The following is a 144,179-nucleotide window of genomic DNA, read 5'->3' on the forward strand; positions in this document are numbered from 1 at the left end:
CCGGGGAAAGGGCAAGTCTCATCACCTCCTGAGAGGCTCTCTCATGGGTCCTGGCACTTTGTGGAGGCTTAGTATGTACTTCCTGTGAATGACTGATAGATTGAATAAATGAATAACACTAAATGCCGTTTCTTATTCCCGAATAAGGTTTAGCAGAAGAAAGGAACTGATCAACAGCAGAGGGCCCCTGCCCTCTCCTGGAAGTGGGTTCAGGAGGGTCATACCCAGAACTGGTTACAGGGCTTTACTCACTCAGGAGAGAGGCCCACGGGAAAGATTACAAAATAATCTAAAATTTTGGCATCAGCTAACAGCATGTAAGGTTTTTCCATCCTCAGCTCTGTCCTGCCAGCTGATGAGAGGGAAAAATGAGGATTGCCTAGGGGCAGAGGCATGCCAAACTCTGAGTCCACCAATGGCCATTCCCCCACCCTATTCCCCTACACCACCAACTCCTAAGATCCCAGAGGGATCAGCTATTTAACTGGAGTTCAGAAGAAACAAGGCAGTCGCTTGGAGATATCAACTTGGGATCCTCTGAGAAGTAAATACCCAGAAATTAATACCCAGTCCCTGATCACTGGCTGCCTTCAAGAGTGGCTGTGTCCTGGGTGAGGGGAAGAGGAGTTCCAGTGGGAGCATGTTGAGTTTGGAGGCTTCCAGAACACCCAGGGAGATGGGCAGCACGCAGCTGGATGAAGGAACTCGCAGCTCAAGGGAAGGGTCTGGACACACATTCAGGAGGCGGCAGCAGAGAGCTGAGAGTTGGATGTACTCATCTATTTGATGTTTAAAGGCCCAGAAAGGAGACAGAGGAGGGACAGTCAGAGAGAGAGGAGAAGAACCAAGAAGGTCAAGGAGTTGGCAACAGGAGATGATTAACGGCGACCAGTTTAACAGAGGAGTCCTCCAGGATAAGCGCTGGGTCGGCTCCTTGGATTTAGAGGCAGGAAGACCACTGAGGACCTCAGTGGGCGCTGTTTCCATGGAGCAGTGAGGGCAAAGCCAGATTAGAGCAGGTTGGAAGGTGGGTGGGAAGTGAAGCAGAGGTAGTAAGTGTAGACACCCTTCTGGAGCAAGTTTGGCTGTGAAGGGGAGGAGAGAGATGGGTGGTGGCCAGAAGGGATTGCTCAGTGCCCCCAGACAGCTGACCCATGAGTAGGATTTTGAGAAAGTGTGAGTTCCCCAACAGCCTGAGCTCTCTAAGATCAGATATAATGTCTCCCCATCATGACCTTTCCATAAGGTCATGTGTCTTTAGCAGGCTTTGGGTGGCAAGCGATAAGATGTCCAACTAACAGAGGCTCAGACATCGAGGAAGTCTGACTCTCCCATAACAGAAGTCTGGAAGAGGGCAGTGCCAGGACTGGCGCACCTTCTCAACCATGTTGCCAAGGACCCAGCCTTTTCCCAGCCTTCTACTCTGCCATGTTGGCAATGTGATGCCAAGGCACAGGCTGCAGCTCCAAGGGTTATGGCTTCACCCTACAAAAGAGGCTTTCCCTTTGCATATCTCTCTTTCTGAGGGAGGAAATTAATCATTCCCGGAAGCCCCCAGCAGACTCTCCCTTGTGGCTCAATGGCCAGAGAGCAAGGTCACATGCTACCCAGAGACTAATCACTGCAAAGGAAATGGGATGACCATGACTGGCTTACACCAACCAAGACCCATTCCCAGACACCAGGGCCCAGGGGCTTTGCACCTGAACACATCTGCTAGGGAGAAGAAAGAGAAAATGGCTAACAGGAAGGCTTTTATTTATTTATTTATTTTAATTTTTTTAAAAAATAAATTTATTTATTTATTTTTGGCTGTTTTGGGTCTTTGCTGCTGTGCACGGGCTTTCTCTAGTTGCAGCGAGCCAGGACCACTTTTCATTGCGGTGCATGGGCCTCTCATTGCGGTGGCTTCTCTTTGTTGCGGAGCACGGGCTCTAGGCACACGGGCTTCAGTAGTTGTGGCTCGCGGGCTCTAGAGTGCAGGCTCAGTAGTTGTGGCACACGGGCTTAGTTGCTCCGCGGCATGTGGGATCCTCCCGGACCAGGGCTCGAACCCGTGTCCCCTGCATTGGCAGGTGGATTCCCAACCACTGAGCCACCAGGGAAGTCCCAGGAAGGCTTTTAACAGAATCCCAGTGCACGGCTTCAGGTGTCCTCATCAGACTGGGTGTGGGCTTCCTGAGGGCAGGAATTCTGTCTCCCCATCAGTCAGAAATATCTGGGACCTAGGTGCTTGTCCCAGACCAGAAACCCTGGGAGAAGAGGGGCTGTGTCTTCTCCCCCAGAATTCCCACAAGAAACCATAGAATATTAACGAACGCCTCTCCCCTGTTTATTTTCTTGTGATTTCAGAGGATCAGGACTACTGTCAACTGTGTCAATGTTATAAAATAGATGCCAATTGTTTTGTGAGAAACCAGAAGGCCTATAATAAAAAGCTCCAATACTACAACCTGCTGTGCAAAGGGGTGGCCTCCTGGTGCTGAGAGGCCCCTGATCCCGGAGACCCTGCCACCCAATGCTGAACTTCCTTCTCTAGCACCCCACTCCCCACCCTAGCCAAGTTCCCTGGCAAATGAAGGAAACCGCCTCTCCCATCCTAAAGACAAGCCAGGAGCCATTCTCTCCCCAGATAGAAGCCTTCTATCCAGAAGGAGAAGCCCAAATTCTGGGCATGTATGCCTGGCCCCTTCCCCCTTCTTCCTTGGGCAGCAGGAGATTTTTTCCCCATTTCCACTCTTCTTCAAGTCCAATGTCATGTTTAGCAGTAGCAGCTACAATCCTGGTGGGCTCTTCTGAATAAAGCAATTCATTTGGCAAACTGTATGTGACTGTGTGTGTGTGTGTGTGTGTGGTGCACACACTGCCCCAGGCACTTCTGGTGTGAGAACAAACTAGTAAAAGGCAATAGAGTGTAGGGGGTTAAATATACAAACCTTAGAGTCAGACTGGCTGAGTCAAAACCGCACCACCTCCACTTCCCCAAGCCTTAGCGCCCTCATCTAAATGGAGATGGCTTTGGTACAAAGTGCACGGGCTTGTTGGAGAAGTAAAAAGGATAATGGTTGTAAAGCACTGGGTCTGGCATGTCTGCATCTGTCCTTATTATTACAAGTAAAACCCAGCCATCTACCTCTCCTTCCCTGGGCAAGAGCAGCTCCTGCTGGCCTGTTGGAGAAAAACAGCAGTGCTGTTCTTGACGTTTGGGGGTGCTATAGTCCACATGTTCTGTGTGGTACGTTCTTCTCCTATGTTGCCAGCCTGGTGAAGGTGGGTCAATGTAATGCTGGCCACCAGCGGGACTCTCACGGCATTTATCCCCTCACCCAGGGCTGGCTTCCTGGGCTTGCGACCCATGCAGAGTCCCAGTGGGCACTGCACCTAGTTTACTGCTCTGCCCCAGCCATCCCAAAATTCTTCTTTTTTAAAAAAATTTATTTATTCATTCATTTATTTTTGGCTGTGTTGGGTCTTCATTGCTGCGCGCGGGCTTTCTCTAGTTGCAACAAGCGGGGGCTACTCTTCATTGCGGTGCGCAGGCTTCTCATTGCGGTGGCTTCTCTTGTTGCGGAGCATGGGCTCTAGGCACGTGGGCTTCAGTAGTTGTGGCACAGGGCTCAGTAGTTGTGGCTCGCAGGCTTTAGAGCACAGGCTCAGTAGTTGTGGCGCACGGGCTTAGTTGCTCCACGGCATGTGGGATCTTCCCAGACCAGGGCTCGAACCCGTGTCCCCTGCATTGACAGGTGGATTCTTAACCACTGTGCCACCAGGGAAGCCCTCAGAATTCTTAATGACGTAGAATCCTACATTTTATTTTGCACTGGGACCCACAAATTAGATAGCTGGTCCTACCCTTACCTGGATGCTACTTCCCCTCTTGTCATCCAGGGTTCCTCTGAGATATTCCCACCTGGACCAGCCACACCTAATTCTTTAATAATCATCATCAGGGCTGCTGGCTGTGGATCCCACAAAGGCACCCTGCTTACGGGGCATGGATGGGAGCTGAACTGTAGCAAGCTCTGCATTCACCCAAAGATAGTGCCTTTCTGTAATTCATCTTCTCAGAATGGGAGTCTTTTTTTATTGGAGTAGAGTTGCTTTACAATGTTGTGTTAGTTTCTGGGAGCCTTTTTCTAATTCTGCAAAAAGAGGCTGCATTTGCTAGTGGTAGCCCTGATCACATTCACTCTCACTCATAATAAGAGAAAAGCAAATGAAATCTCCACTGAGATACCATTTTGATTTATTAGAATGGATAAAAATCCAAAAGTGTGACTACCTGCTCTATTGGCAAGGCTGTGTGGGGAACCAGCCCTCTCATAGATTGGCTGGTAGTGGGCAAGATGCCTACAGAGGGCAAGTTGGCAATATCAATCAAAATTTGAGATGCATTTATCCTTTGGCTCAGCAACTCCACTTCTGGAAATGTACCCTATGAAGGCACACACACACACACACACACACACACAAGCACATGCACAGTGATTCATGAGCAAGTTTTATTATTGCCACATTGTTCTGAATTGGGTTGGAAGTACCGCAAGTGTTCCAGATGGAGAGAACAAACGTATGGACACCAAGGGGGGAAAGTGGCGGGGTGTGTGTGTGTGTGTGTGTGTGATGAATTGGGAGATTGGGATTGACATGTATACACTAATATGTATAAAATGGATAACTAATAAGAACTTGCTATATAAAAAAATAAATAAAATTCAAAAATTCAAAAAACAATTTTTTTTAATAAAAATAAAAAATACCGCAAGTGTCCATGTAGAGAGGACGAGTTGGATTAACAATAATACAATCTCAAAATAGAATATAATACACCTGTTTAATGAGGGAAGTTTCCTCTGTCACAGTATAGAAAATCTCCAGGATATGGCAGCAAGTGAAAAGAGCAGGGTGGAAGAGTATAAATGGTGTGCTACATTTATGTAGGAAAGGGTGGAAATATGAATACGTATTTGCTAATATTGACATAAACAGTTATAAAAGAGACAGGAAGTTCATTTCACTGGTTGTCTATAGGGAGCAGGGCTGGCTATAGGGAAATGTGGGGGGCACAGATGGGATAAAGGGAGATTTCTCAATATGTAATTTTTCATATTGTTTTGCTTTTTTAGCCCTATGAATGTATTTCCTATTCAAAAAAAAATTAGGATCATCAAACACATACAAACATTCCTCTCCCTAAGACAGACACTAATTATTAGAGACAATATAGTCTAATCCAGGGACTGGAAAACTACAGCCTGCTGGACAAATCTATCTACTGCCTCTTTTTATATAGCTTACAAGCTAAGAATGGTTTTTACATTTTTAAATGGTTGAAAAAATCCAAGGAGGAATAATATTTGTCATACATTAAAATGATATGAAATTAAAATTTTAGTGGCAATAAATAAAGTTTTATTTGGTTTCATACTGTCCATGACTGCTTTGATGCTACAACAGCATAATTGAATAGTTGTGACAGAGAATGTGTGGCCTTCTGCAGGAAAATTGTGCCAATCCTTGGTCTAATCTGGCGTTTCCCAAACTATCCTTGGTGAAAGACCAGTTCTTTTGGTCTTTGATCTGCTCAGATCACTTCTTTTGCGAGATAAAATACACAAAAAATATCAACCCAAATATTCTACTATTTGATTCAGTGAACATAAAATTACTCTGTCAAATTGCCAAGACCAGATAGTTTCACAGGTGAATTCTACCAAACATTTAAAGAAGAATTAGTACTTATTCTTCTTAAACTATTCCAAAAAATTGACGAGAAGGGAATGCTTCTGAACTCATTCTATGAGACCAGCAGCATCACCGTGATACCAAAACTAGACAAAGATACCACAAGAAAGGAAAATTACAGACCAATATCACTGATGAACAGAGATGTAAAAATCCTCAACAAAATATCAGCAAGCTGAATTCAATAATACATTTAAAAAATCATATACCATGATCGAGTGGAATTTATTACAGGGATGCAATAATGGTTCAATATTTGAAATTCAGTCAAGGTGATATACCATATTAACAAACTGAAGAATAAAAATCATATGATCATCTCAATAGATGCAGTGAAAGCTGCTGACAAAATTCAACATCAATTTATGATAAAAACTCTCCAGAAAGTGGGTATAGAGGGAACATACTACAACATAATAAAGCCCATGTATGACAAACCTACAGCCAACATCATACTCAACAGTGAAAAGCTGAAAACATTTCTCTAAGATCAGGAACAAGACAAGGATGCCCACTCTCACCACTATTATTCAACATATTATTGGAAGTTTAGCCACAACAATCAGACAAGAAAAAGAAATAAAAGGAATCCAAATCAGAAAGGAAGAAGTAAAACTATTACTGTTTGCAGATGGCATGATACTATATATAGAAACCCTTAAGATTCCACCAAAAAACTATCAGAACTGATAAATGAATTCAGTGATGTTGCAAGATACAAAATTAATGTACAGAAACATGTTGCATTTTTATACACTAACAATGAACTATCAGAAAGAGAAGGGACTTCCCTGGCGGTCCAGTGGATAAGACTTTGCCTTCCAATGCAGGGGGTGTGGGTTTGATCCCTGGTCAGGGAGCTAAGATCCCACGTGCTTTGGGGACAAAAACCAAAAAGTAAAACAGAAGCAATATTGTAACAAATTCAATAAAGACTTTAAAAAAATGGTCCATATCAAAAAAACTCTTAAAAAAAAAAGAGGAATTACAAAAACAATCCCATTTACAATTGTGTCAAAGAATAAAATACCTAGGAATAAATCTAACCAATGAAGTAAAAGACCTGTACTCAGAAAACTGTAAGACATGGATGAAAGAAATTGAAGACAATACACACCCAAAGAAAGGAAAAAATATGGTGCTCATTGGATTGGAAGAATTAATATTGTTAAAATGACCATACTACCCAAGGCAACCTACAGAATCAATTCAATCCCTATCAAAATACCAATGGAATTTTTCACAGAACTAGAACAAATACTTTTAAAATTTCTATAGAAACACAAAGATTCTGAATAGCCAAAACAATCTTGAGAAAGAAGAACAAAGCTAGAGGTATCACGCTCACTGATTTCAAACTATACTACAAAGCTACAGTATGATGAACACTGTATGTTCCCAAAAGTATGATACTGGCACAAAAACAGATGCATATATCTATGGAACAAAATAGAGACCCCAGAAATAAACTTACACTTATATGGGCAATTAACCTACAACAAAGATGGCAAGAATATATAACAGGAAAAAGACAGACCCTTCAATAAATGGTGCTGGGAAAACTGGACAGCTACATGCAAATAATCAGACTGAACTACTTTCTGACACCATATACAAAAATAAACTCAAAATGAATTAAAGAATTACAGTTAAGACCTGAAACCATAAAATTCCTAGAAGGAAATATAGGCAGTATGTACTTTGACATACATACAGTCTTAGCAATGTTTTTGGCTATGTCTCCTCAGGCAAGGGAAACAAAAGCAAAAACAAATAAATGGGACTATATCAAACTAGAAAGATTTGCACAGCAAAGGAAACTATCAAAAAAATGAAAAGGCAGCCTACTGAATGGGAGAAGATATTTGCAAATGACATATCTGATAGGGAGTTAATATCCAAAATATACAATGAACTCATACAACTCAACATCAAAAAAACAAACAACCTGATTTTAAAATGGGCTGACAACCTGAATAGACATTGTTCCAAAGAAGACGTACAGATAGCCAACATCACTAATCATCACAAGAATGCAAAGCAAAACCACAATGAGAGATCACCTCACACCTGCAAAATGGCTATTATCAAACAGACAACAAATCAAGTGTTGGTGAGGATGTAGCGAAAACGGAACACTTGTGCACTGTTGATGGGCATGTAAATTGGTGCAGCCACTATGGAAAATAATATGGAGGTTCTTCAAAATATTAAAAATAGAGCTACCATACAATCCAGCAATTCCACATCTGGGTATTTTTCTGAAGAAAACAAAATGACTAATTTGAAAAGGTATTTGCATCCCTATGTTTATTGCAGCATTGTTTACAATAGCCAAGATAAGGAAACAACCAAAGTTCCCATCAGTAGATGAGTGGATAAAAAGGATATGGTATATATGTACAATGGAATATTATTTGGCCATAAAAGAGAGTGAAATCTTCCCATTTGTGACAACATGGATGGATCTAGAGGGTATTATGCTGAGTGAAATAAGTCAGACAGAGAAAAACAAATACCATATGATTTCACTTAAAAGTGGAATCTAAAAAACAAAACAAATGAATAAACATAACAAAAACAGAAACAGACTCATATACAAAGATTGCCAGAGGGTAGCGGTGGGGGGGTGGGTGGGATGAGTGAAATAGTGAAGGGGACTAAGAGGTACAAACTTCCAGCTACAAAATTAATGAGTCATGAGGAGGAAATATACAGCATAGATAATATAGTCAATAATACTGTAATAACTTTGTATGGTGACTAGATTTACCATAGTGATCATTTAGTAACATATAGTAATATCAAATCAGTAGGCTGTGCACCTAGAGCTAACATAGCATTGTAGGTCATTGTAGTTCAATTAAGAAAAAGAATTTTTGATGTTCTTAACTTTCACTATAATATGTCTAGTTGTCAGTTTTCTTTTATCTGTCCTGTGTGCATTCTTAGGTCCTTTCACCTTTTAAATACAGGAACTTTTTTTTAAACATCTTTATTGGAGTATAATTGCTTTACAATGGTGTGTTCATTTCTGCTTTATAACAAAGTGAATCAGCTATACATATACATATATCCCCATATCTCCTCCCTCTTGCATCTCCCTCCCACCCTCCCTATCCCACCCCTCTAGATGGTCACAAAGCACTGAGCTGATCTCCCTGTGCCATGCGGCTGCTTCCCACTAGCTATCTATTTTACATTTGGTAGTGTATATATGTCCATGCCACTCTCGTAATTTATCCCAGCTTACCCTTCCCCCTCCCCGTGTCCTCAAGTCCATTCTCTACATCTGCGTCTTTATTCCTGTCCTGCCCCTAGGTTCTTCAGAACCTTTTTTTTTTTTTTCAGATTCCATATATATGTGTTAGCATACAGTATTTGTGTTTCTCTTTCTGACTTTAAGTACAGGAATTCTATATTGTTTCTTTGAATATTTCCTTTCCTCCATTTTTCCCTCTCTCCTTCTGAGACTTCTATTACCCGGATGTTGGCACATCTGTCCTCCACAACTCTTAGATTTGATTTTCTATTTTCAACATTTTCTCTTTACAATTTCTCCTTGGAGGATTTCTCAATCTAAAATCCCTGTGTCATTTTTCAGCTGGCTCTCCCATTTCAACGACTATATTCTTCATAACTAACTTTTACACTTAAATTTTGTTTGAATGATTTCTTGTTCTTGACTTAACAGTGCTAATATCTTCCCTTATCTGTATACATATATATAACAGGCTTATTTTAATTTCCTGCCCATCTATTCTGACAATTCTGTTCAGATGTTCTGTGTTGTCAAGTATGTCTCCTTTTCTTTATTGGGTGTGGTCTGTGTGCCTCAAGGTGAATTTAGGGTGAAGGGAGGGGATGCCTCCTAGATTTGTTACATGTCATTTGCTGCCACCCCAGGCAGGTGCTCTGGTCAGGATTTCCTCATTAAACACCTGGGAAGTAGCAGCACTGGCAGAAAGCCACATCCTGAGGCTGAAATCAACCATCCCTGGGATTGGAGAGTGTGGTGGAGGAGGAAGTAGGGAAGGATGAGATAAAAGAATGAACACCTGATGGTAGCTGAGCAGCCTGCATTGTTTTCAACAATTCCTCACCCCAGCAGGGTTTTGGAACAGCCCTGCTATTCCCTCCAGAACTTGAGCATCTCAGCTCTGGCTTCTGGGATGAAGAGGCAAAGGGAGAGGAAGAAGACAGCTTAAGAACCTAACCAGTCCTTGCCAAAACTGGCCATCCTCTGCTCCAGGGCAGAGCCGGCCCCTTCTCCCAGACACCCACGCCCAGCAGTCACGACCAGCTTCATACCTTCTTGCAGGACCCTGCATAGGTTCTTTTGTTAGTTCTTCAAATCCACATTTCTCCCTCAGATCTGTAGTTTTGCCAGACAGGTTTTGGCGAAGAGAGCCAGCAGCCTATGCCACTTTGCAATCTTGGCAGAAGAAAAAGGGAAATATACAGTGCAATATCTTGTGTATAATTTAAAAGCATACACGCAGAGACACTAAATATTTTTCAAGGAACCATAGATTAAAAAAAAAAAACATATGAAGGACAACTGGTCGTGGAGATGGAGGAAGAAGGGGAAAAAAGGAATAAAATAAAACAAAAGCGGTATCTTGCACAAATCAATGATAAGTGTGCTATGAGGAGAAACCATGGTGCAATTGGTCAATTACAAAAGCATTTATCCTTTGACTCAGCAAAACCACTTCTGGAAATTTTCCCTATAAACACACACACACACAGAGTGATGCCTGAGCAGTGTGTAATTGACAGAGTGAGAATTCAAACCCAGAGCTATCTTGATCCAAAGTCTGTTCTTTCTACTGTCCATGGTATTAGAAAGCTTGCCTGGGATGTCGCTGTGAGTGCCAGCTGACACACAAGCCAGCTGGGTCCCCAGGTCCTAGTTTATACCATCTGGCCAGAATGAAATACCCATTTCTCAACTACTGCTGTCTCTTGGCTATATTAACAGAGATTGTCCCTAATCCAAAACCCAATCTTATTTTGCTTTTGTCTTCAGTTTTAAGATGGAGTTAAACGGGCACATACTGCCAGGTAGGAAGTAGAATAAAGTCAGGTTGATGCTGCGTGGCAGAAAGGTGACCATCTGAGACTTAAAATATTCTACACATGATGAAACAGGACATTAATTAAGTAAATAAATGAGTGAATGGTAATAGAAACCACACCTGGTTCACCGTTAGTTTGGGGCCTGGCCTGGACGCAACAACTGCTGAGGGTCCTGGACACAGGTGGGCTGCAAGAATCTGGGGAGACACATAAGTGGTGCCTAACACAGTTCACCCCTTGGGCCACTCAGATCCACTTACGCCCTTCCATTCTACCCCGCTTCCTCGTTACAACACGGGGCCTCTGTTATCTTGTGATCACAAGATGCCCTCACTTCTACACTGAAAGGGAGATACAAGGCCAATGGTCACAGAGTTCTTCAAATCCAGATCTCCTAAAACGCCTTCATTAAGAAGGTTAGTGAAGTAGCCACTGTTTCCGCTGCTTCAGCTGCTTCTAAGGCCTTAACTGATATTCATCATGCCCTTCTTCCCACACCTGTTTCAGATTACTCTCATTCTCAGCCAACACTTTGGCTTATTTCTTGCTCATGTAGCAAGTGTCACCTTCACTCAAAAGGATGGGCAAGCAACACACACAGGTCCTGGAGGTGACTTAGGGCCATTTGGGCAAGGAAATTCCAGAGTCACAGGCACCCAGATCAGAGCCTAGAAGGGGGACCACAGGCTCTGGGCAGGCACTTCACTTGGTCTGCAGAGTCCTCACCCTAAAGTGAGGGCCCTGGCTACCGAGGTCTAATAATGGTACTGCTACCCGTCTTGGCTCAAGAAACTCTGAGAGTGGACTCAGAGAAAAGGATTTGTCTCAAAGAAAAGGCTCTTTTAGGAAAGGCTAAACCTTTAAGGGAAAAAAACAGCCCTTTTTATAGTCACCTTCCCAAAAGCACATCTTTACTTTATCTCCATGGCTTTTATTTGGCCAATGAAGTGGTGAGACTTCTACTGGTCTCTGAAGACCTGGAAAATCAAATCTAGACCATCTGAGCTTCCCACATTTAGTTCAAACCTAGCCCAGGAGGCTTTTCAAGGGCAAAGCTGCTGATGAATTCCATTCCTTAAGGGAAATAAATCACATCAACCACATTATGCAGCATAGAGGAGATGAAAGAGCCAGCTGGCTGACTGAGTGGACTTTCCCAATTTTCAACTGGGTCACGGCCTGGGAGTAATTTCCATCCAAATGAGAGTGTGATGGAGGAAGGTGCTCAGAAGCCAGGATACTGACAACAGCAGCAAAAACAACATGTCTCAACAACTCTCACTTGATGGCTTTTATTTTGTGGCAGATCCCGGGCCAAGCATTTTAAGTGCATTTTCTCATTCAATCCTCTTAGCAACCTTATAAGGTAGATAATCTTGTTATTTCCACTTTCCATTCATTCATTCAACAGGACATTTATTGAGCTTTCAATGTTCCAGGCACAGAACCAGGCACTAAGGATTTAGCAAAAGCCAATCAGGCAAGGTCCCTGCCTTTGGCACTTACAAGCCACTGGGAAGAGACAGATGCAGCCAATAAACAGACTGCAAGGAAAAAAGATATTAATACATAATATAAAGAAACTAAAACAGGAGACTAATAGAGGGGAGGGAGAAAGCAGGCTATGTATTTGAGACAGAGTGGCCATGAAAGGTGCTGCATAGGAGAAGGCATTTGAAGTGAGATCATGCATGATACAAAGAAGTCAGCCCTAAGATGATCAAAGAGAAAATGTCCAGGCAGAGGGAACAGCTAAGTCAAGGGCACAGAGGTAGGACCAAGCTTGACATATTTGCAGACAGAGAGAAAGAAATTGTGGTTCAGAACAGAAACAGAAGGAACTAAAAGAAGGTGTGGTTAGCAAGCAGGAGAGTATAGGAAATGAAATTGAGGATGCCTAATCTTACCTATGTGTGAAATCTCTTCTCAGGCAGATAAGCAAGACAAAAGAAGGAGGGGAGGAAGAGGACGAGGGGGGAGGGAAAGGAGGAGGGGCAAGTCCTAGGTATCTGGAATAAAATATGGAGAAAAATGTATAGCTGGAGGCTTTGGGAAGTAATAGTAACAATAAGCATGTGCGTCTGGATCAAACCTTACCTGAAAGCCTCTTGTGTTTTCCTTACACAAATTCAATAGACATCTTTAATTGTTTAAACCAGTTTGAGTCAGGGTTTCTGTTACTTGCATTAAAAGTATCCTAAAGGAAGAATCAAGATGGCAGAGTAGGAAGACCCTGGGTTCACCTCCCCCCATGAACTCATCAAAACTACATCTACATAAAAAGCAACTCTCTCAGAGAACAATCTGAAGACTAGCAGAATGGCTCTTCCACAACCAAGGTTATAAATAAAGAACCACACAGAGTCTCATAGGAGGGGAGAAACCATCTAGTCAGGATCTACACTTCTAGTGAGTGACCCAGAAGAGAAGGGAGATGTCAGAGGCTCGGGGATCCTCCCTAAGGACTGAGGGGCTCGAGCCCCATATTAGGCACCCCAGCCCTGGGATCTGGCACTGGGAAGACGAGACCTCTTGGCTGGTCTGAAAACCAGTGGGGCTTACCAGAGGGTTGTAAGGAGCTGAGACTCTGCTCTTGAAGATTGTGCACACAGATTTGCTTACTCCCAGTCCCGACACAGAGGCAGCAGATTGAAAACTGCCTGGTGCTCTGGCCGACCTTCCAGAACCACAGCAGTACACCCCCAGCCCACACCAGGCTCCTACTCCAGCCCTACCTGCTCTGGCACTGCTCCCCATCCAGGCAGAGACCATCATCACACACACCAGGGAGAAGCATAGCCAGCTCAGAAGTGTAGCTCTAACCCCTCAGGAGGATCCCATCCCCCCCAGCCAGGGCAGAGACTGCCATCACTTGCACAGGGAGAAGTGGAGCCAGCTCAAAACAGCTGTTCCAGCCCCTTGGGCCCTGCCTCTACCCAATCCCCAATCAAAGCAGATACCTCCATCTTTCTGGGGAGAAGCCCCACTCCCTCAGGGCTCCTACTCTAGCCCCTCAGGGCTCAGTCACACACACCCCCAACAAGGCAGTGACTGCCTTTGAGCCTGAGAGAAGCCCCATCTTGCACCAGGCTCCAGCTCCAGCCCCTCCAACTCCAGCCTCACCTCCCACCAAGGCACTGGTCACCAGTGCACCCCAGGAGAAGACACCACCCATGCTCACTTCAGATCCAGCTCTCCCACCGAAGCCACTGGGCACACACAGACTGCATAGGGACTCTCCTACACAAGAACTCACCTTCAAGACTGGGGTAGGTAACTGGTTTTCCTAATTTCATAGAGACAAACAGAGAAAGTCAAACAAAATGAGAAGACAGAGGAATATGTTCAAAATGAAAGAACAAGATTAAAAAACCTAGAAAAAAGCCCTAATGAAATGGAGAGAAATAATTTACCTGATAAAGAGTTCAAAGCAATAGTAATAAAAATGCTCACTGAACCCAGGAAAAAAATAGAGGAACACAGTGAGAACTTCAACAAAGAACTAAAAAACATAAAACAGAACAAATCATAGCTGGAGAATACAAAAACTGAAGTGAAAAATATACTAGAAGGAATTACAGCAGATTAAGTGATGCAAAGGAATGCATAAGAGATCTGTAAAACAGAAAACCAGGAAATCACCCAATCAGAACAGCAAAAAGAAAAAAAAGTTTTAATGAGGATAGTTTATGAGAACTCCGGAACAATATCAAGCATACCAACATTCACATTATAGGGGTCCCAGAAGGAGAAGAGAGAGACAAAGGGGCAGAAAATGTTTTTGATGAAATTACAGCTGAAAACTTCCCTAACCTGAACACATAAACAGATATCCAGGTACAGAAAGCATAGAGTTCCAAACAAGATGAGCCCAAAGAGACCCACACCAAGACATATCATAATTAAAATGGCAAAATTTAAAAATAAAGAAAGAGTTTTAAAGGCAGCAAGAGAAAAACAGTCACATACAAGGGAACCCCCATAAGGCTATCAGGTGATTTTCCAGCAGAAACTTTGCAGGCCAGAAGGGAGTGGCATGATTTATTAAAGTGCTGAGAGGAAAATATCTACAAGCAAGGATACTTTACCCAGCAAGGTTATCATTCAAAACTGAAAGAGAGATAAAGAGTTTCCCAGACAAGAAAAATTAAGAGTTTATCAACACTAAACCAGCCTTACAAGAAGTGTTAAAGGAACTTCAAGTGAAAAAGAAAAGGCTATAACAAGAAATAAGAAAATATATGAAAGGAAAAATCTCATTGGTTGAGGTAAGTATATACTAATGGCAGTGAATCAACCACTTAAATAAGCTGGTACAAAGGTTAAAAGACAAAAATTGTAAAATCAACTATAACTATGATAAACAATTAAAGGATATATATAAGGATGTAAAATATGACATCAAATACATAAAACATGGGGGAGGGAGTAAAAAATGTAGTGCTTTTAGAATGTGTTCGAACTTACATGACTATAAGTCTAAAACAAGTAAATATAGGTATAAACCTTATGGTAACCGCCAGTCAAAAACCTACAATAGATACACAAAAAACAAAGAGAATGAAACCCAAACATAACATTAAAGAAAATCAAACCACAAGGGAAGAGACTAGAAGAAGAAGAAAGGGACAGAGAAGAACTATCAAAATGACCAGAAAACAGGTAACAAAATGGCAATAAGTACATACCTATCAATAATTACTTTAAATGTCAATGGACTAACTGAAGAAAACAGATAGGTCTCAGATGACAATAACAGATTCCACAAATTCAAACAAGAAGTTGCTCCAATGGAATAAACTGGGCCAGAGGTGTCTCCTCGGTAGAGCATATTAACATGGTATTGGGTGCAAGTATACAGTCCTCAATCTGGTGAATGTGCTCCTTTTCATCCCTATCAAGAAAGTAGATCAGAATGAATATACATTCACTTGGAGCTGACAATAATATACATTATTTGAGGGCTATTTTAGTTCTTTCACCTTCCATCATAATATAGACTGAAGAGAACTGAACTATCTGTACATCCTGCAGGACATCACACTGGTCAACTATATCAAGGACATCATACTATTCAGACCATAAAAGCAGGAAGTGGGTAATACATGGAAGGTCTTGATAATACACATGTGCTCTACATGGTGAACAAGAAACTCTATAAATATTCAGAGACCTGACCCATCAATAAAAGTTTTAAATGTTAAAATAAAATGTCAATGGACTAAATGCTCCAATCAAAAGACATGGGGTGGCTGACTGGATAATATAACAAGACCTACCTAAATGCTGCCTACAAGAGACTCACTTTAGAGCTGAAGACACAAACAGACTGAAAGTGAACGGATAGAAAAAGATAGTCCATGTATATAGAAACAAAAAGAAAGCTGGGGTAGCAATACTCATATCACACAAAGTAGACTTTAAAACAAGTCTATAACAAAAGACAAAGAAGGGTATTGTATAATGATAAAGGGGTCAATCCAAGAAGAAGATATAACATTTATAAACATATATGCACCTAATACAGGAGCACCTAAATATATAAAACAAATATTAACAGACATAAAGGAAGAAGTCGACAACAATACAATAATAGTAGGGAACTTTAGCACCCCAATTACATCAGTGGAAAGATAATCCATACGGAAACTCAATAAGGAAACGGTGGCTTTAAGTGACACATTAGATTAGATGGACTTAACAGACATCTATAAAACATTCCACCCAGAAACAGCAGAATACACATTCTTTACAAGTGCACGTAGAACTTTCTCCAGGATAGATCACATACTAGGCCACAAAACAAGTCTCAATAAATTTAAGAAGATTGAAATTATATCAAGCATCTTTTCTGACCACAATGGTATAAAACTAGAAATCAATTACAAGGAAGAAAAATGGAAAGAACACAAACATGTGGAGACTAAACAACATGCTATTAAAAAACCAATGGTTCAACAAAAAATCAAAGAGGAAATCAGAAAATCCCTTGAGACAAATGAAAATATAAACATAACTTTCCAAAATCTATGGGACGTAGCAAAAGCTAAGAGGAAAGTTTATAGCAATACAGGCCTACCTCAAGAAACAAGAAAAATCTCAAATAAACAACCTAAATCTCATCTAAGGGAATTAGAAAAACAAATAAACCCACCCTCCCACCTACTACTTCATGGGCTCCACCCCCATGAAGTCAAAAGCCTGAGCCCATCAGCCAATCCCTTCTCCTGGCTCCTGTGATTGGTTCCGGGGGTTGGGCAGTGAGTCAATCTGGGCCAGTGATGGTCAGACCTGGACTTTTGTTCCAAGGGTTTGGAAGGAGCTCCCTCTGTGGATTTGAACCTGGAGGGTGTAGACCAACAGCTGCTGGCAGCCATCTTGCCACCTCTCAGAGATGGAGAATAAAGCAACACAGAAAAAAAGGAGTGCTAAAGATGGGGAGAGACTGGAGTTTTTCTGGATACTCAAGTCTATATAGGCTCTTTTATGGCCTAAGGCAGTCTGAGTTGGGTTTGCTGTCATTTGCAATTGAAAGAGACCTACCTCAAACAAAATGATTGCGACCCTCAGGGAACCCTTTGATACGGGCTGGGAGGTAAGGGTCTCAGGATGAGCCCCTGCCAGTTCCCTGAACCCCTGAGGGTCTCTCTCTTCCCTCCCTTCCAGAAAGAGAGAGTTTTGTCCTCTAGGACTGTGGCCATTTTGCTGTAGTATCTTTATGTCTTTCAACCCCACATATTCTCACTTCACAAAAGCTGCACATTGTGGTAAAAAGAACAAGTATACTTCTCAAATTCTGGCTGCCACTTACCAGCTGTGCCATCCAGAGCAAGTTACTTAATTTCTCTGAGATTCAGTTTTCTTATCTGAAAAGGACAATACTACCTCCTGGACTTTTTGTGAGAATTAGATGCAATACCACTTCTCCCCTGTGGGTGGAGCAGCACTAACGCAGTTGGAGCCCGCGGGGGGTGGTTGACAGATGCTGGGCTTCTATGACCCCCTTCTCTTTCCTCCTCACCCTCAGCCTTTATGGGGAGGGGATATTTGACACAACAGATATGTCATATTATGAAGACATGAGCGGTAGGATGAGAGAGATTTATTGATCTCATAGATGTTTCACTGTGAGATATATAAACATCACTGCTGCTCTCTCAGGATGGTACCGGGAGCGAGTCTCCCCAGCCTCAGACATGAGAGGTGCATGCGCATTGTGCTGACCTCCACCGCGAGGCATGCAAACTGAGCAGGTGAGGACCCTGCATGACTTTCAGCGAGTCGGAATGCCTTCTCAGGGGCCAGGGGCAGCAGAGGGCCAGGGGTGGTGATAGCAGTAGAGCCACTGGGGCAGGGGAAGTCTTCGGAACGGACACTTCAACCAGGAGCAGGGACTCCGCCTTTAGGTCGGAATTGCTGGGGCAGGATAATGCCCAGCCCTACTCAAGGGAAGGTCCCTGAAGGATTTCAAGGGAGGCAGGGGGCCTGTGAAGAACAGTGCTTACCTCTGCAGCAGGCAGCCTGGAGGAAGAAGAGGTTCATGAATGGGATATGGCAGAGCTGGTGCCAGGACCTTAGCCAATGTGGGATCAGACTCCGCCCACACAGGGGCACTGGGTGAACAGCCCAGGACAAGAAAAGGACCAGCAGAACAGCTTGCACTGAGCACCCCACATTTGGACAGCTTGGGGCTCGTGGGAGATTAGGGCAGGTGTCAGGGCAAGAAAAACTTGCCTCAACAGCTGAACACCCTTGTGAGAAGTCACAGTGATGGAAACTGTGGTAGGTTGAATATCCCAAAGATATCCAGGTCCTAATCCCTGGAACCTGTGACTGTTAACTTAGGTGGCCAAAGGGACTTTGCAGAAGTAATTAAAATAAGGAATTTGAGATGGGGATATTACCCTGGATTAGGCAGGGGAGGCTCTAAATGTAATCATGAAGTATCCTTTATTATAAGACGAAGGCAGAGGGAGATTTTACCAAAGAAGAAAAAAGTAAAGTGACTACTGAAGCAAGATATCACGCTGTTGGCTTTGCAGATGGAGGAAGGGGCCACGAGCCAAGGAATGCAGCTTTAGAAGCTGGAAAGGCAAGGAAACAGACTCTCCCCTACAGCCTCCAGAGAGAACACAGCCCTGCCTACACCTTGATTTCTATGCAGTGAAATTGATTTTGGACTTCTGACCTCCTGAGCTATAGGAGAATAAAGTGTGCTATTTTAAGCCACCAATTTTCGAGCAGTCATAGGAAACAGGGACTGATAAACAAAGGTAGGTAATGGTGCGCCTCAAGGACCAGGAAGGAGGTGGGAGGTCCCTGCACTTGACTGGCAGCTGGAGCTAGAGCAGGCCTTAGGCAGTTGAACAGAAGGCCAATTCCCAATGGCTCAATGCCTGCTGACTGCCGCCCCAAATAACATGTGTGAGGGGAGGTGGTGTTGGCACCTGGGCAGGTTCCTGGATGGGCAGCTCGGAGACGGGGCCTTGCAGAGAACTGTGGAAGCAGCATCGCCGTGGCTGGTGGTAGACTGACCCATGACCCTGCCACTGTACAAAGTTCACCTGGACGCTGACCCCACCCCTGCTTTGCTCCCTCTTCTGCTGTCACTGCTGGCCTCATTCTAGTCTTGAACGTGGGCTCAAATTCTGAGTCCTCTGTCTTAAGGGCTGAGGAAGGACTTCCTGATTCCCAGGACTACTAAGCAGATTCCCCAACACCCCCAGGGTTGGGGGTGGTGAATTTCACTCTGTTCCCCACCCCAGGTGTTGCCTCTCCTCCACAGCACACAGACGAGTTCATTCATGCTCCATCACCTGGTCAAAGAACTGGGGGGAATCTACCCAGTCCCAAGACAGAAACAACCAGGGCTGGACAGCAGGCAAACTCTAAGCCTGGCTAGAGAGGACCCCCTAACTGCCCACTGACTCAGGGACAAGGAGGCAGTGGTGGACGGATGGACCTTGTCTGGTGGCAAAGGGGAGAGGCAACACCCAAGGCAGAAATCCAGTGACATCTCTGGGGGACTTAAGGAACCTGCTCAGTTGTCCTGGGAGACAGGAAGCCTCCCTGAGACCTTAAGGAGAAGACTTCACATTTGAACCCTTATTTGAGACCAGAATGAGACCGATGGTGACCATGGAAGAAACAGCAAGGCAGCGGGCAGGTTTGGTGTTCAATGTGGAGAAGCCAGGCACAGCTACCTGCAAGGGGCATCGGGAAATCCACCCAGTGTTGCAACTGACCCCTGAGAAGCTGGAGAACCTCATCTCAGTGGTTCAGCTGTGGTTCAGTGGTGACTGGCCTTTGGGGAAAAGGTGCCCACCCCCCAACCCTAGGAGAGGGGCAGAAAAAATGTACCTATCGCTGCTATATCCGTAGTTATTTCTTTTTCACACTTCTGATTTTGTACACTTGCTCTGTCCCCATTTATTTTTTTGATCGTACTCATAGATTATATTATTAGGTATTTTCCCCTCTTGAATCAGCTCTTTGACTTGTCAGTTCTGCTACTTTTCTCTTTTTTTACTTATTACAATCTGTTCTTATCTCTCTTGTTTCCTTCCTACACTCCTTTCTGTGTATTTTGTCATTCTTTTTCTAACTTCTTGCATTGAATGCTTAATTTATTCATTTCATTCTTCCTCACTTATGAATGCATTTAAGACTACCAATTTTCTGTGTATGGTTTAATCTATAACCTGTAACCGTGAAATGCTGTTTTCATTATTCTACAATATTAAAAATGTCTTCATATATATGAGAGTCATTTAGAAGAATTCCCTTTCCCAGTGATAGAGGCTTTTCTTCCTTCTTTTGTTAGTTATTACTGCTTCTTATTGTGTTGTAGACCAAGTCTGTACTATTTCTACCTTTTTTGTTTAAATTAATTGATGTTTTCTTTGAGACCTAACATGTGGTCAGTTTTTGTTTGCATCCCACACAGACTTGACTAGGAAGAATAACCTCTGTTTATCGGGCATAGAATTAGACCTATTAGATTCTTTATACAGTCATTTAATAAACATTTCTTAAGCATTTGTTATGTTCCAGCACTGTTCAAGTGCACAGATCACACCAGATAAAACAGATGTCTGGCCAAGGTTCCTGCTCTGGGATGGTGGGGGGCAGGGAGGAGGAGGGGGGAGACAGTCAATGAATGTAAACATAATTAAAAGTAAATTATATAGAAGGAAGAGAAGATGGAAAAGATGCTGATGATAAATAAAAGCTATGTAGCTTGAAAAAAATTTTAAGCACTAATAAAAAATATCTAGAATTTTTTTTAAAAAGTAAATTATATAGTATGCTAGAAGGTGACAAATGCTATGAATATAGAAAAAGTACAGCTGGTTAAAAGGAATGGGATGGGGGAGGGATTTTAACTGTAAATAGGGTCGGAGGGGGAGTCACTGAGAAAGTGACATTTGAAAAAAAAATTGAACGACATGAGGGTGTCAAGCAAACAGACATCTGGGGGAAGAGCCTGCCAGGCAGAAAGACAAACCAGGGCCAAGGCCCCAGAGCAAGGGTGTGTCTGGCATGTTGGAGGACCAGCCAGAACACAAGGGTGTCTGAAGCATGCTGAGCAAGACAGCATAACAGGGATTGGAAACAGGGCGTTGGACCATGTGGGACCCTGTCTCCCACAGTGAGATTTTGTCTTATTCTGAGACAAAGTGAAGTGATGTGACTTGCACATAAAGTGATCACTCTGGCCAATGTGTTGAGAAGAGACTGTAGGAAGCAAAGGCGGAGGCAGTCATACAGGTGAGGGAGTCATACAGGTGAGGGTGTCATACAGGTGAGGGTGTCATACAGGTGGCAAGATGGCGGCGGCTCAGACAAGGCAGGAACCATGGAGGAGGTGAGAAGGGGTCAGTTTCTGGATATAATTTGAAAGGAGAAACAATTGGATAAGGGGTGTGAGGAGTCAAGGATGACTCCAGGGTTTTCAGCCTAAGCCCCCTAGAAGTAGAAATCGCCATCGACTGAGATGGGAAAGACAGAGTGAAGCAGTGCTCCGGGGGCAGGTCAGGAGTTCACTCTTGGTCATGCTGACTTTGAGATGCCTGTTAGACATCCACGTGAGCGTGTTGAGTAGGCAGTTGAATAAAGGCATCTCCATTTACAGAAGTGCATACCTGAGCTGCAGGTATAAACTTGACAGTCATTAGCCAACAGATGGTACTGAAAAGCCGTGGGAGTTGATGGCATCACCAAGGGAGTGAGTGTGGAGAAGGGAAGCTGGGAAGGAAGATGAGAAGGAGTGGCTGGAGAGGAAACCAGGAGAAGGTGGTAGAAGCCAAGTAAAGAAAACGGGCCGAGGAGGTGGAAGGGTCAGCGTGTTAAATGCTGCGATAGGTCCCCTAAGATGAGTATTGAGAATTAGCCATCGGACCAGCAATGTGGTTATCACTGGTGACCTTAGGAAGAGCCATGGGGCGAAGTTCTGGGAGTGAGGCTGATTGATCAGAGTGTGTATCAGTCAAAGTTCCGACGGAAAATAGGTAGCCCCTTCAAACTGTAACTCAAGGAGACTTTCATAAAAGGACTTTCAGCAAAGATGTGGGCAGGTGTAGGGAAGTCTCAAGGAATTTGTAATGGTGGGGTAGTTGTTACCATCTCCATGCCTGGAAAGTTGGGGGGTGGGGGGGCGGGAGGGTGGGGAGTGAGGAGAGGAGCCGGGGGGTGTGGCCTTCAGTCAAGGGACACACCCATACCCCTCCCCAGAGAGGGGCCCAGAGGAATAAACATCCTGACCTCACTCTCCTCCCTCCTCTGATTCTTCGGCTGGTCCTCCCTGGGGCTAAACCCAACAGGAAGCCACAGCTCAAGTGGACCTGTTGATGCAGCCACAGGGGTCAGCCTCCCAGGATGCAGGCAGGGCAGGGAACAGAACTGGAAGGACAAAGTAGTTTGGAGAGAACAACATTTGCTGTGTTTGCATTTTCCCAGCATTTTTAATTCCCTTGTGCCCAATACTTGCAATAGGTGTAAGAGAAAGTATACACTATGACTTAAATGAAAGGAAGGAGACTTTCTTAAATTAAAAATGATGAGGTCATGAGAAATGTTACATGTTTCTATGGGATGAATCTTTCAACCAAATGTTTTTCAAGAACAGAGAGCAAATCAGGCAACAAGAGAAGAGTGCAGTGGCCCTAAACAGAAACAGAGGCCTTAATCCTCTTTCCCCAAACTCTCTCCTCCCTTTTGGACCACATTCTCCTGGTCTTTCCTCATCTCACTGGCCACTCCTCCATCTCTACTGCAGACCTCTTCCTTGACTTGATCAGAGTTCCCCCAGGCTTGGCCCTGGACCCTGTACATGGAACTTGGGCACAATGGCTGGCACTCAAGCAACCATATTTAACCATGAGGTACTACACGTAGAATACCAGAGCAGCAAGACAGAGGATGCTGAACAGTCCTTGATGATTGTGGACTCACTTTTACACTCAAGACTGCCTACTTCCGAACTTCTTTTCTGTGAGAGAGAAGTAAACTTCCATCTTGTTTAAGCCACCATTATTTTGAGTTTTTATCATTCACAGTGAAACCTAATCCTGATACACCACCCCAAAACCAAAGCTGAAAATCCATTTCACATTCTGTTTTCCATTTCGTGTTCAGCCTCATTGTCCAGCACAGCCTATTAGAGGTTCTGCAGTGAGTACAAATGACATCAGAAAGATACTGCAATACAAATTCCAACCATAAAGTGCCCCTCATTTGAATGTGAATCCTCTACCATTATCAAATTCCCAGGAAGTAAAATCTGAAAACTACCCTAATTCATTTATTCTAAAATGTACACTTGCCCCTCGCTTTAATGCATCCAGATTTAATGCAATTCAGATACATCTTAAAATCAATATCATTTTACAATTGTCTGACAGGTAGAATTCTTGACCTAGTTGTGTAAAAATCTTCCATTGGCCACTTCAGATAAGAAGAACCAACATTAAAGCATACTAGATTAAAAAGGTTATTTTACCTTGCAAGCTAAAATCCGAGGCGATTATGGTGCAAAATTTATCCTCCCCAATTTTTCATTGGCTCAGTCTCAGCTAGAGGACACAAGATCTCATTTTTTCCTTTCATGTTTCTAGGCAGTCTCCCAATATCTCAGCCTTTCTCTGAAGGCAGTGGTTCTCCAACTGCAGTGAGCGTCAGGATTACCTGGAGGGCTTGTAAAAAAGAGTTCCAGGGCCCTATCCCTAGAGTTTCTGGTTTAGAAGGTCTGCGGTGGGGCCTGAGAATGTGCATTTCTAGCAAGTTCCCAGCTGATGCTGGTGCTGCTGGAAGCGACCGCATTTTGAGAACCGCTATTCTAAGGAAATCTCGCCCCTAAATTAACCTGCAGTCTTCCTTGATTTTGTTTTCCTTCTTCTACTTCTCCTGTTCAGACCAAAAACAAAAACCAAACAAGCAAAACCCCTGAGGCATACTTCTCAATAGTTCTGGCTCCTTTTTTAATCTCCTGAGCAATTGGACTCCTAGAGACAGAGTATTACAAATGCAGGCCACTTTAATTGCCTTAACCCTCAAGTTGACAATAATTTAGTTGTATCACTTCTATACCTTACTACAAGTAGATGGCATGTTATGTTTATAGTAAAAGTATCCATTCCTTTTTAATTTTTTTTCTCTGTTATAAAATCTACCACCTTTCCATGGGTGGATCTAAAATTTGACCATGGCCTGACTTCTGTCATTGATAAATTCAGAGCTAACTTGAGACTTTGTGTGGGATGGACCACATTGGACAAGCCATCTAAATCCGAGGCTGATCCCTCTACAGCAGGGTTTTCAACCTCAGCACTATTGACATTTGGGGCTGGGTAGTTCTCTGTTGTGGGGTCTGTCCTGGGCATTGTAGGCTGTTTAACAGCATCCCTGGCCTGTACCAACTGGATCCCAGTAGCATCCTCCCAGTTGCAACAACCAAATACCTCTCCAGACATTGCCACATGTCCCCTGGAGGCCAAATCACCCTTGGTTGAGAACGGTCCTCTACAGTTTAGTGCCTTGGCTCTGAGGCCATGCAAAACAACGTAAAGGGAAAGGAATTTGGGCGATCCATCTATACCGACCACATAAGCCTTTAATGCTAAAAGCGAAAGTCTTCATGCTCTAGAGCAGCACTGCTCAAAATGTAACGTGTCTGAAAATCTCCCAGGGAATCTTGTTAAAATGCAGATTCTGGTTTCCAGCCTTACATTTAGGGCCACTGTGGAAAACAGTATGGAGGTTCCTCAAAAAACTAAAAATAGAACTACCATATGATCCAGCAATCCCACTCCTGGGTATAAATCTGAAGAAAACAAAAACACTAATTCAAAAAGATACATACACCCCAATGTTCATAGCAACGTTATTTACAATAGCCAAGACATGGAAGCCACCTAAGTGTCTATCAATAGAGGAATGGATAAAGAAGATGGGAGATATATATACAGACAATGGAGATACACACACACACACACACACACACAAGAGTATACTACTCAGCCATAAAAAAAGAATGAAAATTTTGCCATTTGCAGCAACATGGATGGACTTAGAGGGCATTATGCTAACTGAAAAAGTCAGACAAAGACAAATACTGTATGATATCACTCATATGTGGAATCTAAAAAATAAAACAAACTAGTGAATATAACAAAAAAGAAACAGACTCACAGATAAAGAAAACAAACTTGTGGTTACTAGTCGTGAGAGGTACAAACTACTATGCATAAAATAAATAAGCTACAAGGATATATTGTACAGCACAGGAAATATAGCCAATATTTTATAATAACTTAAATGGAGTATAATCTATAAAAATATTGAATCACTATGTTGTACACCTGAAACTCATAAAGTATTGTAAATCAACTATACTTCAATTTCAAAAATAATTAATTTTTTAAAATGCAGATCCTGATTCAGCAGGTCTGGAATGGGACCTACCTGGGTACTCAAAGTCAAGTCCAACTCAGACTAAGTGAATCAGAATCTGACTTTTCAGAAAACCCCCAGGGGATTCATATGCACACTAAGGTTGAGAAGCACTATCCTGAAAAAACACACATGAATTTAGCTGAAGCTAAAGTCCTGGTCTGCAAACCTGGCTGAAGAAACACAGGAAATGCAGCAGATCATCGTTCTGCACCCCGCCCCCCGACCCCGTGTCTGCAGGACGTGCCTACAGGAAGCCTCGTTCCCCCATCATGAATCCTTGCCTCAGCTGTGCACACTGCCTAAAGCTCCCACAGCCCTCCGGCACCTGCTAAAGACCTCTGCTATCTCATGTACCTGTGCTAAGGCAGGCTCCTAGTTCAAGGTCAAGGTGAAGTTGCTTGGCCCACACTTTTGCTAAGTCCTTCCCCATGAACCTGCCCATATTTGCTTAAGAATGTCACCTGAAGCTCCACCTGTATGGAAACAGCAGCTTGCATCAAATGCCACCTGTATTGTGCTTCCCTAGTTCTATTCCCTATTTATTTCTTACGTTCCTAACAGACATCAGATGTGGGTTTTGGAGGAAGGTCATTAAATAATATTTTTCCCTTCCCATGTAGGTAGCTTTTGTAGTGAACTTTAAATTCTGTCTCTTATTAACCCAGATGCAGAAGAACATCTTATCTCACCTGACTCAATTTTTTTTAACATTTTGAAACATTTTAACACAAATACTGTAGAATTTTATCTCTAAGTTTATGGCTCCTACGCCACGTATTTCTTTCTACTGGATCAAAGTTATTTCTTCACCTGCTTATCTCCCCTGTGGGACAACAGACCTGCAGGATGGGCTACATATCTGGTTTGTTCTTGACCAAGACATAACCTTACTCATAAGAGATGTTCAATCAACATTTATGTAATGAATGGTCACGACTATTTTGCTCCTTAGGCCATTGTATTATAAATTAAGTAATTAATTCAACTCCTTCTAGACGTGGCATAGAGCCTAGTTCTGTGGGGTAGCCCTCCCTGATCGGACCCGCTCCCTCATATCGGAACTCTGAAACTGTCTTGCAGATCTTATGCCATGTTGACGAACTCGCTGATAGATTTCTTTTTCCTTGTCTAGTTCTGGCCTTTTGTTAATGTTTGAAGACACTTAGTTGCTTTCATCTGTTCTCGGATCACCTTTGTTCTGTTATCTCAGCAGCTAAGGACTTGATGGACAAATTATTTCAGATCTTGATCTGAAGATGTTCTGTGTCTAACATCAAAGTATAACAAGGTGACCCTGGGTGGGAAAAGACTTGAACCTGTTTTAACCCTTGGTGAGGAACAATGCGAAAGGGATGGGCCTGAGCTTGGCTGTTAGTATTTCACACATGGTATCACTTAACACGGAGCAGCGTAGACTTGGGAGATGAGATGATGGGGATGGTGATAGGTGGCTGATGATGATAAGGAGGAAGAGGGGGAGTCATCAGTACGATCTCTTCCATGACACTCAAGTACGTGAAATGTCACAATGCTTTAACTTTTCAAATCAAGTCAATTTAGTTCACCTGACCCAGGTTGGTGGGCAATTTAAGTCATGTTTTGGAGGAATCTCTTCCCCCTCCCTTGAAGTTGTACCATAGTCTTCAGGATTTACCCAGCCCAGGACACTTGGGAAAGGGTCTTGGTACACCATGGCTGCACTTCCTGGTGGTCACCTGGCCCATTTGAAAAGCTGAGGCTATTCTCTTTCCAAGCCATGGTTGAGCCCATGGATCTTTGTTGAGGTTTCCAACCTCTGCACCTGGTGTTCAGCCTCACCTCCATGTACCACCCAGATACCCATCCTGGGGTCTCCTGAGTACAAGTAGGACCAGATTTCTGCTACCCATAGAAACCTTCTGGGTTAGTCTTGATCCTTCTCAGTTTCAAATGACAGAACCCAAGTCAAACTAGCCTAAGTCACAAAGAGAATCTGTTGGTCTACCTAACTTGAAGGTTCAGAGTAGAAATCAAACGATGTTAGATCCAAGAATCTCAACATCTCTCTCTGTCTCTCTGTCTATCTCTTTGCCTGCCTCCACCAGCACAGTGGCTTCATTCTATAGGAAGCTTCTCCCATGTAGTCAAGAAACATGGTCACCGACAGCTCCAGGCTTGCATGGTCTTTATAGCTCAAGGCCCCAGAGAAAGGGGAGACCCATAAATCAAATCTAAGGAAAGATTCTGATTGGTCCATTTTAAGTGCCTATTCCTGGAAATACCCCTGTAGCCAGGAGAAACAACCTGTGCTTGGATATCTTGGGTCACAAGTCTACCCTAGTGGTGGAAAATGCAGGGCACCATGATGAATAATTGTACATGATCACATAGAATGGAGGGGAGAGATGGTTTTCTAAGTAAAAAGTGGTTATTACCAACAAAATGGAGAGGAGAGGTTAAAACAAACCTTCCCCACTACACACACACACACACACACACACACACACACACACACACGCACTCACATAAACACACATACACACATAGAATGTCTAGTGGTTGGGCATCCCATCTCCCCACCCCAGGTCCCCACTACACTCCTAGCCAAAAAAAAAAATCAGAGGACTTCTATTTCAAAAAGTTGTCTAAGAATAATTAGGGTAACTAATGTGGCCTTTCATGCCCAAAATAAAAGAGCTCCCCGTGATGCCATAAAGGCGGCTCCCTGCCCATCCATCTGAAAGCACTGGATGACAGGCCCCACCCACATGTATGGAGATGTTTATTGTCTTGTTTATAAATATCAGCAGACCATCAAGGACCACCAGAAATGTAAAGAAACATTACAAAATGAAGGAGGCCAACATAAACAAGGTGAGGGAGATGACCCAGTAGAAATAGAGATAATTCAGAGAACAGAAGATATATTTTTTAAATCTCTAATTGTTACCCTCAGAAAGATGCAAGAAAATAATGCATTCATAAAGCACCAGAAAGTTATGTTAAAACAGTATGTGGAAAACAAGAAAGAAGTTTTAAAAAAAGATATGATTGCTGGATTTTTTAAAATCAAAGAAGGGTTGGAAGAAAAAGTCAAAGTAAGTCTTAGAAAGTAGAACCAAAAGACTATAAAAGAAAAAAATATAACAGAAAAGAGACTCAGAGAATCAATCCAAGAAGTCTAACAATCATCTTACAGGAAATCCAAAAAGACAAAACAGAGCAAAAGAAATTCTCAAAGAAACATGAGAATCCCCCAGAGCTGGAGAATAACAGTCCTCAGATTGAATGACCTCACTTGAGTGCTTAGAAAATCAGACGGGGAAAACACTCATGCCTAGCCACATCGCTGTAAAATTTTAGAACACTAAAGATGAACAAGGGATCTTATAGCCTCTGAGAAAGAGGGGGAAATAAACAGGTTATCTACAAAGGAATAAGAATTCGGCAAAGGGCTGGATTTGGTCCATGGGCCATAATTGCCAACTGCTGGGATAGAGTTCTACATCCAGAGAAACTGTGAGGTAACCATGATATTTTGGGACATGGAAGGATTTAGAAGTTGCTTTTTTTTCCTAGAAAATTATCTGAGGATGCATGCCAACAAAATAAGAATGTAAGTTAGGGTGAAGACGTAAAGCCCAAAAAACAGTGCATCAAACTCACAAAGATAATAATAGGAAGTCCCAGGATGAATGACAGCTGTACCTGATGGAAATCTATGCCAGTCTGAGTCTCCTTCTAATTTAGAAGGGATATCCTGACAGGCTCCTGGACCCTAAGGAACTTCACTGAAGTTGAGATGCTGTATATTCAGTATCCTGTCATTCGGGTGTGTCAATTACTCAAATCAAACGCGATCTCAGTGGGATACCAGCCCATTTCATTTCTGGTGACTCCAAAGTAGATCAGCCCATGCTCTGAGATCTCACCACCTCACCCACCAACTATTGCCAAGGTGACCCCCACTCATTTTGCTCCTGATGATTGCCTGCTGCCTCCTGGCTGTGCCACCCTGGGCATCCCTCAACCCCACTGAAATAATTTCACCTGTTTCATTCCTCTGTCTTGTGAAAGGAAAATCAAAATGGAGTTGGTACTGGTAAGAGAGCTCTCTAAAATGGAACAGGGAGGGAGGCCATTGAGGAAGGATGACCTAGGTACATCTCAGCCTGGATGGAATCTGACCTTTTTACTGCTTATTAACCTAACAGAGGCATCCAGAACATCTGGCAAAAACTCAAGATACTGATTGGAGCTTACCCTAAAACAACCCACGATAGCCATCCCTTAAGGACAAATATTTCCTTTCTTGTATCAGAGTACAGCTTCATGGCTTTTGCCTTTATAAGCCCCTGACTCTTTCTCTTCCCCAGAACACTCTTTCCATTTTACCGGAATCTGTGTCTCCTGACTTGCAATTCTATTCTTTTTTTTTTTTTAGTTTACTTTTGGCTGCGTTGGGTCTTTGTTGCTGTGTGCGAGCTTTCTCTAGTTGCAGCGAGGTGGGGCTACTCTTTGCTGCGGTGTGCGGGCTTCTCATTGCAGTGGCTTCTCTCGTTGCGGAGCACAGGCTCTAGGCGCACGGCCTTTAGTAGTTGTGGCACGAAGGTTCAGTAGTTGTGGCTTGCGGGCTCTAGAGCGCAGGCTCAGTAGTTGTGGCCCACGGTCTTAGTTGCTCCACGGCATGTGGGATCTTCCCAGACCAGGGCTCGAACCCGTGTCCCCTGCATTGGCCGGAGGATTCTTAACCACTGCGCCACCAGGGAAGCCCTAACTTGCAGTTCTTAAGACCCCAAATAAACTCTTTTCTTATTTGCAGCCTTCTGTGGTTTTCTGGTTGATACTCCATGTTAAGACAATGAGCTCTGACTTTCCACATGCCATGAACCAGCATATGAATTCGCCAACCCAGGCGACATTAGACTCACAGAGCTGCCCAGATTAGCACAGTGAATTACAGAACCTTGGGCTAGGGCATCCGTAGTAATAAGTTCAACCTGACACAACATTCTACTCTTGGTGGAGGAGCCTCAACATCTTTTCTCACAATTTCTCTCCAGATTTTTTTATAATACGAATTAGCAAATACTTTGGAGTCTTTCTGGGATTAACGCTTCTATTTCTTACTCTAGAAATTCTAAACTAGAGCTTGCTGTTTAGTCACGCATGCATTTGCTCACTTAAGTGCCTACCTTGTGCCAGGCATTGTTCTAGGCACTGGGGGAAGAACAGTGCTCAAGACAAAGTGTCTGCCCTCAAGGAACTCACATTCTATTAGGGGAGAACGGAAGAAATAAACAAATCTGACATATAATATGTTGTGTGGTTCTGTGTATGATAAATATCTCTCTCTTTAAAGAATTTTTTTTTTTAAGGCATTGTTTACTTTGTTTATTTATTTTTGGCTGTCTTGGGTCTTCGTTTCTGTGCGAGGGCTTTCTCCAGTTGTGGCAAGCGGGGGCCACTCTTCAGCGCGGTGCGCGGGCCTCTCACCATCGCGGCCTCTCTTGTTGCGGAGCACAGGCTCCAGACGCGCAGGCTCAGTAGTTGTGGCTCACGGGCCCAGTTGCTCCGCGGCATGTGGGATCTTCCCAGACCAGGGCTCGAACCCGTGTGCCCTGCATTGGCTGGCAGATTCTCAACCACTGCGCCACCAGGGAAGCCCTATCTCTCTCTTTAATTAACCAAATGCTGTCAAAACAATCATCCCATCATGAGGTCTTTCTATTCCTCATCCCTCCTAAACTGCTGTATGTCAGCAAGCACCCAGCACGCCAAGCTTTGCCCTTGTGAGCAGGTGGCTGTTTAATGACTATGGGTACCATGGGCAGCCGGCGTGCGAAAATCATGGCCCCGTCTGTGCCCATTAACCTATCCCAGGGCCTATTGCTTACAACCTTCTTTCTGGTGCCAATTTCTAGATGAAATAAAGGTTTTTGTTTGCAAGCACATTGAACTGTTACAGAAACCTACTCTGGTTAACCAAAGCCAAAAAGGAATTTGGTGAAAGGAAACTGGATGACTCGTGCACTAGAAGAGCTCAGGGCGGAGTCAAGATGGCAGACTAGGAGGACGTGGAGTTCGCGTCTCTGCACAGCTAGGGCACCTACCAGGCACCGGTGGGGGACCACGGACACCGAAGGGGTCAGGAGGAACCCCCAGCGACCTGGTAGGATGTGAGCGTGGTGGGGAGGGAGGGGGGAGGAGAAGTGGAGGCAGGAGAGGACTGGCGCCCCTCAGGGGCGGTGGGGGGAGGGGAAGGCATCTCGGGCCCGAAGCGGGAAACTGGGAGGGCAGAGGATCAAAAGGGAGCGTGGCCAGGTTTCCCCTGCCCACTTGGGCCCCAGGGAGCCTGATGAGATCCTGGGCTTGATCCTCTGCCCACCAAGGCCCCCTCCAGCCGCGCGGGTCCTGAGGGAGTGGGAGGGAGGGAAGGGGGAGCAAAAGTATAGGCTGGACCTCCAGGATCGGCACCCCTGAGGGGCGGCTGGGGGAGGGGAGGAGTTCCTACACCCAGCAGGACCCACCCACGATTAGGGGTCCAGCGGGGACGGGGAGACCCTGGGGGGGACCGTGCAGGGGTGGGGGTGGCGGAGGAACGGAAGGGAAGGTGGCCAGCGCTTTCCCTGTGCACTTGGGCACGGGGGAGCCTGTTGGGACCTAATCCTCTGCCCTGAGAGCCTCCCTCCTGCCGTGCAGAGCCCAAGCCCCGCCCCTACACCCCCACCCACCCACCCAGGGCCCACCTCTACACTGGGAGACCGCCTCCAACTCGCTGAGCCTAAACTCCACCCACACCCCCTCTCCCAGGGCCTTAGCTCCCAACTCCGGAACTTCACACTCCGGAGGCCCTGCTTTGGAGGTGCGGCCCCTCCCCTTCCACACAGGTCCTAAGCAGGGCCCCGCCCCACGCCTGAATGTCACCCCCCCACCAGCCTAGGTCCCGCCCCACCCTAAACCCCACCCCTGCCTAAGTTCCACCCCCGCCTAAACTCCACCCCCCATGGCCAAGGCTTTTTTTTTTTTTTTTTCTGTTGTGGTTTTATTTTACCTTATTGCAGTTGTTTCAATTACATTTTTATATTTTTTATCTTTCTAATTTTATTTTGTTTTTTATTCTTTGTTATTGTATTGCTCTTTTTTTTTTTTTTTTTTGCCATGCCACACGGCTCGTGGGATCTTGGTCCCCAGGCCAGAGGTCAGGCCCAAGCTCCCGTGGTGGGAGCTCCAAGTCCAAACCACTGGACTAACAGAGAACCTCAGACCCCAGGGAATAGTAATCAGAATGAGGCCTCCCAGACGTCCTCATCTCAGCACCAAGACCCAGCTCTATCCAACGGCCTGCGAACTCCAGTGCTGGACGCCTCAGGCCAAACAACCAGTAAGACAGGAATACAGCTCCACCCATCATCAAAAAAAAAAAAAAGAAACAACAAAAAAATATGTTACAGATAAAGGAGAAAGGTAAAAACCTACAAGACCAAATAAATGAACATGAAATAGGCAACCTACCTGAAAAAGAATTCTGAGTAATTATAGTAAAGATGATCCAAAATCTCGGAAACAGAATGGAGAAAATAAAAGAAACATTCAACAAGGATCTAGAAGAACTAAAGAGCAAATAAACAGTGATGAACAACACAATAACTGAAATTAAAAATACTCTAGAAGGAATCAATAGCAAAATAACTGAGGCAGAAAAACGGATAAGTGAGCTGGAAGAGAAAGTGGTAGAAATAACTGCCAGGGAGCAGAATTAAGAAAAAAGAATGAAAAGAATTGGGCTTCAATGGTGGCGCAGTGGTTGAGAATCTGCCTGCCAATGCAGGGGACACGGGTTCGAGCCCTGGTCTGGGAGGATCCCGCGTGCCGCGGAGCAACTAGGCCCGTGAGCCACAGCTACTGAGCCTGTGCGTCTGGAGCCTCTGCTCCGCAACAAGAGAGGCCACGATAGTGAGAGGCCTGCACCACCGCGATGAAGAGTGGCCCCCACTTGCCGCAACTGGAGAAAGCCCTCGCACAGAAACGAAGACCCAACACAGCCATAAATAAATAAATAAATAAATAAATAAATAAATAAATAAATAAAAGAATTGAGGACAGTCTCAGAGACCTCTGGGACAACATTAAACGCACCAACATTCAAATTATAGGGGTCCCAGAAGAAGAAGAGAAAAGAAAGTGTCTGAGAAAATATTTGAAGAGATTATAGTCGAAAACTTCCCTAACATGGGAAAGGAAATAGTCAATCAAGTCCAGGAAGTGCAGAGAGTCCCATATAGGATAAACCCTAAGAGAAACACGCCAAGACACGTATTAATCAAACTATCAAAAATTAAATACACAGAAAAAATATTAAAAGCAGCAAGGGAAAAACAACAAATAAAATACAAGGGAATCCCCAGAAGGTTAACAGCTGATCTTTCAGCAGAAACTCTGCAAGCCAAAAGGGAGTGGCAGGACATATTTAAAGTGATGAAAAGGAAAAACCTACAACCAAGATTACTCTACCCAGCAAGGATCTCATTCAGATTTGATGGAGAAATCAAAAGCTTTACAAAGCTACGAGAATTCAGCACCACCAAACCAGCTTTACAACAAATGCTAAAGGAACTTCTCTAAGTGGGAAACACAAGAGAAGAAAAAGACCCACAAAAACAAACCCAAATCGATCAAGAAAATGGTAATAGGAATATACATATCAATAACCACCTTGAATGTAAATGGATTAAATGCTCCAACCAAAAGACACAGACTGGCTGAATGGATACAAAAACAAGACCCTTATATATGCTGTCTACAAGAGACCCACTTCAGACCTAGGGACACATACAGACTGAAAGTGAGGGGATGGAAAAAGATATTCCATGCAAATGGAAATCACAAGAAGGCTGGAGTAGCAATACTCATATCAGATAAAATAGACTTTAAAATAAAGACTGTTACAAGAGATAAGGAAGGACACTACATAATGATCAAGGGATCGATCCCAGAAGAAAACATAACAATTATAAATATTTATGCACCCACCATAGGAGCACCTCAATACATAAGGTAAATGCTAACAGCCATAAAAGGAGAAATCGACAGTAACACAATAATAGAGAGAGACTTTAACACCCCACTTACACCAATAGACAGATTATCCTGCTTTGGGTAGTATAGTCATTTCCACAATGTTGATTCTTCCAATTCAAGAACATGGTATACCTCTCCATCTGTTTGTATCATCTTTGATTTCTTTCATCAGTGTCTTATAGTTTTTTGCATACAGGTCTTTTGTCTCCTTAGGTAGGTTTATTCCTAGATATTTTATTCTTTCTGTTGCAATGGTAAATGGGAGTGTTTCCTTAATTTCCCTTTCAGATTTTTCATCATTAGTGTATAGGAATGCAAGCAATTTCTGTGCATTAATTTTGTATCCTGCTACTTTACCAAATTCATTGATTAGCTCTAGTAGTTTTCTGGTAGCATCTTTAGGATTCTCTATGTATAGTATCATGTCATCTGCAAACAGTGACAGCTTTACTTCTTCTTTTCCAATTTGGATTCTTTTTATTTCTTTTTCTTCTCTGATTGCTGTGGCTAACACTTCCAAAACTACGTTGAATAATAGTGGTGAGAGTGGACAACCTTGTCTTGTTCCTGATCTTAGTGGAAATGGTTTCAGTTTTTCACCATTGAGAACGATGTTGGCTGTGGGTTTGTCATATCTGGCCTTTATTATGTTGAGGTAAGTTCCCTCTATGCGTGCTTTCTGGAGGGTTTTTATCATAAATGGGTCTTGCATTTTGTGGGACCTCAACATTTCTGATCACGACAGAGCCGGGTCCTCTCCTCCATCCCACGAACCTCCAGCCAAGCTTTGAAGCCCGGCCTCAATGTTCTGACCCGACGATGGGGACAGCAGCTCTCTCTGGGGGCCAAGTTGGACCAGGAGGCTACTGTCTCCCCGACCCAGGCCCCAAGATGACATCAAAAGGATGGAAGTTTCCAGCTCATGCTGGAATGTGGGTTTTCCAGCTGAGTCAGATGGAGCCTGTTTCTATGGCAGCCACGCTCCACCACTGCTCAAGGGTTTGGGGAGACAGAATTCTTAGCTGGGAGTATTTTCGCTACCTGTCAAACAAGCAGGAGCCTGCCCAGGAAAGAACAGTAAAGAAAAACCCCTAAGCCCAGCTGGCTGAGCGCCCAGCCTTTGGATTCTACGTTCTTGGACAAATGGCCCCCTGCTATGTAGTCAAGTTGCCATCACCACTCTCCGTCTGGGTAACACAGGGGCTGGTTGAGGGGCAGGGAGGGGAGTCGGGGCCATGCTGAAGTAGCTAGCATCACGGAAACAGGACAGACTTGCCCTTGGTGCTCCCTGGCGAAGGGAGCTGAGCACTGAAGTTTCTCAGCCTCTCTAGTCTGCATCAGTAAAATGGGAATGAGAAAAAGACACCAAGAATGAAGAGCACCTAGCACAGCCCAGACATATAGCTCCTCGGTGGGACCAAGCACGGTGATTTGGGGAAAGGGGGAGGGGAGGGGAAGGGCGGTGAGAAGAAAGCCCACAGATCGACCCCACCTTCCCCAAACTGCCTGGAAGCAGAGCCCACAGGCCCCAGGCTGGACCCTCCCCTGGAGACTTGGCCACAGTGTCAGACCAGGAAGTATCATTACGTCACTGGGCATTCAGGGGTTAATGATGGGGAGTGGACAGGACCCGGGTATTTAACTAATGCGGAGACGGAGACGCCTTGAGATCAGAGGCACCCCTGCTGACTTCCTTCTCCTGCAGCCCAGCTTCTCTACTCCCTGCACCCCTCCCCTCCCCCCAGAATGAAGCTTCCCCCTCTTCAGACCTTACTTTGCCTCATGGGTAAGTAACCTTCCTGCCTTTACCCCTCCCCTGCCCCAGCTAGGAATCCCCAACTCCCTGGAGGCCCCTGAGCTGGGCCCTGAGGAGGGTGTGATTGGACATCCTGAGGAGGCCAGTTCTTCCTGAGCCATCGCTCGTCAGTGGGGAGGGGGGAGAGGGGAAGACTGCAGCCTGGATGGCCCGGTGGGGCGGGGGAGAGGGGCTGGCAGGGATCCCAGACAGCACACGAGCTCCTGCCACCCACGCTCCATCCCCCACCTAAGTTTCCATTTTTGGCTCTAACCTGCCCCGGTCAGCAGCCCCCCATTGCTGCATCATCAGGACCTAGAGGAATTTGGCGAAGTCCAGGTGGTTAGGAAGCTTATCCAGTGACATCCGATGGGACTTGACAGGGACAGAGTTCCTGCGGGGATGGGGCTGACACCTGGGTAGGTGATCAGGAAGGGTTGGGACCCGGGAGGATGAGTGGGGGGGTATTCTGGGAGATGGTGGAAGGAGAGCAGGAGGGGGGTCACGTGTGCTGACACGACGCGGGTGAGGACTAGGGGATCAAGGTGCGATGATGTCATGGGGATATTATTACTGCTTAGCATTGTTATTATTGGGAATGAGGTGCTTAGGGAGGTGAGGTTACCTAGACAATCAGATGTCTGGACTCAGATTTGGGGGCACATCAGGGGCAGCTGGCTGCAGACGGTGGGGCCCTGAGGGATCTGGCCTCCTCCACCCTCCCTCCCAGCAGTGGCCCTCACTGTCGGGAACCTGGTCCAGTTCGGGGTGATGATTGAGAGAATGAAGGGGAAGCCTGCACTGCAGTACAATGACTATGGCTGCTACTGTGGTGTCGGCGGCTCCCACCGGCCAGTGGACCAGACAGACTGGTGAGCAGGCGGCCCAGCAGGTGGACCACCCCGCTGGAGGATGGGGAGGCTGCGGGGGCATCCTGGGGGTGGAGGAGCTGGGGGAAGCATCCTGGGAGGAGGGAGGGGCTGGGGGCACCTAGAAAGTTGGGGCCGACCTCCACTTTGAGCCCCTTTGGGCACTGAGCCCCCCAGGCAGCCCCTGGTCCTGCCCAGCCTGGCTCACAGGCCCCTCCAAGCCAACCGTGACCCTTACAGGTGCTGCCACGCCCATGACTGCTGCTACGGGAGTCTGGAAAAGCTGGGCTGTGAACCCAAATTGGAAAGGTATCTTTTCTCTGCCAGCAGACACAGCATCTTCTGTGGTAAGTGAGCAGCCCTAGACTCGCCCAGATACCAGGATGGGGGAGAGCTTCAGCTAGGAACCCTCTCCTGTTGGAGACCCTTGAGCCTGGTCACCTGGGCTGGGGCGGGGGGTGGGATCTTCCATCATCACGGAAGTGGGGAGAGACCTGTCCATCTACCCAGATGCTCCTGCGGCACCCGGTCTAGAGAGCACGTGACCCATCAGCTCCTGCCCTGACCCCAGGCACTTTCCCCAGCCAGAGCCCTCCCAGCTCCAGCCTCTGGGGAGAGGAGCAAAGTGGGTAGAGCTGAGCCGGGCCCCAGAGCAGCTGTACCCACACAGCCCTCCCCAGGGCCTGGGTGGCAGCTAGAGGCAAGGTTCCCAGGACAGAGCCTTGAGGGCAGAGCCCCAGACAGGGAGAGAGCTGGAGCTTGGATTTGGGACAGCAGACCCTGCTCCCAAAGGCTGACTGCACCGGTGCTCATCTTTGCCAGGCCCAGTGCCCACTTGGACCAAGTAGCTTTCCCTTGGTCCCCGGCCCGGGCAAGCAGCCTGCCCCGTGGAGGGAGCTCAGATCAGAGAAGCAAACCTTCTTCCTGCCGCAAAGCCAGGAGCAGTCTGGAAGGAGGGCAGGCCCAGCGTGGGGCACAGCAGGAGGGTCTAGGAGGGTCAAAGAAGACTCAGCTCAGATCTCTAAGGTCTGCCCTGGGGGAGGGGCAGAACAAGGACCAGAACCACGGGAGGCAGATTCGGCTCAGAGGTTCCTGTTCCCAGTAAGGCAGCTTTGACAGGTAGTAAGCTCCCCATCCCCGGGGGTTCAGGCAAGGCTAGGAAGCCACCTGTTAGGGACGGCACTAAGAGGATGAGTGAGGGGAGGGGTTAGGTGAAGAGGGACACAGGGTCAGGGAGTCATCTACCTACTGTATGGCTTTGGGCAAGTGACATAACCCCTCAAAAGCCTCTACTTACTCATCTATAAAATGGAGACAATCACTCACTTCCCTGGCTTAGTCAAGCTTCTGGTAAGAACCCCACAAAGGAGCTGACGTGGCTGTTAAGTCCCTTCCAACTCTGATTTCTGCTGAAAGAGCAGGTGACAGCAGAACCCGGATGGGAAATGAGGCTGACCTTTGCGAAGGACAGTGAGGAACCTGGACATTTCTGAGCTGGGGTATGTCTCTGTGGGGACAAAAAGGAGCCAGAGCCACTCAGGGCAGACAGAGGCAGTGGAGGGAAGAGGAGGCTTTGGGGCCCCTGGTGCCTGCAGAGCTGACGCCAGCTCTGCTCCCCAGGCAGGGTGTGGCCACGTGTGGAGGGGGAGCCCTAAAGCTAATGCTAGGAAAATAGGCTCCGTCCGCTCTGAGGGAGATAGGCACGGCCGAGCAGGCCTCAGTTTCAGTCCCTCTGGGGCACACCATCTGGGGTTGAGCTGCTGTAAACTTCCCAGCTTTCCTCTCTGGTTGATGGCTGCCTCACTGTCAGTAACCCATTACATGGGAGAAGGAGTTGCCTGGAAATGCACTCTCCCTGGGCTGAGGCGGACGACAGTTAGTGAACCAGATGGTCTCCCCATGGGGGAGAGGGCTAAGGGCAGTGGAGTGGGCTTGGGAAAGAACAGGAGAACAAACTCCCATGCTTCCCAGCATCCTGGGCCCCAGCAGGCCCTCCAGTACTCTGCCCTTTCTCTCACCCATCCCTGGAACATCCCCCATAAGAATGGGCTTCCAGCAGAATGGGGCTGAGAACAGGGACCCCAGAGCAGTCCCCTGCATGTCTGAGAGTGGCAGGACCGAGGAGCCCAGGGCCTGACTCACCTCATTCCATCCAGCCGGCAGAACCACCTGCCAACAACAGACCTGCGAGTGTGACAAGAGGGCTGCTCTCTGCTTTCGCGACAACCTGGGCACCTACAACCGCACATATGCCCATTACCCCAACAAGCTGTGCACCGGACCTACCCCGCCCTGCTAAGGCTGTGCTCCGCTTCTTCCCTGCGGTCCCCTGCCCTCCAGCTGCTGGAGCCCCAGACCTCCGGAACGTTGGCACCAAAGCCCCTCCCTCTGGAAAATTCCTTTCCTGCAAACCCATCCCTCCCCGAGAGCTCCCAGATGAGGAAGAGCCATGCCTGGGGGCCCTTTAGCACCCAGAAGATTCTATAACCCACCCCCTGGGATCTCAGTTCCCTCTTCTGAATATGTGAATGATATTTTCCCATAATTCTAATACTGATCCTCAGATTCTATCATTGTAGGGCTTAATTAGTCTACACTTTTCATTCATTCATTCATTTTTTTGAGCACCCACCCCGTGCCAACAATGTGCTAAGCACTGGGACACAGCGTGGGTCTGACATGGGTGGCCCCTGTGCACAGTTCTGACATTCTGTCCTTTTAATTTCCCATTACAGTGAGTTTTTGTGATTCTCTTTTTCTAACATTTCACCATCTTATCCAAGATAATAATGGCAATCTCTAGAAGGAAGGTTTCTGGCCATATGGCATAATGTGAGAAGCACACAAAATACCAACCTAAAAATATTGTCCCCACCATGTCATCAGGCTTCTAATCCCTCCCATCAGAAGACTGGCTCAAAGTGAAAAGAAGCTCTCAAATCACCTTTTTCGAAGCCCTCCCTTGACAGATGGGCATCCGGGGCTCAGAGAGGGAAAGTTCTACCTGAAGGGGTGTCCTCACTCCCATGCCAGTGTGCCTTCGTTTCTTCATGAGTGAGTATCAGTCACTGACACTCTACCCCTCTGGTTGTCATCTTGGACAGCCTAGGGTGCCCAGGGAAGGTCAGCTGTGAGGATGCCCAGGCCAGGTCAGGCTCCTGATACAGGGAGGGGAAGAGGAAAGGTTTCAACATCCAACACCCTAGGGCCAACTCTGGAGCCAATTTAAAGCACCAAAGGATTCCCATCAAATGGAATGCAGCCTATCTGGGAAGCGATGAACTTCAGCAGATTCTACTCCTAAATAGAGATATGATATCTCCTCTATCTATAACATGCTGATAAAATCTTCCGGTATTGGGATGAGCCTATTTAATGAGATAAAGCATGTAAAAAAGCATTGCACAGGCAACACTCACAGCGGCCAGGTAATAAACATCCACTCCCTTTGTCCATTTCATGGCACGTGTGCAACTTTCAGGACTTTGAGGGCAGGAAAGAACCTGAAGCCATCAAAAGGATGATCATCACAAATTTTAAAAGGTGAAGAAGTTCTGTGCTAGCAAAACAAACACAAACAAACAAACACACAAAACGAGAGGGGCAGATGTGAGTGCTTTGTTGCTGTGACTTGACTCAAATCCTCGCTGAAGAATCACCAGGAGACCAGGTCTTAAAGCATAGCGTGGGTGGGTGGGGAAGAGAGCAACATGTTTGTTGAGAAGAGTGGTCCTGAGGCGCCCTCTGGTGTCCATTTTGTTCAGGCTAATAGGTGGAAACAAATTTGACTTAAACCTGAATTTCCTTTCATCATGGGGGCAAAGTATGTTTCTGGGCTAGTGAAATCGGTCCCTTCGCATTTTCAGTAATCGTATGCTGAGAAATAATAAGTCCTTACAGACATCTTAGAATGATGGTACGACTGCATACACGAGAAACACAGGAAGAAGGAACTGACCTGGGGGAGATGGAGAGAGGTGGTGCTCTGGGCGTTATGGATTCAAGGCAGCGATGGAAGGAGTACCTTGTGATGTTACAGTTGCTTAACCATCTGACAGGGTGAAAGTTGGAACTTAAGAACAAGCCCCGGTGCAGCCTGTTTTTCGAAGAATCAATAAATATTTGGTGAATGCATCAATGATTCTGTCTAAATCCTGTTTGTGTGTGTCTATAGTACACACGCTTGATTTCCAGCGCAGACTTGGTGGAAAAGGCTGAAAAAAGGAAAGGAGAACCCTGAACTTGACGTCGGAGCTTCCAGGTAGAGCCCTCTGCTCTGCCAGTCAGCAGCGGTGCGTCTGTTCTAGACCTCGCCGCTCAGGGAGCTTATTAGAAATGCAGAATCTTGGACCGGACCCCAGACCCCCCGGTTAACAAGACCCCCAGGTGATTCGTGTGCACACTGAAATCCAAAAAGCGCTGATATATGGCCACAGACAGCCTCAGTGTCTGCACTTGTAAAATAGAACAATGACATTTCCCTGGTAGGTTGATTGTAGCAAGGTTTTAATAAATTAGCATGTGTGAATGTACACAAAATAATGCCTAGCACATTATAAGCATCCCATAAATGAATGAATGATAGTCATAATAACAAAAATATCTAACATTTATTAAGCATTTGGCATTCACCAGGCACTGTTCTAAATGCTTTATGTTTATTAATTTATCGAATGAATGAATGAGTGAATGAATGAATGGATGAATGAGGCATGGGGACTAAATCAAGGCTGGGGAGGGGACTTTGTTACCTGAATGTTTCATAGCTTGCGTCTCCAATTTTGATGATAGGATTTGGATGGTTTTTGCTTTTGTTCCCACTTAGCCCCTAACAAAAGCTATGAACCAAGTGTTCAATTAAATAACTTGCTGAGTAAGCGATTAGAAATCAAATCACATTGGAATGCCAGAGTTAAGTCCAATTATTATTTCGTGGACATTCGTCCACTTCTTTAGGGTTCTTTGCAGTGTCACTGCTGGAGAACTGAATACTGTATTAAATTTCTTTCTTTCCCTCAATACACTTTCATACAAACCATGCTCCTGGCCCCTTGCTGAAACCTGGAGACAGAGCCAAATCTGATGTGGCCAAGCTATAGACAGACAACACCAATTACTCTACACTAGTAAGTGTCATAATAGAGCTAAGATCAGGCTCTCAGGACCTAAGGTTCTTCAGCCCTCCGTTCTCCATCCAGTCTCCATCCTGTCCACGATACCAGCTTCATTTTCCCAGAGATTGATTTCCATCATATCACTCTTCTGCCCCTGAACCATCAGTGGCTCCCCATTATCCACCAAGCCCTGGCATTCAAGCTTGGTATCATCTGTTTTTCCAGCCATATATCTCTCTCTATGCTCCTCACCACTGCCAGAACACGCCCACCTGTTTTCACACCTCTGTGCAATAGCTTCCTTCAACCCGGAAGCCTCCCTCTCACAGGCTCCTTATCACCACATTCACATCCATGTGCTTTGAGGCACATCTCACATGCCACCTTTCCCATGATGGTTTTCCACTTGGAGAAGATTTCACCCTCCTCTGAACAGCCAAGCAATGTGTTTATACTTTTCTTAGGGACACTTACCCCAGCTATTTGGGCTCTTGTTTTGGGCTCCTATATGGTGAAGGCAGACTGCCCTGAGTTCAAATCTGTGATCTTGGACCCATTATTTATTTCCTCATGTGTAAAATTGGGATGGGACCATCGCCTCACTGGGTGGTTTTAAGGTTTAAATGAGATAACTTATTCAAAGTGTCTGGAGCGTCATAGATGCTCCATCTGTGCTATGTCACTTTGCATTTTTGCCTCCCCTGTTGAATCCATCACACGGTGGATGCTAAATAAATATCTGCTTAATTGAATCCACAGATACATGACAATTGCGATTATTTTACAGAAGTGGCATCATACACAGGATAAATACTATACGAATTTATTTGAATAGCCCCTTGGCCCACTACTCTGAGTGCCATTTATCTTAAACATTTATCTTAAATGGACAAGCGTTTGGAAATCACTAACCTTCAGTGCCCTGATCTGATGTCCCACAGAGGCAATGAGGTAAAATTGGCTGGAGAGACGGTACACAGCACTCTTCCTGGAGGGCTGTTACCTGTGATGTGTTCCAAGGTCAAAATGCACATACAGGCTGACTCGTGACACTTACATCGGGACAGCACTCTGGTCCTAGCAGATCCTTCAGAAAGATTCTCAGTTGGGTTAACAGAGTCCAGAGTCTGGGCCTCGTGGGCTCAGGAACTGGATAGCATTTGTGCACCCAGAAGTCTCTCGGTCACGGAATGAGGCAAAAATCACACAGGGAGGACAGTGACCAAGGGGGAACGGCCTTGCCAGTAGCTGGAGAATTCTTCTTCCACCCAGGGTGGTACCGGACACCGTTCAGTGCCAAGGTTCTGCAGAAACAATTCGAAGGCTGCTTGATGAGCACAAACATAGAACAAGAGCAAGCAGGAGCCTCGAGGCCAAAATCATGAGGCCGCGGCGAGGCTGGTGAGATGGCAGCAATCTTGACCTGTGACTAGCGCTGGTGCCCTGGAGCCCTGGAGCCCGGCGCGAGCGGCGCCCTGCTGCACGCGCCAAGGGGTCCCCTCCCTCTGGCTTTCTGTGGCCGCCCTTCCCCCTCCGGAGGACCTCTTCCAGGTGAGTCCGTGCAGTCACCGCTGCCCACGTGAGCCTGGGGGAAGGTGCTCCGTCCTGGAATGGGATCAAACCAAGCCCCCAAGTTCTAGGGAAACCCCAAGGTGGCAGCCAATACGGGCAGACAGCTGCTCTGTATTCAGACAACTACAGACTATCGGAGACGTTCTGAGATACCAGGCAGAAATCTAAGGGATGGCCCTGCCAGTGTGTGCGGCGGCCACACTCCCCTGCACGGAAGCTACCATCAGCTGCTTAAGCTCAGTGAGACCCCAGACGACCACACACTGGAAGGCGGCGCACATCTTCCGTGCCGAGGTCTCTCAGGAGGACATTTCCCGGCATGCTCTCTGTCTCACGCAAACGGCGGTCAGACAGTGACAAAAACAACTCGAAACTTTGTCTTTAAACTAGAATTTATTGGTATACAAAACTCCATTTCATAGATAAAGTGGCACATCTTTGCAGCTTCTATTGCACCAAGTATTGAAGATTAAAAACACAAAAAAAGAAACATTTGGTTTTGAAAACACTGCAAATAGCCAAGTACAGTACTTTGGTAAATAAAAAATAAAATGGTTCAGAGTAACACAATCTGAGGAAAGAAACATCCTGGAGGAAATGAACTATGGACATCAGACAACGGTCACATTCCCCCCGTCCAGCTCCACAGATAAGGCAAGACTTGCTAAGTCTATGGATCATGACCCCACAGAGGTCTTAAGTATCTCCGGACTGCAGTGAGGACAAGTGTAGTGCAACTAGAAAAAAGGGAAGGCGGCTGAGCCTGGGAAGGCCCCTGTGTTCTCCACAGACCCATCTGCCCTCCTTCATAAAGGGGGTTGACACCCACCAGCGCTTCCGCATCAGCAGGAGGAACACGGAGGTCTGATGTCCGACTCCTGGCTCTTTTCTTCTGCTCACGGAGCCCAGTGCCGGTGGCGGACGCTGGAAGGGCAGCCAGGGAGGCCGGGGGCCCTTCTCCCCGAGGAAAGTGAACCATGAGAGGAGCCCGCACCCGCATTCCTCAAGTTTTGGTTGAGGGACCTGCCAGGGGAGCAAACCGCAGGCTGAGGTCTGTGACTGTGCTCAAGCGACCGTCACAGACGGCTGGCAACAGTGACCTGCTGGGTGTCGAGACGCAGAGGATGACGGGCAGACCACCGAGGCTTCGCCCAGCGGTCACTACCTTCCAGGGCTACAGCACAGCGAGGAGTAGTTCCGGGACCAGGGGCGTGCCCTGCCTAAACCACAGTCACCACGCACAAGTCCGTGCTCTTAACGAAATTATTCTCTACTGGTACCAGCCCCTTCTCAAGTAACTTTGCGAGGATGCTAAACATTTTCATCAAGCTACAAAGTAGTCTGAACTAGGAGAGCGAGGCTCTAGAAGGTAATTCCTCAGAGGAAATGGTTAAGAGCCTGAGGTTTGTACAGGGAATGTCACCTTGGACAGACGCAGCCAAGCAGTCAACGAGGCCCAGCTCCTCCCCGGAGCCGGGCCCTGTGGGCACCTTCTGAGTTCCGTACTGTGCAATGCACTTCGTGACTGGTGCTCAGTGTCTCCACTTCAATCCAATTATCCATTCCCCGCCTTGCATGTGACGGCAGAAGATCTGCTATCATTTACACATGCCATCGAGATCTTCAACTTAACAACGTCAATGGAAAAATACAATTTGCTTTAGAGTCAGAAAAACACACCTTGTAGAAAATGCCATTATTAAATCACCTCAGAACAACCGTCGGAAGGCCCCAGAGTTTGAGCAACGCCTGTTCTGAAAGCTGAGATGAACAAAACAGTGAACAATGAAAATGTCAAAACACAAAAACTGCATCAGACTCTGAGTCTAAAGGCTTGCTATAGATAGAGCCTTGAGGTAAAAAAAGGTGAAGAGCTACGCATCTACCCAAAATGGGAGTCAGAGAGGGCCACGGATGTGACATTGAAACCACAAAGCTCCACTGTCACCCCACCCACACAGACCCTTCTGGTCAGGCTGAGAGTTAGCTCTGACTAGGAACCCAAGTTTCCTTCAACTGACGGCACATTCGAGTTGAACATCTCACAGAGGTAAACTGACAGCATTCTATGTGGACACAATAAAACCCAGGCAGTCCAGAGTTTCTCAGAATGAGAGAAACTGCACACTGACGACAGGGACTCACTACGAGCACAGTTCAATGCCAAGTCCATCTGGTATCTACCTACTTAACGTGGGAGCAGCTCTCCCCCCTCAGCATGGCCCTCCCCCGCCCCAGGACCGTATCACTTCCCACCGTCAAAGCTCCCCAGGGAAGCAGGCAGCACCATGAGAAACGACCTACACAAAGGTCCACTCTAGCTGCCCCACAATGGAGCTCCCACTTGACAAGCCCTCAGAATCACAATAGGTAGGGAAGTGTTTTCAGAGCTTATAAAAGAAACTATAGACAAGCTCAACTAACACTTAAGATTCTTCTTTCTGCCACAATTCTTCAACCAGACTTCACTCCTGAAAGCATATGTTCCTATTATTGAAAAATTAAATATACATATACATTCTCTCTCTAATATCTCCTGGTGGCAACTATATTAATTCAGAAGTTGTGATTCTATGTTGTTTCAATACATCTACCTCTCTAGTACAAAGCTGATGCTACTAAAATTTTATTTCGTATTTTGACCTTTAAAAAAATCTTTTTTTAAAATCCATAAAACCTTTATATACAGTTTATAAGACTAGTAAGCAGCTATGGACCACCGCCTCATCCCCCTTCTCCTGACCAAAGCTACCGAGACAATCCCACATAACAAACCTCTAACAGCCACAGAGGTTAAGAAAGAGTCGCCTCCTACTATGCAGTGCACCTGAGTAACTGTACCAGGTAACCGTCACTGACCACAGTCATCCCAGGACTAAACATGCTGGGCCTCCACTTTGGCTGCCAATAAAGTAGTTCTCAAGTGCCTACCAAGGCAACCAAGTACTACATGGATTCCATCTACCTCATACTTTGGTGGGACTGAGGCAGTGAAGGCTAAATTTAAACCCTTAGCTAGAAGTTATCACTAAAGTTGGATACATGTTCCCCATTCCTAATAATTAACATACTAAACGCAGACCAGTTATAACTGGAAAACTATGAAATGGTAATAAAAGAAAACTACTGAAGCCATTTGATTAGTTTTTAAAACCACTGTTATTTTACCCAAGAAATGCCGAAGCCTATTATCAGAATTAGGTAATTTATAAATAAATGTGCCCAATATTCTTTAGCAACTTTTTAGCAACTTCTAAAACCCAATAGGAAAAAACAAAAACAAAAACCCAATAGGGCCCAAGGCCACCTTCATTAACCAAGTAAATAAAGCGATCCTACTACTTCTGACAATGGGTCTCCCTTAAGCTATTTCTGACTCCTAATTCTGCTGAATTTCTGGTACACAATCAGTCTTTCTGAGAGGATCCGGTCTCCTGTACTCTCACAGTACAAAACAGACGAGAAAGAGCGCTCGCTCAGAAATGCTCAGCCAGAGTCAGGAATGTGCCCAGAGTTAAAAGCCAAGAGAACAGATCCTAAAGCACTGGACCTCACTCCCTTGGAGACAGTGAGACAACGGAGACCCCTCACTTGTTTGGACTGAGTACTAGAGGCTCTAACTCAGGACTCTGCAATGTGCAAAGAAAAAATGCTGTGCAGTTTCTAAATCTGCTACATATTACGATGTACTGTACCAGGATGTCCTAGGAGCACTTCCAAGAGACTACTGATGCTCCAACCACAAAAAGTCACCAAAGTCAAACAAACAAAAAATTAAAATACATCATCAAAACCACAGAAAGCAAATCACCTGCTGATAAAGACAATCCAATGAATCCAAGGCCAGCCCACACAATGATATGTCTATACGTGTCAAAACCTTTTTATAGTTTTTCCCTTTGCCTCGGAACTCTGATAATTTTGAAATCTGAGATGGGGGAGGTAACTAATAATTTACCTTTTGATTCAGCACATATTATTTCTCCAAATATTAGGTCCCCAAAAGGCAAAGACAGTCCAAGATTGGCCACATCATACATTCCAGTTTTAAAGTTCACAACCACCTAATTCGGTTTGAGGAATGACATCTCTCCACCGCCCAAATCTATTTCAGCACTGTGGAGTCATTTGAAGGCCTCAGCCAAAGTAAGTTCTCTGCCCTGCTGGTCTAACCTAAGTCACTGACAACTTCTGGAGGGTGCTGGAGAGTGTTTCGAACAACAAAATCCCCAAACAGGGCTTAACTAAAAAAGAAGTTAAGTGCAGCGTTTTATGGGATTTCACTTTCACAATACTAAGAAAATTCAGCAATGGGTCAAAAGTTACCTTTTATTTCTCTGAAGGCATCTTTCTAAATCCAGAATAGTAAGGAAGAAAAGACAGTTACCTACTTAAAATGTGAACATGAAAAGCCTTAGAAATTCTTCCAGACACCCCCAAACCCCTGCCCCAAATCAATTACCTCTTCAGACTTCTTCCTGAGCAAAAACTCAGGACTCTCTTGACTTCTGCCTTTACAACTATGGCTTCTGCGCTCCACGCTATCAGAATCCCAGAACTGTATCATAAGCACTGATACACTGTCTTCTCGTTGTCAAGAAACAAGTACCAACTACTCAGCAACACTACAGATTTTCCAGCAAAGCCCAGGCCTAATTAACAGTCTGGCCTATTTATCATATGGCTTGAGTGCAAACGAACCAACAGCACCTGCATCCCATCTGAGCATCAGAATCAGGAAGAAGAGAAACGTGGCTGTTTAATTTCCACCCTGACTACAGGCCACAACCTTCACATCCTATTACTTTGGGAAAACACTTCCTGAATTATTTTCTGATTAACTTGCATTAGAAGAAAGTTAATTCTAAACATGTACCTGAGTTGGACATCATTTATAAACTATCCTGCATATTAATGTCTGTTTGAAAATGAAAGAGAAACAAAGGAAACTTGTCCTTCTGAATTTCTAGCAATTAATCTAAACTACTTCATGAACAATTACAGTGAAACCCCGAGTGTTAAGGAAAGATCCCAGGGTCACCGAAGTCTGATTTTCAGGGCAAATAAAACCACACTTAAAAAGGTTTTTTTGACCTAACTATCCACTCCTAAAAGTCGATATTTTAATTATGGAACATGAATGGCTTCACTGCACTTTCATTAAATAAGACACATCACTGACAAAACTCTGAACAAAAAAGGAGGCAGCTTGAAGGAAACTAACTCAGTGTGTGATTCTGTGGGTTGAGTCTCGTTTTGTAAAAGGATGGCCTCGCTGGAAAGCCTGGCACACGGCCCTCCGCTTTCCATTCCCTTCTCACAGCTCCCAGGAGGCCAGAGTCAGATGTTGAGAGCCGCGAAGGTCTTCACCAAGGTGACCTGGGTGCTCGCGTCTGCTTCGCTTCTGTTGTTGTCCCTGTGGCTACTCCTGCTCTCCAGGGCTTTGTGACGGTGCCTCTCCTCCTGTCGTTTCTTCTTCTCTAGTCGCTGCTGTTCTCGCCTCTGTTTGTTTGTGACCTGAAAGAGAAGACTGCCGCCTGAGTCGCCTGCACAGGGACACAGGCTGCACCAGTGGACGGGAAATGCGGGGCTGACAGATGCAAAGGGCACAGACTGCCTTTCAACAAGAACAGAGAAAACCCACCTAACAGACCAAAAATGAGTTATTTCCCATTACTGCTCAAATTTACATTTAAATTTATACCCTCTTGCTGAGCTAGCAAACAAAATCAATTCCATTCTCCTCATAAACCAATTCAAAGTGACCTAAAGAAACATTAACCCTAGTCCAGCAGGAGGTAACACTCAAACATGCCACAGGATGCCTTCCTGTACATAATTTAATGCCCCAGGGGATCCTAACAAAATCCCCAGAAGCTTATCACATCTTAGCCTCTGCCTGTGACCTTTTACATTACGTTGCATTTTGAGCTCAGAATTTCCTGGTGAAAAGTCTTTACAATAAGTTCTAAATTCAGTAAAATTAATGGTGTCATATACTACTTGTGGGAGTGGGGTTGGGAAGGGAGCAGTACAACCCTTCGGGGAAACATCTGACAATTTACCAAAAGACCTTAAAAAGATTCAAATATCCATGCCCTTTAACCTGTTAATTCCTCTTCTGGGACTCTAGCCAAGCAAATAATGCAAAATACTAAGACTTATACACAAAGATGTTCACTGAAGGTGACGGCATTTACAAAAAATGGGATTCAATCACATGGGTTAGCATGGAAAGCACCCACACACGCAGTAATGTTAGGCGGGAAACGGAGCCGATCCGCGTGTAAGAGTATGAGTTCAGGGTATACTTCCTTCTAGCCGTCACTGCAAAGTCCAGGCAGGACAAGTGAGCTCTTCCTTCCGCTTCATGATATACCCTCATGCACTCCCCATATTTCCTACAATAACCACTTTCATAGATCAAGAGAAAATCACACACTAAATTGAGCTCCAAGTTCCCCCCACGCCACTGAATTACAGCAGCCCACCATTTGCCCTTGCAGCCCCATCTTTCCTACCTTTGGGAGGTGATTTTTATTTGCTTTGTTTTCTTCACTAGGGCTGGCCCGAGACTTATCGTTTTCAGTTCTGCCTTCATTTAAGCCCTGATTTCCAAAGATTCTGGTGCCACTGTCACCCTCCTCCCATAAAGGGTCACACTGCTTCAGCACTCGGCCACTGGACTCAAGGTTCTCCTCTGCATCTTCCAAAGAAAGATATTTTGTTAAATTGAAAACCTAAGATAGTTACACAATGCGATTATTGTTAAATGACTCCAAAATTACCCGGGTCCCCAGATCACTGGCATTTGGAGAGCAAGTTTCCTTGAGGCAAAATTCTAATATCAAGTCAATACAGTGGGGAACATAAGGAAAAAATAATTGGTAAAAATCGGAAGATAAATTTTAAAATAACCTGTCGACCAGTCTTATCATCAGCTTCCTACCAGTCGAGTGCTTTGTTTTGTTAGATTAAACCACTTTTTAACATAAATTTTTAGGGGGAAATCTTTCATTTGTACCCAAAAAACAGAAAGGAAACAAGTTCTAAAGCTGTGCTCTCCAATACAGTAGCTACGAGCCACACGTAGCTATTTAAATTAAAATTAATTAAAGTTAAATAAAATTTTAAACTTAGTTCCTCAGTCAGTCTCGCTTAGCCACATGTCAAGTACATACCATATGGGATAGCACAGACACTGCATAGCGTTATTTTAAAATCACAAAGACCAAGTTACTTACAGCTTTCTAAGAAGGCATAGCAAATATGTAAGGAGGATAATAAAATACCCAATCAGAAAACTATAATGCCAGGAACAGTATCTGGCACATAATGTCTGGCAATAAGTATTGAAATCATTTAAAATAAATAACTTGAGAAAACAGTTCGATGTTAACATCTTTTTTCCTTCCTCTGAATCACAGAATTAAACTCAGTTCAAGCAAAAAGAAATTCTGAATTATCACCAGTTGACAGATGCCAGTAATCTAAATATTTCCATTAGAAAAATAATTTTTCTCTCCATTCCATTTCAATGATCATTTTGGTATTATAACGGGATCTTATTTCTAAAAGGCTAAAGTCTTCCCTGACATTTTCTATTCCTCCAAAACTGAGCTAGGTGGCCTTTTCACGCATTCCCCTAGCAGCCTGTACCCACACTTCATTATGTCTTATTATACCAATTTACTTATCTGTCTCCACCAAGCCCCTCCCCACCCCAGACTATACTCTCCCTGACACAGGGCTGGCACCTAGTAAAAAACACCTGCATATACAAAGCTGCTGAATGTGAAGAAATAACAATATAATTATTACCTGTCACTTGATTAAAAATAAGTATTTGGAAAATCACCAACATAATCATTGTGAAACCTTATAAATATCAATCATGGACTTACTATTTCTTTTTCCCTGGTTCATCTGCAGCATGGCAATTATCGCAGATTCAATATTATAATTTTCAGCTTCCAGGTTCTGGACTATCAAATTAAAATCCTATGAAAGAAACAAAGGAACACATCAAGACTCTGGGTATACTTTTCTACCTATCTCTACATCAATAATCTGACAAACAATTTTATAAACTTTTTGCATGTAAAAGTGTAAGTGGACTCAAGCAATGTGCAGTCTATTCCTTAGAATGTTAATAAAAAGCAACCTATTCTAAAAATAAACAAAAGGATGTCATTGAGGCAAGGTTTCAAGACCTTCCATTTAGAAAATGTCTTAATTTTCAGTAAGGTTAATCACCTGAAATAACCATTTAATAAAATGAATTCTTATAAAACTGCACTAGTCAGAAAATAATAAACCCACATACTTCCTTAGGATTTTGAACAGTATTGGATAAAGTCTAGCAAACAAGAGAGAAATGAATGAACATCTCTCATTAAACTGTATCACAGGGGCTTCCCTGGTGGCGCAGTGGTTGAGAATCTGCCTGCCAATGCAGGGGACACGGGTTCGAGCCCTGGTCTGGGAAGATCCCACATGCCGCGGAGCAACTAGGCCCGTGAGCCACAATTACTGAGTCTGCGCGTCTGGAGCTTGTGCTCTGCAACAAGAGAGGCCGCGATAGCGAGAGGCCCGCGCACCGCGATGAAGAGTGGCCCCCGCTTGCCGCAACTAGAGAAAGCCCTCGCACAGAAACGAAGACCCAACACAGCCATAAATAAATAAATAAATAAAATAGCTTTAAAAAAAACAAAACAAAACTGTATCACATAACCTAATTAAACTACAAATATCATGGGCCTATTTTGGCCCATCAGGTGTTAGCATGCTAGAGTGATGCCACAAAACTAGCAGATAAACTAGGCACAGCAATGCCTGTCTATAAACCACTGTTACTGCATGACAAATACTAACTGAACATCCAGTTGCATTGCAAACTTTCTGGACAGCATCTTCTACTTCATCTCTCAGGTCATCTTCAAAGTCGACTCCCTTTGTTTTGATCTTCTCTCTTTTATTTGATTCATCTTGATGAAGCATCTGAAACTAAAGGACACAGAAAGAGTAATAATCATGAACCCTAGCAAACAATGTTCAGAATCTGCAATACAGGAAGACCCTCTAATCTCAAAAACATTCAAATATATGGGAAAAGATTCCAGCGACAATCTTAAAGGAATAGCAATCACTAGGCTAAATTTTATCCAGACACTGAGATTCCAGGCCACAACTCAAGTATTAAAAACAAAGGTCCAAGATATGGGATAAACTGTTCAGTAAAAATGGCATTAGAGCACCTACAGCTTCTAGAGACCAACATTTTGGCAATGACTGCCGACTCAGACAGCACACATCTGTCTCAGCTGGTTTCCAGAGCTGTGAGCTTAGTAACAGAATCGATCCTCTACACTAGCACCCAATGAGCTTTTTCAGCAGGACAACTCGTCTTGAAGAAACACACATACAACTCTCATCTGGTTCCCTAGGCCCTATTTGATCATCAGCAAGCTGCAATGTGCTGGAGCTCCTGTCCCAACCAGATTATCACAGGTGAGCGTGACTCATTTAACCTCACGTGCTATCACCACACTCAAGGGAACCTGTCAAATTCTAAGAACTTGAAGAGCCGCTCACTTGGTATCCACAGGCCTTTACAACCTAAACCCATTTCAGAAAAGCTAAAATCATCCCTCTGTGGCTCCCAATCACTTTCTCCCCCTGCTTGCTATTAATGCAGGGAGATGGGAAATGAGCAAGGACATTTCCACTTTTTGCATGTAAAAGTGTAAGTGGACTCTAGCAATGCCAGTCTATTCCTTGGAATGTTAATAAAAAGCAACCTATTCTAAAAATTTACCCTAACAATGTGGCTATGTGTAGCAAGTCTCTGAAATTCATCCAAAGGAAATAATGTCAAGTATAGAAAGGACTTTTGCTAAAGTGCTCCTCTCAGTGCCACTAAGAGTGGTGAATAACTGGAAACACCTAAAGGTTTCATAGTGTGAGTACGGTTAAATAACCACGGTAAATCCACACAATGATGCTTCATTCCCATTCAAGTAAGGAACACAACAAGGATTTTCACTACCACCATGATTATTTAACCATGTCTTGGAGGTAACAGCAATGCAATTAGCGCCCCCCCCCAAAAAAAAGAAAAATTAGAAGTATAGAATTGAAAAGGAAGAAGAAAAGTTATCACTATCTGCAGATAATGTAATTTTATACCTTAAAAAAAAGAGACAAAGAGAGAGAATCAACAAAAAAACTACTCCAAACAAAAAGAATTCTGGAAAATCATATGTTTATAAGGAATGTAAATTGATAAAGCCACTATGGTAAACAATATGGAGGTTCCTTAAAAAACTAAAAATAGAATTACCATATGACCCAGCAATCCCACTACCGGGCATATACCCAGAGAAAACCATAATTCAAAAAGACACATGCACCCCACTGTTCATTGCAGCACTATTTACAATAGCCAGGTCATGGAAGCAACTAAATTGCCCATCGACAGACGAACGGATAAAGAAGATGTGGCACATATATACAATGGAATATTACTCAGCCATAAAAAGGAACGAAATTGGGTCATTTGTAGAGACGTGGATGGACCTAGAGACTGTCATACAGAGTGAAGTAAGTCAGAAAAACAAATACCGTATATTCACACATATATGTGGAGTCTAGAAAAATGGTACAGATGAACCAGTTTGCAAGGCAGAAATAGACACAGATGTAGAGAACAAACGTATGGACACCAAGGGGGGAAAGTGGTGGTGGGGGTGGGGGCGGGTGGTGGGATGAATTGGGAGATTGGGATTGACATGTATACACTAATCTTTTAAAATACATGTATCTTTTAAAAAGAAAGAAAAATAACAAGTGCTGGTGAGGATGTGGAGAAAGCAGATCCCTCAACATGTTGCTGGTGGGAATGTAAAATGGTGCAGCTACGCACTGTGGAAAACAGTGTGGCAGTTTCTCAAAAAGTTAAAGATAGAATTACCATATGATCCAGCAATTTCACTCCTAGATATACAGTTGGTGGGTTTGGGCTACACAGTCCACTTATATTTTTCTCAGTAGTAAAAACTACAGTACTACACAATTCACGATTGGTCAAATCCAAAGATGCATAACTGCAGATATGGAAGCTCAGATACAGAGAGTCAACTATAAGTTATACTCAGATTTTCAACTACACATAATTGGCACCCCTGACCCCTGTGTTGTTCACAGGTCAACTGTATATCCAATAGGTTGGGAACAGGTACTCAAACAAATACTATACACACATATTCATAGTGGCACTATTCACAACAGTCAAAGAGTAGAAACAACCCAAATGCCCATCAACAGATGAAAGGATAAACAAAATGTGGTATATCATACAATGGAATATTATTCAACCTTGAAAAGAAACGAAGTACTGATAAGTGCTATGACATGAATGAACCTTGAAACCATTATGCTAAGGAAAGCCAGACACAAAAAGCCACATAGTGTGTGATTCCATTTATAAGAAATGTCCAGGATAAGTAAATCCATAGAGACAGAAAGTAGACTGGTGGTGGCTGGGATAGAAAAGGAATGGGGAATGACTGCTTAATGGGCACCAGGTTTTCTATGTGGTGATGAAAATGTTTTGGAACTGGATGGAGGAAGTGGTTACACAGCTTTATAGGTGTTTTCAGTGCCACTGAATCATATACTTTAAGATGGTGAATTTTCTGTTATGTGAATTTTACCTCAATTAAAAAGTAAGAAAATTCTGTAGGATAGCTGGGTATGTACATAATTAACATTTTGTTAACAAATCTCATATATACAAATATAAAGGGAAAAAAGATCCTTTCCTTACAACAGGAACAGAAAACATAAAACTTCTAAGAATAAACTCAGTAAAAAATAGGAAAGAGCTATATGAAAAAAGTGCTCCTGTACTAACAGCCATAAAAGGGGAAATCGACAGTAACACAATCATAGTAGGGGACTTTAACCCCCACTTTCACCAATGGACAGATCATCCAAAATGAAAATAAATAAGGAAACACAAGCTTTAAATGATACATTAAACAAGATGGACTTAATTGATATTTATAGGACATTCCATCCAAAAACAAAAGAATATACTTTCTTCTCAAGTGCTCATGGAACATTCTCCAGGACAGATCATATCTTGGGTCACAAATCAAGCCTTGGTAAATTTAAGAAAATTGAAATCGTTTCAAGTATCTTTTCCGACCACAACGCTATGAGACTAGATATCAATTACTGGAAAAAATCTGTAAAAAATACAAACACATGGAGGCTAAACAATACACTACTTAATAACCAAGAGATCACTGAAGAAATCAAAGAGGAAATCAAAAAATACCTAGAAACAAATGACAATGAAAACACTACGACACAAAACCTATGGGATGCAGCAAAAGCAGTTCTAAGAGGTAAGTTTATAGCAATACAATCCTACCTTAAGAAACAAGAAACGTCTCAAATGAACAATCTAACCTTACACCTAAAGCAATTAGAGAAAGAAGAACAAAAAAACCCCGAAGTTAGCAGAAGGAAAGAAATCATAAAGATCAGATCAGAAATAAATGAAAAAGAACGAAGGAAACGATAGCAAAGATCAATAAAACTAAAAGCTGGTTCTTTGAGAAGATAAACAAAATTGATAAACCACTAGCCAGGGTCATCAAGAAAAAAAGGGAGAAGACTCAAATCAATAGAATTAGAAATGAAAAAGGAGAAGTAACAGACACTGCAGACACTGTGACACTGCAGAAATACAAAGGATCATGAGAGATTACTACAAGCAACTCTATGCCAATAAAATGGACAACCTGGAAGAAATGGACAAATTCTTAGAAATGCACAACCTTCCGAGACTGAACCAGGAAGAAATAGAAAATATGAACAGACCAATCACAAGCACTGAAATTGAAACTGTGTTTAAAAATCTTCCAACAAACAAAAGCCCAGGACCAGATGGCTTCACAGGCGAATTCTATCAAACATTTAGAGAAGAGCTAACACCTATCCTTCTCAAACTCTTCCAAAATATTGCAGAGGGAGGAACACTCCCAAACTCATTCTACGAGGCAACCATCACCCTGATACCAAAACCAGACAAAGATGTCACAAAGAAAGAAAACTACAGGCCAATATCTCTGATGAACATAGATGCAAAAATCTTCAACAAAATACTAGCAAACAGAATCCAACAGCACATTAAAAGGATCATACACCATGATCAAGTGGGGTTTATCCCAGGAATGCAAGGATTCTTCAATATACGCAAATCAATCAATGTGATACACCATATTAACAAATTGAAGGAGAAAAACCATATGATCATCTCAATCGATGCAGAGAAAGCTTTTGACAAAATTCAACACCCATTTATGATAAAAACCCTGCAGAAAGTAGGCATAGAGGGAACTTACCTCAACGTAATAAAGGCCATATATGACAAACCCACAGCCAACATCGTCCTCAATGGTGAAAAACTGAAACCATTTCCACTAAGATCAGGAACAAGACAAGGTTGCCCACTCTCACCACTATTATTCAACATAGTCTTGGAAGTTTTAGCCACAGCAATCAGAGAAGAAAAAGAAATAAAAAGAATCCAAATTGGAAAAGAAGAAGTAAAGCTGTCACTGTTTGCAGATGACATGATACTATACATAGAGAATCCTAAAGATGCTACCAGAAAACTACTAGAGCTAATCAATGAATTTGGTAAAGTAGCAGGATACAAAATTAATGCACAGAAATCTCTGGCATTCCTAAATACTAATGATGAAAAATCTGCAAGTGAAATTAAGAAAACACTCCCATTTACCACTGCAACAAAAAGAATAAAATATCTAGGAATAAACCTACCTAAGGAGACAAAACACCTGTATGCAGAAAATTATAAGACACTGATGAAAGAAATTAAAGATGATAAAAACAGATGGAGAGGTATACCATGTTCTTGGATAGGAAGAATCAACATTGTGAAAATGACTATACTACCCAAAGCAATCTACAGATTCAATGCAATCCCTATCAAACTACCAATGGCATTTTTCACAGAACTAGAACAAAGAATTTCACAATTTGTATGGAAACACAAAAGACCCCGAATAGCCAAAGCAATCTTGACAACGAAAAACGGAGCTGGAGGAATCAGGCTCCCTGACTTCAGTCTATACTACAAAGCTACAGTAATCAAGACAGTATGGTACTGGCACAAAAACAGAAATACAGATCAATGGAACAGGATAGAAAGCCCAGAGATAAACCCACACACATATGGTCACCTTATCTTTGATAAAGGAGGCAAGAATATACAGTGGACAAAAGACAGCCTCTTCAATAAGTGGTGCTGGGAAAACTGGACAGGTACATGTAAAAGTATGAAATTAGAACACTCCCTAACACCATACACAAAAATAAACTCAAAATGGATTAAAGACCTAAATGTAAGGTCAGACACTATCAAACTCTTAGAGGAAAACATAGGCAGAACACTCTATGACATAAATCACAGCAAGATCCTTTTTGACCCACCTCCTAGAGAAATGGAAATAAAAACAAAAATAAACAAATGGGACCTAATGAAACTTAAAAGCTTTTGCACAGCAAAGGAAACCATAAACAAGACGAAAAGATAACCCTCAGAATGGGAGAAAATATTTGCAAATGAAGCAACTGACAAAGGATTAATCTCCAAAATTTACAAGCAGCTCATGCAGCTCAATATCAAAAAAACAAACAACCCAATCCAAAAATGGGCAGAAGACCTAACTAGACATTTCTCCAAAGAAGATATACAGATTGCCAACAGACACATGAAAGAATGCTCAACATCGTTAATCATTAGAGAAATGCAAATCAAAACTACAATGAGATATCATCTCACACCAGTCAGAATGGCCATCATCAAAAAATCTACAAACAACAAATGCTGGAGAGGGTGTGGAGAAAAGGGAACCCTCTTGCACTGTTGGTGGGAATGTAAATTGATACAGCCACTATGGAGAACAGTATGGAGGTTCCTTAAAAAACTAAAAATAGATTTACCATATGATCCAGCTATCCCACTACTGGGCATATACCCAGAGAAAACCATAATTCAAAAGACACATGCACCCCTATGTTCACTGCAGCACTATTTACACTAGCCAGGTCATGGAAGCAACCTAAATGCCCATCGACAGATGAATGGATAAAGAAGTTGTGGTACATACATACAATGGAATATTACTCAGCCATAAAAAGGAACGAAATTGAGTCATTTGTTGAGACGTGGATGGATCCAGAGACTGTCATATAGAGTGAAGTAAGTCAGAAAGAGAAAAACAAATACCATGTGCTAACGCATATACATGGAATCTAAGAAAAAAAAAAAAGGTCATGAAGAACCTAGGGGCAAGACAGGAATAAAGACACAGACCTACTAGAGAATGGACTTGAGGATATGGGGAGGGGGAAGGTTAAGCTGTGACAAAGTAAGAGAGTGGCATGGACATATATACACTACCAAACGTAAAATAGATAGCTAGTGGGAAGCAGCCGCATAGCACAGGGAGATCAGTTCGGTGCTCTGTGACCACCTAGAGGGGTGGAATAGGGAGGGTGGGAGGGAGGGAGACGCAAGAGGGAAGAGATATGGGAACATATGTATATGTATAACTGATTCACTTTGTTATAAAGCAGAAACTAACACACCATTGTAAAGCAATTATACTCTAATAAAGATGTTAAAAAAAAAAAGTGCCCCTGCAGATCACCAAAAAAGTCAACTAAACAAATAAAAAGCTTATCAGGTTCCTGGCTAGGAAGATTCAACATCATAAAGATGTCAATTTTTGCTTGTTAATCTATTAATTTAATGAGATCCCAATAAAAGCAAATTATCAACAGGACTTCTTTTTAACTAGACAAACATATTCTAACACTCATATATAAAACAAAAAAAGCAAGAATATACAGGAAATCAAAAAAAAAAGAAAGTAACAATGAGTGAAGAGTTCTACTAGATTTTAAAATACACTATTTCTTAACTAAAACAATGAACACATTAACATATGAAGAGAAAAACCAGTGGAATAGAACCAATGTCTAGAAATAGACCCAACTACATATGGGAATTTATTATATGAAAAAAGCGGCATTGTAAATCAGTGGACAAAAGACATGTAATTAATAAACAGTTTGGGTTCAACTAGGTAACCACAAGGAAAAATATAAAGTTGGATCCATACCTCACACCTGTATATCTATATAAATCCCAAATAGAGACAAGATCTAATTTCTTTTAAAAAATGAAAGTACAGAAGGACTAAAATAAACTATGGGAGAATTCTTTTTAACCTCAGAGTGGGAAAGAGCTTCCTAATCATGACCCAAAACCCAGAAGACATTTATATGATGTCTTGAAAACTTGATAAATTTAGCCACATAAAATTTTAAAATTCCTTCAGAGCAAAGACAATATGGGAAAGAATAAAAAGACAAAAGACAGACTGTGAAAAATTTGCAACTCATACCACAGATAGAGGCTAATTTCCCTAATATATAACGATCTCCTAAAAATCATTAAGAAAACTGAACAGGAAAAAAATGGACAAAAAACATGAATACAGTCCAGTCAAAAAGTACAAAAGTAGGATTTAAACACAGGAAAAGATGCATAAGCTCACTAATAAGAAAAATACAAATTAAAACTATGTTAAGAAAACTATTTTTTCCCTAACAGTGACACAGATTTAAAAACTTGATAACACACTGTGCTGGCAAAGGTGCAGAAGAGACACATATTGCAAGTGGGAGTGTAAACTGGTAAGACTTCTACAGAGAGCAACTTGGCAATACCTACCAAAATTATACATGCACACATCCTCTGACGTAGTAAGAACCTTCTAGGAATTTATTCCACAAATACACTCGCACATGTGTGAAAAGATATACATATAAGTAAGGCACTGCGTGTTGTTTGTAAAAGCAGCTTGAAAGCCATCTAAAAGTCCATCAAAGGGACTATTCCAGCACATTATAATGCATCCATACACTAGAATACTATGGAGCCATTTAAAAAGATTTAGGAAGTCCCTCATGTGCTGCTATGAATTAAACTCCGAGATATGTTCCATTCGAAAAGCACGGTGCAGAACAGTATATAGAGGATGCTACAATTGTGGATAGGAAGAATGTACTCCAGCAAAAGTGGAATACATGCACATACTCACATATTTGCTTGCTATGTAAAATATCTCTAGGCAATTTTATGATATACTGATAACACTGGTTGCATCCAGGGAGGTAAACAAGGGTGAGAGAGTGACTTTCACTTTATTTTTTTAATTACAAAGAAAGTGTCTAATAATGTGAGGAAAGACTTGTGAAATAATGTTAATAGCAAAAAAGCAGGAAACAAAGCTATACAAATACGAAAACAATAACAAAAATTGTTGATTCTGTGCATTTTTTATTTTCTTCTTTACTTTTTCTATAGTTTCCGAATTTTAGATACAAAGCATGGATTAATTTTAAAACATAAAAGTAATTTTAAATGTTTATATAAATTATATTCATGCAATCATAGCCATCAGCTGTTAGGGAAAGCAAAAGAACAATAATTTTATCTGCTGCTCTCACCTGAACTAACAAAATTAAAAAAAAAAAATCAAGCCCAGAGATTCTTAAAGGCAACTTTCTATTAACACATCACTGGTTTTTAGCTCCAGGGCACACAGCTCTCGACCTGGTTCCTGCAGGGCTGAGAACACAGAAGAAAACGGAGGCTTCACTCACATCAGTCTGGAGATGTGCAGGTGCTTCTGAGTTGTCATTGATCCTCCGAACGCTGTCATAGTGCTCTCCATACCGATATGCAATGTGTAACTCCTGCACGTTGCTCTTCTCTGTACCACGAATCTGCAGGCAAAGGAAGGGGAGATGCCAGCGAGGATCTGCACAGTGTCCACTTCAGAAGAGAAACGCCATCTGACTGCCCAGGAAGCCCAGTCAACAGGCTCCGTATAGAAGGAATTGGGAATACGGCTGCGATACGTCCTAAGCAATTTTTGAATTATCTTTCTTCCACTCATGTATATATGACTCATTGTGCTTTAATATGCAACTACATGGACGTAAATCCATACAAAAACGCATATTCAAAAACCAGGGGCAGATTTACCATGAATAAGCTTCAGTTTCAGGAGTGTTAGTACCACTCAGCCCCTCAAATGCACAGGTCCCTTCCAAGAGGGAAGGCCCAGGGGCAGATGCAGATTTGTTGGGCTTGAAACTCAAACAACTTGGGACCCTCTTTGAGAAAAAGAATATAAAATTACGTATATAAAATTGCTAGAACTCCTCCCAAGACCTTGAAGGGGGGCCCATAAAAATGAAGGACCTGACACGTAAGCTTCACTAGCTTCACAGTCAATCCACACTGTTCTTAAAACAAAAATAGCATTTTTCGTCAAACACATACTGAGAAACATTAACAACGAACTCAAAACATCCCACTTATATCAATTTCAAAATAAAGTTACACACAGTCAGGCAGTACTACTGCACTGCACAACCTGGAAGCACTACTCGCAAGGTGTCGTGTGTGAACGGCACCCCTGCAGCACGGCCCAACCAGGACGGTGCCCCTGGAGTCACGCAAGACAGACGCCCCGAAGTGGAGCCTGCGCATCGCCCCCCAAACCACCAACTCCGCAGAAACTCTACAGTAATTCTGACTCTGTCCTTTAGAAAGCCCAGTAACTGTCTGTTTGTTAAAACCCCAAAATATCAGCACCTCCTTCTTGTTTTTGCTGAAAGTCACAGGCAGTAAGATACCATTATTAATTTAAATATCTGTGGTCTAAAAACACAGCAAAACCATGGAACAAACAGGAACTACACAGATCTAGAAGTCAGAACCACGGAAGTTTTCTCCAGGCAGAATATCTAGGTCTCAAAGGGCAGAGAGTCTGGTTTTGACACATGCAAAATAGAGAGAGCACCATTCATCTCCCAGGAAGACTACTGGAAAGGAAATTAGTTGATCAGAATCTCTGAATGACATAATCCCTAAAGCACTTATATATTTAAATAATAATAACACTATATATGCATTATGAATAAGAAAAAATAACTTGAGGAACAGTCACCAAATTGTGATGCTCATGGAGAGGGAGATCACAGAGGACTTTCATTTTCTAAGTCACACATGTCTATATTGTTTACAGAAGCATACATTCCATTTGTAGCCAGAAAAAAAAATGTAGGTTGTGAGTATAAACCTCCTCATTATTAACGTAAGAGCTCTTACCCATGACAGTAGCAACCAATTCAGTTTCAATTCTCAAATTTTATAAGGTGCTCCACTGGGGTAGGGAGAGATGGGGAAAACCTAGTAGACAATTCCAGTATACAGGAAACGTATTTATTTTAAAAACATATACTCTGAATGTTTAGCAAGAGGACACTATAGAAATAAATGTACTTGAAAAAAAAATCGAGTTATGCAGAATTATCTTCCACAACTACTTAGATAATTAAGAAACTTTAAAAACGGTTATCAAAGGAGGAGAAGGCAACCTACAGTTACTGAGTTGGCCCTGAGTATATTCCTTCAAGAAGAGGATCATTATGCTGTATATTCAAATGATTTTGATGACTTCTGCTAAGCAGTAAAGATTTAAAGACAAAAAATTGGGACAACGAAAGAGGTAACCAGTCTTCTTGGCTCAAAGACATCCTTAGAGAGAGCCTCACTAAAAATATGATAGCTCTCCCCAGTGTCAGTACATGTGACGACACTACCCCAAAGAACAGCACATACAGATATTGTTTCCCATCCTGCTCACTGTATCCCTGTAACGTAAAGTCCTTACCAACCCATGGAGTATCTAATTTATTTTGTTGTAGTGAAATTTTTGTTAAAAGGGCATTATGCCAGACACAAAAAGCTATATACTTCCATTTACATGACATTCTGCAAAGGCAAAAACTGTAAGAGACAAATCAGATTAGTGGTTACAAGAATCTGGGAGTGGGGGGAGGGGACTAGTGACTGCAAAGGGGCATGAGGTAACTTTTTGGGGTGGTGGAAATATACTGTATATTGATAGTGGTGGTATTTACATGACTATGTTTGTCAAAACACATAGAACTATACACCAGAGAATGGTGAATTTTGCTATATGTAAATTATATCTCTATAAATGACTTTATTTTTAATGAGCAAAGGCTAAGCAAAGGAATAAGCAATTTACAAAGAAATATATATGCAGGTGGTATAGGAAACCAATGAGGAAAAAAGGCCATTGTTGCCTTGATAATAATATAATATATAGGGATACACAGTGTGTGTATGTATACACGTATGGATGTGTCTGTGTGTGTGTAGACTTGCTTAAAACGTGTGACATTATGATACGTCTCTTCCCAGTCATACATGAATGATTTTATAGTTAAGAGTGTGTGTGAATAACAGGGATACACACTAAATATTAATAGTAATTATCTCTGCGGAGTATGACTGAGTGATTTTTATTCGCCTTTTTTTATTTGCCTTTAATGGGCTTTTCTGAATTTTGAAGTTGTTCTATAATCATTATGTTTTACTTTCTAATTAAAAAAACAAAGTTAGAAATGGGGGAGTAGTGGAGCAGGGGAGAGAGGAAGACTGATAGGAATCACCTGACCAGCCTCCAGGAGCTGAGCCACAAAGCGAAAAGCGCTCTGAGTGCAAGGAGGACGAGTAAGGGGTGGTAGTCTGTGTACAGTTTCACCCCGACCTCTGACCTTCCGTACTCCAGAATGTTTGGTTTGATGGACTGTTTGGGAGACTAGGCTACTTTAGAATAGAATACCAAAGGTAAAGGAGGGGAAGGAAGGCCTAAGCGACTCAGCAGCAGCGTGCTCTGCCATCCCACAGCACAAACGCAACATTTGTTGTAAAATCTTACTTGCTGTAGAAAAACCATTGGAACCGCTATGTATAGCCGGGCAGGGCACAGAAATAGAGCTTGACACCCTAGGCCATGAAATAAATTTTGTTGTTCAGAAATTCTTTTTAGCAACAGCTATTATAGTGAATTTGGTCTTTGTTTTCCTCCATCTAAAAAACAAAAACATATACATGGAACAGGTATATTTCAAACTAGAATATGTATGCAAATCCTTTAATTTCTCATTGGATATTTTTACAGAATTATCTAAGTTATTTCCACAGTAGGCTCTCCACCCCAAACTACCCAATTAACTGACTGCTGAGGAACATTTCTGGCATTTTAAAGGTTTTTGAATTATACTTCAGACTCCATTTGTAATGCAGGGTTTAATTCCAAGCCACCACAAGCTTCCCGTCTTGGGTCAGGCTCACAGCCCAAGTTACCCTGCATAGTTCAATATCATAAGTCAAGCCCCATCATCTGAGGACATCCCCAAAGCTAATTTATAAACAATAGCTTAACATAAGTTCCTGAATAGGTGACCTACCTGCCACAAAGGGGCATTAAGTTGATGAATCACCACATTCAACTGATGATTTCTTGCGAAGGCTACAATTGCATCATTGCCAGCAAATGTTCCAGGCTTTGCCAAACTGGCCACTGCATGGAAAGAGAGAAAGAAAAATGAAGTCTTTATCACAGAAAAATCCAAATGCAAACATGCTTTGGTATAATTTAGTTCTAAATAATGAGAAACGGTGAACATACCTGAAAAAGTCCATTAGCTTTGTCAGTCTACGAATTGAAGCTGGTTAAACAGTACATAGACTGCTACTCAGAAGGGCACCAATCACTCATAAAGAAAGGATTCATTTATTCATTCCTTCAATAGATATTTTCTGAATGCTTCCTAAATGCCTAACTCTATGAGAGACATTGGAAATGTGACAGAAACCATAACAGTTTGCATTAATGATGCTTATTATGTGTCAAGCACCGCTCTACTCACTTCTCATATTCTTTCAGATTTTATAATTTCTTCTCACAAATCACTTTAACGTTTTTATTGGAGTATAATTGCTTTACAATGGTGTGTTAGTTTCTGCTTTATAATGAAGTGAATCAGTTATACATATATATATATATCCCCACATCTCTGCCCTCTTGCATCTCCCTCCCTCCCACCCTCCCTATCCCACCCTTCTAGCTGGTCACAAAGCACCGAGCTGATCTCCCTGTGCTATACGACTGCTTCCCACTAGCTATCTATTTTACATTTGGTAGTGCATATATGTCCATATATATATACACTACCACTCTCTCACTTTGTCCCAGCTTACCCTTCCCACTCCCTGTGTCCTCAAGTCCATTCTCTAGTAGGTCTGTGTCTTTATTCCCATCTTGGCCCTAGGTTCTTCATGACTTTTTTTTTTAGATTCCATATATATGTGTCAGCATACGGCATTTGTTTTTCTCTTTCCGACTTACTTCACTCTGTATGACAGACTCTAGGTCCATCCACCTCACAACAAATAACTCAATTTCGTTCCTTTTTATGGCTGAGTAATATTCCATTGTATGTATGTGCCACATCTTCTTTTTCCATTCATCTGTCGATGGACACTTAGGTTGCTTCCACGTCCTGGCTATTGTAAATAGAGCTGCAATGAACATTGTGGTACATGACTCTTTTTGAATTATGGTTTTCTCAGGGTATATGCCCAGTAGTGGGATTGCTGGGTCGTACGGTAGTTCTATTTTTAGTTTTTTAAGGAACCTCCATACTGTTCTCCATAGTGGCTGCATCAATTTACATTCCCACCAACTCACAAATCACTTTTAATCCTCAAAACAATCCCCTGAAAAAAGGTATTATCATGTACACCATCTTATAGATGAGGAAACCAAGGCACAGAGTAGTGTGCAACTATGCCCAAGGTCACGAGTCGGTACACAGCAGAGCTGAGTTTCACCCTAGGCATCCTGACTTCAAGACCTTGGCTCCTGGCCACTCCATTATACAGCCTGTCACAGTTTGCCCTCAAGGAGTTTATAACCAGTGGGGGACAAACAACAAGAAAATGGACACTGCTGATGTGTAGGTGCTTTAGGAAAGAAACATGTAGTAAAGAATGTGGCCTTACCCAAAGAGAGGTCTGGCCTTTACCCCCCGCTCCTGGGAGAGAACCTCTAAACCCTTGGGACTTCCCAAGTGATAGGGGTGTCTTTGTCATTCACAGTAGGCCCCTCAGCCTCAGCTGACAGCTGATGCTAAGTTTATGCATGAGGTGACTCATGGTGGACCTCTCTGGCCGTGTGATATTAGAAAGACCTGGGGGACTGGGGAGCTGGAGACTGAGTTGAACCACTTAGGCAATCAATCAATAACATCTACATAATGAAGCCCTAATAAACATTCTGGACAGTGAAGTTTGGGTGAGGGTCCCTGGTTGCCAATACTCTTTGTATAGTGTGTAACCTTCCCAGATTCTACCATTTGGCTAATTTTGATCTGTATTCTTTCCTTGTAACACACTACAACTGTGAGTATAACAGCCTTCAGTGAGTTCTCTGAGTCCTTCTAGCAAATTATCAAACCTGAGAGTGGTTCTGGGAAACCACAAACTTGCAGCTGGTGTCAGAAGTCAGGGAAGTCTTGTGTAAGACTGTGTCCTTAAACCTTGCAGCTTGGCTAACTCCAGGTGGGGAACATAAGCCAGTCTGACCAGTGGGGAGGGGAGGTAAGGTGTACCAGATAAGCTTCTCAGCTGAGACAACTACGCTGCTTCCCAAAGGGCAGGTAAAAGACAGACAGACAGAAGAGGAATGGATGATGTCCCAAGCAGAAGTGAGAAAGAGAGCATGATGAGCTTGTGGACTACACAGCACTGGCAGCGACTCGGAACGCTGAGACGGCAGGGAGGGGAAGCAAGAAAATATACTGGGAAATGACAAGAGAAGAGGGTAGGGAAAGAAGAAAAGCACAGATCATAAAGGGCTAAAGAGTTGGTACTTTCCTGAGGTCAACAGGGAGCTGCCAACAGGTGTTAGACAGGGGAAGACCTATTCGATGTACGTTCAGATCACCACTCTGGCTGCAATGTGGAAAACAAACTGAAGGGGTCAGGAGGCAATGAGACCAGTCCAAAGAGTATTGAAGAAATCTGGGCAAATGGCCAAAGAGGCCTGATTCTATGAGACAGTAGAATGAGAAAAAAAACATTGAGGTAGAAGTGACAAGACTTAGTGAATGACTGGGTATGAGGAGGGAGGGAGAGAAGGCATTAAGAACATTCAGGTTTCTGATCTGGGTATCTGTTTAGTTAGGGAAAAGATGATGCCGATTCTCCAAAGCCACAGTCTAAAGGAAAGAAAGAATCCTAAAGACACAGCCAGATGCAAGGGTAACCAGGTCCTGAAGAGTTAAGTGAGCCATTCAATGATTCAGTCAACAAATATGAGTGCCTACCATGTGCCAGCCATTGCCACAGTGGGGAAAAGACACAGTCCCTGCCCTCAAGAATCTCATAGTATAACAAGGTAGACATTAAAAACATAACTATAAGAGTGATAAATGTAACAAGTCTAGTCTTCAACTGACACACAAGTAGAATGTGCAGACTTCTAGGTTTCTTTTCCCTTCTGCTATGGCAGTCAGAGTCACTTCCCACTTCTATGATACTCAAACTCTTATAGAGCACCAATCAACCATCAGGCATGCACAGCGACATTTCATAGAAACACCTTCCCACCGTACACCTAAGGTCCTGCCATACCCCCAAATCTACCACATGACCATCACTGAAGATGTTCAAAGTGGAATTTCAAGTCACAAACTAAAAACTCTCTTCACCTAAAATATTTTAATTGGATCAATGACACAACTCATTTTACATGGCATTAAATTCCCAAACTTGCTCCATACACCCACATTTAATTTGTAAACTGCTGACCATCTGATTAACTGGTGCCTGCTAGACAAAAAGTGATCCAGGAAGAGGACCATCAGAACTCCACGACTAGAATAAACTACTCGCTAGGAGTTTTGCTACTGTCTCCCTTTTGCTGCTTGTGCCTAATGAATGAGTTCTTTCCCAGTGAGGAAAGAGAAAGGCTTTGGGATCACAGATAGCTTCCCTCCCAAATGTCTTCCTCCTGCTGCCCTCTAGTTTATGAACAGTACAGCAACATGGTCTTTCCCCACACAGAAACTTCAGAATCTCCTGTCTCGCCCACCCCTCCCGTCCCCCCATCACCTCCCGAGTCCTGTCAATTATATTGCCAAACTGTGTCTTGGTCTGGACGCCACTCATCATCCCCAGTAGCTGCCTTGGTGGAGACACTCTTATGCTTTCATCTGGCCAATGTGCAGAGCTCTCTAACTCATCTCTCTTCTCAGTCTCTCTCCCCATCCTTTCCTGACATGGTTCCCAGAGTTAGCGCTCTAAAACACAGAATGATTCTCTTTCCTGATAAGAGACAGACAAGACTGTGAGACCTGTAATGAAAATGTTATTTGTAAAACATAAATATATCAGCACCCAGCACAGTAGATTCTCAGTAAATATCTGTCAAAATCAGAGCTTAAAAGCTAGTATTTTCTTACTAGCTTTGAGCCTATTAAGGAACTAATTTAAGTCACTAACTGACTTGCCTCAAAGAAACCAGGTTGTGTTTGGGTTTGGGGGGAAAAATTAAAATGACTTTATTGATGTTTCTGATTATAAAAGTAATGCATGATCATTTAAAAATCAGAAAAATCTACAGAAGATCATTTAAATACTCATAGTCCCATCATCCCCAGATGGCTGACACTTACTAAGAAGTTATTTTAATTGTATTAACTAATTTAATCTTTACCAAAAACCCCTATAAATTAGGTCCTATTATTATCTCCCCTTAATAAAAGTTGTTGAAAGAGTGAGTGGTTTCTGAAAAATAAATGGAGCCAGGAATTAACCATAAAATGTTAGTATCTTTCCAGACTTCCTAATTTGGTTCTGTGTACGTACACCTTTTAAAAATAGGATCAATCTATACACATTATTTTATAACCTGCTTCCCCCCTCCCTCCCCACCACTAAATAAGAAGTCACGAATAGGTGGAGGAACCAAGATGGCGGAGTAGAAGGACGTGCTCTCACTCCCTTTTGCGAGAACACCAGAATCACAACTAGCTGCTGGACAATCATCGACAGGAAGACACTGGAACTCACCAAAAAAGATACCCCACATCCAAAGACAAAGGAGAAGCCACAATGAGATGGTAGGAGGGGAGCAATCAGAGTAAAATCAAATCCCATAACTGGTGGGTGGGTGACTCACAGACTGGCGAACACTTACACCACAGAAGTCCACCCACTGGAGTGAAGGTTCTGAGCCCCATGTCAGGCTTCCCAACCTGGGGGTCTGGCAATGGGAGGAGGAATTCATAGAGAATCCGACTTTGAAGGCTAGTGGGAACTGATTGCAGGACTTCAACAGGACTGGGGGAAACAGAGACCCCACTCTTGGAGGGCACACACAAAATACTGTGCGCATCGGGACCCAGGGGAAGGAGCAGTGACCCCGGGGGAGACCGAACCAGACCTACCTGCTAGTGTTGGAAGGTCTCCTGCAGAGGCGGGGGGTGGCTCTGTTTCACCGTGGGGACAAGGACACTGGCAGCAGAAGTTCTGGGAAGTACTCCTTGGCGTGAGCCCTCCCAGAGTCTGTCATTAGCCCCATCAAAGAGCCCAGGTAGGCTCCAGTGTCGGGTTGCCTCAGGCAAAACAACCAACAGGGAGGGAACCCAGCCCCACCCATCAACAGTCAAGTGGATTAAAGTTTTACTGAGCTCTGACCACCACAGCAACAGTCAGCTCTACCCACCACCAGAGCCTCCCATCAAGCCTCTTAGATAGCCTCAACCACCAGAGGGCAGACAGCAGAAGCAAGAAAAACTTTAATCCTGCAGCCTGTGGAACAAACACCACATTCACAGAAAGACAGACAAGATGAAAAGGCAGAGCGCTATATACCAGATGAAGGAACAAGATAAAACCCCAGAAAAACAACTAAATGAAGTGGAGATAGGCAACCTTCCAGAAAAAGATTTCAGAATAATGATAGTGAAGATGATCCAGGACCTCGGAATAAGAATGGAGGCAAAGATCGAGAAGATGCAAGAAATGTTTAACAAAGACCTAGAAGAATTAAAGAACAAACAAACAGAAATGAACAATACAAGAACTGAAATGAAAAATATACTAGAAGGAATCAATAGCAGAATAACTGAGGCAGAAGAACGGATAAGTGACCTGGAAGACAGAATGGTGGAATTCACTGCTGCGGAACAGAATAAAGAAAAAAGAACGAAAAGAAATGAAGACAGCCTAAGAGACCTCTGGGAAAACATTAAACGCAACAACATTCGTGTTATAGGGGTCCCAGAAGGAGAAGAGAGAGAGAAAGGACCAGAGAAAATATCTGAAGAGATTACAGTCGAAAACTTCCCTGACATGGGAAAGGAAATAGCCACCCAAGTCCAGGAAGCGCAGCGAGTCCCATACAGGATAAACCCAAGGAGAAACACGCCGAGACACATAGTATTCAAACTGACAAAATGAAAGACAAAGAAAAATTATTGAAAGCAACAGGGAAAAATGACAACATACAAGGAACCTCCCAAAAGGTTAACAGCTGATTTCTCAGCAGAAACTCTACAAGCCAGAAGGGAGTGGCACAATATATTTAAAGTGATGAAAGGGCAGAACCTACAACCAAGATTACTCTACCTGGCACGGATCTCATTCAGATTCGATGGAGAAATCAAAAGATTTACAGACAAGCAAAAGCTAAGAGAATTCAGCACCACCAAACCAGCTCTACAACAAATGCTAAAGGAACTTCTCTAAGTGGGAAACACAAGAGAAGAAAAGGACCTACAAAAACAAACCCAAAACAATTAAGAAAATGGTCATAGGAACATACATATCGATAATCACCTTAAACGTGAATGGATTAAATGCTCCAACCAAAAGACACAAGCTTGCTGAATGGATACAAAAACAAGACCCATATATATGCTGTCTACAAGAGACCCACTTCAGACCTAGGGACACATACAGACTGAAAGTGAGGGGATGGAAAAAGATATTCCATGCAAATGGAAATCAAAAGAAAGCTGGAGTAGCTATACTCATATCAGATAAAATAGACTTTAAAATAAAGAATGTTACAAGAGACAAGGAAGGACACTACATAATGATCAAGGGATCAATCCAAGAAGAAGATATAACAATTATAAATATATATGCACCCAACATAGGAGCAGCTCAATACATAAGGCAACTGCTAACAGCTATAAAAGAGGAAATAGACAGTAACACAATAATAGTGGGGGACTTTAACACCTCACTTACACCAATGGACAGATCATCCAAAATGAAAATAAATAAGGAAACAGAAGCTTTAAATGACACAATAGACCAGATAGATTTAATTGATATTTATAGGACATTCCATCCAAAAACAGCAGATTACACTTTCTTCTCAAGTGCGCACGGAACATTCTCCAGGATAGATCACATCTTGGGTCACAAATCAAGCCTCAGTAAATTTAAGAAAACTGAAATCATATCAAGCATCTTTTCTGACCACAACGCTATGAGATTAGAAATGAATTACAGGGAAAAAAATGTAAAAAGCACAAACACATGGAAGCTAAACAATATGTTACTAAATAACCAAGAGATCACTGAAGAAATCAAAGAGGAAATCAGAAAATACCTAGAGACAAATGACAATGAAAACACGACGATCCAAAACCCATGGGATGCAGCAAAAGCAGTTCTAAGAGGGAAGTTTATAGCTATACAAGCCTACCTAAAGAAACAAGAAAAATCTCAAGTAAACAATCTAACCTTACACCTAAAGGAACTAGAGAAAGAAGAACAAACAAAACCCAAAGTTAGCAGAAGGAAAGAAATCATAAAGATCAGAGCGGAAATAAATGAAAAAGAAATGAAGGAAACAATAGCAAAGATCAATAAAAGTAAAAGCTGCTTCTTTGAGAAGATAAACAAAATTGATAAACCATTAGCCAGACTCATCAAGAAAAAGAGGCAGAGGACTCAAATCAATAAAATTAGAAATGAAAAAGGAGACGTTACAACAGACACCGCAGAAATACAAAGCATCCTAAGAGACTACTACAAGCAACCCTATGCCAATAAAATGGACAACCTGGAAGAAATGGACAAATTCTTAGAAAGGTATAACCTTCCAAGACTGAACCAGGAAGAAACAGAAAATATGAACAGACCAATCACAAGTAATGAAATTGAAACTGTGATTAAAAATCTTCCAACAAACAAAAGTCCAGGACCAGATGGCTTCACAGGTGAATTCTATCAAACATTTAGAGAAGAGCTAACATCCATCCTTCTCAAACTCTTCCAAAAAATTGCAGAGGAAGGAATACTCCCAAACTCATTCTATGAGGCCACCATCACCCTGATACCAAAACCAGACAAAGATACTACAAAAAAAGAAAATTACAGACCAATATCACTGATGAATATAGATGCAAAAATCCTCAACAAAATACTAGCAAACAGAATCCAACAGCACATTAAAAGGATCATACACCACGATCAAGTGGGATTTATCCCAGGAAAGCAAGGATTCTTCAATATACGCAAATCAATCAATGTGATACACCATATTAACAAATTGAAGAATAAAAACCATATCATCATCTCAATAGATGCAGAAAAAGCTTTGGACAAAATTCAACACCCATTTATGATAAAAACTCTCCAGAAAGTGGGCATAGAGGGAACCTACCTCAACATAATAAAGGCCATATACGACAAACCCACAGCAAACATCATTCTCAACGGTGAAAAACTGGAAGCATTTCCTCTAAGATCAGGAACGAGACAAGGATGTCCACTCTCACCACTATTATTCAACATAGTTTTGGAAGTCCTAGCCATGGCAATCAGAGAAGAAAAAGAAAGAAAAGGAATACCAATTGGAAAAGAAGAAGTAAAACTGTCACTGTTTGCAGATGACATGATACTATACATAGAGAATCCTAAAAATGCCACCAGAAAACTACTAGAGCTAATCAATGAATTTGGTAAAGTTGCAGGATACAAAATTAATGCACAGAAATCTCTTGCATTCCTACACACTAATGATGAAAAATCTGAAAGAGAAATTATGGAAACACTCCCATTTACCATTGCAACAAAAAGAATAAAATACCTAGGAATAAACCTACCTAGGGAGACAAAAGACCTGTATGCAGAAAACTATAAGACACTGATGAAAGAAATTAAAGATGATACCAACAGATGGAGAGATATACCATGTTCTTGGACTGGAAGAATCAATATTGTGAAAATGACTCTACTACCCAAAGCAATCTACAGATTCAATGCAATCCCCATCAAATTACCAATGGCATTTTTTACGGAACTAGAACAAATCATCTTAAAATTTGTATGGAGACACAAAAGACCCCGAATAGCCAAAGCAGTCTTGAGGGAAAAAAACGGAGCTGGAGGAATCAGAGTCCCTGACTTCAGACTATACTACAAAGCTACAGTAATCAAGACAATATGGTACTGGCACAAAAACAGAAACATAGATCAATGGAACAAGATAGAAAGCCCAGAGATAAACCCACACACCTATGGTCAACTAATCTATGACAAAGGAGGCAAAGATATACAATGCAGAAAAGACAGTCTCTTCAATAAGTGGTGCTGGGAAAACTGGACAGCTACATGTAAAAGAATGAAATTAGAACACTCCCTAACACCACACACAAAAATAAACTCAAAATGGATTCGAGACCTAAATGTAAGACCGGACACTATAAAACTCTTAGAGGAAAACACAGGAAGAATACTCTTTGACATAAATCACAGCAAGATCTTTTTTGATCCACCTCCTAGAGTAATGGAAATAAAAACAAAAATAAACAAATGGGACCTAATGAAACTTCAAAGCTTTTGCACAGCAAAGGAAACCATAAACAAGACCAAAAGACAACGCTCAGAATGGGAGAAAATATTTGCAAACGAATCAACGGACAAAGGATGAATCTCCAAAATATATACACAGCTCATTCAGCTCAATATTAAAGAAACAAACAACCCAATCCAAAAATGGGCAGAAGACCTAAATAGACATTTCTCCAAAGAAGACATACAGATGGCCAAGAAGCACATGAAAAGATGCTCAACATCACTAATTATTAGAGAAATGCAAATAAAAACTACAATGAGGTATCACTTCACACCAGTTAGAATGGGCATCATCAGAAAATCTACAAAAAACAAATGCTGGAGAGGGTGTGGAGAAAAGGGAACCCTCTTGCCCTGTTGATGGGAATGTAAACTGATACAGCCACTATGGAGACCAGTATGAAGGTTCCTTAAAAAACTAAAAATAGATTTACCATATGATCCAGCAATCCCACTACTGGGCGCATACCCAGAGAAAACCATAATTCAAAAAGACACATGCACCCCAATGTTCATTGCAGCACTATTTACAATAGCCAGGTCATGGAAGCAACCTAAATGCCCATCAACAGATGAATGGATAAAGAAGTTGTGGTACATATATACAATGGAATATTACTTAGCCATAAAAAGGAACGAAATTGAGTCATTTGTTGAGACGTGGATGGATCTAGAGACTGTCATACAGAGTGAAGTAAGTCGGAAAGAGAAAAACAAATATCGTATATTAACGCATGTATGTGGAACCTAGAAAAATGGTACAGATGAGCTGGTTTGCAGGGCAGAAGTTGAGACACATGTAGAGAACAGACATATGGACACCAAGGGGGGAAAACTGCGGTGGGGTGGGGATGGTGGTGTGCTGAATTGGGCGATTGGGATTGACATGTATACACTGATGTGTATAAAATTGATGACTAATAAGAACCTGCAGTATAAAAAAAGAAACAAACAAAACAACTAATACTAAACTTTCATTGGGTTATTTGTATGGAAATATGTTAATATAAATGTTTCAGACATTACATGAAATTTCTAAAAATCTTATATGTTCTGGTATAATGTTATGTCATAATTCTAGTTATTACTTTAAATGTATATCTCAGAAATAACTAAATTTCCTTGTCAATTGCATTATTATGAACTTTCATCAAATCTTTAACCGTGGTCACTTGTAAGTCTTTTGTCATTTACAGACAGTTCTGGGTGTACTCTGATGCTTTTGCAAATATGTTCCTATAAAAGGGTTTCATCTGCAAGGAATTCATGGAAAAGACTGACAAGTACAGGTTTCTGGTAACTGACTGTACTGCTGAACTGAATAAGCATTTTCAGAACTCTAATGAAAAACTGATGAACTCATAAAAGTGCTAACAAAAGATCAAGATGAAAAAAAAAATTAATTACATGGGACTGAGTGAACTGATGAGGATGATTATAATTTTTGTGACTTTCTGTATGAATTAAAAAAAGAAAAATCCCACAAGGACTCAGAGGCAAAGAATATACAAATCAATTTTCACGGCAAAGTAAAGGAGCTGTTACAGTGGAGGATTACTGGACTGAATGTCAATATTATGACATAGTATGAGTGTGTTTCATGTTTGGTAATTGCAATCATTGTTGCTTTTGTTGTGGTCATCCATTTACAATGCTTGGTGTCAGTCTATTTATCTCTTGTAAAAATAAAATACAGTGTGTGTGTGTGAAAAAAAAAAAAAGTCACGAATAGCTTTTCAGGTTAATTAACATCAACATTTTTTTTTTCAGATTTTACTTATTTATTTATTTATTACTGGAGCCACACCACACAGCTTGGGGGATCTTAGTTCCCCAACCAGGGATCGAACCCGCACCCTCAGGAGTGAAAGCATGGAGCCCTAACCATTGGACCACCAGGGAATTCCCAACATCATCATTTTTATTAATGGCATCTACATCTAAACCTAATGATTCCCAACTGCCTAGCACGCTGCCTATTATGGAGCAGACAAATAAATACTTGTTGAATAAATGAATGCCATAATTTATGTAATCAAACCCCTAGCTGGGAGGGTAGGGGATGCAGATGGATTTAATTACCCAATGCATTACTCCTGGAGGATCCAGTGTCCCACGGTGAACCTACCATGTTTCTCAAAAGGAATGTCATCTTCTACAAAGGGTTCGAAATCTTCTCGCTGCTTTATCATGTAGTCCACTGTCTCTTGCCGGTGTCTGAGATGATTTCGTGAGTGTCCCTCCAACTGATCACCAAGAGCTCTGAATAGGCAATTGCTATCAAAACAAAACGCTGGTCAAGATCTTTTAAAAATGAACTTAGTTCATCTAAAACAATGATGCTTCATGCTAGGCCATCCATGGAAATCTTTCACACAGAAAAGAGATAAAGCCTCAACTCTGACTGTCCAGGTTCCTCCCAGATACCAGAGGGGAGAGCACTAGGGAAGATATTCAATCGCATTACCTTTTTGAGAGGCATCAAACAAGAATCCTATTCCCCACTTACCAGCTGGCTGACTCAGGAGAGATACTGAACTTCTCTGTACCTTCACTGCTTCAACAAGTGAAGTTTGGTGATATACTAACCACCTGAAGACAGGGGCCAGACACTACAGGTCATTCCACACCTAAGGGCTATGACTCCCAGATCCCCTTCCAAAATAAGAAATCATATCTACTGCCTCTTTTCTGAAACCCTTTTCACTATGGCTGCTCAGCTATTCACCTAACAAGTACCAAAAAGACAGCAATTTGTCAAGCTCCCAATAGAAACAACTGAAGTGAACATCCTTCTTGAGTCCTAAGGACACAGCGGGGAAAGCTGCAGGAAGAAGAGCACCGGGACAACACACAGGCATAGTTCACAAGGACACGCTCCCTCCTTGGCTCTTTACCTCTCAGCCGAGGAGCCACAATGCTGGTCTTATTCCTGCCAAATGAAAACTCTCCAAGTTTTCTTTCTGTTTTGTTTCTAAAATTAAAATGCTGGTAATAAATTGTAAGAGTTATCTTTACTTTCAAACCCTTTAAAGGCTTCTAAAGTTCCAAACTACACCACAAACACAGAGCCCAGATACACAGAGACGGAAACAAGACAAACACAATCTGGTATCCTCAAAACTAAGGAAATGGCCATTCTGAAGCCAAACAGTTGTCCACATTCACACCAAACTGTTTACTCTTCCAAATGAAAACCTATGATATTCTAATTCCAAAATATAAACTCATCACACTTCTGGAAGGACTTCAAACCTAAATGTATAGGTGACGGAGGTTTTTTGCTTTTCAACTCAGAAAAGTGAGTTTTCAACAGAAAGGTATAGAGAGGCAGGAATCTCTTCAAACATATAAGGAGATATATATTTTTTTGTTTGTTTGTTTGTTTGTTTTGGCAGGGCGAAGGGGAGAATTTAGACAACAGATTCTACATACTAGAATCCAAGAAACTCTGCATCAATCTGGGGCAACATTCTAGAAGGGACTGGAACATAACATTTCTATACACTAGAATGAGGGGTCTGTTGATAAAATCTAACAATGGCAGTTTTTTTTCAACCACAGGAATAAAGTAAGCTAATGGATAAGATGTTCTCAATTTTCAGCTTCTCTCTCAAACTTTTCTTAAAACTTTAACATCTGCCACCACTAGTTTATTCTTGAATCCAGTTTAAAAGAAGGCATGATTTGGTGCAAAATTACGTATTTAGTTGCTTTACATTTGATATCTCAAAATTCATGGTGTTCTACAGAAAGTAACACGCTTTCCATGAACTTTCAGCAACAGAGGCAAATGTTCTCCACATAAGCCAAAAAAGTAGGTATCAAGCTGTGTATACCGCATGAGTGCAAGCACGTTCATCTGTATACTATACACACAGATGCAGAAACACATACAAACGTATGCAAAGAAAAAGCACTGAAACCATCACTTAAACAGCTCTTACAATAATGTGCCAGGGACTGTTCCAAACACTTTATATGTATTAAATGTGTTTAGTCCTTAGAACTCTATGAGATGGGCACTATTACTGTCCCCCTAAGGTAACTTGCCCAAGGTCACAAAATCAGTAGGTGGTGGACCCAGGATTCAATCGCAGGCACCAAAATGTTAGTAACAGTTATCCCTGGGGAGTGGAATTAGGATTATTTGTTAAACTTAGTTTGATATACTTTTCTATATTTACCAAACTTTCCTTGAGCTCACTAAAAATAAGTAGTCAAAATGAAAAATCAAGATAGACAAATCACTTCCTTTTCTGACAGAGTTACAAGATAGTAGCACATGAAATGTGAACAAACTCTACAAACAACCTAGGTTCCCTTAGGGAGTCCAGCAAGAGCACTCACGATCCTCACGAGAACAGCGCGGCCAGCGCCCAAAGGGCCTCTAGGAGGCCCCAGCTGTTTCCTGAGTCCACACCCTCACCCAATACACTACAGCAGGGCTTCTCACCACCCCCCCAACCCACACTGTTGACATTCTGGAATAATCCTTTGTCCTGTGCACTCGAAGATGTTTAGGAGCATCCTTGGCCTCTACCCACTAGATGCCAGTAACACCACTACCACCATGTTCCCGCCAGTTGTAACAGCCAAAAATATCTCCAGCCATTGCCAAATGTTCCCTTGGGGGAAAAATCATGCCCGCTTCAGAACCACTGCACATACATATAGGGATATATGTAAAGTCTTGCATTTGAGTTCATAAAAATAACCAATTACATTAATTAAGGGTTTTGGGTGCTCAATAACTTAGCATGAGACAATACTGCAACGTCAGACATTAAAAAAATTAATGGGCTCTTAAGCTGCAGTAATGGCAGTTAAGTATGCAGAAAAGTCGGGGGAGAGGGGGTCAGGTTTTTTTCTGTTCTTTGAGGTCAGACCCCAGCTAAAGTACTGTATGTGATTCTAGTTACTACATTTTAAGATAGGTTCAGATGAGTTGATGTGGCTTTAAACTAAATAATATGAAGAACATAAACAACGAGTGACTTCTAGCCTAAAGAAAGCTCAGGGGGACATGATAGCTGCCTCCAACTATTCGTCATGGTGAAAGGAATGTTATCCTTGTACAATAAAACTAAACTAAAACAAGGAAGCTACAGAGACATAGATTTTGGCAAATAAAAGGTAATTTTATTTTAGGTCTATAGAGACGGACTGCACAGACTAAGGATTTTGTACATTTCTATTGACAAGCCTCAGGAGTTGCCTACATATGTGTTATACAATATGGTTGCCACTAACCACAGGTGATTACTAAGCACTTGAAATGTGGTTAATACAAATTGAGGTGTGTTGTAAGTGTAAAAGACTTACACTTTTGAACATTATTTTAAAAACTTGTTTCATTTTACCTTTTTAAGGTGGCTAACAGAAAATTTTTAATTATTGTGCATATGTGGTTCCCATTTTATTTCTATCAGACAGTGCTGGTCTCAATCACTGATTCTCAAAGTGTGACCCCTGACTAGCACCATCAGCATCACCTGAGAACTTGTTCAAAATGAACATTCTGCGCCCCCTAGCCCAACCCCAGCCCTACCGAGTCAGACACTCTGGGGTTGGGAACCCAGCAATCTCTTCCCTCTGAGGGTTTAATTAGCCCTCCAGATGATTCTGTTGTATGTTAAAGTTTGAGAAACACTAGTCTAGAATCTAGACTCTAAATCAACAGTTCTCAATTATACTGCACATTAGGATCACATGTGGACATTTTTAAAATTATCCCTAACCAGGCCCCACTGCCTGAGATTCTGGTGTGGCTGATCTAAGGGAGCGCCCAGGCGCTGTATTCTTTCCAAAGTTCCCCAAGTGATTCTGTTGTGCCACCAAGGTTGAAAAGCACTGAGCCAGACACAAAAGATGAGGCTGCTGTACAGGTGATGCAGGTACTAATGGACAATCAGACAAGATGACAAAGTGTGAATGCCCTTCTAGCACTAAGATCCTACGATTATAAAAAATAAGGTAAAACTTTCAAAATAAAACAACCTGAGACAGAGATAAATGGCTAAAATTAGTGATTCTTTAATGCTTTAATATTGGAACACTACTAATTAGCAATGTAATTTGAGGCTACATTTAGGAAGATACAACTGGATATAGTTCAGAGAGATGTTAACATTGTACCGCCTAATCCAATTAGCGATTCTTTTCACGCTACATCCAATCATGTTTTTAAGGACAACATCAAGGTTATAATATTTCTTGTTTTGAAACTGAATCCAATTAATGTGGGCCCACCCTCCAGATCACACAACAAATATGAAGGCAGGCCATGATGCATTACAAAAATCCATAAGTAGTTCCCTGATTAATCTACGCTACATTGATTCGTTTCACGTAAAGGCTACATTAGAGAACACAAGCTAATTTCTTCCCAAGCACCCGAAGGCTCCAGAATGCTACAAGTACCATACTGCCAACAATGAATACGCCTATATAGTGTGAGATGCTATCTCAGGCTACTCAATATTGTAATCAGACCAGAATGGAAAGACAGAAGAGTGGAGATTGTCAACTATTGTTTTATTACCATAACTTTATATTTCACCAAGAGTACTCAATAAATGTTAACAAATAAAAGAATCTGTTGATACCTACTAACCTGTAACGTACACAGGAAGCACCATCCACTGCACAGTGATAAAGCCTGTCATCATCATATCCAAAAGTACCACAATACTAAAGAGGGCTGAACAGTCCATGGCACCCATGGGAAGAATTTGTGAACAGAAAGGGGTTAGCTTCATGGAGCCCCCAGAGGAGAAATTATCATTATCATTATATCTATCTAAATTGTCCAAAGAACAGGGACGTCAGAAGTGAGAGACATGAGCACTGCAGTCAAGCTGGCCTCTGCCTCTGCGGCCTCATTGCCACTGACTTCCACCCTTGTACCCTATACTCCTGTCATCCTAAACAACTTGCAGATGTCTCAAAAATAATGTGCTCCTGTGCCTTTACGTGTATTACTCCTCAGCCTGGAATGTTCTCTTGGCATATTTTTATTGGTCCTTCATGACCCAGTCTGAGTACAACCTCCTCTGAGAGGCACCTAGCACACGGTAGGTTTCGATGAACGTTTGCTGAATGAACAAGGTTTCCCTGACCACTTCTGGGAGTGTTGGCAACTTCCTTCTCAATAGTACCACTATAATCAGTCACTGTTAAGAATATATCAACTTGCATTTTAATTATTTATATCATCCATTCTTAAAGTGTGGCCCAGTTTGGGAAGGGAGGGTATCTCTGAGAACCTTTCAGGGTATCCATGAGTCCAAAACTAAAATGTTATTTATCTTTTTCACTCTCATTCTCTCACAAGTGTACCGTGGAGTTTTCCAGAGGCTACCTGATATATGATATTCGATGTTATCACTCTGAAAGTTAATATAATGTGTGTTTGTGTATTATGTTTTTAATTTTTATTTTACTTTCTAATACAGTAAATATTGATACCTATAACCCACATAAACCAAAGCTCTTTGGAGTCCTCAGTAATTTTTAAGAGTGTAAAGGGATCCTAAGACCAAAATGTTTGAGACCTGCTGTTATGTCTCTCTCTTACTAAGCTTGAACGTTATCTTAGTCATCAATGTGTTCCCAGCATCTCTGTGCTGCAATTCCTGTTCATAAGCAATCTTCTGTTGAGTACTTCAGTTTCCTGGATACCCTGCCAGTGGGAAGCCCATGCCCAGTACAGCAGACACAGCAAACCAATCATTCGCAAGGAAGAGGCAGACCCCAGCCCAAATCCCACCGTAAAGTATTCAGCTGGTATTTCGGTCTATAGAGCAATGTCTTGTGCTTGTGAGTTTGCTTAGTATAAGTTAAGGCCCTGAATATTTATTAACTATATTTGACAAAAATCAAGGTACTAAGCTAAAGGCAAGACCCAGCAAAGCAAGCTTTTAACTGTAGCGACTCCACTAAGAAAATGCCTCTTTGAGGGGCCCTGCTGAGGGTCTAGCTGGCCTCCCTCGACAATATTTTTATCATTCATTCATTCATTCATTCAACAAAAATGCCCAAATGAAGGGAGGAACAAAAACAACCAGGCTGTTATTAATACTATCTCTTCAAGAGTGCCACACTCTGGCATCCAGACTCTCTTTTACCTACCCCTGCAATGGGGATGCTGATCTCCTGCCCTCTCCCCTACCCTTTTTCTTCTTCCCTCCACGCTCCTGGATCCATATGCCCCTTCCTGAGGCCATTTTTCCTTCCCTTCGCCCATTCCCTCCCTCCCACCCCGTTTATTTATCCCGTGTTCCCTAAAAAAGCTGGACACAGATTCCAGTCTAAACCCCAAGCAAACTTGGGTAAGCGCCATTGCTTACAGAGAAACTGAAGCCCATAGAAGTAAGAATTAGAGAAGCTGCCTTCAGCTCAGTAAACAACAGGCCCTCACAGACCTAATTTCCCAAGCGTAAAAGGAGGGCAATATCCAACAGTAAGGACTCAAAGGAGACCAAGCGTTATACCAAGTGGGGCTTACGCCTCTTTCTATTCGTCTGATGGTCATTATGACCGCTCTCCGCGCGGTCCTGCTCTTCGACTGACTGGCTCCATCTCATTCGTTCAGGTCTCAGCTTAAATGTCACCTTCCAGGGGGGCCTTCCTGAGCACCGATCTAAAGGAGACCTGCTCCAGTATTCTCTCTCAGGACCCCTTTACAGTTTGCTTGGAGCCTCTGCCACGATTAGGGCAACTGGGGATTACTCGAGCGTCTCTAGGGGAGGGGCCTGGCCGCCTCGCTCGCCGCCGGACCCCCTGCATTAGGAAACGGCTGGCTCGCAGCTGGCGCTCGGGGCCGCCCGATGAATGGGTGGGCGAGAACCGGCGACGGTCGCCATGCCCGGCGGGTCCCCCGGCGCCGCCCCCCGCGCTCCCGGGCCCGCCTCACCCGTCCCCCGGCACCTCCCGCAGCTTCAGCCCCAGGGCCTGCAGCTGGTTGGCGAAGCTGACGAACTCCTCCTCGCAGCCGCCGCCGCCGCCGGGCTCCGGCCGGTTCCGCCGCTCCTTGGCCAGGGCCCGACGCGCCGCCCGCTCGTCCCGCTTGCGCTCGGCCTCGGCTTTCCGGCTGCCGCTGCCCGGCCGGCTCTTCGCCGCCTGCTTCCGGGACATGGCCTTGGTCCCGCGGCCCGCAGCGGCAAGAGGGAGAGCCGCAGGACCGCCGGGCGGCCGCCTCAGGTGCCGAGGAGGCGAAGCGGCGCAGGCAACGGAACCCGGCGACGGCAACACGGCCACCACTCCTGTGCCGGCGCCGGGGACCCCGGTCATGTGATGAAACCCCGCCCATGTGATGAAACCCCGCCCCTCCGCCCGGCTAGGCTGACAGGCGCCATAGAGAGCTCGCCTGGGAGAGCTAGAGGGGAATCTATCTTTGTTTGTTTCGCTCCTCCCTCTATCGGTGGGTGGTACTCCAGGTGAGCAGCCGGTGGGATCAGAGAAAACAAAGCAGAAAAAGGCCAAGGAGAGCCGTGGTACTAAAGCCCATACACTTTATTTAATCCTGGCTTTCTCTGCTTCTCTACCTTCCCTCATAACTCAGGGAGAGGTAGCCCTTGTCCAAAGCTGGCTCCTCTTGTAATCTTGATTCCACCGTAAGGTGACCAGCCCAGGTTTACCTGGACTAAGGGTTTTCCAAGGGTGCCGGACTTTCAGTTTTAAAACGGGGACAGCCCCAGGTAAACCAGGTAGTTGGTAACCCTAATCCACATCCACGTACCCTGGAAGCTAACTCCATCAGTAATCCCCTCTCTTCTGCTGTAATCCCCTCTTCTCCCTCATCCTGGACCCACTTTCTTAACTCTCTCTTCCCACAGTGATGCCACTGTCTCCTCCACGTCTTGACCCTCTAACCAGTCTCTTTCACCATTTCTGGGAATGTCCCTAATGTTTCTGCCCTTAATGATGTTATTTTCTCTACCTACAAGTTCCCCTTTGGGAATAGCCTCCATTTCCTCAGTTTCAACTAATGTCTGTACTTATCTTCAGTGTGTAAATAACTCTCACTTCAGCCCCTGTGGTAGATGCCAGATGTAACACTGAATCAAAGAGACATGGCGATTGCCCTCAGGGAGCCCAGATTCCAATGAGACATATAGGCAAGGACACAGCAGTTTCGATACTGCATGACAAATTCTATCAAGTGTGCAGTGGGGCAAAAAGTAGAGTGAAAAATGCAAAAAGGCTTCCGAGAAGAGCTGGGTTCTAGGCTGAAGCTTAAAGGATGAGTAGGACTTGGCCAGACTAAGACAGTTAAGAGAGAGGGGATTGTGTGTGCAACACCAGGGCTCTATTTTGAGGAACTGAAGAAAGTTCAGTCTGACAGGAGCCCAGGACTTGAGCTATGAGACAGGAAATGCAAGGAAGGCCCAAATCTGGACCAGTCTTGTAAGCCCTATGAAAAGGTTTAGTCCCAGTCCTTAGAGCCATGGGGAGCCATTGAAACATTTTAATCAGGAACTAACCTGAGCAGGCTTATGTTTAAAAAATGTCTTTGGCTCTAGTTAGGAGAATGGGTTGAAGGAGGGATGCCAGGTAGGAAGTTCCTGTAGCTATCCAAGGACAGGTGATGGTGATGCGGATGGGGATGTGGATTGGGATGGGATGCTGAGTCTGGGATGGAAGGGAAGAGAAGTAGCTCGGAAAGATAAATTCACATGCTAGTAGAAGTTCATGAAATGGAACTGGACTGAATTGTTGTAGAATGTTTCACATGCTTCTCTGAAGTTGCTGAAATTCCTCCTCTACAGATCCCTCTTTTAGTCTCAGAAAGAAAGAATGTGAGTTATGCCGGGCCCGGCCTCTTCTTGCACAGACATCCCAAGGCCTGCAACAACCCCTCTGCTTGTATTTAGTTAAGTTGGGAGGCAGTGCTAGGAGTGGAAAAACCACTGGACAGGATGGCAGAGCCCTGGGTTCCGGTTCAGGTCTATCGCTGACTCATTCCATGATCGTGGGTGAGTTGCTTAACATCCTTTTCCTCATCTGTAAAACAGGAATAACAGTGAAGACCACATACAATCATAATGATAGTAATGACAAACTTTTATGGTATTGACCGTGTTCAAGGCACTATTCTAATTGCTTTACAAATACTACCTTATTTAATCATTACAACAACCCAATGAAATAGGTGGGGTTTTTTTAAAGTGGACTTTTTAAAAATTTTTTTATAATTTTTATTGGAGTATAGCTGATTCACAATGTTTTAGTTTCAGGTGTACAGCAAAGTGAATCTGTTATACGTATATCACATATCCACTCTTTTTTAGATTCTTTTCCCATATAGGTCATTACAGAGTACTGAGTAGAGTTCCCTGTGCTATACAGTAGGTCCTTATTAGTTCTATTTTATATATAGTAGTGTGTATATGTCAATCCCAGTCTTCCAATTTATTCCTCCCCCCACCTTACCCTCTGGTAACCATAAGTTTTTTTTCTACATCTGTAACTCTATTTCTGTTTTGTAGATAAGTTCATTTGTACCCTTTTTTTAGATTCCACATATAAGCAATACCATATTATATTTGTCTTTCTCTGTCTGACTTACTGAAATCTGTGTTATTTTTAATTCCCACCATCTAGGTGAGAAAACTGAGGCACAGAGAGGTTAAGTAACTTGCCCAAAGTCACATAGCTAGTAAATGGCAGAGCCAGGATTTGAAGCCAGGCCACCTGGCTCCAGAGCATATGCTCTTAACCACCGTGTTACAGGACACATATAACTTTTTCATAAACTACCCTATGAAGAGTCCTCTACAAAATACCTGAATTTATTTCATTATTAACTCCCTTACACTGCCCATAATTGTTGCCAATATAGTCTTTCTACTATATCTGTTGTCAGATATCACTATTGTCTGATTTTCTAGTTAACTTTCTCTGCATTAAAGCGGATCACAAAGGTTTAGAGCCTGATAGGCCTGGGTTTCTATCCTGGTTTCATTTTAGATGAGTTATGTGACTTCTGAACATCAGTTTTCTGTTCTATACAATGACTAAGATAACATAAGAATGGGAGGGAGAGTTGTAAAGATTAAATGAAAATGTAAAACTTTAGGCCAACAGTAAGTATCAGCTTAGTGAAGTTGTTTGAATCATTCTTCTGACTGGAAAACCCCTGGGCTCAGGGCAAAGAGTGACATTGCAAACTTCAGACACCAGGGAAGAAGGTTTTGTCACCACAAAACATGTGGAAAGGTAGGTGGAACATGTGGAAATATTGACGGAAATGCAAAGACTTGGCCCTGTTACCGAACGCAAGTTCATGTGCCCGACGCACAGTGAGGCCAAACAAACCGAAATGTTGGAGTTCAGAGCAGAAAGTTTTATTGCAGGGCCATGTGAGGAGACGGGTGACTCATGCCCAGAAAACTGAACTGCCCAAGGTTTCAGCAAAGCGTTTTTAAAGGCAAGGTGAGGGAGGGGCATGGTTGGTTTTTGCAAACTTCTTGGTGTAGGAATCCTTTGTTCTTGCAGCTGTCCGTGTAGGTCAGGTCATGATGTAAACCTCCAACAAGATACATGTTATTCTCTGTTCTACAACTTTTTATCACTGTATGAATGGAAAAGTGTTATACCCTTAAAGGTCAGAGCCTTGAGAATGGGCTATCCTGTATATTTCAGGCTACAGGCAACATTCTTAACTGGAAGCAAAAGCAATAGAACACAAAGGTTAAAGTAAAAGAAACAGATCTAATATGGAGTCAGGTTTGTTCTTCCCTATTACAGTCCTTCTTGTAAAATCTTTTCTTGCATAAGCCCTTGACCTGTCAGGCCATGCCTAGAATTTTGAATGAGCTCATTTCTCTTCTGTCATCAGAGGCCTGTATTAAACAATGTCTCCCTTTGAGGGCAAATCAATACTGCTTGTAAATTATATCTAAAGGCCAAAGGGAGGGAGGACTTGTGAATTAAATGAATTAATTAAAAGAATCATCAAACCTCATTGAGTGGCATTTAGTTCAAATTAGTTTTTTAAAAAAAGTGTGACGAGTAGAATTTTAGTGAAGAAATGCAGCTTTAAGACTTGCAAGAACATAGTATCAAGGGTATGGGGAAATGAGAAATCTCACACACTGCTGTTGGGAGCTAAACTAGTCTGGCCACTGGAAAGGCTGTTTGGGCAGTCTCTGGTAACATTTTAAATGCCCAGTGACCCAGAAATACCACATCTCATTAACTATCCTAAAACAAATCTTGCACACATGCATTAGGAGGTCTGTCCAAGGATATTTAAGGCATAGTGGTGAGTAAAAGAAAATCATTATAAATAGTGTAAATATCCATCAATAGGAAAATGGCTTCTTCAATTATGAAACAGCCATTTATGAAATACTCTGCAACCATTTTAAAAAATGGTGAAGGGGAAAAGAGGTAGGTCTAGATGAGTTCAAATGGATAGCTCTCCTGGATGTGTGTTGGAATGAAAAAGCATGTGGTAAAGTGATCCACTCCATGTAGCCTTTATGTAAGACAGAACAACAAAACAGAAGAACTATATGTTTTCTACAGGTACACGTGTGTACGGTCACCCCTCAGTATCTGTGGAAGATGGCTCCAGGACTCCTGCAGTACCAAACCCACGGGTGCTTAAGTCCTTATATAAAATGGCTGTAGTACAGTTGGTCCCCCGTAACCACGGGTTCCCCATCTGTGGATTCAACCAACCTTGGATCCACCATTAGTTGAATCCATGGGTGTGGAACCCTCAGATACAGAGGGCTGACTCTTCTAAATATGTAGAAAATGGTCTAGAAAGATAAATAGCAAATTGATAAAAATGAGGAGGGAGGAAAGAGTGAAAGTGAACTTATATGTGTTTTTTTTAATGAGTGCAATATGATCGTGTATTACATATATAACAAAATTAATAAAATTTTTACTAGACTAATAAAATCTATTCTTTCCCTCAAACTGAAGCCCAATAGACTTCTTTGGGGGACCTCTTTATCAGCTAAGCCAAATTTGTAATAAGTATATTGCTTTTCCCAAGAAGTGGGTATTTCTTAAGTCTTTAAGTGTTCTCAAGGGCTTCCCTGGTGGTGCAGTGGTTAAGAATCTGCCTGCCAATGCAGGGGACACAGGTTCGAGCCCCGGTCCGGGAAGATCCCACATGCTGTGGAGCAACAAAGCCTGTGCACCACAACTACTGAGCCTGAGCTCTAGAGCCCCAGAGCCACAACTACTGAGCCCACGCGCCTAGAGCCCGTGCTCCGCAACAAGAGAAGCCACTGCAATGAGAAACCCGCGCACCGCAACGAAGAGTAGCCCCCGCTAGCCGCAACTAGAGAAACCCCATGCAGCAACGAAGACCCAACACAGCCAAAAATAATAAATAAATAAAAATAAATAATAATAATAATAAAAGAGTTCTCGGCATCTTGCTTTCTTGTCTTTCTCACCATGTCACCTTTGGATCAATCTCGTTTTGCTGTTAATTGCTTTTCCTGTAAGGACAGGGCTTCCTTACTTCCTAAGCAAAATTAAATATCAACTCAGCCACGTCCAAACTGTCACAGACTGTGTAGTACTAAATTTGAGTTAATGACACGTCGTTCTATTTGATGGACATAAAGCACATACGTATATATCAAATACTCAGGACAAAGATCATCCCCCCACGCCACCACCCAGAAGCCCTCTGCACGTTCACTTGGGCATATGTGCACGCACACACATGAAGCTTTGTCGCCCCTTCACCTCTTTTTCCATTTGTGGCTCCTGTTCTTGGTGGTGGTTGGTCCCAATGGGTGCCTCTGTCCCTCTTACTTCCCCACTTGTCCTCTTTCTCTGGATTTCCAGCGCCCCCTTTGTCTCACCCACTCAGCATATGGCAGACCGAAAAGAGAAGACTTTTGGAGTGGTCAGACTGAATTAAGTCGAAATCCCATTTCTGCGGCCTGTGTGACCAGCACTATTTTCCATAATCTTTCCAAGCTGCAGTTTCCTCATCTGGGAAATGAGAGCAGTGGTGGCTCCTTCCCCGAGTTGTTCTGAGGTATTAATATCACGACCCTAACAAAGTACCCGATCCATTAAATATTAGTTTCCTTCCTCCTCTCTCCCTTACTTCTCTTTTTTTTCTACCTCAGCACTGCCCATTCTCTCCACTTTCCCTTAAGTGGCTATAAAACCGAAATATATTACATATACCAAATTATTTATATATGTAAAGTGAATAGCTTAATATCCTCCATTGCTAATTTTTCTGGCAACTAAATAGAATATTTTACCCTGCTCTTGAGGGGATTAAAAGACATCAGTTTTTGTTTTTATATGATCCTCGCTTGATTTCTCTGTTTCATCAATGACCCTGAAGAGAGAAGAAGGTGATGGGTGTGGGAAAGGGAGTTCCCATCCTTGAACTAGATGCCCATACTCATTCAAAATGACTTTGCTAGTCCTTGAGCTGCAAGATTTATCTTTACGGCTCCGTAAAAATTGCTTTGTCTGGTATCTCTGTGCCAAAGATCCCAATTGCCCGCAGAGTCTGCAACTGTTCCATCAGCACCTGTGCCGGGACCCCACCCTGTGGCGCAGATTAACTAACCTGGCAGGTGAAAGGAAAGAGAGCCCTGTGCTATAGGGCACACAAGGGGGCAGCAGAAAGACAGCTTTCTCTCTCTCTTCTCAAACGATCCACATAGAAATTTTTCTGATATGAAAAATATAACCTGTTCATGGGAGAAAATCTGAAAAGACGTTAAAGAATTTTTTTAAAAAAATCATCCATAAATCTACTCTCAGAGATAGTGATTGTTGCCATTTTAGTGTATCAGGTTTACCCATATGAGATTGCTGATAATCAACCATTTTTTAACCTACAAAAATGACAATTTCATGGGGTTTAACCTAATATTTCCTGCTATCTTTTCTCTATGAGAACAAAAATGAACTTTTAAATATAAAATTGAGATGGGACTATATGTGTATATGTGTGTATATTTTTAAAACCTGCCTTTTTAAATGAAATATTAACAGCTACAAATATGGATAGGGAATTCCCTGGCCATCTAGTGGTTAGGACTCGGTGTTCTCACTGCTGTGGGACTGGGTTCCATCCCTGGTCAGGGAACTAAGATCCTGCAAGCCACGCTGTGTGGGGAAAAAAATGGATAAAGAATAATGCAATGTACACTAACACACCTAAAAAAATGTCACGTACAACTGAAGCCCCACATACTCTGCTTCCCAACAGCTGCCCCCTCCCTAGCTCCTTGGGACAACCATGCTCATAAATCTGGTGTTTATCACACATAGGTTTGTATCATTACACAATACACAGTATGGTTTAGTATTTTTAACTTTACGTAAATGATACCAAAGTGAATGTATCATTCTATGACTTGTTTACTGAACATTGTATTTTTAATGTATTATTTTTTATTGAAGTATAGTTGATTTATAACATTGTGTTAGTTTCTGGTGTACATCAAAGTGATTCAGTTATACATATATATTCGTTTTCATATTCTTTTCCATTATGGTTTATAACAGTATATTGAGTATAGTTCCCTGTGCTATACAAGTAGGACCTTGTTGTTTATCTATTTTATATATAGCAGTTTTTATTTGCTAATCCCAAACTCCCAATTTATCCATCCCCACCCCCTTTCCCCTTTGGTGACCATAAATTTGTTTTCTATGTCTGTGAATCTGTTTCTCTTTCATAAATAAGTTCACTTGTGTCATATTTTAGATTCCATATATAAGTGATATCATATGGTATTTGTCTTTCTCTTTCTGACTTACTCCACTTAGTATGATCATCTCTAGGTCGATCCATGTTGCTGCAAATAGCATTATTTCATTCTTTTTTATGGCTGAATGGTATTCCATTGTATATGTGTACCACATCTTCTTTATACATTCATCTGTCAATGGACATTAGGTTGTTTCCATGTCTTGACTATTGTAAATAGTACTGCTATGAACATTGAGGTGCATGTATCTTTTCAAACTATAGTTTTCTCCAGATATATCCCCAGGAGTGGGATTGTTGGATCATATGGCAATTCTATTTTTAGTTTTTTAAGGAACCTCCATACTGTTTTCCATATTGGCTATACCAGTTTACATTCCCACCAACAGTGTAGGAGAGTTCCCTTTTCTCCATACTCTCCCCAGATTTGTAATTTGTAGACTTTTTAATGATGGCCATTCTGACCGGTGTGAGGTGGTACCTCATTGTAGTATTGACTTCTCTAATAATTAGCAATGTTGAGCATCTTTTCATGTGCCTATTGGCCATCTGTAAGAACATTAAATTTTTTAAAGTTATCCATGTTTATACATGTAGCTTTAGTTGTTTCATTCTCAAGTTTTTGCTATTAAATATTCAGAGTTGCTATCTGCCTCTCTCCACTAGACTAGGCTCCTCCATGCTAGGACTCTGTCCTAGTTACCTATGGCCTAAGAGGCCCCATTAATGGGTATTGAGTGGACTGGACAAATGCAGAAAGTGAAAGAGTGAGGACCACTGTGCTAGAGAAAATCAAGCCTAGACTCCTTTGTTGGGTACCCAAGGCAGAGAGCACTGGTGACAAGAAGGCTCTCATGTCTGGGAGAGGCAGACGTCAAAGGTGAACATTTCATTGTGATGTCACCTCTCTAGTGCCAGACTTAGGGTGCTAGGGCATCCCAGCCAGAACTGAAGGGGCAGAGCAAGAGCATCTGGGAAAGCTTCCAGAGAGGGTCCTGCGCCCATTCCTGAAAGATGGTGGGTCCCTTTCACCATGGCAACCAAAAGCCCACATTTTTAGATAAAGGCATTGACATGTTCTCAGGATTCTCTGAGTATTTATCTCCAATTTTTTCAGACAATTAAAATGTATGATTGGTAGAAAATGGCATGCTGGAGTCTTAAAACATAGACAACCAAAAAACCCAATTCCTTTAGTAGCCAAAATCTTCCTAACCCTGATGAGTTTAAAGTTTACCTGTAAAACACAAGGATAACAATAAACCAGAGTAGAAATGAGGTATAGCAGCAAGAATTTAGGGGCTCTGGAATCACTGGGAGTAAAGTTAGAATCCTGACTCTTTTACCTCCTGAACGTGTGATGCTGGGTAAGTTAGCTAACCATTCAATTTTTGTCTCTTCATGGGCAAAATAGAGATACTAACGCCCACCTTGAAAGTTGAGGATGTAAACTGCCTGGTCTATACCGAGCATCCCATAAATGGGAGCAGCTTTTATTGGCAGGCTGGGCTGGCAGGGAACTGTCTTTGACACTTGAAGCTGGACCTGGTCATTGAGAGAGAAAGAAAACTCCTCACAGATACTAAAACCCAGAATCTCACGGTGACAGCTGCTGCCAGCTGCTGGTCCTGGAAATCACTGTCCTCAACCCTCCTCAAGAACATGTCTGTCCCTTGAAGAAGATACATCTCTGACATCCCAGGAAGCTGCCTTTGGTTCTGTGTCCATTTCTCTTCTTGGAGAAGATGGAGGGAATAAAAAGGTGTGTATCAGCAAATCTCAAAAAATAAGTGAATGTCCCAAGCTCACCTAAGAATCCTCTGTGAAACCTCCAGGTGCAAAAGCACAAACTCAAAAACATTCAGAAAGTGAGACAGGCTTGGACCTGGAACCCTTTGCTGCAATGCTTGCACCTGGACAAACGTCTCCTCCTCGAGTTCCAAAATACAAAGAAACTTAGGGGGCAAATTCGGGACAACAAGATACAAAGAGACCAAAAAGCCCAACCGCCACTCCTGAAGAGCCGGGAGCAAAGCAGGGTACTGCGCATGCCCCCTGCACACAACACCACCAAAGGGGTGGGCAAACCACTTAAGCCCCGCCTCCGGCCCGACACCTGGACACACCCCTACCCTCACCCCATATAAGGAGCCAGCTTGACCTCGCTCTGAGAGCAAGCCAGCAAGGGAACCTGTTACTTGTTCTCGCTCCCCCCTGCTGTAGCAGGGGCCCCAATAAAGCCTTGCCTGAATTTCTTGTCTGGTCTCTGATCAATTTCTATTGATTAAGGAGGCCAAGAACACTGGTTGGTAACAAAAAGAAGTAAAATCTGGTGGTTCCACAATACCTACTATTCCCCTGGCAAACATCTTTTTTTTTTTTTTGGTTAGATGAAAAAGGAATTGGGGCCAAAATGACCCCGGTGGAGTAGATCTATTTAAAGAAGTGAACATTTAATTTTTGTATTTACAGTTAATCTCTCTCTCTGTCATACACACACACTTTATTTAAATTAGCCTTTATTTTTATTTGTTCAGCTAGAGCCGCTAGAACTTCTCCACTTTGCTGGTAAAGAGCAAGTCATGCTTTTAAAATGTGCACACCATTTGACTCGATGCCTAACCTTACAGATAATCATTACAACATTTGTTATCATGGGAAAAAATGGTAAACAACCTAAATATCCACCAAGAGTGGATTTTTCAAGTAAACTAGGATGTCGCCATACCATAGAATATCTCTCGCCATTCCAAATAGTCTCGTAGAAGATGATCGATCAAATGAAATGGAATGGAATAATGTATACAATGTGTTACTAGGTGAAAAAAGCAGTTTGCAAAGAGATAAGGATCTTATTTCTGTTAAAAAAAAATAAAGAAAGACACACATATGCACAGAAAGAATGGAAGAGTAGATATCAAAATGCTACGCTGATTACCTCCGGGCTGTTGAAAATGGAGGTGATTTTTATTTTCTTTTGTTTGCATTGTTGCATGTTTGTATTTTTCTGGATTTCAGACATTGAAACCTTATTACAGTGGTAATAAAGAGAAACATCCCCCAAAAGATGTGCACAGTCCTTGGTACACCTGGTTCTTTGCTCTTATCATGTTCCCTAAAGCTTCCCACTGGCATCAGAACTCACAGTGCCAAGGCTGGAGCAGCCTCTTACGGGGAAATGTCAAAAACTTCATTCTCCAGCAGCTGACCCTAACTTTGATCCGTGCCAGACATGTCACTTGTGACATTATCTAAGCATATTCATTGTATCAGGAATGGAATAGCTGCCATACCCATTGGCTTGACTTACCCAAAAAGAAAATTGGAGAGTAGGCACTCAGATTTCTAAGAAAAACATTGAGTACCTCTCCTTAGGGACACTCATGTTTACAGCTGTGACATTTGCATTGCTGTGACATCAGGAATTTGAGATGGGCAGACCATCATATGGATGGCTGGGTCATTTTTATTTATAGGCTAAAGAAAGGTGCCAGCCCTTTGCTATGAACCTAGAATCTGCCCTTGGCCCCCTCTGAGAAAGACAGAAAGGACAAGCCCACCTTGTCCCATTGTGAGTCCATTCTTTACTCTTTATATTGTGTATAGTAGCGGTCCCCAACATTTTTGGCACCAGGGACCAGTTTCATGAAAGACAATTTTTCCACAGACAGGGCGGGGGGGTGGCAGAATGGTTCAGGTGGTAATGCAAGCGATGGGGAGCAGCAGGTGAAGGTTTGCTTACTCGCCAGTTGCTCACCTCCTGCTGTGCGGCCCCCTTCCTAACAGGTACCGGTCCGCAGCCCGGGGGTTGGGGACCCCTGGTGTACAGGGTTCAGGAGCTTTGCCGTCATAAAGCGGTAGCTGAGCTGGTCTCCTTGCTGAAGAATGATAGTTTACAAAGCCCAGGGGAGCAATGTATTTGGTTACAGACCAGGTGAAGGTGTAAAAGCATCAAGAGAAGTAATATGACACCCCCTTCTCTGAGGCACAATTAAATACTCCCTCCAGCTCTAATATTACCACCTACAGGAAGCCTTCCAGGGTTTCACAAGTTACCCTTAGACCAAAGACTATCATCTCTCTATCCTTAGATTAGGCCCTGGCATTTTAGAAAGAGTCTATGAATGAAGGAAGGAAGGAAGGAATGACATGAGTGAATGAATGTGAGAATGAATAAATGAATGCATCTGCACTTTGTGGATACGCCTACTCATTCTTTTCACAACAATTTATTGAGGATTTACTGTGTGCCAGACTCTGTGATGGTCACTGGGATTACAAAGTGAGCAAGACAGACAAGCTCCTTGCTTCCAGGGAGCTTATATTATAGTCAAGGACGTAGTCAATCCACAGGAAACAAATATGTGCCTGATTTCAGATAGTGATAGTGCTACAGAGAGAATACACAAGGTTACATGAAATAGAGTATCTGGAGGAGCAGGGTGGTTGGAAGAAAAGGGGAGCAGGGAAGGCCTCTCTGAGAAGGTGGCATTTGAGCTCTGAACGACTGTGAGAGTACTTGTTTTCAAGTGCTCATTTAGCTTATTTCAAGAGATTTTTTTTTTTTTTTGGCCACATCGCACAGCATGTGGGATCTTAGTTCCCCAACCAGGGACCAAACCTGCACTCCCTGCAGTGGAAGTGCAGAGTCTTAACCACTGGACCGCCAGGGAAGTCCCAAGAGCTTTATTCTTGAAAATAAAATTTCAAGGGTGTGTCTGACTTTGTCTTTTTCTTGACAGTGGAGACTACATCTTATTCATCACTGTGAACTAGCAGGATACAATGGCAAGCACATGGGATTTGAAAATGGACTACCTGGGTTCAAATCCAGCCTCTACCACTTATCAGCTTTGGACCCCGGGTAAGTTATTTAAGTACTGGAGCCTCAGTTTCCCCATCCAAAAATGGGGATGATGATGATGATACTTTTACAAAAGAGATAACTGCCAAAAACCTGTGCTTCCTCTTCCATAGTGTGAAGTTGAAGTTGTTTTATCAACAACTTCACTGCCCAACCATGGTTTCCATTTTCCAGCCCCTTTTGCACCCAGATGCAACCAAAGACAAATTTTTGCCACTGAGATGTGAATACAAGTGATGTGTGTCATTTCCAGGCCTGGGTCCCTGAGTCACCATAAAGAGGAAAACCACCCATTGACCAGGAACACCCTCTTTGGACTGTTAAGTGAGGGGAAAAGCAAACTTTGATTGTGTTAAACCTCTGAAATTTTAGGTTATATTTGTTAGAGCATCCAGTATTATAACACTAACTAATACAACCTTAAAGTATTACAAATATTGAATGAGTGTGTCATTCAGTGCCTACTCAAAGTGCTTGCTGGATGAACATAACTAAATACAGGGCTTTGAATCCTTTGAAATCAGCCTCATGAGATTTTTGACCCCCTGCCCCCCTCACCTTTCCAGAAGGAGATGGTTTTTACTATAATATTTATTTCTGAAAAGTTTAGTGACTATAGGATGAGGAATATTGGGACCCTGGGACCTTGCTGACTTGTGCTGTCAAAAATTTTTTAGTTGCCTGGGGATACAGGAGGAGAGAATCTTGCTCAATAAAGTAATCTCTCTCTTCCTTGAGATCAGACTTTGCAGTGGAACTTGAAGATCAAGAGCTTCTTGGGACTTCCCTGGCGGTCCAGTGGTTAAAACTCCCATGCTTCCAATGCAGGGGACTTGGGTTTGATTCCTGGTCAGGGAACTAAGATCCCACATGCCGCAAGGTACGGCCAAAAAAATTTTTAAAAACAATTTTTTTTAATTAAAAAAAAAAAGAGCTTCTCCCCAAATCTAAAACATATTTTCTCTCTTCCTCTTCCTCCTCCTCCAGGACACTTCTGTGATGAGATCCCTGCAAGGTTTTTAGTTCTCAGGCATCTAAGAGAGAAGAAGAGAACTATATGTCTCATGTTTTCATCCACCTTAAAATAAGATAATGAATATAATGCTCCTAGCACAGCAAATGGCACGTGGTAGGAATTCAGCAAATGGGCCTGGCCTCCTGTTAGCTCATTTAACTTCCGTTAGCTCACTGTCAACTGTGACATGATGGATAGCCTGTCTCAGCCTATACTAAAAACAACCCAACTGGAATTATTTTCCTCACTGGACAAATATGAAAACAGAGTCTTAAGGTGTTCAAATATATAGCATTATTGTATCAATAGAGGTCTGGTACACATTTTATCTAAACTTAATTCTTACAACCATATACAGAATGCATGATATTGGTATTATTGTACCCATTTTCCAGATAAGATAACCGAGGCTCAAAGAGTTTAGATGACTATCATTCTTGGACACACATTTTTTTAGTGCTTTTCTGTGTACCAGGCTCTGTGCTGGGGTGCTGGGGTCAACAATGAGTACTACACACACATTCTCGCTCTCATAGACCTCACAATCTGGTGTAAGAGGCAGCCAGATAAAGAGGCAATTTCAGGTATGATAAGTAAAAAAGTCTGAGTAAGCCCAGGATGCTGTGGGAGCAAAGAAGACGGACCACCTAACAAGAAGTGGAGCGAGAAGGAGGGACATAGAGTATTTTAATTTACATTAGATGTAAAATAAGATGTGACTTGTGGATAGGATTTAGCTAGAATGGGCATTGTGGAAGAATGTTCCAGGAATAGGGAATCACTGGGGCAGTTTTACCGTTAGGTGTTCCCATGTGAATTTCTTTCTGCTTACCCTGCTTGGGAATGTTTGGGCTTCTTGTGTCTTTGTAAAGATGTATCCTCATCTCTGGAAATTTTTCTGTCATTTTCTTCAAATATAACCTGTGCTCTGTTCTGTTTTTTCTTCTGGGAAAAATATTTTTCTGGAAAAGCCAAATTCAATTAATCCTAAATTAGACATTCTGTGTCACTTACTTCTCTTCTGTAGTTCATGCCTTTTTGACTCCCCATGCTTTTTTCTGGAGATACTCTTTTTACCTGTCTTACAGTTCATGCTGTTAATTCTTTCTTTAGCTGTGTCTAATCTGATGTTAAAACCATCCATTGCATTCTTAGTTTTGGTTCTTATATTTTTCAGTTCTAGAATTTCTATTTGGTTCTTTTTGAAATCTGCTATGTCACTTTTTATCACTTCGTGTTTCCTGACAGAATTTTCCAGCTTTATGTGTATCTCTTTGAACATAGTGAGTGTATTCGTTTTATTGTTGTTTTCTGATCATTCTAACAACACTAGTCCCTATCGATCTGTTTCATTGTCTCTTGTTTCTCTCAACTCTTGTTCGTGGTGCCTTGTCTTTTAGTGTGCCTAGTTATCTTTAATTAACTGTAGAATATTGTAGTTTAAAACATATTTGTAAAACAATTTGTGGCCAGGATGATGTTATATTCTCTCAAAAGAGGATTTTCTTTAGCTTCTATCAAACACCTGAGGGCACTAACTGCCCAAGATGATTTAACCAACCAAATTCAAAAGACTGACGTTTTTCTGGACCACCCTAATGACTCAAAGACTGGCTACAGTCTGAGATACAGCTTGTTTATTTCCATCTCACCCCTTCTCCTAGGGTACAGCCCTTTTGAGTCTCAGCTAAAAGTGGAAATGGTTTACCAGGATTCTTACCCTTGATGGGATTCAATATTCTACTTTAGTTCCACTGTGTCTGAGAGAGCTGCCTGCTTGATATCAGCAAATGTATGGAACAATACCAGTGGCCCTGAGTGTAATGCTCACCTCTCTGGGATTCTGTCTTTTCCCAGATCTCAAGCAGTACCCCTCACTAGCTTGTTAGCTATTTGATACTTTTAAGATGTTTTCGTATTTTATACAGCTCACTTAAGTATCTCCAGCTTCCAGCCATTACTGAATACAAAAACTTAAGAACAGCTGTATCCAGAGATCACAGAACTTCTGAGTAGTACAAGCAGGACTGGAATAAAAAATATATCTGTTTCAAATCCTAGATTCTTTCTTCTACATTGCACTGTACAGTCCAGATGATAATGATATTGATAAACAGATAGATAGATAGATAGATAGATAGATAGATAGATAGATAGATAGGTAGAAACTAACACTTATCAAGCCCCCTACTCTGTCAGGAACTCTGTTCTAAAAGCTTTAAATTTTTTAACTCATTCAATTTTCACAACAATCCTATGAGTTAGGTACTATCATTATTCTTGTTTTACAGATGAAGAAACTGAGGCATGGAGAGATTAAGTAAATCAGCCCAAAGCCACACAGCTAGAAAGAGTTGAGCTGTAATTCAAACCTGAGAGTCCAACTCCAGAGTCTGTGCTCCTAACCACGAAGTTTTAAACAAAACTTCCCTGTTGCCAAGGGTCTGAGAATCACTTATCCTACCACATGGATTCAGACACAAACATCAATCCTAAGACTATTGGTTCTTCAAGATTGAGCTCCATGCTATTGCCACCTACACCTACCTGAGTCTGTATAGAGCAAAGTCTTCAGTTCCAGGTATCAGGAAGTGTTGCTCTGAAAACAAATCTTCATTTCTGTAAACTGCAACCATCCTCATCGCTTCTGTTAGATATTTTTCTCCAAGGGAAACCACAACAGTTTACAGGCTAATCAGTGCTCCCGCCAGCCTCATAAATTGGGAGAGAAGGGTGGGGCAGTGAAGGGGAAAATGTTTTATTGTCCCCATTTTGCAAAGGCAGGTTTCAAGCAAAAGCAGGTGAGTCATCCACAGAGATCAGAATCCAACGCCCGCTCCATTCCACCCCCCTGAATTCCCTCCAGCAGTGGGGGACTTTACCCCATAGAGAAAGCCACTTGTCTTCTTAAGAAATATGCAAAGTAGACTCTGGACCGCCAGGGAGAGGGTGATAGGAGACAGATGCATGCCGGGTCCATGAGTCTCCCTAAGGATTGGATGATCCCATATCTTGAATTTTTAGGACATTAATAACTATCCAAGTTACTATTTTTTTATATATAAATTTATTTATTTATTTTTGGCTGCACTGGGTCTTTGTTGCTGCGTGCGGGCTTTCTCTAGTTGCGGCCAGAGGAGGCTACTCTTCGTTGCGGCGCGCGGGCTTCTCACTGCGGTGGCTTCTCTTGCTGTGGAGCACAGGCTCTAGGCGCGTGGGCTTCAGTAGTTGTGGCACGTGGGCTCAGTAGTTGTGGCTCACCGTCTCTAGAGTGCAGGCTCAGTAGTTGTGGCACACGGGCTTAGTTGCTCCGCAGCATGTGCGATCTTCCTGGACCAGGGCTCAAACCTGTGTCCCCTGCATTGGCAGGTGGATTCTTAACCACTGCGCCACCAGGGAAGTCCCCAAGTTACAAGTTACTATTAACTGAGCATTCACCACTGTGTTAAAGCACCTTCGTGCATTATTTATTTAGTTCTCACATAACCCTGTAATGAAGATTCTATCATGATCCTCACTTTCAGATTAGAAAACTGAGGCCCGGGGAGGTTAAGGCACTTGCCATAGCCATCTAGTTAGGAAGCAGCAGACCTTTGGTTCAGCACTCCGAAGTCAGTGATCTTCCATTGTCTTTCCTTCCCCACCTACAGATGTGTTTCTAGATATTGAGAGACAGAGTAGGGACAGACGGCTTCCCTGAGGCCCAGGCTCGCTCAGAGACATGGCTGAGGAAACTAAAACCCAGAGCAAATGACACCAGGAAGAGGAGAGGGTTTCTCTGAAAACAGCAGGGTGGGTGCAAACTGACGTGCTTGTCCACATGGCAACCTGGACACACCTAGAAACACCTGCTCCACCTCCCAGATGGGGCCAGAGCCGCTTGGGTCATGTTCTTTCAGTTGTTATTCTCTTCTTATTTCTTCAGAGTTGTACAAAGGTCAAGTCCCACCAAGGGGGCTCCCAAGGACCCCTAGTCCCAACTTATCTTAGGAAGAACCTTGGAGAATGTTTTGGCACTGAGGCCCATGCACTGGAAAGGCCTCTCCAGGACAAGGTAAGTGCTGCCTCAGTTGCATGGCTTTGGAAGGGTATCCTTGCCTCCAAAGAGATCTCCTATCTTGAAATGTCGCACGGCTTAAATTCCACAATTAGAGCTATCCTTTTTGGGTAAAAAGAAGTGAAACCTCTTTCAAAATGTAAGCATTCCCAGAAGGGTTCTAAATTTTTGTCACTCATAATTTTTTCTCACATAAAGATTTTTTTTTCCCCAGACTTTTGGAACTTACTACCATTTGTCTACTGAGAATCTGACCCATAAAAGGCCCCCAATAAGTATAGTATTTGTTTACTATCTGATGAATGCTCAAAAATGACTAAACAAATAAATAACAGCTTAAAATTAGAGAGAAAGCTCAAAGAAAACCATGTTTCAACCACTCTTTTTTTTTCTAATGGAGTTGAGCATATAGCATAGTTGCATTAATTTGTTCTTTGGGGGCAGTATGTATAAAATTTTTATAATGTTCCACAAAGAGCACTATGACTAAAGGTGCTTTAGCATCTGAACAATTTTTTTTTAACTTTTTTTTTTTTTTGGCCATGCCACGCAGTTTGCAGGATCTCAGTTCCCCCACCAGGGATTGAACCCGGGCCATGACAGTGAAAGCTTGGAATCCTAACCACTAGGTGACCAGGAACTCCCAGCACCTGAACAATTTTTTTAAATTAATTAATTAATTTATTATTTATTTTTGGCTGTGTTGGGTTGCTGCACGCGGGCTTCCTTTAGTTACGGTGAGCAGGGGCTACTCTTTCTTGCAGTGCACGGGCTTCTCATTACCGTGGCTTCTCTTGTTGCAGAGCACAGGCTCTAGGCACACAGGCTTCAGTAGTTGTGGTATGCGGGCTCAGTAGTTGTGGCGCACGGGCTTAGCTGCTCCGCGGCATGTGGGATCTTCCCCGACCAGGGCTCGAACCCATGTCCCCTGCATTGGTAGGCGGATTCTTAACCACTGTGCCACCAGGGAAGTCCCCTGAACAATTTTTAAAACCACTGGATTCAGGTGATTGGTCTGGCTAGCATTCATTCATCCATTCTTTAGAATAAACTACTTTGTGAAGCTGCCTTTCTTCAAACACCTTTCTGGGTGTCTCAGCATCAACAAGAAAACATATCAAAAGGGCTCAGTACAGAGCCCAGCACAGAGTAAGCACAGACTGTATTGCAGCTGGTATTATTGATATTTGGGGACTTGAACTTGGAGACTCTTAAAATTTGGTCTAGAGTATTTTAATGCCACCCCATTCTGCCTCTAAAAGAGCAAGAGCATTGATGGAGAGGTAGTAAACACCTCCATGCAAGGTGCCCTGCAGCCTGTGGGCACAGAGCACACAGCAAGCCAGCAAGAGGAAAAGCACAACCAGAAACTTCTCTTACCACCACAGGCTCATCAATATTGTGTACAACGAGAAGAAAAGTAGGAGTGGAGTGTCAGGGGAAGAAAGGAAAAGAGAACAGAAGAAATGGAAAAGACGGTGGGAGAGGAGAGAAGCTGCAGGTTGAAGCTCCATCTGGAAAGTCGATAGGCAATGCTAGATGATTTTTAATGTCCCTTCCTAGTACTTTATGATGGGAAAGTAGTGAAAAAAGTTGGAGGGGCGGGGAAGCAGAAAGAGGGTTTGTGATAGTGAGGAGTCATCCAAAAGCCTAAAAGAACATGCTGAGCCCATGAGGGCTATGTTGCTTATCCCGGGCATTGCATCCAGTCTACAAATAGTGCAACGCAAAGTGCAGGAGGGAGAACAGCAACAGTAAAGATACCTTTCTGTCATCTCAGCCTGGATTTTCCACAAAAACCTCATCTGTTCTGAATTTATGCCAAGCAACCAACACAGTGCCCAGGACCTGGTAGGTGCCCTGCAAATATTTGTTGTTTCAAACATTATTATGCTTTCACTTTAGAAAATATGAGAAAAAAGACCAAAGAGTATAAAGAAAAAAATAACCATCATTCATGAGCTCATCACCAAGAAATAGTAATAGAAAATGATAGTTAACATTTCTTTGAGTGACTATTACGTGATAAGCACTTTACAGGATCTGCCTCATTTAGTCGTTTACTTAACTACTGTGACTATTTCTGTTTTGCTTTCCAAGTTTTTTTCTATACACGATACATAAATCTTTCCAACAGTTGTGCTAAGCCTTTTACATATGTTTTCTTATTATCATTCTTCCCACTATTATTGCTTATAATCCTCACAACAAACTTGTGAGATATCTGTTTTCTCTCCCATTTTACAGATGGAATCACTGAGGCTCAGGAGTTAAGTTGCCTAAGATCACAGGGCTAATAAATGGCAAGGTTGGGATTTGAAACAAGTTTGGACTGGCAGTAATGCCTATATTTCATTTATTACATGACTTGTTTCTCTCTCTCTCTCTCTCTCTCTCTTTCTCTCTCTCACTCTCTCTCTCTCTCTCTCTCTCTCTCAGCTTCCCAGATTTTCTTCACCATAGGATGTGAGTGAAGAGTGATGGGCTGAATGTTCCCAAGGGGTCCTAAAGACACACCTTCAAAACAGTACAAGGGTTAAACACGTGTAAGGTGTGTTTATTGCTGTAAATAGCCAAAGAGACCCTTGATTCATACTGCCTTTCTGCCAAAGAGATAGTCTTGTGATATCCAGTGACCCAACCAGAAAGGTGCGGGCAGTGCCAGGGTCCATCCAGGGCTTCTGCTGTGGGAAGCAGAGACGAAGTTACCAAGATCTATAATCTGATCGACATACGTTTACGACTGCCTGGACAGTTCAGCCAGGTAGAGGAGAGAACTCACCAATGTCCTGAGTCTAGAAGTGCCAGATAAAATCCAGGATGTCCAGGTGAACTTGATTTTAGCCATTTATTTAACCACTGTCAACATGATAGATATACTCATAAGTCTAATTATGGAGATATGCTTACATTAAAATATTACCTGTTCTTTATCTGAAATTGAAATTTAACTGGGCATATTTGGAACATACGTATAGTAAAAAATTATTGTTTAACTGAAATTCAAATTAAACTGGATGTTCTGTATTTTTGTTTGTGAAATATGGCAACCCTAGTAAAAGCTCCCTTTTTAATTTTACTTTATTTTTTCCTTTCCCCTTCATCCTCCATTTCCTCTTCTGTTCTTCCCCATTGTAAGCACTCAAATTGATTTTATTTAAGTCCATCTAATTTACCTTCCATTTGTTTATTTTTTAAAGTTTAATTTTTATTTATTTATTTATTTATGGCTGTGTAGGGTCCTCGTTTCTGTGCGAGGGCTTTCTCTAGTTGCGGCGAGCGGGGGCCACTCTTCATCGCGGTGCGCGGGCCTCTCACTGTTGCGGCCTCTCTTGTTGCGGAGCACAGGCTCCAGACGCGCAGGCTCAGTAGTTGTGGCTCATGGGCCCAGTTGCTCCGCGGCATGTGGGATCTTCCCAGACCAGGGCTCGAACCCGTGTTCCCTGCATTGGCAGGCAGATTCTCAACCACCGCGCCACCAGGGAAAGCCGCATTTGTTTATTTTGATATATACATACATTTGAACCTGTATCCTACTGATTTTTTTAATTCACACAAATGGAATTGCACTATAAATCTAATTCTGTTCCTTCTTGTTTCCTCAACACTTTCTTCTTGAGATCTCTCCATGTTACTACATATACATCTGGATCATTAGTTCATTAGTTCTGCATTCTATGTAATATTCCGTTGCATGCATAGACCAGGTTTTACCCAACAGTCCCCCTCTGGGGGACACCTAGGTAGCTTCCACCTCCTGGTTCCATAAACATTTCTGGGTCAAAATGTGTGCATATTTGTTGGGTGTCAAGTCAGTCATGTTGTATTTATTTGTATTTCTCTGGTTATCTTACAGATGTGCATGAGAGAGTTTCTCTGGGGAGCATTCTTAGGAGTGGAACAGCAGGTTCACAGGGTATACACGTATGATATTCAAAATATTTAACAACCATCAAGATGCAGGCACTGTTCACTCAAAACACTCACTGCCCATGAGCCATATGGGTGCCCACAAACTGAATCTCTGCCTTGAATATCCACAAACATAGTTTCATCAGGCAACTAGAGTTACTTGGGGACAGCTCTGCCAGTCTACACTCCCAGCAGCAGTGCATGAAGATCCTCTTTTATTTATTTATTCATTCATTCATTCATTCATTCATTTGGTTGTGCCAGGTCTTAGTTGCAGCAGGCAGGCTCCTTAGTTGCAGTTCACCAGCTCCTTAGTTGCAGCACATGGACTCCCCAGTTGCGGCAGGCAGGCTCCCTAGTTGTGGCATGCAAAATCCCAGTTGCAGCATGCATGAGGGACCTAGCTCCCAAACCCCAGCCCCCAGCATTGGGAGCACAGAGTCCTATCCACTGTGCCACCAGGGAAGTCTCGAAGATCCTCTTTTTTTTCACGTTGTCCCCATTTGAAACTAACTTTTGACTTTTGCTGATTTGAAGGGTGTTGAGTTACTCTCATTTTTGTACTTTACTTGTATTTCTCCAGTTATTAGTGAGGCTGAACATTTCTTCATACACTTTTTAGCCATTTTGGTTTCCTTTTGTAAATTGAGTGTTCATACCTTCTACCCATTTTTCTCTTGGGTTTCCACTCTTTTTTCCTCCAACTATATAGGAGTTTCTCATATAGTCTAGAACAGCCCTGTCCAATAGAAATATAATGTGAGCCACATATGTAATTAATATTTTTTCTAATAGCCACATTTAAAAAGTAAAAAGAAGCAGATGAAATGAACTTTGGCAATATATTTATTACAATATATTTAAAATATTATCATTTCAACATGTAATCAATATAAAGATTATTGAGATGCATGACATTCCTTTGTGTATGCTAAGTCTTTGAAATTTGGTATGTATTTTACATTTACAGCACATCTTGATTTGTACTAGTCACATATAAAGTGCTTAATAGCCACTTATGGCTAGTGGTATATTGAACAGTGCAGGTCTAGAACCTAGACTCCACATAATAGTTCCTGCTGGTTTAAAATTGAAAATACCTTCTTCTGATTCATCTATCTGTTAACTTTGTTTATGGTATCCCTTTGTCTAGAAAACATGTTAATTTATATGTAGCTAGGTCCATTTTTTCCCCTAAAATTTGTGTTTCATGTTCTTATTTTTGAAATCCATACCCTTGCCAATGTGTCCAAAATATACAATGGCACTTTTCGTCTATTAGTTTTATAATTTTTCTTTCACTGGTAGGTAGTAAATCCATTGGAGGATTTTTTTTTCATATTGTAGGAAATAGAGATTCAACTTTTTTTTAATAGAGTAGGCTGATTTCCCCAACACCATCTACTAAATAATCTGTTCTTTCTCCACTCATTTGTGAAGACACTTCTATCATATATCAATATCCCATATATACAATCTGTTTTATAGTTCTCTATTCTGATATTTAATTATCACCATAACCCTTGTTTTTTAAAATATGACAATAACTTGCAGATAATTTGGGTAAATGGCCCGAAGTCACCCAGATAGTGTTAGAGTTATGATTTGAACCCACCCAGGTAAGTATGATGCTGTACTAGTTAGGACTGTATTTGGCTCTATATAACAAAAGCCAGACTAAGTGGCTGGAACAAAGGGGTTTCTTTTTCTCAGATACCAAGAATTCTAGAGATCATCCAGTACAAGTGTAGTGACCCCATGATGCTGCGAAGGATCCAGGAGTCTTCTGTTTTTCCAATCAGCCATATTTATGTGTGGTTTTTTCCTCATGGTTGCAAGATGGCTGCTGCACCTCCTAGAATCTGTCCTCATTTCCAGAAGGTAGAAAGGGGAAAAGAAAGAGCAAAGGCAAAGGAGTGTGTCAGCTGAATCTATGCCTTTTAATCAGGAAAACAATTTTCTACAGGTTACACCTACTTGGCAAGAAGTAGGTCACACAGGCATGCCTTGCTGCAAGAGAATCTGGAAAATAGAAGCTGTTATTTTTTCAGCTGGGACCGTGTCTACCTGTTCTAGTCTGTTTGGGCTGCTGTGACAAAAATACTATAGACTGATGACTTAAAAACAACAGAAATTTATTTCCCACAGTTCTGGAAGCTGGAAAGTCCAAGATCAAGGCATTGTCCTATCCAGTATTTGGTGAGAGCCTGTTTCTTAGTTCATAGACAGCTGTCTTCTCACTATGTCTTTATAAGGCAGAAAGGACTAGGGAGCTCTCTGGGGCCTATAAGGGCACTAATCTCATTCAGGAGGACTCAACCCTCATAACCAAATCACCTCCCAAAGGCCCCATCTCCAAATACCATCACATGGGGGGTTAGGTTTCAACATATGAATTTTGAAGGGACATAAACATTTAGTCCATAGCACCACCCAAGCAAAATTTGGGTTCTGTTAAAAATTAAGAAGTGAAGAATGGATATGGGGTAGGCATCAGAATAGGTTACTGAAGAGCTAATGAAGCATAAGGTTCAGAGTATCTCATTCATCAGGCCCTTTCCAGTGCCCTATACCTAATTTTATATACTTAGTTTTATATTATTTTTCTTAACACCACACCCCCCAAATTGCATAAACTTCAAGTTCCATACATCTTGCATCTACCCCTGGTGGGCATCTAGCAGTACCTGCCACACCTGTCAAAGCCAACATTCTGCTTTTTGCTTTGAATTTTTCTGGTTTTAGTGGGTGATAAGGTGAAATGTGTGCTTAGGTTGTCGAAGTGAAGTACACATTTCCAACTAATTCCCCCAGGATCAACATTTATGCTTTTTTGGCCAAGTCAAGTCCTGAGAAAGAGCATTATTTTAAGCAAATGATAACAATAGTAATAACTGCCATTTCTGAGTGCCAAATGCTTGCCAGACACTGTGCTAAGAACTTTCCCATGTGTTTTTTTCAATTAATTCTTACTAAAACTCTTTGCATTTCAGAGGGGTTAAGTAACTTGCCCCAGGTCGCAGAGTCTGTAAGTGGCCAAATTAGTATGTGAACCTAATTTCAAAACCTTTCCGTGTTTTCCACTGCATTATAGCTAAAATTTTCCTAAGGGCTTTGGACTCATGCAAGATTGTAAAAAGATTTAGTATATAAAAATGCAGTTACATAATGAATAGTTTTTTAGTATAATTATTAGTTGTTGTTTATCTGAAGTTCAAATTTAACTGGCTGTCATAATTTAATCAGGCAATCCCATGTTTTGCAAACAGCTAATTGTGCCATGAAATGAAGAATATATGAATTCTGTGCACATATCTTTCTTACAAGTGAAACAAGATAAAGTGTGTAAAGTGTCTGGAACTCAACCCAGTTTAACCCCTTGGTATTGGACATCAGGATTTCAGGGATTGTGGTCTTGGCTGGGTGATCTAGGACAAGTTGGTTTCCCTTTCTGGGCTCAGTTTCCCCTTCTGTAAGAGGAGAGGTTGCTCTGATCATCACTTAGGACCCCGAAGCTGCAGTGTCCAATGGTGACTGGTCATCGTCTTTGCATATGAAATTCCACCATCTTTGCATGTGAAGAAAGGGACTTTTCCTTCTAGGGAAGGCACGTCAGCTTAGTTTTCCTGTGGCTGTTCCCAGAGACCAGGATCACTTTGGTGGTTGTTGGGGACCCACATGGGGAAAAACTAAAATATCTTCAGCTAAATGAAACCACAGCCAAGTTTCTGAAATCGTGTTCTGCTGAATCCTAGTCCTGGAAGATGTCCTTAAAAGAGGGAGAGGAGGTTTGATGATCAAATAAGTTTGGGAAACAATATCATATATATCCACCCCATACATCCCTCAGCAATTCAAAAGCATGTGTTTGTATAAGAAGAAATGGAGAATCGAGTTCTATTTAACTTTACTTAACACCTGATTTCCCAAGATGTTTGACAGTAGCATTACCTGTTTGCAAAACATCCTATGCAATAGTTGTTCCATGGGACTCACTTTGGGACACTGAGATGCAAGAGCTAAACTTGCTATTACAATGATGTGTCTAAGATAATAGTCAAAACTGAGTTTCTACTCCTGGGTGACTTTAAACCAGGGCAGGTCCTAACACTCAAGTTGGGATTCAGAAGAATACAGCATCGATTTCCTTTTAACATTTGTCTTATTTCCTCTTTGGAAATGGATGGAGAGCCTGGCAACGATGTAAGGCAACCAGGTGGGGTTAGTAGGCTCAGATCCGGAGAAAGAAGGTGTGAATCCCTGTTCTACAACTTTCTAGCTGGGTGACCTTGGGCACAGTTCTTGACCTTTCTGGATCTTAGATTCCACATCTAAAAATCAGGCACAGGTATACTTCCCAAATGAAGTACCATAGGAGAATATCTCCCAGCATGCCTGACCCAGAGGAGGTGCTCATTATGTCTGTTAGATCTGAACCAATTGTTGAAGCAAAGAAACAGAAGTGCCCCCATGTTGAGAGGATTAGAATTGATGGGGATAGCAGCCAGGCATGGACTACCAATGGAGGACAGAAACAGAGCATGGGGTAGTCTCATACGTACACGGCAAGCAGATCAAAGGAGTGAAAGTTAGAGAAGCAATACGTTGGCAAAATTTAAGGCCAGTAGGAGCCCCGAAGCCAGAAGTGCTGGTAGCCAATCTCGAGGTTGAGTGACCCAGCATGGGGCCCAACCTAGGCCTCCCCGGGCATAGGAAAGAGCCACGAAAGACCCATTTATGAATCAGCTTTCTTTCTGGGCTTCAGCAAATTAAACAACACCTGCCTCATTCACCATGAAAGTGTAATGTGAGGTAAAATGACATTTTGTATGTGACAGGGCTTATTGGAATCTCATAAAGTACTCAATCAATAGAATACACCAAAATTTGAAAATAAAGGAAATATAAAGATTGTTATGTGGATCAAAGTCAGTATATATGTAACTGAACTCCCTAACAATCTGGCATAAGAAAAATGCTCATTCTCTAATGAGAGCTAATGAGCCCCACCTGCCCGGCTACCAGGAAATTCCATCTCGATCATGTTTTGGGAGTCCCTCTTCTCTCCAGGTTTGTGCAAATGTCCTTGGGAGCTTATGCAATCTAGAGCATTTGGGGAGAGACACTCTGATTATCAGCTCACGCTGAACTCTGCTAGGTCCACCATCCCAGCCTACCTTGAAGGTGGCATTCATACTGCCTTGGAGCCAAGGTTGAGCACAGGAGGTCATTGCCCAGGTGGAGAGTCTCTGTGCCTGGGGTCAGAATCCTCTCTGCTCAGCCCAGCAGAAGTCCTGCCGGTCCATTTTTCTGGAACCCATAAAATCTCTCTGTCCTGCCTTTCCTATTCTCTGAGGAAACTCTCCCAAATTCCTCCTCTTTCCTCTTTTCACTAAGAGCTGCCTTTCCCAACCCTTGGAGACCTGTCCCAGACAATCCCACTCTGGTCACCCAGGGGAACTCAAGCCCTCTGTGGGGGGTGGCTCTGATTGAAGGGGGCCTGGAAACTTCTGCTCTGGCTATCTTCTTGGGATGAAGGAGGGGAAAGTCTTCACCATGATGAGAACAAAAACACAAATTAATATCTCAATAAATGATCACAAATACACAAGTATTACATCCTTCACACTCTTAAATAAGGATGTAAGGTGAATTGTTTGGATTGAGTTTCATTTTATTTTTAGTAAGAGATCCATTTGTTTTGTAAGCAAACCATGCCACCGGCAGAAAACTTACACTGCCGACCACATGCTCTGACCTCGTTCCCATCACCAAATGCATGAAGGTCTCCCTAGCTGCTGGCTTGGTTGTTTTAAGAGTCAGATAAATTCCTTGAAGATGAATAGGTGACAATGACCCCGTAGTGTGAAGACAGTCCCCGAAGAAGGTGAACAAAGAAAGGAAAATACTCCAAACCCCACCATTTGCCCCCTCACACCTTCACACTCTTTCTTACATTTGGAAAATATTCTGTCTCTCCTTCCTCCTCTTTTTGGGTTACAGCTGTTTATTTTAGAGCACAAGGTCACTGTCAAGAAACAGCTGAACAAGCCTGGTGATTTTTCCTGTGATATGGGGACAAGGCTGGGGCCAAGTCTACAAACCAGGACTTTACCCTGAGAGGGAAATAAATTTTCTTGAGGCCTCTGTACAGAGGAGGGTGGTTTGATTGCTGGGGAGATGACTGCATGCTTCTTTTATTTATTTGTTTGTTTGTTTGTTTATTTATGGCTGTGTTGGGTCTTCGTTTCTGTGCGAGGGCGCGGCCTCTCTTTTTGTGGAGCACAGGCTCCAGACGCGCAGGTTCAGTAATTGTGGCTCATGGGCCTAGTCGCTCTGCGGCATGTGGGATCTTCCCAGACCAGGGCTTGAACCCGTGTCCCCTGCATTAGCAGGCAGATTCTCAACCACCGCGCCACCAGGGAAGCCCTGCATGCATTTTTATGAGAGAGAGGAGGAAAATCAAGGTCGACAAAAAGAAGAAACAGAGGAGGTGGGTGGAGCTCACTCCCAGGGAAAACACGAATGCGCCAGGATTGTCAAAGCTGGCCATAAACTTGCCACCCAGTGTGGTTCAGAGGGAAACACAAATACATTGAAATAGGTCTGGAGGAGGAGAACAAATTGATATGAGAGGCTACCCCTGTAGAGGGGATGGGATGGGGGCCAGGGAGGGGGCTGTAAATGTGGTCAAGGAGAATTTAAGCTTACCTGTAGTGCATTAAATTTTAGGATGGATTTATATTCATGTGATACATGTGTAATCAAAATTACTCTTTAAAAGTTTAGTTTAGCAGAAAAAAATATGTGAGATTTGGAGTTGTAAGTTTTGGATTTGAGACCTATCTTTTCTACTTGGAGATATTCTGCCATCATTTTTTGATGCCATTTTTTATATGCCAAGGAATATGCCAGGCACTGAGTGTACAAAGATGAAGAAAAAGAGTCATTGTCCTAAAGTCTAAGAACATGACTTATCTAGATCTCAATTCACTTGTCTCTATAATGGGTATGATAATTTCTACTTCACAGGATTGTCAAGAATATTCAATTAAAGTATAAAAATATACTTCTGTTAACTGTAAAACACTATACAGGGACTTCCCTGGTGGCACAGTGGATAAGAATCCGCCTGCCAGTGCAGGGGACACGGGTTCAATCCCTGGTCCAGGAAGATCCCACATGCCGCGGAGCAACTAAGCCCTTGCGCCACAACTACTGAGCCTGCGCTCTAGAGCCCGCAAGCCACAACTACTGAGCCCGCGTGCTGCAACTACTGAAGCCTGCGTGCCTAGAGCCCGTGCTCTGCAACAAGAGACACCACTGCAAGGAGAAGCCTGCGCACCGCAACGAAGAGTAGCCCCTGCTCGCCGCAACTAGAGAAAGCCCGCGCGCAGCAACGAAGACCCAACGCAGCCAAAAATAAATAAAAATTTAAAAAAAAACCACTATACAAATGCTCTTTACATATTTATTGCAAGTCTTGTTCAAAGGAGGGTTTGAAAGAGTAACATTAAATCTTTTCTCTTTTTTTAGTTTAATATTTTTTTGAAACAATAAAACCTTTACAAAAAAGTTTGAAAGATGCTACAAAGAATGGCATTGCTGATACATGTTCAACAATCAGCTCTCCAGGGTAAAAATAAAAAGCCTGAGTTGTAACATTTACTAATTTCCATGGTGTAAATACTCCCACCACAGCCAATTTCAAGCTACCAACATGATGTTACTGAGCGCAGAGTTGGAAAGATATAAGCATAACGGACTCTAGCATACCACTGACCAAAAAAAATAAACTTTTTTTTTCCTGAACCATTTGAGAATAAATTGCCAATCTGATGCATCACCCCCAAATGCTATAGTATGTATTTCCCACAAACACAGACATATCCTTATACAACCACATTAAAACGCTAAAAATCAGGAAATGAACACCATCTAATCCAGAGACCCCATGCAAATTTCACCAATGTCCCAACAAGCTCTTTATACCAAAAAAGATCCAATTCAGAATCACACGTTGTATTTAGATATCAAGTCTCTTTAGACTCCTTAAATCTAGAACAGTTCCTCAGCTTTTCCTTGACTTTAACGATCTTGACATTTTTAAAGATTACAGGCCATTTAATTTATAGAATGTCCCTCGATATGGATTTGAACTTTATTTCCTCATGATTCTGTCTAGGTTTTGCCTCATTGGCAGGAATACTAAGGACGCAGGGCTGAGCTCTCATTGCATCCTATCAGGTGGAGCATCATTTAGTTCTATCCCTTTATTGACGATGTTCACTTTAATCTCTTGATTATGGTGGTATTTGCTAGGCTTCTCCACCATGAGATTATTCTTTTCACTTTTGCAATTGCGAAGTATTGTGTGGAGAGGTACTTTGCAACTATGTCAATATCCTGTTTTTCATGACATCTTCAAGTTATTCCTTTATTGATTTAGATCTATATGGACTCATGGTTTCCTATTTTATGTCATGTGTTTGAATCCATTATTATCATTACTTATTTCTATACCAAACTGTCCCTGACTTGGACAGTGGGACATTGTTCTTTGAGCACTTCCTTACTTCCTGGCATATGATGTTCCAGGCTCACCTTGTACTGTTTCCACCCCAGCCTTGGGTTCAGCCATTTCTCCAAGGTGTCCTGTTTCCTTGGACTCCTTAGAGAGTCCTTAGTGGAAAACGGTATTTAGAAACCAAGATCTGAGTTGGCTAGTTGTGCTCATTGCTATGAGGGTGTCACGGCTCCCAGGCCCTTTCAGCAGACAGAGATAAGGAATGCACACACACGCGTGTGCACACACACACACACACACTTAAACCTATATTTATTTCTGTATCTAATCATCTATATATACTGAAAGCCATGAGTTCACGTGTGACCTCAAATTCCAATTCAAAACCTCAGCGTTTATTCTAATTTTCTCCCTTTCCATACTTGTATCTCCTCCGACAGTGAGAAATTAGGTCCCTTTTTTTTTTTTTAAGATATAACTCACATACTATAAAATTCACCAGTTTAAAGTTTACAATTCATTGGTTTTCAGGATATTCACAAGGTTGTGCAACCATTATCATAATCTATACCTAGAGTATTTTTATCACCTCAAAAGGAGCTCCAAATCCATTAGCAGTCTCTCCCCAAATCTCTCCTCTCTCTAACCTTTGTCAAACACTAATCTACTGACTCTACATATTGGCTTATTTTGGATGTTATAAATGGGATCAAACAATATGTGACCTTTTCTGTCTGCCTTCTTTAGTTTAGCACAGTGTTTGCAAGGTTTATCCATGTTGCAGCATGTGTCATTACTTCATTTATTGTTATAGCTGAATAATATGTCATTGTATGGATATTCCACATTTTGTCTATCTATTCATCAGTTAATGGACAATTGGGTTGTTTTCACTTTTTTGGCTATTATGAATAAAATGCTTCATTTACAAGTTTTTAGGTGAACACGTTTTTGTGCAGTTGCTGAGTCATGTGGTAATTCTATGTTTTATTTTTTGAGGAACTGCCAAAATGTTTTCCAAAGTGTCTGCATAATTTTACTTTCTCACCAGCAATGTAGGAGGGTTCCAATTTCTCCACATCTTCCCCCAAACAGTTATTGTCTGCCTTTTTAAAAATTATAGTCATTCTAGTGGGTGTTAAGTAATATTGTGGGTTTGGTTTGCATTTTGCTAATAACTAATGATATTGAACATCTTTTCATGTGCTTATGTATATGTCTTCTTTGGAGAAATATCTATTCAAATTCTTTGCCCATTTTTTACTGCCCATTTATTTGTCTTTTTATTGTTGAATTATGAGTCTTATATGTTATATGTTCTAAACACTAGACCCTTATCAGATATAGAATTTGCAGATTATTTTCCCAATCTGTGGGTTGTTTTTTCACTTTTGTGATCATGTCTTTGATGCACAGAAGTTTTTCATTTTGATGATTTAATCATCTGTAGATGATTTAATCTATTTTTTTTCTTTGCTTGCTTTGCTTTGTGTGTCACATCTAGGAAATTATTGTCCAATCCAAGGTCATGAAGATTTGCATCTATGAGTTCTTCTAAGAGTGTTATAATTTTAGCTTTTACATTTAGGTCTTTGATCCATTTTGAGTTAAGTTTTGTATATGATGTTCAACTTCATTTTTTGCATGTGAATATCCAGTTGCTCCAGCACCATTTGTTGAAAAGACTATTCTTTCCCCATTTAACTGTTTAACATCCTAGTAGAAAATTAAATTATCATAAATGTATGACTCTCAATTCTATTCAGTAGATCTATATGTCTTTCCTCATGTTAGTATCACATAGTCTTGCTCACTGTAGAATTGTATTTAGTTTTTTTTTTTTTTAAAAAACATCTTTATTGAAGTATAATTGCCTTACAATGGTGTGTTAGCTTCTGCTTTATAACAAAGTTAATCAATTATACATATACAATATGTTCCCATATCTCTTCCCTCTTGCATCTCCCTCCCTCCCACCCTCCCCATCCCACCCCTCTAGGTGGTCACAAAGCACCGAGCTGATCTCCCTGTGCTATGCGGCTGCTTCCCACTAGCTATCTATTTTACATTTGGTACTGTATATATGTCCATGACACTCTCTCACCCTGTCACATCTCACCCCACCCCCTCCCCATATCCTCAAGTCCATTCTCTAGTAGGTCTGTGTCTTTATTCCCGTCTTGCCACTAGGTTCTTCATGGCTTTTTTTCCCCTTAGATTCCGTATATATGTGTTAGCATACTGTATTTGTTTTTCTCTTTCTGACTTACTTCACTCTGTATGACAGACTCTAACTCCATCCACCTCATTACAAATACCTCCATTTCATTTCTTTTTATGGCTGAGTAATATTCTATTGTATATATGTGCCACATCTTCTTTATCCATTCATCTGTCGATGGACATTTAGGTTGCTTCCATGTCCTGGCTATTGTAAATAGAGCTGCAATGAACATTTTGGTACATGACTCTTTTTGAACTATGGTTTTCTCAGGGTATATGCCCAGTAGTGGGATTGCTGGATCGTATGGTAGTTCTATTTGTAGTTTTTTAAGGAACCTCCATACTGTTCTCCATAGTGGCTGTATCAATTTACATTCCCACCAACAGTGCAAGAGAGTTCCCTTTCCTCCACAGCCTCTCCAGCATTTATTGTTTCTAGATTTTTTGATGATGGCCATTCTGACCGGTGTGAGATGATATCTCATTGTAGTTTTGATTTGCATTTCTCTAATGATTAATGATGTTGAGCATTCTTTCATGTGTCTGTAGGCCATCCGTATATCTTCTTTGGAGAAATGTCTATTTAGGTCTTCTGCCCATTTTTGGATTGGGTTGTTCTTTTTTTTGTTATTGAGCTGCATGAGCTGCTTGTAAATCTTGGAGATTAATCCTTTGTCAGTTGCTTCATTTGCAAATATTTTCTCCCATTCTGATGGTTGTCTTTTGGTCTTGTTTATGGTTTCCTTTGCTGTGCAAAAGCTTTTAAGTTTCATTAGGTCCCATTTGTTTATTTGTGTTCTTATTTCCATTTCTCTGGGAGCTGGGTCAAAAAGAATCTTGCTGTGATGTATGTCATAGAGTGTTCTGCCTATGTTTTCCTCTAAGAGTTTGATAGTGTCTGGTCTTACACTTAGGTCTTTAATCTATTTTGAGTTTATTTTTGTGCATGGTGTCAGGGAGTGTTCTAATTTCATACTTTTACATGTATCTGTCCAATTTTCCCAGCACCACTTATTGAAGAGGCTGTCTTTTCTCCACTGTATATGCTTGCCTCCTTTATCAAAGATAAGGTGACCATATGTGCGTGGGTTTATCTCTGGGCTTTCTATCCTGTTCCATTGATCAATATTTCTGTTTTTGTGCCAGTACCAAACTGTCTTGATTACTGTAGCTTTGTAATATAGTCTGAAGTCAGGGAGCCTGATTCCCCCAGCTCCATTTTTTGTTCTCAAGATTGCTTTGGCTATTCGGGGTCTTTTGTGTTTCCATACAAATTGTGAAATTTTTTGTTCTAGTTCTGTGAAAAATGCCAGTGGTAGTTTGATAGGGATTGCATTGAATCTGTAGATTGCTTTGGGTAGTAGAGTCATTTTCACAATGTTGATTCTTCCAATCCAGGAACATGGTATATCTTTCCATCTATTTGTATCATCTTTAATTTCTTTCATCAGTGTCTTATAATTTTCTGCATACAGGTCTTTTGTCTCCTTAGGTAGGTTTATTCCTAGATATTTTATTCTTTTTGTTGCAATGGTAAACAGGAGTGTTTTCTTAATTTCACTTTCAGATTTTTCATCATTAGTGTATAGAAATGCAAGAGATTTCTGTGCATTAATTTTGTATCCTGCTACTTTATCAAATTCATTGATTAGCTCTAGGAGTTTTCTGGTAGCATCTTTAGGATTCTCTATGTATAGTATCATGTCATCTGCAAACAGTGACAGCTTTACTTCTTCTTTTCCGATTTGGATTCCTTTTATTTCTTTGTCTTCTCTGATTGCTGTGGCTAACACTTCCAAAACTATTGTATTTAGTTTTGAGATCAGGATGTGTGAGTCCTCCAACTTCATTCTTATTTTCTTAGTGGTTGCCCTGGGAATTACAATTAACATTTTAACTTATCATTATCTAGTTCAGGTAAATGCTAACTTAATTTAAATAGTATATAAAAATTTTGCTCTTGTATACTTCTATTTCCTTCCCTTCCTTTTGTACTGTTGCTGCCATACAAATTATGATTTTTTATGTCCAGCATGTATTTATAATTATTTTCATGTAATTGTCTTTTAAATCAGATGAAAAAAGAGTTGCAAACAAATAATACACTTTATATTGTCTTTTATATTTCCCTATGAAATTACCTTTATTGGTGCTCTTTATTTCTTCATGTGGATTCAAGTTACTGTCTAGTAACCTATGTCACTAGACACTAGACAGTGTTTAGTGTCTAGTGTACTTTCATTTCAGCCTGAAGTACTCTCTTTAGTGTTTCTTGTAGGTCTATCAGTGAGGAGTTCTCAGGGTTTATTTTTTAATCTGAGAATGTCTTAATTTATCCTTCAGTTTTGAAGGATACTTTCGCTGAGTATAGAATTCTTGGTTGACAAATCTTTTTCTTCCATTACTTTGAATGAATATGCCATTCCATTGCCCTCTGGCCACTATGGTTTCTGATGAGAAATCAGCTGTTAATCTTATTGAGGATCCCTTGTATGTGATAAGTACCTTCTCTCTTGCTGCTTTCAAGATATTCTCTTTGCCTTTGGCTTGTGACAGTTTGATTATAATGTGTATAGGTGTGGAACCCTTTGAGTTTCTCCTTCTTGGAGTTCATTGAGTTTCTTGGATGTGTAAAATGTAGTTTTCATCAAATTTGAAAAGTTTTCAGCCATTGTTTCTTCAAATACTCTTTCTGCCCCTTTCTCTCTCTCCTCTCCTTCTGGGACTCCCAGTATTCATATATTGGTATATTTCATTGTGTTTCACAGCTCTCTGAGACTCTGTTCATTTCCCTTCCTTTTCTTTCTTTCTGTTCCTCCAACTGACAACCTCAATTGACCTATCATCAGGTTCTCTGATTCTGTCTTCCACATGCTCAAATCTTCCAGTCAGGCCCTCTAATGAATTTTTAATTTCGATTATACTTTTTGACTCCAGGATTTCCATTTGGTTCTTTTTTTATAATTTCTTTTTAAAAAATTTTTATTAACATTCTCTATTTGGTGACACATTGTTCTCATTCTTTTCTCTATTTCTTTAGCCATGGTTTCCTTTAGTTCTTTGAATATATTTAAAATAGTTAACTCAAAGTCTTTGTCTAGTAAGTCCAATATGTGGGGTTTCCTCAGGGAAATATTCTATTATTGCTTTTTTCCTTGTGTATGTGCTATACTTTCTTGCTTTTGGTTTGTTTGTTTGCATGCCTCTTAATTTTTGGTTGAAAACTGGATGTTTTAAATAATATAATGTGGCAATTCTAGATATCAAATTCCTCTTCACTTCTCCAAGGTTTGTTGTTGTTGATATTTGTTATTTTTGCTATTGTTGTCTGTTTCATGACTTTTATTAACTAATTCTGTAAAATCTGTATTCTTTGCTGTGTGTGGCAACTGAAGACTTTGCATAGTAACCTTAATGGTCAGTCAATGATTACACATAGATTTCCTTAAACACTAGGAACCTATAAGTCTCCCAGTCTTTGCCAATGGGCTCTGTGCATGTGCTGAGGCATGCCTTCAACATTCAGCCAGAGAGATAACAGCTCTGCCTTAGTCTTCACTTCCTGCTTGTGCAGAGCCTCAAGGACAGACAGAAGTAAGAGCTTAGGGTCTTCCCAGATTTTTCCTGGGCACATGCATAACCCTCCACATGCTCACAGCCCTCACATGCATGTGGTTTTCTAGATTCCCAGGAATATGTCAGAGCTTTTTATAGACCCAATGAATATCTCATTCCCTAACTTTTCCTTTCAAGCTTTTTGGTTAGCCTATTGTTTACCCCAACTGTTATTCACTACCTCAGGCAGTCACAATTCACCCTAAATGTTTCTGACAAATACCTTTGGAAAAAAGGCTTTTCAAACTGGGTGAGCTGCAAGTTAGGTCAAATAAAGACAGCCTTGCAAGTGGGGTCTTCCAGTTAACCACCAGACAAGTCAAATAATGACAAGTCTCTGAGAGTAATACTTTGAAGGCTCTCCAACCCTATTGTAACCTCTCCATTGGCTGCCTGACTGCTGGTTTTCACTGAGATTGTAGGCTGTTAATTTTCATGGCTACCACAGAGCTAGAGAGACTAGTGGGGATAGCATACATCAAAATACCATAGGGAATTCTCTGGTGGTCCAGAGGTTAGGATGTGGGCTTTCACTGCCATGGGCCTGGGTTCAATCCCTGGTCAGGGAACTAAGATCCCACAAGCCACACAGCAAGGCCAAAAAAAAAAAAAAAATACCATAGAGCTTATTATTCTTACCAAGAGTTAGCCATTTTTCTTGAATAGATGCTCCCTGCCCTGCTGCAAGCCTTTGGTTAATTTCTAGAGTTCTGCAAAAATTATTTCTGACAATTTTTGCATATTTCCTTTTTTCCTTTATAAAGGAAAGAAATTTCAGAGGTCTTTACTCTGACATTTTCACTGACGTCACCTTGATCTCATAATTTTTAATATATTTATTTATTTGAGCAATCTTCATTTGTCACAAATCTCCCAAGCATACCAACGCCGCAACCTGTGCAGATGTCTCCCTCATCCCACTAGGCTCTGATATCCTGTGCTAGAATAGCCTGCTCACCCTGCTTGGGCTCTGACAACACTCACCAGGTCATACCTCACACAAATAGTCTCCTCTCCTTACTGACCTCTGACTCTTTGTACCAGGCTGCACCTGTGTGCGATCACCCTCCCTACCCTACTCCAGGTCATTGCAGCTTCCCGTCTCACCTCCTACCAGTGCAGACACCTACCTTGCTCTGCCCTACATAATGATTTTAGAACTAAATTGTTCAGGGAAAGAAGGTGAATGGGAAATTTTTCTTTCTAAGAAAAGAAAACAAGGAATTGGAGCAGCTGAGTGACTTGCTCAAGGACCCAAAGCAAGTGAGGGCCAGGAACAGACCCAGGTCAAATTACTCTTGGTGACTCAGTTCTTTTTCCATTATAATAGCTAAAAACAATGGCTATTATTTGACTGAACGCTTTCAAGTTATTCAGATCTCAGCATAATTGTCACCTCCTGACCACCCAATCTAAATAGCCACCCAGTCACTTATGACCATGTCACCCTGTTTTAATTCTCCTTATTTCCCTCACCACTAACATTTTTCTTTATTTGTTGGCTCCAAGAACAAGGACTGTGTTTTTTTTGTTCACCACTGTGTCCTTAATACCTAACCTGTTGGCTGTTTCATAGTTGGTGCTCAACATATATTTGCTGGACAAATGAATAAACCATGTGTCTGACACAGACTAGTTTCTCTTATAGTAGTCAGAAGAGAGGCTCAAAGAGGTTAAGTAATTTTCCTAAGGTTACATGCAAGTAAAGGCCTTATTAGTTAAATTAGGTTTCTATAAGTGACAGTAGTAAAACCGAAATTTTAACTGGGCCCATGGCATCTTATACAAAGACACATTCTCCACCCTCTTTTATAGGTAGGTGTGGCCATGTGATTAAACTCTGGCCAATACAATGTAAGTGGCATTGGTCTGTGCAACTTCTAGGAAGTGTCCTTAGTGGTGGGACCAGTGCTCTCTGCCCTCCCTTTCCTCCTTTCTTCAGGCTGGAATGCGGACCTGAGCAGCCATCTTGGAGTATGAGGTGAACTTGGGGATGGGGGCCACTAAAGGCAGAGAAAGATGATAGACATCCTTGACACTGTGAAGCACCACACCAGTCCCAGATCACCAATCAAGACTTCATGGGATAGAAAAATAAATTTCTGTTATGAACTAAATTATGGGATAGAAAAATAAATTTCTGTTATGAACTAAATTATGTCCCTCACCTCTAAATTCATATGTTGAAGCTGTAATCCCCAATATGAATGTATTTGGAGATAGGGCTTTTAAAGAGGTAATAAGGTTAAATGAGGTCAAAGTGTTGGGTCCCTAATCAAACACGATTGGTATCTTTATAAGAAAAGGAAGAGACACCACAGCCCTCTCTCCTTGCATATGCACAGAAGAAAAGCCATCTACAAGCCAGGAAGAGAGGCCTCACCAGAAACCAATTTTAATGACACCTTGATCCTAGCCTTCTAGACTCCAGAATTCTGAGAAAATTAATTTCTGCTGTTTAAGCCACTCGGTCTGTGGTATTCTATATACTATGGCAGTCCTAGCGGATTAATCCAACTTCCATCTTGTTTAATCCCTTGTAATTTAGCATTTTGCCAGCAAGCAAAAAAGACAAGGAGGGCAATGGCTGTTCAACAACCAAGAAAAACATGATCTGCCACAGAGACACACAGAGCTACAGCTACATGCTCATCAACAAATATTAAGTGCCTACTATGGGCCCAACTCTTTTCTAGGGATTTAGGATACTTGAGCAAACCAAAGAGACAAAGATACCTGCCCTCTGGGAAAGCTGCAGGTAGATTGGGTTCTGCGGTTGGAGTTGAGGAGCAGAAGTTTAGTTTTGGACATACAGAGCTTGAGATGTCAATCAGACATTCAAGTAGAATGGGGAATAGACTAAAAATAAACATAAATTATATAGTATGTTAAAAAGTGATAACTATGAAACAGGGGTACCTAGAGCAGGATAAATGGAAAAAGGAGTCCGAGGTGGAGGAGAGAGTTTGTTGTAATAAATAGGGTAGTTAGGGTAGACTTCATTGAACAGATGACTTTTCAACAAAGACTTGAAAGGCAAGTCAATATCTGGGGGAAGAGAAGTCCAGGCAGAGGGAACAGGTAAAGCAAAGGCCCTCAGTTTGAATTGGGAGTCAGTGTGCAAAGTGTGGTGAGAAGGAAGAGAGTGGTAAGAGAAAGTCAGAGAGATAACAGGGCCGCTCACGGAGAGCCTTGTGGGCTATTGTAATGACTTTGGTTTTTTTTCGGTGTGAGCTGGAAGTCCCTGTGAGGTTTTGAGTAGAGGAGGGACATGAGATGACAATCTTTCTTTTTTTTTTTTTGGCTGGGTTGGGTCTTCATTGCTGCGGGCAGGCTTTCTCTAGTTGTGGAGAGCAGGGGCTGCTCTTTGTTGCGGTGCACGGGCTTCTCATTGCGGTGGCTTCTCTTGTTGCAGAGCACAGGCCCTAGGTGCGCGGGCTTCAGTAGTTGCAGCACACGGACTCAGTAGTTGTGGCTCGCGGGCTCTAGAGCACAGGCTCAGTAGTTGTGGTGCATGGGCTTAGTTGCTCCGCAGCATGTGGGATCTTCCCAGACCAGGGCTCGAACCCGGATCCCCTGCATTGGCAGGCAGATTCTCAACAACTGCACCACCAGGGAAGCCTGACAATCATTTTTAAAGGATAACTGTGGAGACTTCCCTGGTGGCACAGTGGTTAAGAATCCACCTGCCGATGTAGGGGATACGGGTGTGAGCCCTGGTCCGGGAAGATCCCACATGCCACGGAGCAACTAAGCCCGCGAGCCACAACTACTGAGCCCGCGAGCCACAACTACTGAGTCCAGAAGCCACAACTACTGAGCCCACGCACCTAGAGCCCATGCTCTGCAACAAGAGAAGCCACTGCAATGAGAAGCCCGAGCACCACAACGAAGAGTAGCCCTGCTCACTACAACTAGAGAAAGCCCGTGCACAGCAACGAAGACCTGACACAGCTAAAAATAAAATATAAGTAAATAAATAAATTTATATATAAAAAAAAGATAACTGTGGCTGTTGTGTTAAGAATGTGCAAGGGAGATCAGTTCGGTGCTTTGTGACCACCTATAGGGGTGGGATAGGGAGGGTGGGAGGGAGGGAGATGCAAGAAGGAAGAGATATGGGGATATATGTATATGTATAGCTGATTCACTTTGTTATAAAGCAGAAACTAACACACCATTGTAAAGCAATTATACTCCAATAAAGATGTTTAAAAAAAAAAAAAAGAATGTGCAGAACAGGAGTGGGAACAGGAGGACCTATCGGGAAGCTATTGCCAGGAGTCCAGGCGAGAGACGATGGTGGCTCAGACAAGGGGGCGGCAGTGGCAATGGTGAGAAGTGGTTGGATTTGGGATACAGTTTGAAGATGGAGTAAATTAGATTTCTGACCAATTGGCTGTAAGTATGAAAGAAACAAGAACATCAAAGACAGCTCCAAGGTTGGGTTTTTTGTTTGATTGTTTTTTTGTTTGTTTGTTTTTGTCTGTGCCATGTAGCATGCAGGATCTTACTTCCCCAACCAGGGATCGAACCAGTGGTCCCTGCAGTGGAAGCGTGGCGTCTCAACCACTGGACCGCCAGGGAAGTCCCAACTCCAAGGTTTTTTTATCTGAGCATCTTGAATGGAGTTGCCATCAACTGGAAAAAAGGTTGAAGTGGGGGAAGGTTGCAGGTAGATTGGGTATTTTGGGGGTAGAGGGAGAACAGGAGTTTAGTTTAGGACATGTTGAGCTTGAAACGTCAGACATCCAAAGAGAGACGTAGGCAATTGGATATGCAAATTTAGAGTTCAAGAGTGAGCTTCAAGGCTGGAGACATAAATTTGGGGGTTGTCAGCATCTAGGTGATATATAAACCATGAAATGAATGAGATTCCCAAGTAAGTGAGTGTAGGTGGAGAAGGGAAGAGAGCCAAATCCTCTTGATAAGGAAGATAACAAAGAAGGCTGAGAAGTGCTTGGTGAGATAAGAGAAAAAGGTAGGTACTGAGAGCCAAGTAGAGATACGAGGGAGTAATTAACTTGTGTTAGGTAAGTAAATTAAGGACTAAGGATTGCCCATTGGATTTAGCAATACGGAGGTGATTGGTGGGATGGTGGAGATGAAAGTCTGATTCAAGCAGCTATAAAGGAGTATAGAGCTGAAATATGTGCATTTCATTATATGCAAATTATTTCACAAAAGAAAAAATCTGTAAACAAATATGTCTTAGGTAGTAATATGCATACTAAAGTATTTAGAGGGAAGTATACTTATATCTGCAATTTACTTTGAAGTGCATAAAAAAAAATCAAATGGATTGATGGATGGATAGAGGAATGGATGGATGGTTAGATATATAATAAAGTGAGTACAATAGAATATTGATGGTAGAATCCAGGTGGTGGATATATAGGTGTTCACTGTAAACTTCTTCAACTGTACAGTATTTTTTTTCTCATAATGAAATGTTGGGGGAAAAGAACAAGGGACAGATACTACAGATGACTTTTTCAGGGAATTTTGTTCAAAGGAAAATAAAGAAATAAGATGGCAGCTGGCTGGGGAAGTGAAGTCAATATAAGTTTGATTCTTTTTTTAAGATGAAAAAAAGAATAGATGTTATTCTGTCACTAGGAATGATCCAGAAAAGAGCAAAAGAAATGATGTTGTAGAAAAGAGAGGAGTGAATTTCCTATGCAGTGTCCTTGACCAGACCCAAAGGGATGGGATCTCACAAGTGGCGGGGCCAGCTTTAGCCAGAGCACGGTAGTTCACGACAGGAGGGGAGGGGAAAATGTGGGGGCAGATCCTGGTGGGTGGGCAGAGGAGGAGAGGGAAACTAGGGAAGTTCTCTTCTGATTGCTTCAATACCTCAATAAATGGGCCACAAGGTCAACAGTTGAGAGTAAGGATGGGGGAGGAGGCGGGGTTTCAGCAGAAGATGTGAACTAGCCATCCTGGAGAGGGGAGAATGAATGGACCGAGGACACAGCAGGTCCTTGCCTGGAAGCATTAAAGCCCCATTGTAAGATCATGGTCAGCATGGCAGTGCATTTGTCTTCAGCCTTGTTTACCTTCACTGAGACAGGCACAGAACCGGTGGAGAATTGGATTTTATCAAGGAGTCAAGTGATTATAATAACTGACCATGGAATTGGAGCTGGGGAAGGAGAGGGCAAGGACATTAAGAGATGAGGGGCCATGAAATGCTGATAAGACCACTGGAGGGTCCAATGTCCAAGGATTGTCAGAGTTTGGATACTAAAGGGAGAGAGCTAGAAAGACAGGAAGTGGTAGGTAGAGAACTGGATGCATGAAATTGAAATTGTGACTTATCGGTGAAAACAAAATATGATCAGGGGAGTGAGAGGCTGAGATTGCATGGGAGTCAAGATCATGGAAGGAGAGACTGTCGAGGAACCAAGAGGCCTGGGGTTTGGAAGGATCATCTACACGTACACTGCCACCATATGAATTCAGTCTGAGTCAGGGGAACAAGCAACAGTGAGCCAGGAGCCCAGATCGCTGGGAAATGAGGGGCCGGAAGTCAGTGGGAGACAGTGACAATGAGGGGCAGTAGAATGGAGAATCTGATGATGTGAGGTTCAAAGTGAAGGAGTTTTAGGATGAGGGGCGGGAGAAGGGTCTGTACATGACAGTCAGGAACAGGAGGACAGCTGCCCACCTCCACACCCAGCGGCACAAGGGCAATGGGAGGAAAAAGAGCCACAGCTCCAGAGACAGCAGGGTCCTGAGGGGGAGCCAGGGTCCTGTTAGAGCACATGGGTGATGGGAACTTCCAAGGAAGAAGTCAGGATACGGCGACTTTTGCTGATAACCAACCGTGAACTCCAGAGAACACAGTGGGAGGTTTTGGGGAGTCGGGGAGGGGCAGAGAAGGGACAGAATAGGGCATGGTAGAGCCTTTTGGAAATTAGCAAGCCCAAGATGGGGGGTGACCTGGGAGTCTGGAGTCCCAGTGGTTGTTGATAAACACCAGGATAAAGGGCCACATGAGACAAGTCCGGGGGCTCAAGGCAGATCTCGGAGGCCAGGTGAGAGTGTCAGAAGAGGGGAGGGCTGGGTGTTTGGGAGTCCCTCTCTACATGAGGGTACAGATGTTCACTCTCATGCCCTGCCAGCAAAAGAGGAATCTAACTCAGCATGGTGTAATGGGGTAGAGTCAGACTTCCTTGAGTGCATTCTGGCTGCCACTTGCCAGCCATGTAATGCCACTTCACCTCTCTGTGACCTAGTTTTCCCACCCACAATGTAGAAATAATATTTCTGTCCTACGTGCGTTGTGAGGAATAAATAATTAATCTGTGCAAACCTTCAGCAAATGGTAGCTCTTGTGAGAGCCACACAGTCTAACTCACCTAAAGCCAGACCACCTCTGGACTTCTCAGTCACATGAGCCAAGATATGCCCTTTCTTTGTGGACTATGCTAGCTTGAGTTGAGTTTTTTGACTCTTATGACCAAAAGATTTCTGGCACAGACACTATTTTTGTAACAGGGATGAACAAATCTGACTCCATATTGGATCTGTTTCTTTTACTTTACAAGTTAATCACTAAAGGCTTGTTACCTATAAGCTTAAATTATACATAATGGTCCATCTCTGAGAACCCTGCCTCCCATGTAATGAGTGTTAAGCTAAAATACCTTTGTTTAGCTCACAGGAAACATCTTGACCACACCTACCTGTGAATGGCTGCAGGAAGGAAGAAACTAACACATCCCCTCCAGAGTCTGACCAGAAACAGGAAATGTTTGGCTTTACCCTCTTCCCTTTTAACATAAAAGAAGCCTGAATTTTAATTAAGGGAAGATGGTTCTTTGGGACACTAGTCCACCATCTTCTTGGTCTGCTGGCTTTCTGAATAAAATCCTTGCCCCAACAACCCGTCTCTCAATTTATTGGCCTGTTGTGCTGTGAGCAGTATGAGCTTGGACTCGGTAACATTTGGATCTCCATTAGGCAGATGAGGAAACTAAGAATCAGAGAGGTTAAGTTGGTTGCTCAGAGACACACAGCTAAGATTTGAACACAGGTCCATCTGACCTGCCAGTCTGCTCAAAAACAGCCATACTACCACCAACTCAAAGTCCAAGTGCCGGGGATCCTTTATTATTTCTAGTCAAGTGTCTTCCTCCCAGGGGAACTCTGCAAAGGCCAGGACTGGACATTTTGAGAGAAAAGGGGAGCTGGTTTGACAGCTTCCCGACCTTGGGCAGATCACCCTGGAGAGTAGTGTAATGAGTCACAGGCCATGCTTGGGAGGATTAATTTTCACATAGTTCAGTGGTCCAGATCCCAGGTCCACACTTTTGTGGCGAGCAGAGGACAAGTGGAGAGGTATTCTGACAGGCAGACATCGTATCCAGGACAGCATGAGTCGAAGGAGGCAAGAGCCCAAGGGTTTAATCTCAAGAAAGGGATGCCAGGTTACACACCCACACTCTCCCTGCCACCTCCGCCTCCCATCTTATACAGGCATACCTTATTTTATTGTACTTTATTGTACTTCACAGATAATTCATTTCTTACAGAATTGAAGGTTTGGGGGCTTCCCTGGTGGTGCAGTGGTTAAGAATCCGCCTGCCAGTGCAGGGGACACGGGTTCAAGCCCTCATCCAGGAAGATCCCACATGGTGCGGAGCAAGTAAGTCCATGCACCACAACTACTGAGCCTGCACTCTAGAGCCGGTGAGCCACAACTACTGAGCCCACGTGCCACAACTACTGAAGCCTGTGTGCCTAGAGCCCTTGCTCCGCAACAAGAGAAGCCACTGCAATGAGAAGCCCGTGCACCACAACGAAGAGTAGCCCCCACTCGCTGCAACTAGAGAAAGCCCATGCAGCAACGAAGACCCAACACAGCCCAAAATAAATTAATTAATTAATTTTTTTTTAATTGAAGGTTTGTGGCAACCCTGTGTCAAGCAAATCTATCAGCACTGTTTTTCCAACAGTATTATTTTTTAATTAAGATATGTACATCGTTTTCTTTAGATGTATGCCATTGCACACTTAATAGACTACAGTATAGTATAAATGTAACTTTTATATGCACTGGGAAACCAAAAAGTTCATGTGACTTGCTTTATTGCCATATTTGTTTTATTGCAGTGGTGTAGAACTGAACCCTCAATATCTCCAAGGTCTGCCTGTATTTTCCAATTCTTCCTTATTATTCTATCATCATTTCTTTTCTTCTTCTTTTCCTACCTCTCCTCTTTCCACAAACATTTTGGAGTCATTACAAAAAATATATAAATACAAAGATAAAGCATCAGACTTCAGGACTAGGTAAACCATTAACTAGACTTAGGGAATGGGAATGCACTGTAGCAGCACATGCCAAATGTGATATTCCAGAGTTGCTATGGTTGAGCTTCCTGGTGGCCAAAGCAAAATGGGAAACTACAATTATGTAGTTCAGAATAGCTGAACTACAGCTAGTCATGTGAACAGACACAAACTGCCCTCAGAGGAAACAAAGCTTTTCCTAGCACTTAGCCCAAAAATAAAATTTTCACACATGTATACATATGACATTGAATAGTGTCATGCACAGGTGTCCCTGGCCACACCCCTGAATGTACATGCAGTAATGGGTTTCCTAAGCCTATTTTTTGGAGTATCCTTTGAAGAAGCCAGTGAAACAGCTCCAAACTACAATTCAATGAGAGCCTTTAGAAAACAGAGTCAAATGCAACTTTCTAATGGCTTAGCTTGATCCAACAGCATTTCCCAAACTGTGTTCCTCAGAAGCCCAGATTTGCACACAGCATTAATAAGTGTTCTGTAAGAAAAGGGTTCCACAGGAAATAAATTGGAGATAAAATCAGGATTAAACAAAATCAAGCAAGTTTTTTAACTGCAGGATTTCTACAAGTGTTTAATACTCGAGTGTCCATGTGAATCTCCAAGGTCAGGTGAAGGATGAATTATTTTCTGTCTTCATGGAACCTTCCTTTCCACCCATCCCCAATTTTTTCAGGAGTTCCTTTTAGAAGCTTACAGAAAGCTAGATATGCGAGGACCACAATTTGAGAGATGCTGATATGGAGGAATGGATGAGCTAAACTCCTCCAAATCAAATTTCTCTCAGCCAGGCGTTTGACAGAGTTAGCCATCTGATGGTTTAAGGCAGGGGTCCCCAACCTCCGGGCCACAGACCTGTACTGGTCCATGGCCTGTTAGGAACTGGGTCGCACAGCAGGAGGTGAGCGGCGGGCAAGTGAGCGAAGCTTCATTTGTATTTATAGCTGCTCCCCATCACTCACATTATCACCTGAGCTCCGCCTCCTGTCAAACTAGCGACGGCATTAGATCCTCATAGGAGCGTGAACCCTGCTGTGAATCGTGCGTGTGAGGGATCTCAGTTGCGCGCTCCTTATGAGAATCTAATGCCTGATGATCTGAGGTGGAGCTGAGGCAGTGATACTAGCGCTGGGGATGGCTGCAGACACAGGTTATCATTAGCAGAGAGGTTTGACTGCACAGAGACCATAATAAATCAATTGCTTGCAGACTCATATCAAAACCCTATCAGTGAGTGGCAAGTGACAATTAAGCTGCATCTGGTGGCAGGCTTTATAGTGGCAAGTGAGTTGATGCACTTCAGTTGTACAGCTGCAGCTGGTGGCAGGCTTTAAGTCAGAATCCAACACTTATTTTAGTCCACCCGTGGCCCACCCATTATTTTATTTACCACTTCCGGCCGCGCCTCTTTTCCCTCCCTGCGCACTTGTCTCAGTCACAGTTTTGGTAAGCCCACAAGCTAACCCTAGCCAAAATGAGTAAAAAACAGACTTCACTGGAGAGCTTCTTTGTAAAGGGGGAAAGACCCAATGATGAAATGGCAGACTCTAAGTCTGCCAGCAAAAAGAAAGCTGCATTTAAAAGAAAATACCGAGTCCTATTTAAATTCCGGGTTCATTCATTGCAACAGGTGATTCACATTCTCCAAGCCCGCTTTGTATAATATGAGGCGACCAGCTATCCAACGAAGCCATGAAAACTTCAAACTGCTTTGCCACTTGGAGACCAAGCACCCTGCATTAAAGGACAAGCCTTTGGAGTTTTTCAAAAGAAAAAAATGTGAACACAAAGAACAGAAGCAATTATCGAAGGCCACAACTTCATCAAATGTGTCTGCACTGAGAGCCTAATTCTTAGTGGCTAACTGCATTGCTAAAGCTAAGAAGTCTTTTACTATCGGTGAAGAGTTGATCCAGCCTGCTGCTAAGGACATTTGTCATGAACTTTTAGGAGAGGATGCAGTTCAAAATGTGGCACTTGTTCCTCTTTCGGCTAGCACCATAACTAGACAAATTGATGAAACAGGTGAAGATATTGAGGCACAGCTCGTAGAGAGGATTCATGAGTCACCGTGGTATGCAATCCAGGTTGACGAGTCTACTGATGTTGACAACAAGGCAACAATGCTTGTTTTTATGCAATACACTTTTCGGGAGGATGTGCGTGAGGATTTGTTATGTGCACTTTTGTTGCCAACCAGCACCACAGCTGCAGAACCATTCAAGTCTTTGAATGATTACATAGCAGGAAAACTGAATTGGCCATTTTGTGTCAGTATATGCATGCACAGAGCAGCGGCCATGACTGGACCGCTTTCTGGTTTCACTACTCGTGTCAAAGAGGTCGCTTCTGAATGTGAGCCTACGCACTGTGTCATCCACAGAGAAATGCTGGCTAGCCGAAAAATGTCACCTGAACTTTACAATGTTTTGCAGGATGTGATTAAAATTATCAGCCACATTAAAGTACATGCCCTTAACTCACGTCTGTTCAGGCAGCTCCGTGAGGAGATGGACACAGAGCACACACGTCTTCTCTTGTACACAGAAGTGAGATGGCTTTCTAAAGGTTGATCACTGGCCAGAGTTTTTGAGTTACGAGAGCTGCTCCAGAGATTTCTTTTAGAAAAACAGTCACCACTGGTAGCACATTTCAGTGGCACAGAATAGGTCACAAAACTTGCTTACCTGTGTGACATGTCCACCCTGCTCAACGAACTCAATCTGTCACTTCAGGGGAGAATGACAACTGTGTTCAAGTTGGCAGATAAAGTGGCTGCATTCAAAGCCAAACTGGAATTATGGGGGCGATGAGTGAACATTGGGATTTTTGACATGTTTCAAACATTAGCAGAGATTTTGAAAGAGACTGAGCCAGGGCCCTCTTTCTCCCAGCTGGCGCATGATCACCTATCTCAGCTTTCAAAAGAGCTTGAGCATTACTTCCCAACCACAAAAGACCCCAGAACTGGGAAGGAATGGATCCTCAACCCATTTGTGGATAAGCCAGGTGAATAGACTTTGTCTGTGCTAGAAGAGGATCAACTACTTGAGATCGCAAATGACAGTGGCCTTAAAAGTATGTTTGAGACAACTTCAAATCTCCATACGTTCTGGATTAAGTCAAGGTGGAATATCCTGAGATTGCCACAAAAGCACTGAAAAGCCTGCTTGCATTTCCAACATCCTATCTTTGTGAAGCAGGGTTTTCTGCAGTGACAGCAACCAAAGCACAATTATGGAGTAGACTGGACATAAGCAACACACATCAGGTGTCACTGTCTCCCATCACCCCCAGATGGGACCATCTAGTTGCAGGAAAAGGAGCTCAGGGCTCCCACTGATTCTGCATTATGGTGAGTTGTATAATTATTTCATTATATATTACACGTAATAATAATAGAAATAAAGTGCACAACAAATGTAATATGCTTGAATCATCCAGAAACCATCTCCCACACACCCTGGTCCGTGGAAAAATTGGCTTCCAAGAAACCGGACCCTGGTGCCAAAAAGGTTGGGGAGTGCTGGTTTAAGGCAATGGAGTCTGACAGGGTCCAGACTTGAGGTCTCCTGATACCCTCATGGTGAGATAAGAATGCCTCTTCCACCAGCGCCTCTTCCAGGACGCACATTCTTAGTCCAAACAACTAGAGAACGTGCAAAAGAGGTTAAGAGGGTGAGGATGAAAATTTCTCACAACCTGTGAGATGCTCTGTCTCCACTAAGGGGGCCAGGTGTGCTCCCTGGGGACTGGGCCAGCGGCAAAGGTGGGGGTCCCTATGCTTAGCTGCATGGAGTTGAGGGGGCAGTTAAGGGAATGCAGACTCAAAGACATGCCAGATGTTTCCAAGGAGATATTCAGAAGGGGGTCAAGGGAGAATTCCAAGTTGAAGGGTTAACTAAATCTAGCCAGAGAGATAGGGAGAGGGAGGGACAGGAAAGGAAGTTTAGAGGTGGCAGTGAGAAATGGGTCTAGACTGTAGAATCATTCCAAATTCAAAGAAAATGTGGTCTTAGGGGCTCACTATCTGATTTCTGGAATCCAGGCGTAGACGCATTTTGATAACTCTGAGTCAGACGGAAGTGGTCTTACCTATTGCTCATCAGCTGATAGTTCCAACCTTCATGGCTTAAATCAGGTTCATAAACAACTCAGCATAGATCCAAGTTTAGGACCTGAACCAGCAGACGCTCCTCAGCCAAAAAGGCAGTTCAAGAAAATATCGTACATATTGACAACTTTGAAAGGGCCAGATATAAAAAAAGATGCTTGTCATAGGACGGTCAATAATGGTGGGAAATGAAAACAACCCAAATATTCCACTCGTGGGAATTGATCAACTAAAATATAATACATTAATATAGCGGAATACCATACAACCGTCACCAAGGCTTTGAAGTGTGTTTATTAACATGGAAAAAAAGACGTATGATAAACTATTCATTAAAAATACAGATTACCAAAATAGAAATAGCAGGGTCCCATTTTAACAGAAAAGAAAAAACAAACATTTTTGTGTAAGTGTTCACAGAAGGAAGTCTAAAGGGAGATTTCCAAACTGGTCCTCTGTGGGCTGAGAGATTGCTGATTACTAATGTCTTTTTCTTTACATTCATAAGTAATTCCTTTATTTATTTATTTTTTTACAGTAAGCATGGATTTTTTTTTTTACGTAATTATTTTTAAAAAGCAGAGGGGAAAAGCGCTATTTCCAGCCTCCCGCAGTTGATACCTGAAGCCCTCACTTTCTTGCACGATCTCTCCCTCTCCGTCCTTATCTTCACTATCCTGTTATTGTCGTTTTGGTTCCAAATCCTGCTCCTCCATCTCCCCCACCCATCCAACCTCAAACACACTGATGCTTCGAGAGGGATGGAGGCATAGCCGGCTGGGTTCCGAGGAGCACAGAGGCAGGAATTCTGGAAGAAGAGTGTGAGCTAAGACACCAGCCAGCCTGGGGTGGGGAGGGGAGTGGGGGTGAGGGGGTGTTTGCTGGGACATGGCTCTCTGGGGCCACTGGAGTGTGGAGTGAAGCTGGGCTGGTCAAGATCAGAGGCCAGGCAAGGATCAGGCAGTTTGACTCATGACAACACCGCCCTCTCACACCTTTGCCAGTGAACTCGATACAGGGCCTAAAGCTCACATCAGAACTGTCTTTGTAGGTTGAGGATCTGTGACTACCTGCAAAGTGGGGTTTCCGAGGTGGGCCATCAGGAGACCTGAGTCTGTTTTCCCCACTCACAGGAGGCTATGAAATTCTAACCTCACTGAGGCTGTGCTTCTCAGACTCCTTACAACCCAGGGGCTGTGTGAAGCCACAGGATGGGAGAAACTGCATTTCAAAGGGGGAAAAAAAAGTTTTACTGAGAATTAATGAATTCACATTTGTATAGCTATTTATAAATGATGTTTTATTTGAAGATTTGGAAGGACTCAATTTTCTAATTGTAATATTACTGCAAGCACACATGTAACATGGAGTAGAATAAAAAACCTAGATGAATTGAACATTTTGAACGCTCCAGAGACATTTTTTCCTTCCCCTGGGATAGATCTGCTTCAGGCTATGCTTCAGATCCTGCCCACTTTCACGTCTCTTTAAGAAGCACTGGCTGGGAACTTCCCTGGTGGCGCAGTGGTTAAGAATCCGCCTGCCAATGCAGGGGACACAGGTTTGATCCCTGGTCCGGGGAGATCCCACACGCCGCAGAGCAACTAAGCCCGTGCGCCACAGCTACTGAAGCCTGTGCACCACAACTACTGAAGCCCATGCGCCTAGAGCCCGTGCTCCGCGACAAGAGAAGCCACCGCAATGAGAAGCCCGCACACTGCAACGAAGAGTAGCCCCGGCTCACAGCAACCAGAGAAAGCCCGCACGCAGCAAAGAAGACCCAACACAGCCAAAAATAAATAAAATAAAGTTAATTAATTTTAAAAAAAGAAGCAGCACTGGCTAAACAGATCACCAAAGTGTCTTAGCTCTGTGTCCCTGGGTGCAGTCAATTACACTGAGGTCAGTTAGATGGCAAGGTGTGTAAATTACTCTCTCCCCTGAGCAGGGTTTGATGGAGGTGGGGGAGGGGCTTAAGTAATCTCCCACAATTTCCTACAGTGTTACTGTCTCCATTTTATCAAAATGAGAAACTGAGCTTCGATGAAGTTGAAAAGACTTGCCGAAGGTCATGCAGCTAGTAAAGTGACAAGAGCTGGTTGTCTAACTATAAAGCCAGTGCAAATGATGGTTAAGCCAAGGCACCTTTAAGAAACAAAGTAGCTCCCAAGCCAAGATGGTAGGATGGGGGCAATGTGAAGGAACATGCTTTTAAATGCCATCATTTCTCAGAAAATAGAAATTTTTCAAAGGAACTTTCACATTCTCCTTTATTTATTTCTGTAATATCTGGGTTGTTATAACCAATATATATTTTCTTCATGGTGGTTGCCCAAGAACATCAAAAGGTTATTTAGACACTAACCCCAAATAACTTCCCTTGGTCTGATTACAACCTCATCCAGCTACCTTCCTAATTATTTGGCCACCAGTAGAGCTGGCTAGCAGAGAGGGGGGGGTCAATGGCCAAGCTGACCAAACTGTGTTGTCCACCTGATTTTCTATTTCTCATTATAAATGAATGCAGCTCAACAAATTTTTTCTTCTCCTATCTCAACACTTCCTAGGGTCTAGCAAACAGAAAGGAGCATTACATAATGCGGGTCAAAGCAGAAAAGAGACACAAAGTCTCTTTCAGCATAGTAACCCACAGGTGTTAGTTCTCTCTTGGCCATGTACAGCTTGATTGTCTTGTGTCAGGTAGCAATTAAAGGCTTCTTTTCTTCATCTATTGCTGCATTACTCAGATGTCTTTCCCTTGCAAGGGACAGAAATCCAACTCAAGCTGACTTAATAAAAATCAGAGTGGATTTTATTGGTTATTATAACTAAAAAAATCCAAAGAGCTCTGACTTCAGGTATGGCTGGATCAAGGCATTCAATGTCATCGGGCCTTTTTCTGACTCTTTTCTCATCTTTCTTTTGTGTCACACAGTGTGTTCCTGTCACTTCCAGGGTTCCATACTCTAGCTTGGAAACCCAGCAGTAAGAAAAACTTGTGAGTCGTTCCAACAGAATTCCCAGAATTGAATCTCATTGGTTTGGCTTAGATCACATACCCATGTCTGAACCAATTCTTTTAGCCAGCGGGGTGGAACATGCTGATTGGTCTGCCCTGAATTACATCGCCTCTCTCCTCCCACAGAGCTTCGAACCACACACAATGACAGTGGAGAGCAGTGGTTGCGCAAAAGGAAAACAGGCCACTGTAGAAGGAGAAATGGATGTTGGGCTTGGGGAGAAAACAGATGTCCAGTGCTAGAGCTGAGGTGCCTTTCAGCTTGATCTGGGGGAGAACAGAATAGAAAGAAATAACTGATTGTCAGGCTGATGGCTGAGGAGGAGAAGAGATGTGATGGCGAGGGTAGAGGGGGGAGAATTCGATTTCAGAGACAGGGGACTCAGGGTGAGGATGAAGCAAGAGAGCAGAGCCTGTCCCTTGGGGTGGGGGAAAGCACTGGGTCAGAAGAGCTGGACTCTCTGGACCTCAGCTGGTGACAGAAGCAGCAAAGGATGGTGCAGCTTGTCCTTCTGGATTCGGCAGGGCGTAGGTGAGGCATTACTTTGAGGAGGTGGATTGCACCACCCCACCCTCTGATGTTCAGGGCAAAGTGAGGAAATCACATTTACTTTTTTAATTTTAAATTTTTTATTAAAGTATAGTTGATTTACAATGTCTTGTTAGTCTCTGGTGTACAGCAAAGTGATCCAGTTATACATATATATATTTTTCCTTTTTCATATTCTTTTCCATTATGGGAATCACGTTTTCTTAACTGCCATGCTATGTATGTCTTTCAGTCCCACATGAGTCCTGTTAGCTTGAGTCAGCTGCCTGAAGGCCAACTGCCTCTACACTGAAGGACGAGATTGAGTTCCTGGACCCAAGAGGCTGGGAAGCTGACCTTGGACGCTAGTAAATTCCACGGGGTCCTGGCCCCATGAAAGGCCCCTTGGCAGGCAGCTGGCAGGCCTGCCTTGACCACACCCTGCCTTTGCTTCCAGACTTCGGCAGCGCCTTCCTTACAGGGCTGTGCCAGGATGCAGGAAGATCGCAGGTGAGGATTCTGTCTCGAGGCTCGGCTCCAAGCAGGCCCAAACAAACAGCAGCTGTTTTTATTACTACCGGCTCTGCAGTGTGCCTGGCACACAACAAATTGCACCTATTATTAGGTATGTGAAGTGCACAGCAGGATAGGGATGAGATGCTTGGGAACCAGTAACGGTTAATACAATTATTGTGACTGTAAAGGAACAGATGGCAGTAGCAGGTCATAAATACCTATGGACTGTTTCGGTTTTACTGTTTGGCTGGACTTTTTTCCCCCTGCTGCTCAGAATACTTTTCCCATCACTTCTTTCTTCTTCACAGGGCCGCCTGCTTGCAAACATTCTCAGAGCACAAATAAACTTTTTCCCGCTGATCCTGACATCCAAAACCTTTTGAGAAACACCCATGGCGGTGTTTCTCCAAGTGGGGTCTCCCTGGTCCACCTGGGTTAGAATCATCATGATGTTTGTTAACTGAGCAAATTCTAAGATTCCCATCCAGACCTTGCTGAATCTCAATCTCTGGGTTTGGGACCTAGAAACCTGCATTTTAAAAGGCTCCTGGGGGCTTCCCTGGTGGCGCAGTGGTTGAGAATCCGCCTGCCAATGCAGGGGACACAGGTTCGAGCCCTGGTCTGGGAGGATCCCGCATGCCGCGGAGCGACTGGGCCCGTGGGCCACAACTACTGAGCCTGCGCATCTGGAGCCTGTGCTCCGCAACAAGAGAGGCCGCGATAGTGGGAGGCCCGCGCACCGCGATGAAGAGCGGCCCCCGCTCGCCGCAACTAGAGAAAGCCCTCGCACAGAAACGAAGACCCAACACAGCCATAAATAAATAAATAAATACATACATAAATTAACATGTTTTAAAAAAATAAAAGGCTCCTGGGGTGGGGGGCGGTGGGTGGGGGTGGTGATTCTAATGTATCCTGAAGCTCACAAGCCATAATCCCGCGGGCACTCATGAGGCACCAGCCGCAACAGGAAAATCCTGATTCACGCACTGGCCCTGCCCCCTTGGCCCTTCTATCAGACAATTCAAAGATTCCAGGCCCTCTAGTTACTGATTAACCCCAGGTTTCAAGGAAAGAAATAATAATAACTAAAGGGACAACATGAGCCAAGAAACAAGCTGAGCAGCCCTGGGAGAGCGGTGCTAGACGGCTGATGACGAGAAGGAAATAGAGGCTTGAGAAGCCCAGCCTGAGGTCAGACCACATCCAGGTCCCAGTGACACCGGCTGACACTTCCCTGTCGATGCCCAGGCCCTGAGCTGCCACGTCCCAGTGGCTCCTCTGCCCAGAATGGCCCGCACTGAGCTCCTGCAGCAGCCCCAGCTTGTGTGCAAAGAAGCCACCGCCTCTAACACCGCAGGCCCTGCCGGGGGTCATCGCGGCTCCACGGATGGCGACCTGGAGTGCCTGGTGTGCCGGGAGCCCTATAGCAGCGCCCGGCTGCCCAAGCTGCTGGGCTGCCAGCACACCTTCTGCGCCGTCTGCCTGAAGCTGCTGCTGTGTGTGCAGGACGACACCTGGTGCGTCATCTGCCCGCTGTGCCGCAAGGGCACTGCCGTCCCCGGGGGCCTCATCTGCAGCCTGCGTGACCAGGAGGCCGTGCTGGGGCGGCTGGCCCGGCCGGGCCCGGAGGTGCGGCTCTGTCCTCAGGGGCTGGTGAATCCTGCTACCTTGATAGCAGGGCATCCCAGCTTAGCAGGAGAGGATGAACAGGACGCGGAGAGTGCCAACTACGTGGCAGCCCGGCGCCTGGCGGCACACCTGCTCCTCCTGGTCTTGCTCGTCGTCCTCATCCTGCCCTTCGTCTACCCAGGCATCATCGGGTGGACGCTCAGCTCCGTCGCCGCACTGGCCCTGCTGTGGTCCGTGCTTCTCTGCTGTCACCGCAGCAGCCAGGGCAGCTGCTGGTCCTCCCCCAGGACTCTCTTCTGCAGAGAGCAGAAACCCAGCGAGATCTCTTCCATCGCCTGAGAGCGCTCCGACCAGGCAGTGTCTGGGGACTTCTGTCTCTGCGGCCCGTTTACTGTCACAGTGAACAGGGTAAGGGGCTCTGCATCAGAGTGGCTCCCCTGGGAGAGTAAACGCCAGCTGGACCTGCAAGCCAAAGCCAGAATGGCAGTCTTGGGTCAAGAACTGTGTGTTCGGACGATAGACTTACACCTGCTCAGGGAATAGCACAGCTAAACTGTTTGGGGATGGGGAAGAGGCACAGACTACTTGAATGCTACAGGGGCAGGGGGACCTTCTGTTCCTCTTATTCCAATGCTCCCGTTTTTCTTTCTATACCTTGATAAAAGTATTGCAAATATTGACGTTATTGCAGAACAAATAGAACCGGAACCCCTTTTTCTGCAATTTATGTATCTGGTTGTTTCTTGCTTTCTTTTGGTTTGGTTTTGTGTGTTCGGGGTCGTTTGTTTCTATTTCTGGCTGTGACACATTTTCCCTCCGGGGAAGTCAGAGCCCACAGGAAGCCCTCCTGCCCTCCCCCTGATGTCGTCCATCTCGTGCCCATCCCACCTCGCCAAAGGTCCTGGGGGTTCGGGTCTCCCATTGAGCTCCCAGGAATGGAGAGGGAGAACTTGTGTGGAGGAGTGGGTCTTCTGCTGCTGCCAGGGGATGCCCACATTTGGTTGGCAGAGTTGGGGAGGGTTGGAGAGGACATAGGTGGGTCTGGGAATTGCTCTCAGCAGCTCCACCAGGATTTCTCAGCTCCATGTCATCGGGTCCTAACTTAACAGAGAATCACAGTGTTACGAGAACTACCCCCATCCCCCCACAGCGGGTCCAGCTGCCCATCGGATGCACATGATCCCACACTCTAGAACGAAACCTTTATGGGTGTTGTTTCTTTCTTATTGCCTCCCGATGCCCATCTGAGCTTTTGTCATAAAGATAAGAGGCCCCATAAATGCAACAGTCCTCTCCAATAACCCCACATTTCCCACCTCTCCCTGAGAGTCACAGTCATCTGAAAGGCTTTTGTGTCTTCTCTCCACCGTTTCTGCTCCATAACAGAGAGGAGACTTCTGCCAGAGTCAGGCATCAACCAGTGGGGGGACCCATCAGGGTGCAGGGGAGTAAAAGGCAGGAGATGTCACATTATTTCCTTCCAAAGACCCCGTAACTGGGAAGCAGACTTGAAACCTCAGAGGGGTTCGTTGAGTACAATCCATTGTCCCTCCTTGCCTGCCTTTCCTCCTGATAGGATGACAGTTGCAGGCTGGACGTGAAGTTCACGGTGACGGTCCCTTTGTCAGGGAGCGATGAGAGAACGCCGCCACTGCAGCACGGGGTGGGGGGGGATGCGGGTTGGCCCCGGCCCAGCGGTTGCATGTGTGTTGTTTAACGGGGCCTTCTGGCTTTCTGAGCTTCATTTCCCCAAAATGAGCCAGTAGCACTGGATTATTCCTAAATCCCCTGAAGTCCAGAAGCTGAGGATGCTGCTGGGCTCCCAGATAATGAACGTGGGGTCACATCCCCTGCGGAGTCACACCCAGAAAAGTCAAAATGTAAGTCTGTATGCAATTAGTGTTCTTGCAATCTGCACAAAAAAAATCTTCCTTTTTCTTATAAGGCACCTTCAGGGCACACTGTGACACCCATGCTATTGGCCTTATTAACTCCTGGTGCTGGGAGAGAGTGTGGGTGAGTGCGTGTGGATGTATATGTGCTCATGCTATTAAGCCAAGGCCAAGCAGGCCTGGAGGACACCCTATCTCCCCAGGATGGATAAATGACAAGAATTGTTTGGCATTTCCAGAGCTGGCCTCAGGCACGTGCAGTTTGGGATGGTTGCCAGTAGAAGAGGGAAAGAACATTCTTTCCTCACTCACCTCCACTCCCATTCCATCTCATTCTTGGACCCTCCACTAAGAAGAAAACCTCCACCAAGGTTTCAGTTGCTAATGACAACACCATTTCTACCAAAGTAACGGTGGGCTGATGTTTACGGAGTGCTTACTGTGTACCCAGCACTGCATTAACAGCTTTATGTCCATTATCTAGCTGAATCTTCATAACAGTTTTATGAAGAAGAGACCATCTTGCCGATGAGGATACTGAGGATCAGAGAGGTCAATTCATCTGCCTAAGGTTGCACAGCCAGCCACTGCCAGAGCCCCCTAGGAAATTAACCCAGTGTTCTTTCTGCTCCCACATGCTTCCTCCTTTGTGTGCAGTTTCAAAACAACCAGGAAGCTGGTCACTGCTTGTGGGCTTGGGAGGGAGAATAGGAAACTAACCACAGGAGCCTCCAAATTCCAGTAGTCAGGTGCTCAGAGAAGCCCGAGAATTCTGGAATCTATTGTCTATGCTAAAGAGAAAGAAAAGAGAATGATAAAAGTGGGATGGCTTTCCTGACTTTTACCACCCAGTGCCAGCCTCCCCTGAAGGGAGCTGTGTTAGCACATGACCAACGTGTTCTCCGTCCCCATGGGCAAAGATGTCTTGACACTTCTGTCCCATTGTCCTGAAGCCCAGCTGGTCTCCGAGTACTTTTGGCCCCTGGCAGTGTTGGGGCAGAGAGCACCAGAGGCTAATTTCAGCCCAGGCTGCCCTGGAGAGGAACAGAGGAAACAGGCAGTGCTGCAAAAGGATGTAAGTGGAAGAAATCAGAGGGGCAGGCCAAGGCTCAAAGGCAGGCTCTGACCCAGTGTGTGACCAATAGGAGTCACAGAACTTCTCTGAGCCATGGTGTGCCCACCTGTAAAGTAGCGGAGGATGCCACACACCCCGCCCCAGGGCCTCCGTGGGGATTCAAAGTGCTGCCGAACGAGAATATCATGTCCTAACAGTCTGCCTTTATCATCAGACATTGACCCCTGGGGATGAACGGGTTCCATGGGGCCTGTTGGGTATGATCGAGCAGGGGGCCAGCCTTGGTGACGGGGTGGAGAAGCCAGTCCGGAGTAGGAGCGTTGTCCAGGACAGGCCGATCTGGTGGAGAACCTTGTGCTTAGGTCCTAAGGATGGAGAGGAATTGCAGGGGGAAGGCCAAATTTCATCCCCATCAGCCCCATCACCCTATTCTGTGACCCTGAAGTCAGACATACCTGGCTTGAATTCTAGCTTCACCGCTTAGAAGTCACCTCGCCCCTCTGAGTCTCAGATTCCTTATCCACCAAACAGTTTACATACATATTTCACAGGGTTGTGGGAGAATTAGCAGAATAATCCATGGTTGAGCATTGAGGACTGCAAGGAGGTAAAGAAGGAAGGGAGAAGACAAGGAGAGATGGGTTGAGTTCTAGAAAGCCCCAACAGGAACGATGAGAACAGACTTGCCTGATTTTATTCAGTCTTATTAATAAGGAAATATATTAAAGCCCAGGTGCTAGAATTTACATCCCCCATTAACCGGCCTCAACATCCGCAGCATCTTCACTGATATAAGAAAACAGGGTTTCCCTGGTGGCGCAGTGGTTGAGAATCTGCCTGCCAATGCAGGGGACACAGGTTCGAGCCCTGGTCTGGGAAGATCCCACATGCCTCGGAGCAGCTGGGCCCGTGAGCCACAACTACTGAGCCTGCGCGTCTGGAGCCTGTGCTCCGCAACAAGAGAGGCCACGACAGTGAGAGGCCCGCGCACCGCGATGAAGAGTGGCCCCCGCACGGCGATGAAGAGTGGCCCCCGCTTGCCACAACTAGAGGAAGCCCTCGCACAGAAATGAAGACCCCACACAGCCATAAATAAATAAATAAACAAATACTTTAAAAAAAAAAAGAAAACAATCATCGCTAACATGGTTTGAATGCACCATGCAAAGTGCATTACATATGTTATTACATCTGCTAGAAGGTAGATGCTATTATCAATTACCCTCAAATTACCAACAGGGATGCTGAGGCACAGAGACGTCACGTAACTTGCTCAAGATCACACAGTGAGGTGATGGTGAGGCCAAGACCAGGTCCAACTCCAGAGTTTAGGCTTTGAGTCACTTTGCTGTATCAGATGAAACATTCCCAGCACATTGTAAGCCTTCAAGGTATGTGGGCCCCTGGCCTGAAGGGTGGAAAACTAAGAAGAGACGGCATCCCCTCTTTGGATGGGGGACTCAGGGGTAGAAGTTTGTGGAGGTCACCTGTCCCGTTACCCACAGCCATGTTCTCATCTCACCCTAAAGCACCTGTTCATCATTGGAAGCCCTTTTCAAATGACTGGAGGAAGTCTTGCAGTCTTTGCTGGAACAGTTAATTCTTTGTGGCAATGGAAAACATTTCCAAGAATGAAGGACCTTCCCGCAATCTCTCAGGCTATGGGAACAGCATAGAGCACAGTCAAAGAGAAATGAGATCCAAGCTCTTGAATCTGCCTGGAGCTATTCATGTGAACTTTATATTCTTGTCCAAGAACCTCGAAGTTACTTTTTTTAAGGCAGAATATTTCCTGGGTCAGTACAGAACTCTCTGAAGAATTCAGGACACCATGGAAGCTAAGATCCATCTGTGCGTTTATTCAACAAATATTTATTGAAGGTCTGCTCTGTGCCAGGTACTGAGCAAGATATTTAACCTTATTTGATAAGGAATTTTGATGAAAAAGGAAAACTAATAAGTGCAAGTTGAATTGTGTCCCCCCTCCCCCCAAAATATATGTTGAAGTCCTAACCC

The 144,179-nt window shown here is 43.0% G+C and overlaps 3 protein-coding genes across 26 annotated transcripts; 2 read left to right on the forward strand and 1 right to left on the reverse strand.

The window, feature by feature from the left end:
• Positions 1 to 31,144: 31,144 nt before the first annotated feature.
• PLA2G2E (phospholipase A2 group IIE) lies at positions 31,145 to 41,644 on the forward strand. Of its 16 annotated transcripts, none has more exons than XR_014234176.1 (6): positions 31,145 to 31,930; positions 36,545 to 36,625; positions 37,365 to 37,506; positions 37,744 to 37,850; positions 39,660 to 41,046; positions 41,404 to 41,644. XR_014234176.1 is itself a non-coding variant. In XM_082354216.1 (6 exons), the coding sequence occupies exons 3-6, from the start codon at positions 36,586 to 36,588 to the stop codon at positions 39,800 to 39,802; spliced, it is 432 nt and encodes a 143-aa protein (XP_082210342.1). In that variant the 5' UTR covers positions 31,831 to 31,930; positions 35,378 to 35,494; positions 36,545 to 36,585; the 3' UTR covers positions 39,803 to 41,644. The 16 variants fall into 16 exon arrangements, 12 of the variants coding, with proteins under 12 accessions (XP_082210345.1, XP_082210338.1, XP_082210339.1 ...); XR_014234177.1 differs by having other exon boundaries at positions 41,562 to 41,644; XR_014234178.1 differs by having other exon boundaries at positions 40,985 to 41,046.
• A 3,060-nt stretch (positions 41,645 to 44,704) lies between these two features.
• OTUD3 (OTU deubiquitinase 3) lies at positions 44,705 to 84,428 on the reverse strand. Of its 9 annotated transcripts, none has more exons than XM_082354076.1 (10): positions 84,047 to 84,427; positions 77,258 to 77,406; positions 65,655 to 65,767; positions 61,965 to 62,087; positions 53,064 to 53,195; positions 52,094 to 52,190; positions 50,711 to 50,895; positions 49,414 to 49,706; positions 48,516 to 48,540; positions 44,705 to 45,816 (listed from the first exon to the last, which is right to left on the reverse strand). In XM_082354076.1, the coding sequence occupies exons 1-8, from the start codon at positions 84,421 to 84,423 to the stop codon at positions 49,530 to 49,532; spliced, it is 1,353 nt and encodes a 450-aa protein (XP_082210202.1). In that variant the 5' UTR covers positions 84,424 to 84,427; the 3' UTR covers positions 44,705 to 45,816; positions 48,516 to 48,540; positions 49,414 to 49,529. The 9 variants fall into 9 exon arrangements, with proteins under 9 accessions (XP_082210202.1, XP_082210198.1, XP_082210200.1 ...); XM_082354072.1 differs by having other exon boundaries at positions 48,652 to 49,706; XM_082354074.1 differs by having other exon boundaries at positions 44,705 to 45,212; positions 45,613 to 48,540; positions 48,652 to 49,706.
• A 53,995-nt stretch (positions 84,429 to 138,423) lies between these two features.
• RNF186 (ring finger protein 186) lies at positions 138,424 to 140,810 on the forward strand. Its single transcript, XM_082393643.1, has one exon. It carries the CDS (start codon positions 138,855 to 138,857, stop codon positions 139,533 to 139,535), a length of 681 nt encoding a protein of 226 aa, XP_082249769.1. The 5' UTR covers positions 138,424 to 138,854; the 3' UTR covers positions 139,536 to 140,810.
• Positions 140,811 to 144,179: the final 3,369 nt, after the last annotated feature.

This window comes from Balaenoptera borealis, assembly GCF_965194805.1.
Source record: "Balaenoptera borealis genome assembly, chromosome: 1".
In the NCBI taxonomy this organism is placed as follows: domain Eukaryota; kingdom Metazoa; phylum Chordata; class Mammalia; order Artiodactyla; family Balaenopteridae; genus Balaenoptera; species Balaenoptera borealis.

Coding starts and splice junctions, on each gene's coding strand:
- PLA2G2E (XM_082354212.1), top strand. CDS start 31,780: ATGACTCGTGCACTAGAAGAGCTCAGGGCGGAGTCAAGATGGCAGACT. Junction 37,507..37,743: donor CCAGTGGACCAGACAGACTG/GTGAGCAGGCGG, acceptor TGACCCTTACAG/GTGCTGCCACGCCCATGACT. Junction 37,851..39,659: donor CAGACACAGCATCTTCTGTG/GTAAGTGAGCAG, acceptor CATTCCATCCAG/CCGGCAGAACCACCTGCCAA.
- OTUD3 (XM_082354075.1), bottom strand. CDS start 84,423: ATGACCGGGGTCCCCGGCGCCGGCACAGGAGTGGTGGCCGTGTTGCCG. Junction 77,407..84,046: donor CGGGAGGTGCCGGGGGACGG/GTGAGGCGGGCC, acceptor TTGTTTTGATAG/CAATTGCCTATTCAGAGCTC. Junction 53,196..61,964: donor CTGCACATCTCCAGACTGAT/GTGAGTGAAGCC, acceptor TGTGTCCTTTAG/TTTCAGATGCTTCATCAAGA.
- RNF186 (XM_082393643.1), top strand. CDS start 138,855: ATGGCCCGCACTGAGCTCCTGCAGCAGCCCCAGCTTGTGTGCAAAGAA.